Source organism: Giraffa tippelskirchi, chromosome 7, assembly GCF_054371585.1.
Source record: "Giraffa tippelskirchi isolate mGirTip1 chromosome 7, T2T-mGirTip1v1.2.pri, whole genome shotgun sequence".
Classification (NCBI taxonomy): Eukaryota; Metazoa; Chordata; class Mammalia; order Artiodactyla; family Giraffidae; genus Giraffa; species Giraffa tippelskirchi.
The window spans coordinates 16,844,470-16,950,094 of NC_137281.1; the positions used below are offsets into that span (position 1 = coordinate 16,844,470).

General features: G+C 43.2%; 1 protein-coding gene, 3 long non-coding RNA genes and 1 pseudogene across 5 annotated transcripts; 3 read left to right on the plus strand and 2 right to left on the minus strand.

Moving 5' to 3' along the window:
- The first annotated feature begins 16,850 nt into the window (after positions 1-16,850).
- Positions 16,851-18,388, plus strand: LOC145515774 (uncharacterized). The gene is made up of 2 exons (XR_014060996.1): positions 16,851-16,975; positions 17,258-18,388. It is a non-coding gene; the product is annotated as an uncharacterized LOC145515774 (long non-coding RNA).
- Positions 18,389-33,950: 15,562 nt separating this feature from the next.
- On the minus strand, positions 33,951-34,878 carry LOC145513722 (histo-blood group ABO system transferase pseudogene; annotated as a pseudogene).
- A 1,956-nt stretch (positions 34,879-36,834) lies between these two features.
- Positions 36,835-55,048, minus strand: LOC145515777 (uncharacterized). The gene is made up of 6 exons (XR_014060998.1): positions 54,522-55,048; positions 48,866-49,063; positions 48,189-48,447; positions 47,857-48,018; positions 46,147-46,263; positions 36,835-41,366 (listed from the first exon to the last, which is right to left on the minus strand). It is a non-coding gene; the product is annotated as an uncharacterized LOC145515777 (long non-coding RNA).
- A 135-nt stretch (positions 55,049-55,183) lies between these two features.
- LOC145515778 (uncharacterized) lies at positions 55,184-64,808 on the plus strand. The gene is made up of 4 exons (XR_014060999.1): positions 55,184-55,488; positions 56,694-56,744; positions 57,551-57,662; positions 58,078-64,808. It is a non-coding gene; the product is annotated as an uncharacterized LOC145515778 (long non-coding RNA).
- A 4,773-nt stretch (positions 64,809-69,581) lies between these two features.
- Positions 69,582-95,630, plus strand: LOC145515797 (zinc finger protein 552-like). 2 transcript variants are annotated; one of them, XM_081517137.1, is made up of 7 exons: positions 69,582-69,705; positions 70,792-70,829; positions 73,115-73,241; positions 74,538-74,608; positions 83,213-83,339; positions 85,597-85,719; positions 95,486-95,630. In XM_081517137.1, the coding sequence occupies exons 2-6, from the start codon at positions 70,797-70,799 to the stop codon at positions 85,704-85,706; spliced, it is 468 nt and encodes a 155-aa protein (XP_081373263.1). In that variant the 5' UTR covers positions 69,582-69,705; positions 70,792-70,796; the 3' UTR covers positions 85,707-85,719; positions 95,486-95,630. The 2 variants fall into 2 exon arrangements, with proteins under 2 accessions (XP_081373263.1, XP_081373264.1); XM_081517138.1 differs by lacking the exon at positions 69,582-69,705 and adding an exon at positions 69,828-69,964.
- The last annotated feature ends 9,995 nt before the right edge of the window (positions 95,631-105,625 follow it).

Consider the following 105,625-nt stretch of genomic DNA (forward strand, 5'->3'; position numbering starts at 1 on the left):
CTTCCCCAGAGAACTGTTAGCTACATCCCAAGGAAACCATTGATTTACCTTTTATTCACTGTGAATTTGTTTCCCTTTCCTAGAATTTTGTACAGTTGGAAACATAAAGTATTTATACTCTGTTTTTGGTCAATTTTCTTTCATACAGCATAATCATCTTGAGAATCATCCATTCTGTGTATATGAAGAATTCATTCCTTTTACTGCTGAGTAATCCTCTCCTGGGACCTTCCCAGGTGGCAGAGTTGGTAAAGAATCCACCTGCAATGCAAGAGATGTGGGTTTGATCCCAGGGTCAGGAAGATCCCCTAGAGTAGGAAAAAGCAACCCACTCCAGTATTCTTGCCTGGAAGCTTACATGGATAGTGGAGCCTGGCAGCCTGCAATCCATGGGGTCGCAAAGAATTGTACATGACTGAGTACACACACACACACACACACACACACACACAGTTCTCTGATGAATGAATACCTTAACTTTTGGTTTTTTAATTAAAAATACCTCATAAAATACACAACATAAAATTTCCTATCTTAAGCATTGTTAGGTGTACAGTTTAATGGTATTAAGTATAGTCACATTGTGCAACTATCACTACTATTCACCTCCAGAATTCTTTTCATTTTGCAAAACTGAAACTATATTCATTAAACAATAACTTCTTATCCTCCCCAACCCCTGCCCCAAGCCCTGAAAACCAATATCTAACTTTCTGTAATGGAATTTGACTACTCTAGTTTCTTCGTATAAATGGAGCTATATATTATTTGTCTTTTTGTGACTGGCTTATTTCACTTAGCATAATGTCCTCAAGGTTCATCCAGGTTATAGCATGTGTCAGAATTACTTTCCTTTTAAACTGAATAATATACCATTGTATGTATATGTCATATTTTGCTTATTCATTCATCCTTTAATAGATACTTGATTTGTTTCCACCTTTTGGTTATTGCAACTAATGCTGCTATGAACATGGGTGTACAAATATCTCTTTGAAACCTGCTTTCTATTCTTTTGGGTATATACCTGAAAGTGGAATTACTGGATCATATAGTAATTATATTTTTAATTTTTTGAGGAATCTCCATAATGTTTCCCACAGTGTCTATACCATTTTACATTTTCAACAAGGGTTCTAATTTTTCCACATCTCTACTAACACTTGTTTTTTCTTTTTAAATAATATCTATCCTAATGAGAATGAGGTGGTATCTCATTGTCATTTTGATTTGTATTTCTGTTAATGATTCATGTGCTTCTCAGTCATTTGTATATCTTCTTTAGAAAAATGTCATTTCAAGTCCTTTCCACTTTTTGAATAGGATTGTTTGTGTTTTGTTGTTATTGAGTTTTAGGAGGTCTCTGTATATACTGGCTATTAATCTATTAGGTGTGTGATTTGCATACAATTTCTCCCATTCTGTGGGTTACCTTATTACTCAGTTGATAGTGTCCTTTAATGCACAAAAATTTTTAATTCTCATGAGATTCAGTTTGTCTTTTTTGTTGTTGTTTTTGCCTATGCCTTTGGTGTCATATCCAGGAAATCATTGCCAAATTCAGTGTTTTGAAACTTTTGCCTCATGTTTCCTTCCAAGAGTTTTATAGTTTGGGGTCTTACTTACATTCAGGTCTTTGATCAACTTTGAGTTAATTTTTGTGTAAGGTGTTAGGTAAGGGTCCAGCTTCATTCTTTTACAGGTGGATATTCAAGTTTTCCCATTGATTGATCTTGTCAAAAATTATTTGACCATATATTGGAGGGTTTATTTCTGGACTCTATTCCATTAGTCTGTACTTTTATCTTTATGCCAATAACTCACTATTTTCATTAATGTGGCTTTGCATTACAGTAATTTTTGAAATTGGAAAATGTTGTGTCCTCCAATATTGACATTCTTTTTCTTTAAAAAGCAATTTTTTTTTTTCCTAATTGGCAGTGCTGGTTTTTCGTTGGTACACCTGGGTTTTCTCTAGTTGTGGCAAGTGGGAGCTACGCTCTGGTTTTGGTGCGTGGGATTCTCATTGCAGTGGTTTCTCTTGTTGTGGAGCATGGGCTCTAGGGTGCATGGGCTTCAGTAGTGCAGCTATGGGTTCTAGAATGCAGGCTCAGTAGTTGCGGCGCAGGGGGTTTGTTGCCCTGAGGCATGCGTGATCTTCCTGGACCAGGAACAGGAATCTGTGTTCCCTGCATTGGCAGGCGATTCTTAACCACTGGACCACCAGGGAACTCCTTTGATCTCCTTTATCAAGAATGTTTTAGCTATTCAGTGTCCCTTGAGAATCCATATGAATTTTTGTATAGATTTTTGTTTCCCCTCCAAAAAAGGTTATTGGGTTTTTGATTGGGATTCAGGAAACCTTTAGATTGCGTTGGGTAGAATCAACATCTTAACAACAATCAGTCATCCAATCCATGAACATGGGTTATGTGTGCCTGCTAAGTTGTTCCAATTGTGTCTGACTCTGCAACCCCACGGACTGTAGCCCACCAGACTCTTCTGTCCATGGGATTCTCCAGACAAGAATACTGGAGTGTGTTGCCATGCCCTCCTCCAAGGATCTTCTTGACCCAGAGATTGAATCCACATCTCTTATGTCTCCTGCATTGGTAGGCAGGTTCTTTACCACTAGTGCCACCTAGGAAGCCTGAACATGGGATGTTTCTATTTATTTATGCCTTTAATTTTTTTTCAACAATGTTTTATAGTTTCTATAGTAAAGTTTTTACCTCCTTGGCTAATTCCTAAGTGTTTTATTCTTATTGATGCTATTGTAAAAGAAACTGTTTTCATCATTTTCTACTCAGATTGTTCATTGTTAGTATATAGAAATGCAACTGATTTTTCAGCATTGGTTTTGTACCCTACTTTGTTGACTTAATTTACTCTAACAGTAATTTTGTGGAGTCTTGAGGGTTTTCTAGATTTAAGATTATTTCATCTGTGAACAAAGATAATTTTACTTATTCCTCTCCAGTTTGGATGCCTTTTATCTCTTTTACTTGCCTGATTGCTCTGGCTAGAACTTCCAATACTATGTTGAATAGAAGTGGTGACAGTGGACATTCTTTCCTTATTCCTGATTGAAAAGCTGTTAGTTCTTCACTGTTGAGTATGATGTTAGCTGTGGGTTTCACATATGTATCTTTTATTATGTTGAAGTAGTTTTCGTCTATTCCTAACTTGTTGAGTGTTTTTATTGTGAAATATTGTTGAATTTTGTCAAATACTTTTTCTGTGGCAAGTAGATGATCATGTTGTTTTTCCCCTTTATCTTGTTAATGTGATGTTAGATGATTTTCATATGTTGAATGATCCTTGCATCCCAGGAATAAATCCCACTTGAACATAGTGTTTAGTCCTTTTAGTATGTTCCTGAATTCTGTCTGCTAGTATTTTGTTAAGGATATTTGAATCAGTGTTCATAAGAAATATTGGTCTATACTTTTGCTCTAGTATCTTTTTCCGGCTTTGCTATCAAAGCAAACGAATTAGTAAGTGTTCTCTTTCAAGCTTTTGGAAATTTTTGACAAGGATTGGTGTTAATTTTTCCTTAAATGCTTGGTTAAAATTCAGTAATAAAGCCTTCAGGTTCACAGCTTTGTTTGTTGTTGGGAGATTTTTGATCACTCATTCATTTTGCTTAGTACTTAAGAGTTTTATTCAGATATTCTCTCTTTTCATGGCTGTCTTGATGGATTTTGTGTTTCCAGGAATTTGTCTGTTCCATCTAAGTTATCCACTTTTTTGCATACATCTGTTCATAGTACTCTTGTAATCATTTTTATTTCTGTAGAATCAGTTGTAATGTTTCCACTTTTATTTTTGTTTTTAGTAACGTGAGTCTTCAGTCATTTTAGCTAACAGCTTGTCAATTTTGTTAATCTTTCTGAAACACCATCTTCTGGATTCATTGATTTTTCTCTATTGTTTTTCTATTCTTTATTTGGTTTATCTTTAAATCTTACTATTTCTTTCCTTATAGCTTTTAGTTTAGTTTGTTTTTTATTCTAGTTCCTTAAGTTGTACAGTTGGCTTATTGATTTGAGATCTTTCTTCTTTTTTAATACATGCTTTAAAGCTGTAAACTTCCTTCTTAATACTGCTTTTGCTGCACCTCATAAGTTTTGGTGTGGTAAGTTTTGTTTTCTTTTATCTCTAACTATTTTCTAATATTCTCTGTGATTTCTTCTTTGTTCCATTGATTGTTTAAGGGTGTATTGTTTAATTTCCACAAATTTGTGAATTTTTCAGTTTGCCTTTTATTATCAATTTCTACCATCATCTGGTTGAGATTGGAGAAGACACTTAGTGTGATACCTACCTTTTAAAATCACCTAAGCCTTAATTTGTGGCATAACATGATCTGTTATGGAGCTGTCCCATGTGCACTTGAGAAGAATGTGTTTTCTGCTGTTGTTTAGGACAATATCATGTACACTTCTATTAGAGTTAATTGGTTTATTGTGTCATCAAGTCTTCTGTTTTTTTACTGATTATTTTTGTCTGGTTGTTCTATCCATTACTGAGAGTAGGTATTCAGGTCTCCAAGTATTATTGTAGAACTCTTTTGATTCTGTCATTTTTTGCTTTGTATATTTTCTTGATGTGTTATCAGATGCTTAAATGTTTATAATTGTTATATCTTCTTGTTGTGTAGAACCTTTTATTGCCATGTGAAATCTCCTTTGGCCTTTGTAACCTTTTTTTCCCCATAAAGTCTGTTTTGTTTGCTATTAGTATAGCCACTCTTACTCTCTTTGGTTATTATTTGCTTGGAACATGTTTTTCCATCCTTTCACTCTCAATGTACTATAGTTGGTTCATTTTTTAAAAATCCATTCTGTCAATCTTTATCTTTTGATTGGATAGCTTAATTCATTTACATTTAAAGTAGTTACTGATAAGGAAGGATTTACTTCTGTCATTTGCTATTAGTTTTCTATATGCCATATAGCTTTTTTTGGTCCCCCATTTCTTGTATTACTCTTTTTAAATTTTAATATGAATTATTTTAATTTCCTTATTTCCTTTTACATATATTCTGTACCTGTCTTCTTTGTAGTTATCATGTGGTTACCATCCTAAAGTTATAACACTATAATTTGAATTTATAGCAGCCTAACTTCAATAACATGTAAGAACTCTGCTTCTATACAGTTCCATCTCCAACCTTTTCAATTACTGATGTCACAAAATTACATCTTTATATTTTGTACATCCAAAAACATAGACTAATAGTTGTTCTTTTTAATGCATTAGTTTCTCAAATGTACAATTTTTAAATGGAGTTACCGACCAAAGTTACAATAATAGTAGTTTAAAAAATTGCCAATGTATGTACCTTTACCAGAGATCTTTATTCCTTCATATAGCTTTGAGTTATTCTAATGTCCCTTTATTTCAACCTGAAGGACTCCCTTCAGCATTTCTTGCTAGGCATGTCTAGTGGTAACAAACTCCCTTAGCTTTTCTAATTTAGGAATTTATTAATCTTCACTCCCTTCTGAAAGACAATTTTGTCAGATATAAGATTCTTGATTAACAGGTTTCTTTCCTTCAGCAATTTGAACATAACATGCCTGTTGCCTTCAGGCTTCCAAGTCTTCTGATGAAAAAAACTCTTGTGTAAAATCTTATTGTGTATCTTTTGAATGTGACAAATCACTTCTCTATCATTTCTCTCAAGGTTCTTCATCTCTGTTTTGACTGTGATTTCTTTTTCTTTTTGGCTGTGCTCGTCTTTGTTGTGGTTTTAGGGCTTTCTCTTCTGGCAGTGCATGGGCTCTAGAGGGCGTGGGTTCAGTAGTTTTGGTCCGGAAGTTTGTGGGATCTTAATTCCTCCACTAGGGATTGAATCCGAGCCCTCAGCATGAGAGCTTGGAGTCTTCACCACTCGACCACAAGGGGAATTCCCGAAAGCAGTTCACTTTAGTGATCAAAGGGCAATCTTTCACCCTGGTAAATGACATAGATGAAAGATCAAAAGCTAAGATTATATTTAATGGTAAAGCACTATATATGTTTTCTTCCTAAGATTAGACAAGAGCCAAGATGTCCATGCTCATCCCTTCTATTCTACATTGTACTAAATGCCCTAGGAAATGCAGGAAGAGAAGGAAATTCAGACTACACAGGAAGTAGGAAAAGTATCTTTATTCACAAATGACATGATTTTGTATGCAGAAAATTCTAAGAAGTCTAAAAAACCTACTAGAATTCCAATGGTATCATAGGAAAGAAAGTCAATATGCAGGAAAATTATATATATAATTTTCCAGTTATTCGGCAATAGAATTTATCATAATATTAAAAATTATGACATACTTAAGGCTAAGTTTAACAAAATATGTAGAAAACCTGAACACTGAATATTATAAGACATTGCTAAGAAAAATTAAAGGCCTAAATAAAAGGAGAGATATATATATATGTTTATGGACTTGTGGACCCAACAGTGTTAACATACGAATTATCTCCATATTGACCTATAGATTCAATGCATTCAATGTTATAATCCTCAAATCCATTTTGCCGTTTAGAAATTGACAAGCTGATTTAAAAATGTGTAAATGAAAAGGACCTTCAACAAAGCAATTTGAGATGGGCAGCAATTAATACTTTTTGGTATTAGAAGAACAAGAGACATGGTACCATGGCATTGGGGAGTTTTCGGAAATACAAGTATATTTATATGTTTTGCTGATTTTGAACAAAGCAACTCAATGGAGAAAGGTAATCTTTTCAAGAAATGGCCCTAGAATAAATGAATATTCCTTCTTTTAACAGATATATTGATTGCATACACTATGACAATTATTGCACAAGTGGTAGGGATAAAGAAGTGAACTATCAAATTCTGGCTTTAAATCCTGGTTTCCTGTAGGCATTATTTTTCCAATTAATGTTGTTATTTTAAAATTAATGTTCCAATTACAGTTCTGTCTTTATAGCAAAAGTTCTGATACATAGGTATCTCATTATTATTCTTTCCTGAATAGGCTACAGTTTCAAATTTATACATACATACATGTGATCACTTCCCAAATGGAGATGTTAAAAATATCCCTATTCAGATCACTAATTACAAAACAGGAACTGTATAGTAGAAAACTCCAGCAGTGACTACCTCTACCAATTCCAATTAGTATTACTAATTACTATCAGTAATTTAGCAATTAGTATTACTAATTATGGGAAACTCTGATATTAGATGTTTGCAAATATATGCAGTATTACCTTGGAAGTGTTCTTCAGAATCCAGTGAAATCTTTTCAACTTACAATATAAAAAAAACCTGAGGTTGAGGAACAAGTTAAATGACAGTGTGAGGAAGCAAATATAGAAAGTGAGGCATTCGGTAAACAACTTCCTTCAAGAAAAAGGTGGGGTTTAAGTACAAAAGATTAACATTCAGGGGCAAAGTTTACAGCTTCCTCTTATATGCAGAAATAACTACATACAAATAGAAAAGGAGATAGAAATAAAATCAAAATGTTACCAAAGATGTCAGCAATTTCACTATTCCTTCTACTTTTCTCTATGTTGAAATTTTCATTTTAAAAAAGTTGCAAAAGAAATTTCCAAGTGGACAGTTTAATTTTCCTTTGTACTATTAACTTCCATCATATCCTGAATTTTGGACAAAGAATGCACACTATAAACTATTCTCAACAACTTTACACACATTAAAAGGCTGGGTGTCTTTCATGAATTGTTTGATTCAACTTAAGAGGTGAGTTCTAAATGAATGTCGTCTTATGTTTCTTTCTTTCTACAAAGTATTATCCAGGAAGATTTATCTAACATTCTAAAATGGATGCATGGAGGGACAGGCATTTCTAAATTAATTACACCTGTAGGATTTTACTCTCAAAATTTCACTACCAGTTAAAAACTACAATAATAATAAAACTAATAAATATTGAAAATAGATTTTACAAGTATGTAGATTCTATTATCATCACCATCTTAAAACAATGCCCTGAGATGAAAAGTATGGTGCCTGATGTCAAATAGGTTGTTAGGTGTAGAATGACAACGAGAGTTAATATGTGTGACACGGCTAAAGGCTTTCTAATATGTATCACGTTCAGTTCAGTTCAGTCGCTCAGTTGTGTCCAACTCTTTGCGACCCCAAGGACTGCAGCATGCCAGGCTTCCCTGTCCATCACCAACTCCCAGAGCTTACTCAAACTCATGTCCATAGAGTCAGTGATGCCATCCAACCATCTCATCCTCTGTTGTCCTCTTTTCCTGCCTTCACTCCCAGCATCAGGGTCTTTTCCAATGAGTCAGTTCTTCGCATCAGGTGGCCAAAGTATTGGAGTTTCAGCTCCAGTATCAGTCCTTCCAATAAATATTCAGGACTGATTTCCTTTAGGATGGACTGGTTGGATCTCCTTGCAGTCCAAGGGACTCTCAAGAGTCTTCTCCAACTGGTTTTTAAAATTTAAGATGAATTATCTGATGTTCCAAATAACTTAAAAGCAACTGGAAGGCTTTTTAATTCACTTATTCAATCATATTAGAACATGTCATAAATGCTGTCAATATTATGAGCATTAATAATGTTTCCCACTTTCTCTGAATTGGCCACCAGTATGATGATGATATTCTGATAATCTAAACACAGGAATGACAAGTGAAGGCTTTCTTATGTTTTCTGAATTGTATATCATGAATTCTCTAGTAAAAGATGAGAGTATTTTCTAAAAGCCTACCAACATATTTTATATTCAGAAGATTCTCACCAGCACAAATTCTCTGATGCTAAAGAATGTTTGAGCCATACATAAAGGACTTTCTAAATTCCTTCAATTCTTAGGGTTTGACAGCCACGTGGTTTCTCTGATGTGCTTTAAGGCCTTTATGTCTAAAGGCTTTCCTGCATTTTTTTACATTTAAAGGTTTCTCAACAATGTGTATCCTCTGATGTTCAGTAAGGAATGAATTAAGTCTAAAAGTCTTTCCACATTCCTTACATTCAAAGGGTTTCTCACCTGTATGAACACTTTGATGTCCAGTAAGTTGTCCATACACAGTAAAGGCTTTGTCACATTTGTTACATTCATAAGATTTCTCACCAGTATGAATTCTCTGATGTTGAGCAAGGTAAGAGCCAGAACTAAAGGCCTTCCCACATTCCTTATACTCACAGGGTTTCTCACCAGTATGGATTCTCCCGTGTTGTACAATGCATCAGGCATGACTAAAAGTTTTGCACATGCTTTACATTCATATGGTTTCCGATCAGTGTGAATTTTCTGATGTTGTATAAGATGTACATGTACTCTAAAGGCCTTTCCACATTCCTTACACTCAGAGGGTTTCTCACTAGTAGGAACCCTCTGATGTACACTAAGTTGATAGCAACTAATAAAAACCTTTCCACACACCTCACATTCATAGAGTTTCTCACCAGTATGAATTCTCTGATGCTGAACCAGCTGTAAGCCAGTACTGAAGGCCTTACCACCCTCCTTACACTCGTAGGGTTTCTCACCTGTATGAAGCCTTTCATGTTGAACAAGGTATGAGGCTTGACTAAAGGCTTTTCCACATTCTTTGCATTCATAGGGCTTAACCCCTGCATGAATTCCCTGATGTGCATTAAGAAATGAACTAAGTCTAAAGGCCTTTCCACATTCCTTGCATTTGTGAATACTCTGATGTCAAGTAAGCCATCTGTACACAGTAAAGCCCTTCCCACATTCCTTACACTCAGGGTTTCTCACCTGTATGAATTCTCTGATGTTTAATAAGGGGGGGGGGAGCTAGTACTAAAGGTGTTCCCACATTCTTTATATTTATAGGGTTTTTCACAATATGAGTTTGCTGATGTTGAACAAGGTATGAGCTACTATAAAAAGCTTTTCCACATTCCCCACATTCATAGGGTTTCTCACTACTACGCAGACTCTGAGGTACAGTAAATTGATGGCAACTGCTAAAGGCCGTCCCAAATTCCTTACATGGATTTGGTTTCTCACCAGTATGAGTTCTTCCATGCTTAACAAAGGCTGAGCCTCTAATAAAAGCTTTCCCACATTTCTTACATTTTTAGGATTTCTCACCAACATGCAACCTCTGATGTACAGTGAGCTGATGTCCGTTGCTAAAGTTCTCTCCACATTCTTTACACTGGTAGGTTTTTCCACTAGAACATGTTCTCTTATGTTGAACATGCTTTGAGACTTGACAAAAACTCTCCCCATATTCCTGACATTCACTTCATTTCTCTCTATTAAAATTTCTCTGATGCAGAGCAAAAGATGCACATTTTTTCATAGGTGAGAATTTCTTTATAGCTGATTATTTCATCTTTCAACGGAAAAATCTGAAAGAAAACACAAACCTCCCAAATATTTTATTTTCCTATATGAGAAAAATTGGATTTCAATGGAAGGAACAAATTGAACAGTATCCATTAAAAATGAGTAACCTAGATAATACTAAAATACTGTTATGAAAATTTTTAAAAAGGTCAAAGAGGAATGCAGAGATGAATGAAAATGTGTAAAATAGAAAGGCTGGTGATTAGCAACAAAGGTTTCGTTTCTGATACTTAGATATGGATAAGAATCTCTGAAGAGCCTGTTAAAAAACTGATACTCAAGCACCATCGCAGACCCCATGAATCAAAACACACAGGGAACATTCCTGGGCACTAATATTTTTTAACATTTCAAACATGTTTCTATAGATGAAATTTCATCCCCCACCCCCTTTTATACTTTACACTTAGAATAGAATCCATATATCTTTCCATTAATAATATGGTCCCTGCTTACCTATCAGGCCTCATATCAAGTCATAATTCCCTTTTTTCCCTCTTTACCTCACTTGCACCTTTCAGCACCTGGAATGTATCACAAATTTTCTCATCTTTGGTCCCATCTGCAGGTGGCGTCAACTCCCCCAAACCCTTTGGCATGTTGTTTTCAAACTGGATCTTTCTCATCCTATATATGGTGGTGGTGGTTTAGTTGCTAAGTTGTGTCCAACTCTTACGATCCCACGAGCTGTAGCCTGCTAGGCTCCTCCATCCGTGGGATTCTCCAGGCAAGAATACTGGAGTGGGTTGCCATTTCCTTCTCCAGGGGATCTTCCTGACCCAGGGATGGTTTAAGGTAAAGCATCACTTCATCAGGAATACTGAAAACTGCTGACCTTGTCTAAGGATGTCCATGCTTTTCTTTTCTGTTCTAATGCTTCATTCTTGCCATTCCTACCTGTTTCAATTGTACAATTATTTCTCTTTGTTATGATTTTTATTTCCCCCAAACCTCCCTCTAATGGGTAGTATTTTGGCCTCGTGACCTTTGCTTTCATCATGCCTATGAAGATACTGCATCACATGGAAAAAGGTATATAATCAAGTTTACCCCATTAGCTGATATATCACAAGGTGATTACCCTGGATTCTCTGGGAAAGCTCTTCAAAGAGCTTTCTCTTGTCTCAGGGAAGAAGGGGAATCAGAGACATTCAAAGTGAGAGGACGAGACTTTGCCAGCTGCTGGCTTGAAGACAGAGGGGGCCACATGGAAAGCATGAGAAAAGAAATTCTGCTAATAACCAGAAAGAGGTTGAAAGAGGACTCCATGTGCTAAAGAACTGCAGCCACAGCTGGCACTTTGTTTAGCCATCACATGCTGAACTTCTGACCTACAGAACTATGTGATAATAAGTAAGTGTAGTTTTGAGCTACTAAGTTTCTGGTAGTTTGTCACATAGTGGTAGATGGCTAATATACTTCCCAAGAGCAAGCCCAACCCCTGTTTCATTCAGCACTGAGTGGACGGATAGCGCTCTAGCACGAAGTAGGAACTGATTGCAAAAACAAAAAAACAAATACCTAGACTGAAGAAATGGATTAGGATATTATTAAAACACTATTACAAAAATAATTAACTGATAATCCATTAATATGAAATAGGGAATCCTTGAAAAAACAAACAGTTTCTGGAATGAGGCAGGGAAAACACAAGGTGAGCTTGAGAAAGTAAGGAAAATTTCAAAGATTCATGGCTTTGGCCAAGAATCAGAGAAGACAACACGGAGCTCTGTGTGGCAAATACAATAACAAAAGGGGCACACATGATTGTTTTGAACTATACGTTCTTAATCTATGAGAATAAAAGATGAGTCCATGATAATTTCTGTAAAAGGATAGAAAAAGTAATTTTTAATCCTTTTCATTATTGAATAGCCTCGTACTTAGAAATTCTTTAACTACTAGTAAAGAATCAAATACTTTCCCTTCTGCTTTTCACTGGTACCATGTTTTCAAGATAACCAAAAAGTGCTAGTTTAAGAGATAAGAAATAGTTACAGAAGAAACAATTGTAAGAGAAAGTGTGTGTGTGCTCAGTCGCTTCAGTGGTGTCTTACTGCTGGCAACCGAGTGGACTGTATCCCACCAGGCTCCTCTGTCCATGGGATTCTCCAGGCAAGAATATTAGAGTGGGTTGCCATGCCCTCCTTCAGGGGATCTTCCCCACCCTGCGATTGAACCCATGTCTCTTGCATCTTCTGCATTGCAGATGGATTCTTTACCCCTGAGCCACCAGGGAAGCCCAAGAAGTAGGAATAGAAAAAACAATAGTAACAGAATATCTTACTTTAAATAATGATATTTTTTTCCTGATGAGGATTAACAGTCATTGTTAAAATCATTATGACAAGTTGCTAAAGAAATGAATACTCCTTGACAACAAAGTAAAAACACAGATTACTCTTTAGTCACAGGGAGAAAAATTATCTGAAATAATGCAGGCATGGACTGTTTTCATTCTATTCCTGTGGTCAATTGTAATAATGAACACAACCAGATGTCTTCTGAAAAATACATATCACCTCCTGTGATGTATTCCAGACAAAAACATTTACCTTTAACAGCAAGGAATATAGCACAGAGAACTAAATTCAATATCTTCTAATAACCTATAATGAAAAAGAATCTGGAAAAGAATTAGATATATATGTGCATAACTGAAACACTTTGCTGTATACCTGAAACATTATAAATCAACTATACTTCAAGTAAAACAAAAAGTTTTTTTAAGTTTACATTTTAAAAAATATTGTCATGCTATGTGATAAGCCCATAAGGGCATTTTGACCAAAATCAGGCCACTTGGATGGCCAATAAAGATAAACACTGAATTTGTACACAAAAGTTGACTGGAAACTTGGGCCAGATATGTTATCATTAAACTAAATAACAGCTTTTAGGGTAAGCGTAATATGTTAGTCGCTCAGTCATGTCTGACTCTTTGGTACCCCATGGACTGTAGCCCACCAGGCTCCTCCAGCTATAAGTCTTCCCAGACAAGAATACAGGAGTGGGTTGCCATTTCCTACTCATCGGATTGAACCTGCTTGTCTAAATGTAAACTAGGCTGCACAGTTCTGCTGTGAACAGATTCTCTTTCCTCCATTCCTACATTCTAATTGAAAAAAGAGACCATGTCACCCAAACCAGAACTTGCTCTGTGGCTTCAGGATAAAATGAAACCATGGGAGAGGGAAAATATAAATGATATTCATCTGGCATTTACAAACATCTCAGTGGCTCAGTTTTCTCATCATCAAATTAGGGATTTTTAAGACTATCAGCTACTATATATGGTTACCTTGAAGAATAAGAAGAAAATTCAGTTAAAACACTAGGACAGAATAATTGCTTAACGTGGTTTAGCTATTATTTTTGCAGAACTAACATTCTGCAATAATAGTAGCAGGTCAAGAAGCAACAGATCTGGACATGGAACAATGGACTGGTTCAAAGTTGGGGGAGGAGTATGTCAGGGCTGTATACTGCCACCCTGCTTATTTATGTTCAGAGTACATCATGCAAAATGCCGGGCTGGATGAAGCATGAGCTCGAATCAAGATTGCTGGAAGAAATATCAATAACCTAAGATATGCAGATGACACCACCCTTATGGCAGAAAGTGAAGAGGAACTAAAGAGCCTCTTGATGAAGGTGAAAGAAGAGAGTGAAAAAGCTGGCTTAAAACTCAACATTCAAAAAACTAAGATCATGGCATCTGGTCCCATCACTTCATGGCAAATAGATGGGGAAACAATGGAAATAGTGTCAGACTTTATATTTTGGGGCTGCAAAATCAGTGCAGAAGGGACTGCAGCCACGAAATTAAAAGACACTTGCTCCTTGGAAGAAAAGCTATGCCAAACCTAGACAGTGTATTAAAAAGCAGACACATCACTTTGCAGACAAAGGTCCATATAGTCAAAGCTTGGTTTTTCCAGTAGCCATGTACAGATGTGAGAGTTGCACCATAAAGAAGGCTGAGTGGCAAAGAACTGATGCTTTCGAATTGTGCTGGAGAAGACTCTTGAGAATCCTTTGGATTGCAAGGAGACAAAACCTTAAGCAAATCAACCCTGAATAGTTATTGGAAGGACTGATGCTGAAGCTCCAATACTTTGGCTACCTGATGCAAAGAGGCAACTCATTGGAAAAGACTCTGATGCTAGGAAAGACTGAAGGCAGGAGGAGAAGAGGATGATAGAGGTCAAATGGTTGGGTTGGATGGCATCGCTGACTCAGTGGACATGACTTTGAGCAAGCTCCAGGAGATGCTGAAGGACAGGAAAGCCTGGTGTGCTGCAGTCCGTGGGGTTGCAAAGAGTCGGACACAACTGAACAACTGAACAACAACAAACACATATATGTGGAATCTAGAAAAACGGTATAGATGAACTTGTTTGCAAAGCAGAAATAGAGACACAGACATAGAGAACAAATGTATGGATACTGGGGCGTGGCAGACTGAGATTGATATATATACACACTACTTTGTATAAAATAGATGACTAATGAGAACCTGCTGTAGAGCACAGGGAGCTCTACTCAATGCTCTGTGGTGACCTAAATGAAATCTGAAAAAGAGGAGATAAATGTATAGTTGATTCACTTTGCTACACAGCAGAAACTAACACAACATTTTAAAACAACTATACTCCAATTTAAAAAAAACTCTGTTTTTATTATAGATTGCTGATTGGTTATTTCCTACCACACAGGGATCCTCTAGCATGAGGGCTAGGCCTGAAATTAATGAGCTCATATAAGATTCTTTCACTTTATAACTCAAGACATCTTCTGGGTGGTTGGAATGGAAATTTCCCTTCAGAAGCCCAAGACTGCATGCATAAAAAGCCACTTCAGTAGTGTCTCTTTGAGACTGTTAGGAAGTTAGGCATGAGCAAGGGGAGGCGTGGCTGAAAGGGATTTAAGCAGATCTCTAAACTCCATCCCAGACACACCCAGGAGAGCTCACAGATGTGCTACAAAATAACCACAGAGACTTTTCAACTCCTGCACATGTGCTGAAGGTACACAGTGGATACAAAATGACCACAGGGACTTCCACAAGTAACCTTAGGCAGTTAGGTGTCCATTAAGGGCTCATGAATATTCTACATTTAATTATAACAGACAGAATTATGGGAAGACATAAACAACACAACTTGCTGTTATATAACTTATAATTGTCAATCAGCCTTGAGCATATGCCTAGTTGCATTCTCTTTCATTGACTGATGGTGGGTGCAAGCCCTACTTTGCACTGGGCATAACCGAAAGCAGGAGACTGGAAGTATAAAGAGAGGAAGCCAAGCAGGATCAATACAAAGGATGAAGAGGACCCCTTTGGGAATGTCAGACTAATAAAAAATAAATCTGTTTGCTTCAGTTGAACTCAGCTATAACTTGTCTATTGTTCTACATCTTTTGGTCCATTATTTCAAGTTTTTGTTCCTAGGAAACAACAACTTAGGAAGAGAAATAAACCAACCTGGCAAGACCCAGAGGACTGCATCCCTCCAGGCTCCTCTGTCCACGGGATTCTCTAGGCAAGAATACTAGAGTAGGTTGCCATGTCCTCCTCCAGGAAATCTTTTTGACTCAGGGATTGAACCGGTGTCTGTCTCCTGCATTGGCAGGTGGGTTCTTTACTACCAGCGCCACCTGGGAAACCCAGGACTGCATGGGAAAGAAGTTAAGATTTCATTGTGTCCAAGGGTAGATGTCAGTGGTACACACCCACTGCTATGATGAGGCTCCCTTCTGGGTTGTCCTGACCTTCAGTCACTGTTAATCTTCCTTGACCTTCACTGTCCCCTCCTAGTCTTTCCTAGGGTGCTCAGCTCAGCCTCCTTTGGGCAAGGACCTAGGGATGTCTGGATGGCACCCAGTCTGACCTGGGAGACTGCCTGCTCAGATGGCAATCAGAGTCATTTTGCACTCTGGACAACGGGTCTTAACTTTTCTGAGTGGCTGAACATCTTGGAACTGCCAGGAGACAGCACCGGCTTCATTTGAGTCCTGCCTGGACCCGGAGGGAAGGACTCCAGAGGGAGGTGTTCTGAGACTTTGGGATCAGAAACTGCCTCTTAGGGGCGAAGGAAAAACCGGAAACCAACGTCATCACGGCCTGCAATTGCAGAACAGTATTTGAACAGGGGCGAAGGTGGGGTGCAGGCTCGAGGAAAGGTGAGTGGGTTGGTGGGGGCGGGGGGTGATCCCAGACTGTGGAGACGCTAAAGGTCCGTGACTGAGGAGAGGTCTGGGGGCAGGAGGGCCGAGCTCCAAGCTTGCTGAGAAGCGCAGTTTGCGCATTGTGGGATCCTTGGAGTGGGCGGGGAACCTCAGACGTTCCAGCCGCCGGCTTCTCCTCCGGAAGCACTCCTTGTCCAGCGGATGTTGGGTGCCATTTTAGGAACCGGCAAAAGGGACAACAGAGAAAGTGCGCGCTCCAAGGGCGCGAGGATATGACAGCAAAGGGCAAAGGGCGAGGTCCAACGGCCCAACCCCGGCTGAACTCTCTGAGCTTCGGGCCTTCCCTGACCAGGTTACAGGCGTTTGCTACCAAACGGGTCCCTCCAGGTGTGAAGACTGCCTGGACAGGACAGCGGAGGCTCACTTGGCAACCAGCATCTGTGAGCCGCCAGCCTTTCCCCTCGGTGTCTGTCTCCAGAGGCGGAGGCTGGAGCCACTCAGATCCTCCCAGCACAGGGAGCCCCTGGTAGTGGGAGGGCAAGGGCCCTGAAGCTCCTGGGGCGACCAGCGTCCGCCCAGGCAGCCCTGGAGGCCGCAGGCGGGAGGGGGAGCTGAGGTCGGGAGGAGAGACCAGAGTAGCAGGGCCCTAAGACCCCTCAGCGTCTTCCTTTCAGGCAGCTGCTACAAAGGACACGTTTTTCCTTCCTCTTCTCCTCTTACAGTAGTTCAGAGCTCCCGACACTACCTCCTCCCTGGCCGTCTCCAGCCCCTCTCCATGCCCTGGTGCCAGGGAAAGATATGAGCCAGTAGCATTACCATCTGGGCACCGAAGATTTCTGAGGTGAAACCTGGGACGCTGCTTTCCATAGCCTCTTTTCCCGGTAACTGTGTTCTCTCTTCCTTCCTTCAAATTTGATAAAACAGCATATAAACCCTATACTTTTTTTTTTTTAAGGTGGTAGAGATGATAGCAGCAGCCCAGAATTTGAACCCAGTCCATCTGATTCTAGAGCTCCTGAATTTAACCACCTGAATTTAACACCTTGTCGGGAGCTGTGTTAGGCATTACTGACAAAATGGAGGCACGGCCCCAACCCCCTCTCCTCATCCCGCAGGCACGGTCCCAGGATGAAGGAGTTAGGTCTTGTGATTCTGACTTGTCCTTTCCTTCCTCTGATTGAGTTGGCTGGAAAGAATGTTATAATCCATAAAGTTAACTATTGACATTTGTTCAAGGATCTTTACAAAGAATGTTCCAGGATGAGCACATAGGCCGCAGCCTGAGGCCATGGGAAACATTGTTATCTGAAACCTGCTTGTAAGGGAAATGTTTATGGCAAAACAAGTTTGCTGAATTTAGAGATTAGGAATAATTAAGAATAGTTAGAAGCTAAAAGTTCAAGGTATGTTGTAGTGTTGGCATATTTTACTATAGCTTATAGAAACTAGGAATTTTAGAGATACTAATAGCTAAAAGCCTTTTTAGGAGATAATGAGCTTGAGTTACTAGGGGATAGCAGGATTTAGAAAGATAAGAAATAAACTGAGGAATGTGGTGTGCAGCCCAGAGACAAACTTGAGTTATAATGTTCTCCCACGGACACCTAAGAGGGAACTCTGAAGGACAACAATGATTTATGGAGACAGTATTCAGGCTTAAACTGAGGACACTAGGGAAAACCACTAGGCCATTCAGGTATGATCTAAATCAAATCCCTTATGATTATATAGTGGAGGTGACAAATAGATTCAGGAGATTAGATCTGGTAGACAGAGTGCCTGAAAAACTCCAGACAGAGGTTCATAACATTGTACAAGAGGCAGTGACCAAAATCATCCCAAGGAAAAAGAAATGCAGCAAGGCAAAATGGTTGTCTGAGGAGGCTTTACAAACAGCTGAGAAGAGAAGCAAAAGGCAAAGGAAAATATACCCAACTAATGCAGAGTTCCAGAGAATAGCAAGGGGAGATAAAGCCTTCTTAAGCAAACAGTGCAAAGAAATAGAGGAGAACAGTAGGATGAGAAAGACTAGAGATCTCTTCAGGAAAATTGGAGATACCAAAGGAATATTTCATGCAAATATGGGCATGATAAAGGACAGAAACCACAAGGACCTAACAGAAGCAGAAGAGATTAAGAAGAGGTGTCAAGAATACACAGAAGAACTATACAAAAAACATCTTCCTGACCCAGATAACCACGATGGTGTGATGTCTCACCTAGAGCCAGACATCTTGGAATGTGAAGTCAAATGAGCTTTAAGCATTACTACTAACAAAGCTAGTGGAGGTGATGGAATTTCAGTTGAGCTATTTCAAATCCTAAAAGATGATGCTGTTAAAGTGCTGCACTCAATATGCCAGCAAATTTGGAAAACTCAGCAGTGGCCTCAATACTGGAAAAAGTCAGTTTTCATTCCAATTCCAAAGAAAGGCAATGCCAAAGAATGTTCAAACTACTGCACAGTTGCGCTCATTTTACATGCTAGCAATGTGATGCTCAAAATCCTTCAAGCTAAGCTATAATGTATGTGAATCAAGAACTTCCAAATGTCCAAGCTGGATTTAGAAAAGGCAAAGGAACCAGAGATCAAATTACCAACATCCGCTGGATCATAGAAAAAGCAAGGGAATTTCAGGAAAACAACTACTCTCGCTTCATTGACTATGCTAAAATTTTTGATTGTGTGGATCACAGCAAACTGTGGAAAATTCTTAGGGATGAGAATGCCAGACCACCTTACCTGTCTCCTGAGAAACCTGTATGCAGGTCAAGAAGCAACAGTTAGAACCAGATATGGAACAATGGACTGGTTCAAAATTGGGAAAGGAGTAAGTCAAGGCTGTATGTTGTCACCCTGCTTATTTAACTTATATGCAGAGAACACCATGCAAAATGCTGGGCTGGATGAAGCTAAAGCTGGAATCAAGATTCCCAGGAGAAATATCAATAACCTCAGATACACAGATGACACCACTCTAATGACAGAAAGCAAAAAAGAACTAAAGAGCCTCTTGATGAAGTTGAAAGAGGAGAGTGAAAAAGCTGGCTTAAAACTCAACATTCGAAAAACCAAGATCATGGCATCTGGTCTCATCACTTCATGACAAATAGATGGGGAAAAAATAGAAACAGTGAGAGACTTTATTTTGGGGGGCTCCAAAATCACTGCAGATGGTGACTGCAGCCATGAAATTAAAAGACGCTCCTTCGAAGAAAAGCTATGACAAAACTAGACAGCATATTAAAAAGCTGAGACATCATTTTGCCAACGAGTGTCTGTGTAGTCAAAGCTATGGTAGTCATGTACAGATATGAGAGTTGGACCATAAAGAAGGCTTAGCACTGAAGAATTGATGCTTTCGAATTGTGATGCTGGAGAAGATTCTTGAGAGTCCCTTGGACAGCCAGGAGATCAAACCAGTCAATTCTAAAGGAAATCAACCCTGAATACTCATTGGAAATACTGATGCTGAAGCTGAAGCTCCAATATTTTGGCCACATGCTGGGAAGAGCCATCTCATTGGAAAAGACTGATGCTGGAAAAGATTGAGGGCAGGAGGAGAAGGAAGCAACAGAGGACGAGATGGTTGGATAGCATCTTCGACTCAATGGACATGAGTTTGGGCAAACTCTGGGAGATAGCGAAGGACAGGGAAGTCTGCTGTGCTGCAGTCCATGGGGTCGCAAAGAGTCGGACTTGACTTAGTGACTGAACAACAACAAAACTTTTCTCTCAGCAATGTTTGTAGTAAAGGTCAGCTAATTACAAACTTAAAGAAGAATATATGAGATCATATGTTTGCACGTGTTCGTGCTCAGTTGCGTCCAACTCTTTGTGACCCCATGGACTGTAGCCCACCAGGCTCCTCTTTCCTTGGGATTTCCAGGAAAGACTTTTGGAGTTGGTTGTCATTTCCTCCTCTAGGAGATCTTCCTGACCTAGGGATTGAACCCATGTCTCCTGGCTCTTCTGCATTAGCAGGCAGATTCTTTACCACTGAGCCACTAGGAAGCCTGAGATTGACATGTTCCCACAAAATTTATGTTATTTGCTATCTGGCCATTTCATAGAAAGCTTGCATGTGTTATAGTTTTCTGTACACAGGTCTTGCTTAGCTTTTTGCTAACTTATTCCTAAGTGTTTTCTGGGGTTTGAAAATGTTAAATAATGTCTTTAAAGTTCATTGGTAGTACAGAGAAAAAATATATATCTATCTAAATCTATCTATCTAATGTTAACCAAAATTTCAGAAATGGGGGCTAATTGAAATAAATGAGCTTTTATTTGTGGTTTGTTATGACTGCAGCACATGAGGAGGTTTATAAAGGCAAAAAAAAAAAAAGATTACATAAATTATGTGCCAAGAATTAAGATTGGAGCTGGCACAAAGTAAGGGTGTTTGTAAAGCAAGAATAGGTTGAGGTCTGAAATGATTACCCAGTTGCAAAAGTTGGGGGGTTGGCATGAAGGGAGACTTTGAAACTACAAGGTTGCAGCTAGTAGCTTTTAGTAGATATTGTTTTGAAAAAGTCTAGTGGTGTCCCTGAGTTTGATATAGTTCAGAGAACATTTAAATTCCCAGTGATGCAAGAATGTGTTTAAATTAACATTCACGATGGCCACCCGGCTCCATTTTGGAGCCTGAACCAGTTACACCATTTTGATTTTTACATGCTTTTAAAAAGCATTTAATCATCATTCACAACTATGCTATAATTGCATGTTTGTTCCATGAGTTTTATATGATAATTCTTTGATTTTCTATACACATGATCATGTCTCTAAACAAAAACAGTTTATCTCTCTTGTTAATCTGTATGCCTTTTATTTTATTTTGTTGTCTTACTGCATTAACTAGTATTTTAGTATGGTATTGAGAAGGAGTGGTGGGAAGGGAAATCTTTGCCTTGTTTCTGATCTTAGTGGAAAAACTTCAGGTTTCTCATTGTTATGCTGATAGTTTTAGGTTTTTGTAGATATTCTTTACCTGGTTGAGGAAGGTCCTTTCTGTTCTTAGTTTACTAAAAGAAAGTGTAGTTGCTCAGTCTTGTCTGACTCTTTGGGACCCTATGGGCTGTAGCCCGCCAGGCTCCTCCATCCATGAGATTTCCCAGGCAGGAATCCTGGAGTGGGTCGCCATTTCCTTCTTCAGGGGATCTTCCGGACCCAGGGATCGAACTTGGGTCTCCCGCATTGCAGGCAGATTCTTTACCGTCTGAGCCACCAGGAAATCCCAAGTTTGCTGAGAGTTCTGATTTCAAATGGGTGTCAGAGTTTGTCCAGTGGTTCTCCTGCATCTATGGACCTGATCATTTGATTTTTCTTTTTTAGCCTGTTGATGTGATGGATTGTATTACTTGATTTTCATCTTGCTGCTGGACCGATTGTTGCCGTCTCTCCCGTCACGACCTCCGCTGCGGCTGCTCTGCTGCCACTTCCTTTGCTCTGTCACCTGCTCCGTGGTCCAGTCTACCCACTTTTGGGTGCACAGATGGATGGATCACTCAGATGTCCTGGTATGCTGGGCAGAGCATTTTTTCCTCAGTTTTAGAGATCTGATGAGTTGTAAATCAAAGGGGAGAGAAAAAAAGAACAGCTCTCACTATCATGATGCTGGTGTCGCTCCTTCAGATGTTGAACCGGCCTTCCATGACTGGGCTAAATCCCACTTGGTTATGGTGTGTAATACTTTATATGTATGTTAAGTCTTTTCAGTCGTGTCCAGCTCTTTGTGATGGCTTGGAGTGTAGCCCTCCAGCACCTCTGTCCATGGGACTCTCCAAGAGAGAGTACTGGAGTGGGTTGCCATGTCCTCCTCCAAGGGATTTTCCTGATCCAGGAACTGAACCTGCATCTCATGTCTTCTGCATTGGCAGGTGCTTCTGCACTAGCTCCACCTGGGAAGTCCAGTACTTTATATACATTGTTGGATGTGGTTTGCTTATAGTTTGTTGAGGATTTTTAGGTCTATGTTCATGAGACATTCTTCTGAAATTTTCTTGTCATAGGTGTCTTGTTTTGGTGTTAGGGATGCTGGCATCAGAGAGTGGGTAGAGGAAGTCTTTTCTCTGCTTCTGTCCTCTAAAATAGATTGTAGAGAATTGATATAATTTCTTCCTTAAATGTCTGTTAGAATTCCAAGTGAACCCATTTGGGCTTCGGGCTTTGTGTTTTGGAAAGTAACTAACTATTGAATTCATTTCCTGAAGAGATTTAGACTTATTCAGATGGTCTGTTTCTTCTTGTGTGAATTTTGGCAAACTGTGTCTCTTGAATAATTGGTCCATTTCATTGTGGGCATAGATTTGTTTATGGTATTCCTTTATTATCCTTTTAATGACCATGTAATCTTAACAATATTTCCTCTTTCATTTCTGGTGTGTCTCTGTGGAGGCCTCCTTCTGAATGGGTCTCCATAGAATTGTTAACTTTTCAGACTTGTCCACACTGAGCTTCCAGAAGCTTGTCAATGATAGTTCAGGTTTTCCTTCTCTGGCCCTGGTTCCCACAGTGGTTTCTGCTCCCGAGTCTTTGTTCTGGTAAGCTGTGATTCCTCAGATTCACCTGTCTCTCCAGTCTTAGGGGCAGCGGTTTGCCCTGTGTGCTCACTTCTTTCCCAGATCGAAGAAGAGTTGTTGATTTTTCAGTCTGTTTAGCTCTTTCCTTGTTAGGACAGAGTGGCAACCCCAAAGCTCCTTAAATGTGGAACTGGAAGTCTCCTTGTCTTCTTCTTCTTTATTTTTAAAAAAATATTCCATAGGCTGGCCATCCAGGCATGGACTATGGTTATTTTATTTTATTTTGCTTTACCAAATGGCTTGTAGGATCTTAGTTCCCCAACCATAGATCAAACCTGGGCCCTCAGCAGTAAAAGTGCGGAATCCCAAACACCTGACCATGACAGAATTTCCTCGTCTTCGTTTTTGGAAGGAGTTTCTGAAGAATTGGTTATTAATTCTAAGTTTTATCTGTTCTTTATCTGTCCTTATCTGCTCCCACATCCCTAATAAGCCCTTCGGCTTTAACATATAGTCTTTGTCTTTCCTTCTGTATTGTAAATTCCTTTGGGGCAAGAGATGTCTTTAAACTCTGTATCATTCAGCCCTAGCAGAATGTTTAGTATAGAATCATCACTGGATAAATGTTTAACAAAACATGTAACAGCTGAGAAAAATGTTGGTGTTTTTCTTTTTCTCCCAGCTTCAGGTAGTTCTTATAACAGATAAATTGTCTTAGACAAGATTATATTTTCAAGAAATAAGTCTAGCAGGATTTTACAGTCAGCCAGATCTGGGTGTCATTGTTCAGTCACTCAGTCATGTCCGACTCTTTGTGACCCCATGGACTGCAGCATGTCAGGCTTCCCTGTGAAATCATTGCTATTGGGATTTGCTATTTTAGGCCTTTAGAGTAATGCCAGAAACCAATTACTTTTCCAAAGTGGTCTTTTCCAGTTATTTCCTTGAAAGAAAGAACTTTTCTGATTTTTATGGAGCATGAAAACATTTCCAGTATAATATGTGATAATCTAAACCTAAAACTACAATGCTTACAGAGTGGCTGTGAGAGCCTGGATGCCACATCCATCCTCTCTGGTAGAGTTATGAATGTGTGGGGATGAATTGCCTAAGTCTAAATGAAAGAGAGGAGAAGGCAATGGCACCCCACTCCAGTACTCTTGCCTGGAAAATCCCATGAATGGAGGAGCCTGGCGGGCTGCAGTCCATGGGGTCACTGAGTCGGACACGACTGAGCGACTCCACTTTCACTTTTGACTTTCATGCCCTGGAGAAGGAAATGGCAACCCACTCCAGTACTCTTGCCTGGAGAATCCCAGGGCCGGGGGAGCCTGGTGGGCTGCCGTCTATGGGGTCGCACAGAGTCGGACACGACTGACGCGACTTAGCAGCAGCAGCTGCAAATGAAAGAGAAAGACACAGATGAGACACTTGATTATTTTTAAAAGGCCAAAATTGTTAAGTGTGTTTACCTTAAACACACTTCAGTGTGATTTCACACTTCAGTGAAATCAGAGGGATGGGAGAGGACCACAGAGGGCAGAGGCAAGAGAGGCTCACCACTCTTTCTCTTCTCTGAGCTTCAGTTCCTCATGGGTTGCCATCCCTCACATTTAGCATATTTAGATTTCAGCGACTTCCCTGGTAATCCAGTGGTTAAGACTTGGCACTGCCAGTGTAGAGGACACAGGTTGGATCCCTGGTCTGGAAACTAAGACTCCACATGCCATGCAGAGTGGCCAAAATTTTTTAATTTTTCAATGAAATATGGAGATTTCAGATTCAGCATGTGCAGTTGTAGAGTATGGCTATACCACATCTTATTTTTAGTATATATATGTGCATATATATATATATATATTTCATATATAAACTTTATATTATAGTCTTGTTCTTATTAAGTGAGCATTTGCTCATATGTCTTTGCTCTTTTACCCAACTGTGGAGGAAAAGTTCCCTTGTATGACTGGTGATGTGTTGAGCCTGATTTGACTTTTCAGAGTTCTGTAGTTCAGCGAATAGGATGCAGTATAGCCACACCATATATATATGTGTGTGTGTGTTTATAGGGACTTCCCTGATAGTTCAGTTGGTAAAGAATCCTCTTGCAATGCAGGAGACCCTGGTTCGAGTCCTGGGTCAGGAAGATTCACTGGAGAAGGGATAGGCTACCCACTCCAGTATTCTTGGGCTTCCCTTGTGGCTCAGCTGATAAAGAATCTGCCTGCAATGGGGGAGACCTGGGTTTAATCCCTGTGTGTTTATATAAAACCAGTCATATAATATATATAACTGGTTTTATATAAACTTTTCTTAATATATATGACTGGTTTTATGTGTGTGTGTGTGTGTGTGTGTGTGTGTATGTGTGTGTGTGTGTGTGTGTAGGCTTCCCTGGTGGCTCAGTGGTAAAGAAGCTGCCTGCAATGCAGGACCACAGGAGATGTGAGTTTGATCCTTGGGTCAGGAAGATTATATATATATATATATATACACATATATATGTGTGTGTGTGTATGTGTGTGTATACACACATAAGAAAGGAAAGGGCATATTGAGGCAAATGGGTAAGGCAAAGGTGGGGGCAGCTTTAAGCTGCAAGGGGATACTGTCCATCCAAGACCAGAGGAAAACTAACCTGTAGCTTGAACTGGCCAGGCTAACAGTTGAAACCAGGTATGAATGACATGGTTGATACTTACTGATCTCTTTCTTCTCTCTACAGTGGAACTTCGCAAGGCCAGTGTGTTGACTTCTGACCAGTCTCATCCAAAACCACACCCTTTTACACATACATAAGCACTCTGAGGTATTGGGCCTCCAGCTTACTCTAGGAGGACAGAGGGCAGGTTAAGTTTGTTTGACATAACTAGAAGGGGCTGAGCCTCTTCCCAGAAGAGCAAAGTCCATTCATGGTAACTACCATCACCCACCATTTCTAGATAGCATTTGCTTCTGGTTGCTGAGATGTCATTTCTTTCAGCAGAAGAAAATGAGTGGGTTCGTGATCTAATACTTCTGTCTCCAAAGAAACATGGGTGGGTGATAAAAGTGCTCCGAGGTGAGATTGCTGCTTGCTGTGGCCATTTCAGAGCTACGTTTGCTCTGAAAGATACCAGCAAAGGTACTGACATTTGTGTTTCCTTAGTGGTTTTCACACCTCCACATCAGAGGAGTGTTCTGGGTGGGGCCCAGGTATTCTGAGTGACGGTGAGAATAGAATTAGCTTCCTAAAAGTATGTGGTGTTGTCCCATTAGACTGTGGTCTGACCATAAGCACCCAGCCAGTCTGAATGGTGGCGGGAACATAAATATCCAGAAGCACAGGTATGGTGCTGCCTTCTCCCATCATATAACCTGTGCTCAGAACTGTGTGCCCGAGTACTCTTGACAGTAGCCCTTCCAATCACAGATATGATGCTGGCCCATCAGACAGCAAAAGATGTGCTGTATCCAGATGGGCACAAGGTGTCTGGTGGAAGGCAGGAACAGCAGTATCTTCTGGCATGTGTTTCTTCTCAGTGGTGCAGGCTTCTCCTGGAGTAACAGATTTGCTCTGACTGGGTGGGCCCAAGTATTCAGATCAGATACAGAGAGAACATGCTAAACACTGGGATGGTGTTGGCCCTTCCCGTTGCAAAACACATGCTCTGTCCAGGTGGGACCCAGGAGTTCTCACTGTAGGTAGGGACATAAAGACCTGTAAGCATAGGTGAAGTGCTCACCCTTTCGATGGCTATAGACTATAGCACAAAAAGAAGTGTCTCTAGCACAGTTATGGTTCTATATCCTTATATGCAACAGATGTATCCTGGCTGGATGGGTCCCAGGCAGTCTGAACACGTGGAAGGACAGAAGTGTCTTCTGGCTCATGTTCCTTCTCAGTGATGCTGTCTCATCCAGTGGTAGCAGATGGCTGGGCTGACTCTAGGTGTTCTTATTATAGACAGGAAGGAAAGTGTCTCCCAAGACAGATTTGCTCTCAGTAGTGCTGGCTTCTCCAATTGTAACAGGGGTGTAGTAGGCCGACAGGACCCTGGTGCTCAGGTCTAAGCCTTCTTCCCCCAAATTAGCTGTGGTTCTGGGTGTCCCACTTGGCCTTGCTCCAAAGCCGAGTGTTTCAGACATGGAACTGGGGCCTGGGACATACACAATGACCCCAAAGCTGCCACTACCCACAGGTGCTGAAAATCCCTTAAATGCAAATGGGTCTCAAGGGATATTGGCAAAAAGTGAGCCGCAGTCCTCAGTACTGTGCCTTCTGGTGGCAGCTCCAGAGCAAGAAAGAGTGAAATGAGGTGAGGTGCCACCAAAGGCTGGCTTGGTGCCCACAGGGATGCCAGAGTTGGAGCACGGGATGTCAAACTCTCCCAAAGCTGAGTTGTGCTACTTTGGGGTTCCAAGGATGCAGTAGACGCTAAGTGGGAGGATTAACTGAGGCAGCCGGGTTTCCCAAAGAAACAGAGCTCTTAAAGCTGTCAAGAGGAGGCAAGAAGATAATAGACTAGGAATTGGTTATGGTATCCACATCAATTTCATCAGAGTCAGAGACAGGCTTGGATGCCATGTCTGAAGAGGTGCTGGTTATTAGAGTGAGGTGACTTCAGAATCAGTGGTAGGTGAGCCAGAAAAGACAAGGGACGTTGGGAGAGTAGCTCCTTCTGCTGCCCATATAGGTCCCCAGCTAAATGATGGCTCCTGCCCCAAAGGGAAGGTTGAAAGTTCAGGTAGGGCTGCGGACCATAAAAGCACCTGGGCAAGTGGTGACTGGCCTTTGCAGGGCATATCTGCTCCGTACTCAGGTAGACCTGGTAAAATGCCAAGGAGATCATACAGGATCCTGATGGAGACCTGAAAATGAAAGCTTGAGAAGGAAGAGTGGTGTCCATGTCAGTTACACCAAAGTCCAAAGGCCCCTGAGAGGTCCAGACTGCAGACGGTCTGACGGATAGAGGAAGTGATTGCAGAAGCAGTGATGGGCTGGCTGACAAATAGGATGCTCATGAAAGGGATTTGAAGAGAAGTCATAAAAAAAGAGGAAGGAGAATCCACCCACCTAGGTGAAGGTGATTCAGTGCTACAGAAGGTAGCCTTTGAGGAGAGAAGGGAGGTGCCAGGAGGTATGGTGAGAGCTGAAGATCCTGCAAAACTATGACTGAGGGACTGGATTGCCGATAGCATCTATTCATTCTTGTTAGTACATGGAACCCCAAATATGGGTTGGAATCTGAAGTGAGGAACAGCAGCAACAGCAAAAGAAGGAGAGTTTGAAATTGTGCATCTCATTTCATGACTGATATCTGGTGTGGGGGATAGGCATGGGAGCAGAGAGGTCAGTCAAATCAGTGGCCACTAATTGGGTAGTCTCTGGAATCTGCAAGGGGAGAGTGGCCAGTGGCAATGGAACTACAGTCCCTGGCAACCAACAGGGCAAAGGAACAGGCAGGTTGACTGGCACCACTATCAGCAGTGGCCTCAGTTTTATCCTCTAACCTATGGTTTTGTTGGTGCTGCGTTCTCCAAGCTCAGGTCTTCAGCAATGACCATACACTGGAAGATAGGACCCAGGGCCTCTCACTCGATCCCAAGACAGTGGTAGTAGCAGCAGCGGTGGCAGCAGTAGTGGCATTGCTGTGTTCTGTTTACAGAGCCCACAACTGACAGATGGGGTGGAGAATTTCTCCTTGACAACGTATCTGAAAGCCTTCCTCTCTGAGTCTAATTCTTTGACTTCGGTAAGGCTGAAGAACTGAGTCAGTGGTCTTCATCCAACTCTTTCTCAACCATTCTGGCTGTAGGAAGCAGACTGGGGCTGGGCCAGACAGGCCAGCTGCACTTGGATCACTCTTGCAAAGAGGCCAGAAGCCTCCAGTAGGGCTGTGTGAGGTGCTGATGGTAGGGCCTTTGGGAAATGAGCTCATAAATATGCTGGTGATATCTTACCTAAGCTCTCTTCTTGAAATAGAGGTTTCCCTTCAGAGGCTCAGGACTGCTCCCAAATACGTAACAACTTCACTTGTCACCAGGAGCCTAGGTGCTGGTGGTATACTTTCATTGCTGTAAGGGCCCCTTTTCTGAAAGTTCTGCATTTTGGACACTTTTTGACTCCTTCCTCTTTAGATATTCCCTTCTTTCACATTCCCAGTGTCTTGAGCTCAGTCTCCTCTAAGTCAGGCTCTGGAGGGTGATTGGCTAGCCCAGAAGGAGAGTCAGTTTGTGCCCCAGAGGGAGAATATTGACCATTTCTTAGCGGCTAGACTCTTTGAGATACAAGCAGACACCAGAGGCTTCTTCAGAGAGCCCCCTCCCACCCAACTCAGGACCCTCAGAGAGGAGCACTCAGGCTGTCTCATCTGACACTGCCTCTTAAGTAACATGGAGGGGCAGAGGCAGTGGCTCCACATAGAACTGCCTAAGAAAAGGGCCAGGAGAGAGACAGGGCAGCAAGATTCCTTCAGCCAGAAGGGAAACACAGGTGTAACCAGGGGTGGGGAAGGGGCCGGAGTGAAGCTTGCTGAGCAGGTTGCCCACAAGGGGCAGTTCGTGCACTGTCTGATCCCGGGATTGTAGAGTTCGCGACTTGAGAGAGTTCTCTTAGTGACCTACTCCTCCAACGTAAAGCATGTGTTCGGTCTGATGCTTGAGACACAGCATTGGAACATGTGAGAAAGAAAGAGCACCAGCTGGGCACACACCAGCAAATGGCATGAGGAAAAAGTACCAAAGGCAAAGGATGAGGCCCAGAGGCCAAAGCCCAGCAGGGCCTTCTAGCACTTTCTGACTTTCTCCTGCTGGTTACGAGTGTTGGGTTTGACAAGATTGTTCAATACTGTGATGTCCAAGAACCTGCATACCTGTCATCCCCAGGTATGTGTCCCCGCGTCTGTGCGGACTTCAGTGCCTGACTCGAGGGCAGAAGAGGCCGCCTGTGCCTGGAGGTCCACCAGCCCTTTCTCTGTCATCACTAGTGGGCAGAGTCTGCTCAAAGCCAGAACAGGAGAGGAGCCTCGATCCTGCCAGCGTGGGGGCGTTGTTTGTGGGAGGCTGAGGCAGAGAGACCGAGGTTGGGGAGGCGGGGGCAGGGTGCGAGAGTGGGATGCTCAGCCCTAGCCTTGTCTCATGTGGTTACTGTGTACCCAGACATTGTGGGATGGCTACAGCAGGGCACCTGCTGAGATGCGTGGGGGGGAGGGGGTGGGGAGGGGCGGTGAATTTACCCCAGCCTCTTCCTTTCGGATGCCCCCAGTTAACTCTTGCAAACCCGCCTGCCGCCTCTGTGATGGTAGGTCAGGGCTCTGAATACTGCTCCTCCAGAGGCCATTCCAGCTCTTCTCCAGCTCCTGGAGTCAGGTGTGCCTTTTCTGTGGCCACCATGGAGAGGCAAGTCATGAGCCTCACCAGCTGGACTACGAAGGTTTCTCACGCAGAGATGCGGATGTTGCACAATACATTCTCTCCTGGCAGGCAGTTTCTCTTACTTTTACAAATTTGGTAAAACAGCATGTAAGCCTTAGACTGTTTCGCAAGTCACACAGGTGGTTAGTAGCTCAGCCAGAATTTGAGCTCAGGCTGTCCGATTCCAGAGCTCACAAGCTTAACCACCAGCCTGTGGTACCTCCTCTGCAGCTATGCATCATATATTTCCATTTTTGATACTTAATGTACAGTTACATCCCCGTGATGAACACTGTCACTGCCTATAACAAAGTCTTCTTGGGCTCACCTCATATGTCAGCCATTGGCCACGCTGAGCTCCAGTCTCTCAGATGCAGGACAGCTACTGTCAGTTGGTAACACATCCGCATGATGCACTTGTCTTTTATATGAGCCTGGCAGCAAACTCTACAGCTGTGAGAGATCTTCTCCCATGTGCATGGACGCTGGGCACACCAAGTGGGTGGTGGATCCACCCTGGCCACCTACAGACCTTAATGACCCAAGGGAACCAGTCACTCTTATAATTTATGATTCCATACACTAGCTTTCAGGGTCTTAGATGAAAAACTAACTTTTCTGGTCCGCAAGAGTATGGTATAACTTTCCCTATATTTAGACCTTTTAAAATACTCACTTTGCCGCACAGGGTCTTAGTTGCAACATATGGGACCTTAATTCCCCAACCAGAGATCGCAACCAGGCCCCCTGCATTGGGAGCATGGAATCTTAGCCACTGGACCACCAGGGAAGTCCCTCCTATATTTAGGTCTTTTGAAAAAAATTTCTCTCACATTTTTTAGCAGAGTTCCATAAATTACAGCTTGTGGGTCAAATTTGATTCACAGCATGTTTTGTCCCAGTGAGCTTAAAATGGTATTAACATTTAAAAAACATTGTGAAAACAAAGTAAAACAGAAAAACAGAGGAATATACAACAGAGACCATACATAAACTGCAAAGCATATAATTCCTATTTGGTCCTTTAGAGCAAAAGATTGCCAACCCCTGTTTTGTATTAATAGTTTTGGGTGCATAGGTCTTGTACAGTGTTTGCTAATTTGTACTTTAGTACTTTATAAGGTCTTAAAAATGCTATTGTAAATGGTATCTTTTAAATTTTAGTTTTCAATTGTTTACTGGTAGCCTAGAGAATGTAGAATTGGTTTATATATTGATTTTTGTATGCTGGAAACTTGTTAAAATCACTCTGCACTTCTGGTAGTATCTTTGTAGGTTTCTCATGATTTTTCTACATACACATTCATGACTACTGTGAATAGAGTTTTTAAAATCTTTTTTATCTGTGTGTCTTTTATTTTTATTACCTTTATGTTTTTTCTGACATCTAGTAAAATACTGAATACTAGTGAAGAACAATGGACATGCTTTCCAGGTCCCAGATCTTAAGGGAAAAGTGTTCAATATGCTGTTAGCTGGGTTCTTTGTATATTTGCTTCATCACATAAAGGAAATTCCTCTAATGTCTGTCTGGCTGAGAGATTTTTTTTTAATAGGGGTTGGTATTACTCTGCACACACATTTGAAATAATCATATGGCTTCTTCCCCTTTATTCTCCTAATATGGTGAATTACATTGACTGGCTTTTGAATGTTAAACCAACCTTGATTCCTGAGACAAACCCCTCCAAAGGGCTGGTCATGCTAGAGCACCCTCTTCTATTTGGTTGGATTTGATTTCCTAAAATTTCATTGAAGATTTTATGCCTATGTTCCTGAGAAATATTAATTTTTACATTTCTGTATTATATTTTTGTTTTAGGGTAATGCTGTCTTCATTGAATAAGTTAGGAAAAATCGCTTCCATTTTCAGAGTTTGTGTAACATTGGAAAAATATATTAATTTTGTAATAGAATTCATGGGAAAACCCTACAGAAGTGAAATTTTCTTCATGGAAAAGTGCTTATAGTCACTTGTTTTCCCTACAGTGACTGTCCAATCCATAGTGATGCCTCCACTTATACCTGATGATGATAATTGCAGTTTTCTGCTTTTATTTCCTAGTCAGTCTTTCTAGAAGTTTGTCGATTTTGTTAATCTTTTAAAAGTTCATTTTTTGTGTGTTAATTTTTCCCTACTGTGTATTTTCTATTATCATTTCTTTAGTTCTGTCTACTTCAGATTTATTTTTCTATTGCTATACTCTTAAAATGGAAAATTAATTCACTGCTTTACAATATTTATTTAAAAAAAATTCGTAGCCCTATTTAGTGTGATAAAAGCCCAACGCTTCCTGACAGACAAAACCGGGCCTATACTACTTAGCTGTTGATGAGGCACATTCTCTGCATCTGTTATTTGAGATTTATAATTGCAAGCAAAGAAACATACTCCTGCCAATTAAAGTAGAAAGATAACTTATTGAAAACCTATCAGAATCCCTGGAAAGGTAGAGAACTGAATTCAGCAAATAGACAGGAATGAGGGAGGTCAGGCAGCCAAAGCATGCTAAAAAACTGCTTGTTGGGTCTCTACTGTCCTTCTCTGGGGCAAGGTCTGGGGCAAGTCTGGGGCAGAGGTATCTGGTCATCAAATATAGGTCAAGTGCCTACATCCACACCAAAGCAGAGCCTGGACACGATGAGTGACTAACACACTTTTTTAAAGAAAAGGATAGTACTGTGATGGTATTTTATTATTTGGACTAAACTGTGAAATCACTGATTGTTGGAATTAAAGTTTTCCGGTGGTAAAACACATAGGTTGCCAAGTGCCAGGAAAGAGGACCTTGATTTTGGCATTGTGATCTCCTCCTATCTCACACTACAACTTGTTTTCGACTTTTGAGAAGTGTTAGTCGCTTAGTTGTATCCAACTCTTTGCGACCCCATGGACTGTAGCCTGCCAGGTTTCTCTGTCCATGGGATTCTCCAGGCAAAAATACTGGAGTGGTTGCTAATACTGGTTGCTATTCCCTTCTCCAGGGGATCTTCCCAACCTGGGGATTGAACCCAGGTCTCCCACAATGCAGGTAGATTCTTTACCGTCTGAGCCACAGGGAAGCCCAGAAGAGGAAGGAATTTGGCTTAAAGCTGAAGACTTTTTTGCATCTGCTTGGCCAAGGCTGAGGCAGGTCCTGTGAGCCTCTTTGTCACAGCAAACAGGAGACTGTGGTGCCTGGGGCCACCTTCCTTGTTCTGGAGAAGTCATCTCTGATCCCTTGTTTGGCAGGATAGACTTGAGATTGCCTGCCTCCTCCTTCCTGAAGGGTGTTAGTAGTACACTGTGAGAAGCTAAAGGTGGGGGCAGCTCTGGGACCTTACCTTAACCCAGGAACCAGCCCAGCCAAAATGGTTGTTGGGGGTGGGAGGGAGGGGGAGGGGATGGCGCTGGGCCTGAATACACTTGGGGAGGTGATGCTAGGCTTCAACCAGGCAGAGTTATACCTTTTCTGCTAAAATTGCTTTTAATGAAAAATGGCATTCCAAGAGGAAGTCTTAGGCTAGCTGAGAATGGCCCCTCTCTGAGCCATTCCTGGAAGCTTTGCTCATCAGTTTCATGGGTTTTTTCTTCTTCATGACCCTAAATCTATACCGATGTACAGCATGGACCAAATTCCGCACCTGATTTGGCTCCAAATAATTGAGTATTTGACTATCCCTCATGTACTCAGGGGAAAGGATCTTGGTGGGTTTGTGGTGAAGCAGGTATTTGTTTAGGTGGCTCTCATCATTTTGTGTGGCCTTGATGTGATTGGCCTGCTCAACCATCATCGCCTCATGGCAGGCCTTGGCAGGTCTGTAAACCTCTGGCACAGACCCCCCAAATAAGGCCCCTATGTAATAAAAGTCCCCCTTGTCTTCAGGAATATGGGCCTGTGACTGAGGCCGGCGTTCGTATTCAAAGTATTTCCGAGTCAATCCATAGAAGCTAGGACGGAGGGTGCCGAACAAGGAGGAGAGGATCTCCACGCCCACATCATCACTAAACTTCATGTCCACATTTACACACAAGGTAATCCACCTCCTGGTGGAAGCGCTGCTCAATAAAATTGCTGATCACCTCCGTGTGGTGCATGGAAATCTTCTGCAGCGGGCATACCTCTGGACCTTGAGGATGACCATCTGCCGTCCTTTCTGAAGGGAAATGCAAGGAACGTAGTCTGGCCGATCAGTGAAGATATAGTAGTTCACTCTGTGTCCCACCCTAGAGTACATCTCTGTCGTCTCCAGGAACAGCTTCAGGTGGAAAATGTATTTTTTTTACAACAAACACAGTTAATCCAATGGTGATGTTCTGAAGCCGAAACTGCTAATTCAGGATGTCAATGTTGAAAGTCCCATTCCAGATGATAGGAGCCAGCCAGGGCGTCACAAGAAGGACATCTTTCCTAGGTGGTACAAGCACATCTGGCGGATACACCATCCTTGATAATTTTACACTTCGTGGGGTGCGGTGTTCTTTAATAGTTATGCTTGCCTCAGTTAGGATGTTTTCCAGTTTCTGGATTCTGGGGTTCAGGTAACAATAGCCAAGAAAGGCCATGAAAACTGTTAGAAGAAAGTTCACTCAATGAAGCAAGCAGCATTTTTGTGTCCCAGCCAGTATTTGCAGTACCTAGGCCATGCATGCACGACAGAAGAATGTCACCTCTTGTCTTCTCCACGATATGAGGGCACTCCTCTCTCCTGACCTTCCTCCCTCAGTGTTCTCCCCAGGGCAGGGTGAGGCTGAACGGCCCCCACTCTCTCCTCACTACTCCAGCAGCGCAGTCTCCCTTGAGGCCTGACACCAGTGCAAGGGGGCACCTTGGCCCAAGGGCATTTTTGGGGGTGCCCTGTGGAGAAAGATGGGATCCTGGCAGGACCTCTATAGACTCAGTTTCTGTCTGAGGTGCTGTCAGAGTAACCAGGTGGCAGGAATTAGTCTACAGACTGCTGGAACTTAATGACCTGTGTGTAGGAGAGAAGTCTGGGCATGTGAAGCAGATTCAGGGCACTGGCTCAAGGCACTTCACTGAGTAGGTCAAGGACAGAGATTGTGATGAAAGCAGGGCAGAACAGTAGCCACCAGAGTGCCTGGCCAGGGGGTCAGGGCTTGTGCACTGGCTTACCATTGACACTTACTGTCCATGAGCTAAGCACCGGGTTTCCTAAAGTCTATTAAGTCAAGATCAGACTTGATAGACAAGAGTTTGAGCAAGCTCCGAGAGTTGATAATGGACAGGGAAGCCTGGCGTGCTGTGCTCTGTGGGGTTGCAAAGAGTCGGACACGACTGAGCAACTGAACTGAATTGAGACTAAAGCTTAGAGTTCAATTTTGTGAGCCTCAATTTATTTGGTCAATGACAAGAGAGAAAGAGCTCTAGACAATGTCAGGAAAACATTGTTAATTTAATCACACCAAATTAAAACTTGTGGGATGCAGCCCAAGCAGTGCTTAAGGGAATGTTGCTGATTAAAGTGCTCATATGAAAAAGGAAGTGAGCTTTAAAAACAAGGATTTAATTTTCAATTCTAAGATTAGAGAAAAGGAGAACAAATTAAATCCAAAGTAGAAATAAATAATAAAGGAGTAGAAATAGAAAGTATACCTTAAAGAAAATTAACAAAGTGGATATTTAAAAATATTGATAAAATTGATAAAACTCCAGCAAGTTGGATAAAGAAATAAAAAGGGAAAAGATCAAATAGCCAATATGAGGAATAAAGAAAGGAGCTTCACTACAGTTTTGACAGATAATTAAAAGGATAACAAGTGACTATAAACTCCTTTTGTTGATGAAAATTGCAGATCCAGATGAATTTTATCAAACATGTAAGGATGATACTTTAGTGTTATATAAACTCTTTCAGAGAGTATAGAAGGAGTAAACATTTTCTGACTCATTCTACAAGGCAAACATGACACTAATACCAAAGCCCAACAGTAAAGAAATTCAGTTTAATATCCCTCATGAACATAGACATTAAAAATCTTTAACAAAATTTTAGGAAATCGAATCCAACCAGAGAGCAAAGGTTGATCTAGAGGTACCAGTGGGATTTGTCCCAGGTTTGCAAGGTTGATTTAACACTCAAAAACCAATCAAAGCAATTCATCATATTAAGAAAATAAAGAAGGAAAGTCATGTGATTATCTTGAAACTGTGGGCAAGGTAATTGACAAAATGTAAGGGCCTCTTCAGAAAAATCTTTTGACAAAATAGGAATTGGAGGAAATTTCCTTTAAGTGATAAAATGCCTCTATTAATATAACAAACTTCATTTAATAGCATACTGAACACTTTCCTCTAAGACCAAGAAGATTATGTCTCTTTTCTCAATATTTTAGGTTGTAGCAAATAAAGATGGTAAGAAAAATAAAGGCATACAAAATAAAGAGGAGGAAATAGAACTACCTTTATTCATTGACAACATGATTGTGTAAATACAAAATACGAAGGACTCTGCAAAGAATCTACTAGAAGTAAAGAGTAAATTTAGTAAGGTTCCCGCATACAAGGTAAATACACAAAAATCAATTGTGTTTTCCACCAATGAATGACTGAAAATTAAAATTCAAAAGATAAAATTTATGATACCTTATAAAATATTTAGGAATAAATTATCCAATGTTGTATAATACCTATACACTGAAACTACAAAAGAGTCATTGGCAAATTTTTCTGTAAAGGGCCAGATAGTAAATATTACAGGCTTTACAGGTTACATCTTATTGTATCTTCTTCTGTTTTTCTTTTTTTTTTAAATTTAATAACTGTTAATACTATTCTCAGCTTAGTGGCATTACACATCCACATCCACATTTTACATCCACAAAAACGGGCTGTGGACAGAACATGGCTCATGGGCTATAATTTGTCAACCCCTACTACAAAACACTCTGAAAGAAAATTTAAAAGTCCTAAATATAAGAAAATGTATACCAATCTGGTAGAGTGGAAAAATTAATATTGTTATCAATTCTGATCATGATCCTGAAAGTGGATCTATAGGATTATTACAAGAGATACTGTGTCCTTGAGTTACAAGACTTTTCACCCAAGGTGAATCCTGCAATAAATCTGTCCTGCACCCAGGAGAAGACAGCTCACAGCTGCTTAGTTTGCTGCACGGCTCACTTAGCAGAGAGATGCCTGAGGGGTAATTCTGACAATTTCTGCTCTCTGTCCTTCTCTCTGGTGCTCCCAGAAGATTCTGAAGATACCAGAGCCCACTGTGGCCTGTGGGTACTTTGAGTTGAACCAATTCATACCTCCTACTATGGACTGCATGTGCTTATCAGATGTGTGCCATGGTGCTGAGTCCCCTAAGGACTATAAAAATGGTCACCCACAATGCCTACATGAAGAGGAGGCACCACAGTCAGGCAGAGAACACATGAGCTCTGAAATCAGACAGACTGAGTTCAAATCCTGGCTTCTCCACTAACATGCGTGTGAGCCGAGGAAGGTTCTAAGGGTTAAATGCTGTTTGCAATTTGTATACAAAAAGAATTGAAGAGAATCTGCCTGCCTGGAAAGTTATGTTGCAGGGTGCAGCGTCTATCTGGTCAGGTCAGGTCTGGGTGCCCCACCTCAGAAAACTCCCCAGCTTGGGATGCTGGGGCCTTGCTCCTTTCCAAGGAGAAGGCATGCCTGCTCCTGGGCTTGGAACAGTGATAGAGAGATCCCTCAAGGAGGCATGTCTGGTAGCCCTGAGCTACTAGCATGAAAAGTAGAGGGTGTGAGGCAAACTGTAGCGGGTGGTGGCACCTGAAAGGAAGAAGCTGGGGATGTAAGCCGCTCATCCATTCCTCCGCACCTTAGCACCCATTCTCTTGCAGCTATCCCAGGCCTCCTGGGCAATGACTGGAACAGAGCTGAACCCTGGTCCCCCAACCCCTATCTCTTTTACCCTGACTCCTTCCTGCAAGCCAGCCCTGACCCTGGCAGGATCCAGGTTGCTCTGGCACTTTGGCCTCTGGCATTGGCAGGCTCTGCTTGGCAGTGATCCTGGGAAAAGGGCTGGGGGACTCATAGGGACTGGTTGTTGAGCCTGGGTGTGGAGGAACCTGCAGACCTGGGGGTGACAGTTGTGCAGGCTCCGAGAGTTCACAGTCCTGAATAGTCCTCCAGACCACAGGGCGCATGTGGTGCCAAACACTTGCAAAGGGCTGACTTGAAGAGCTAAAACACTCCGCTGGGACCGGGCAGCTGGGCTTTGCCGTTTGCCCTCTAGCGCTTTTCCATCACTCCCCTTCACTGGAGGGCCCTTTCTCTGTCATGCATTCCAACACTGTGTCACAAGCATCAGACTGATCTGTGCATACTGTACCTTGGAGGAGCTGGTAGTGAGGAGAGCTCAAGTTGCGTACTACACTCTCAGGTTCAACTGCCCTGCATGGGCAACTTCCTTAGCAAGTTTCACTCCTTCCTATGCCAGCCCAGCTCGCCCTCCCCATTCCCCCTTCTGGCAGGGATCTCTGGAGCACCTGTGCCCTTCCTCCACCCTGTTCTCAGCAGGTTCTACCCAGATCCAGGGCTGTTACTTCCTCAAGTTTTCTATCACTCTGAAGAGGCCTCATCCTATCCGGCAGGCTCGGGGTTCCTCTCCAAGATCTTTCCCTTGGGATCCTGGTGGCAGTGGTCTGTGGTGGTTTAGTTGCCAAGTCGTGTCCGACTCTTGTGACCCCATGGACTGGAGCCTGCCAGACTCTTCTGTCCATGGGATTCTCCAGGCAGGACTACTGGAGTGGGTTGCCATTTCCTTCTCCAGGGGATCTTCCTGATCCAGGAATTGAACCCGGGTCTCCTGCTTTGCAGACAGATTCTTTTTTGTTTTTTTATTGGGCTGCACGGGGAGTCTTCTGTCTTCCCTGTGGTATGCAGGATCTTCAGTTGCAGCATGTGGGATCTAGTTCCCTGACCAGGGATTGAACCCAGGCCCCCTGCACTGGAACTTGGAGTCTTAGCCTCTGGATCACCAGGGAAGTCCCTGCAGACAGATTCTTTACCGACTGAGCTGTGTCCTGGTAAGACTCTCCAAGTGACAGTGCTGTGTGCTTACACCTCAAAGATGTGCGGCCACTCAAGAATAGTAAAGAGCCCTCCTCCAGGGCCAGAAGGATTCACCTTGCTTTGCTCCATGAGCAGGCCTGCCTGTATGAGGCCTGGGCCATCCAGTCCATCCCTAGATCCTTGCCTAAAGGAGATCAGGTTGATGGCACTAGGAGCTCACAGAAAAGGGACAGCGTAGGAGGATGATCAAACAGTGATCAAAAGGCAGGACTGTCAGGGAGGAGCCACCACAACAGGAGGAATAGCTTATCAGCATCTAGACCCCTTTGGGTGGTGGCAGCTTTGGGGTCACTGTGTTCATCCCAGACGCCAGTACCATGTCTGGGGCAGGCACCCAGCTTTGGAACTAGGCTTGGGAGAACACCCAGCACTACAGCTCACATTTTATAGGCTTAGACCTGGTATCTGTCAACCTACAGCACCCGCCACTGTGTTTAGAGCAACCAGGTTGTATGGAGTGAAAACTGTCCTGGGAGACCTTTCCTTCCTGCCTACAGTCAGAGCACCTGAGGCCCACTCTGCCCAGCGCATCTGTTCCTACTGAAGGAGACAGCAGCCTTGAGAACAAACTCGTGCCTGAGGCATGGCTGCTCCTGCTGAAGTCTGGGTCACCTGGGTGCCGGGCTGCTGGAACACAGCAGATGCAGTAGGAGGGGCTGGCATCATAACAGTGCTTGGAGATGCCTCTGTTCCCACCCAGTCAGACCACCTGGGACACACCTGACCAGAGGACATCCATGGTGCTGAAAGGTCCAACACCACACCTGTGTTGGAGGCCCTTTTGTTCCCACCTACAGTCAGAGCACCTGGCCACTACCTGTTCGGAACACATGTGTCCCAACAGGCAGGGACAGCACAATACCTATGGTGGAGGATGATCAAATAAATGACCAAAAGGCAGGACTACCAGAGGAGGGGGCACCCCATCAGCATCTAAGCCCCTTTAGGTAGTGGTAGCTTTGGGGTCATTGTACCTGTCCCCAGACGTACTTCCATCTTTGGGGCACCTGGTTCTCTTCCTACAAATGGACAGAGCACTTGGGGCCCATTGAGCCAATAAACACTTGCAGCCTCCTGTGAGACACCTAGGGCAGCCTGGCTGTTACTATCAGAGGAGCTGGCACTCAACTTGCGGCTGGAGTTAACTGCTGTTCATGAAACCAGTCAGAGCACGAGGGGCTCTCCAGTCCAGAATATAGGTGCTGCAGTGGGAGGAGACAGCATCATACCTGTGTTTGGAAACACTTCTGGTTCCACCAATACTCTGAGCACCTAAGGTACTGATGGCCAGAGCATGTCTGTTACAGCCCGAAGGGACAATGCCATACATTTTTAGGAAGATTCTTCTATTCTTGCCTTCAGTCAGAACACCTGGGGCCTAGCCAGCCAGAATACCCACTTTTGACTTTGTAGGAGCTGATACCACTGAGAAAACACCCATAATTCAGGCACGCTTGTTCCTGCCTAAATGTGCCTCTGAGGTGGGCAGAGTCAACAGCAGCTTGCCTTTGAGGCGTCCTCGTCACCCGCCCAGGTCTTCACTGGAGATGCAAAGTGTTGAATCACCAACCTATTCATTTTCTTCTAGTGAAAGAGCCAGGAACTCAACAACCAAGAGGCCAAAGCTTCCTCTGGAAAAGGCAGATGACCAATGTCCACCATGAGCAAACCTCCCTCTGCTGGGAAGAGGCTCAGCACAGACCATGCCAGTGATGATGGCAATTACATGGAACCGGCTCTTTTTCCTCCTGCAGAAAGCTAAGGCTCATTGCCTCCAGGGGCTTTTGAACAAGCCATAAGGTATGAGTTCAGATGAGGCAGATCAGAGGTCAATTCTGGCTTGAGAAGTTCACTGGGGAGAGAAGAGAGAGATCTGTAAGTTTCAACTATACTGCATCCCACTGTTAGCCTGGAAGACCCAAGCCCTGGGCCAGTTTTCCTCTAGTCTTGATACTGGTGAGACAACCCCTTCCCCTGCTGCCTACAGCTGTCCCCTTTCCCTTTACCCATTTTCCTTCATGGTTCTCCCACCTTTCTTTTCAGATTAAATATAGAAAGCCTTCTTTTAAAAATTATTTTTTTAATAGGAGTATAATGCTTTATAATGTTGTGTTGGTTTCCATTGTGCAACTATGTGAATCAATTATTAAGTGTATACTTATCCCCTCCCTCTTGTGCCTCCCTCACTCCCACCCCCATCCCACCACTAGGTCATCACAGAGCACCAAGCTGCGTGAAGCCTCCTTCATGTTAATTTATCCCACGTCTACGAGTCTTTGTTCTTTGGCTCGTCTGTGGAAGAACTGACTTGTATGAGTAACAACAGGTGGAGCCTGACTTAACTTTTCCAAGTTTTCTGGGACTCAGCAAATATAGCTACATTTATGACTTAATGTGCTGACTTCTGAAGTCCCAAGGGGAAGACAGGGTGACTCACCCTTGCTTCTTTCCTCTAGGCTTTTCCCTAACATCTGGCCTGTTTGCCAGATCATCCCCGCTGTGTGCAAAGCACACTTTACAATTCCAGTCTTTTTAAAACGTTTGAATATCTCTTTTGTATCTTTTTCTTTAAATTAGACTTAGGCCAGGCATTCTACCACATTCACATTTCGCTCAGAGAGGATGAGCTTGGCATTTACCTTCTTGGGCCTGGAAGAACAATGGAAGAAGGAATTCATGCCACTCAGTAATTACTGAAAATATTAAGTCTAGGATAAAATATGTGACTCATCAATGATTTTTGGCCACTGGAACTATGGAAACAAACTAGGGAGGAATTCATAGAAGGGGAAGATAAGAACGGAGAATATAGAAGGATGATGGAATCCTCAGTGCATATGGTTGAGATTGTTGGCTCTGTGCACGGGGGTAAATGCTGACATCCTCACCTCAGATCATCACAAAAACCAGATTCTAGAAGGATCCAAGATACCAGATATTAAAAATGAAGTTATGAATGTTTTAGGACAAAATGTAAGAGACTCTGATTATAGCCTTGGGATATGAAGGAGTTCCTTTTTAAAACAGTTTTTCAGTTTTCAATTGAAGGATAATTGTTTTACAATATTGTGTTGGTTTCTGCCACACAACAGCAAGAAGCCACGGGTGTGTGTCTGTCCCCTCCCTCTTGAACCTCCCTCCCACCTCCCACCTCCCACCCAACCCTCTAGGTTGTCACAGAGCACTAACTTGAGATCCCTGTCTTATACACAAATTCCCACTGGTGATCTATTTCACATATGCTAGTGTGTATGTCTCCATGGTACTCTGTCCAGGAGTTCTTTAAAAAAATTTTTTTTAATTTATTTACTTTTTGTTGTTGTTGGTGGTGCCTTGAGCAGCATATGGGATGTTAGTTCCCTGACCAGGGATCAAGCCTGAGCCCCCTGCACTGTAAGCGCAGAGCCTTAACCACTGGACCACTTCAGGGAAGTCCTGAAGGAGTTCTGAAGAATAAAAAGATCATAAAATAAACCAAGAAATAAAATTTAACCAAAACAAAAACCTTTTATTTAAAAACCACGTGTTGTTGTTGTTTAGTGGCTAAGTTGTATCTAACTCTTTTGTGACCCCCGTGGACTATAATCCTCTGTCCATGGAATTTCCCAGGCAAGTATACTGGAGTGGGTTGCTATTTCCTTCTCCAGGGGATCTTCTCAACCCAGGGATCGAACGTGTGTCTCCTGCATTGGCAGATGGATTCTTTACCACTGAGCCACTAGGGAAGCCCTTTAAAACCCATACACAAAACTAAAAGACAAAGCATAGACTTAAAACTACTTCTCAAAAAAGATATAATTCAAAAGATGAAAAAGCAGGGCACAGATCAGGGGAAATATTTGTAAAATATATATCTAACAAAGGACTGGTATGAATAAGCATATGAAAAGATGTCCAACATCACTTATCATTATGGAAATTCAAACTAAAATCAGAATGAGCTATTTCACACCTATTAGGATGGCTATAATCAATGAAGCAGAAAATAACAAATGGTGGCAAAAATGTGGAGAAATTGAAGACACACTGAAGCGACTTAGCAGCAGCAGCAGAGTGACTTTCACTTTCACTTTGTTTCAGCAGTTTCATTCCTAGATATATACTCAAAACAACTGAAAGCCAGGACTTAAACAGGTATTTGTACACCCATGTTCATGTGGTAGTATTCACAACAACCAAAAGGTGGAAGCAACCCATGTCCATCAACTGATGAATGGATAAACAAAATGTGGCATGTACATCCAATGGGATATTATTCCGTCTCAAAAAGAAATTCTGATACATGCTACAATATAGATGAACCTTGAACACCGCATGCTAAGTGAAATAAGCCAGACAGAAAGACAAATATTGTATAATTCTACTTATACGAGGTAGCTAGAATAGGTGAATTCGTAGACAAAGTAGAAAGTGGTTACCATGGGCTTGAGGGAGTAATGGGGAACTATTGTTTAGCAGGGACACAGTTTCTGTTTGGGATGATGAAAAAACTCTAAAGATGGACAGTGGTAATGGTTGTACAACAATGTGAATGCACTAAGTGTGTTATGATTTGTTAAAATGATAAATTTTGTTATTAACATGTTAGATATATGTTAGTACAATTTTTAGAAAGCTTGATGGTAAACGAGAGAATCCAAATACCAAAACCCACATATTCTATGATTCCATTTACATGAAATGTCCAGAATTGCTAAATCCATAGAGGTTTTCATCAAGAAAGTGTGTTAGTGTTTTTTTTTTTGGGTCAGGGGGACATCAGGACATTGGGAGGTAGTAGGGGTACAAGGTTTCTTTGGGTGATGAAAATGTTCTAAAACTGATTCTGGTGATATTTGTGCATCTGTGGATACCCTTATAGCCCTTGAATTCTACACTTTAATGGGTGAATTGTATGGTACATGAGTTATATCTTTAAAAAGCTATGACAAAAATCAATGTAATTCATCATGCTCAGAAATTAAAGGAGGAAAGCCATGGAATCATCTCAATAGCTGTGGACAAATTAACTAAGTTTAACATTCCTTTCAAAAAATCTTTTAACAAAGTTGGAATTTGTAGTGAATTTCCTTCCTATGGTAACGTGTACATCAAAACAAAGCATAACAACCTCAAGTAACAGCATACTGCTCACATTTCCCCAGAGACCAGAACTGGAAAATGATGTTCATTGTCTATTACATTTTACTGGAGGTTGTGGCAAATGTAGCATGTACGAAAAGTAAATAAAATCATACAGATTAAAAAATAAGAAGTAAAATTGCCTTAGATTCAGAGAAGTCATGATTGTGTACATGGAAAATCTTATGGAATCTAAAAAGAAACCAGAGGAAGAAAGGTGTGAATTTAGCAAAGCTCTGGCATAGAAGATATGCTGCTGCTGCTAAGTCGCTTCAGTCGTGTCCGACTCTGTGCGACCCCATAGACGGCAGCCCACCAGGCTCCCCAGTCCCTGGGATTCTCCAGGCAAGAATACTGGAGTGGGTTGCCATTTCCTTCTCCAAGTAGAAGATATATATATACATAAATAAAACATTTTTTTCTGCCTACTACCATATGCCAGTCAGTTCAGTCACTCAGTCATGTCTGACTCTTTGCGACCCCATGGATCGCAGCACGCCAGGCCTCCCTGTTCATCACCAACTCCCGGAGTTTACCCAAACTCATATCCATCGAGTCGGTGATGCTATCCAGCCATCTCATCCTCTGTCGTCCCCTTCTCCTCCTGCCCCCAATCCTTCCCAGCATCAGGGTCTTTTCCAATGAGTCAGCTCTTTGCATGAGAGTCCCTTGGACTGCAAGGAGATCCAATCAATCCATCCTAAAGGAGATCAATCCTGGGTGTTCATTGGAAGGACTGATGTTGAAGCTGAAACTCCAATACTTTGGCCACCTCATGCGAAGGGTTGACTCATTGGAAAAGACCCTAATGCTGGGTAGGATTGGGGGCAGGAGGAGAAGGGGACAACAGAGGATGAGATGGTTGGATGGCATCACTGACTTGATGGACATGGGTTTGGGTAGACTCCGGGAGTTGGTGATGGACAGAGAGGCCTGGGGTGCTGCAATTCATGAGGTCGCAAAGAGTCGGACACCACTGAGCGACTGAACTGAACTTACTAACGTGTGAGATGAGTGCAATTGTGCGGTAGTTTGAGCATTCTTGGGTATTGCCTTTCCATGGGATTGGAATGAAAACTGACCTTTTCCAGTCCTATGGCCACTGCTGAGTTTTCCAAATTTGCTGGCATATTGTGTGCAGCACTTTCACAGCATTATCTTTGAGGATTTGAAATAGCTCAACTGGAATTCCATCACCTCCACTAGCTTTGTTCGTAGTGATGCTTTCTAAGGCCCACTTGACTTCACATTCCAGGATGTCTGGCTCTAGGTGAGTGATCACACCATCGTGATTATTTGGGTCATGAAGATCTTTTTTTTGCCATATGCCAGTACATGTATGCGTTTGTGTTATCTGTATGTACATGAGTGTGTGTGGGCTAGCGGAGTGGAATATTGGTAAGCTGTCAATTCTGATCATGACTCTGAAAGCTGGGCTATTATATTATTCAAAAAGATATTGGTACCCTTTGGGCATAAGACTTTTCAGCCAGGGTGAACCCTGCACTCACCTGATATTCATCTCCTGTTCTTGCACCTGGAAGAAAAATCACTCACAGACAGCTGTGTGGTCTGCAGCAAGACAGCAAGACTCAATCATCTGATGGTGCTATGCTGACAATTGGTGCCTGCAAATATAAAGGTAAGGAAGAGAAATTCAAAGGCATGCGGATTAAAACAGAAGAAATTAAAATGACTTTAATTGTATGAATGCAATTCATAGAAAACCTTCTTGTGGGTGTAGAAAATCCTAAAGAATCAAAGAAGAAGCTATCAAGTCAAAAGAGAATTTACCAAGGTCTCAGTATGCAAATCAATATATTTTAAAATGTGTTTTCTGTATACCATCAAAGAACTACTGAAAGCTAAAATTGAAAAGATATAGTATTTGCAAATCTCATAAATTTCTTGAAGATAAATTAACAAAATCTCTGCAAGATCTAGTTATAGAAGACTACAAAACAGTGGTTGCAAATTTTCTCTTCAAGGGCAAGATAGTGAATATTATAGGTTTTGTGAGTCACTTATGGTCTCTTTCAAATATTCTTTCATTTTTTAAAACCTCTTTAAAAATGTTAGCACTATACTTAGTCATTGGCTTTGTAAAAACAAAGGGGACCTAATTGAGCCTATAGGTCATAGCTTGTGGACACTGCTACAAAACATTGCTGAGAGAAATATATACACACACACACACACATATATATCATGGGGCTATGCTGTGCTTAGTCTCTCAGTCATGTCTGACTCTTTGCGACCCCGTGGACTGCAGCACGCCTGGCTTCTCTGTCCATGGGGATTGTCCAGGAGAGAATACTGGAGTGAGTTGCCATGCCCTCCCCTCCAGGGAAGCTTCCCAACCCAGGTCTCTGTACTGCAGGCGGATTCTTCACTGACTGAGCCACCAGGGAAGCTCCCATATATCATGGTACTCTACTGTAAAAGTTAATATTGATCAATTATAAATTTTGGCCAGAACCCTGAACAACAAGAGATACTGGTGCCCCAAGGCTTTTAGGGCAAGATGGACCCTGGACCCACCTCATGTACCATCTCCTGTCCTTGGCCTTAGAAGAGGACAGGTCACAGAGAACTTCACAGTTTGCAGAGCACTCATTCAGAAATGTCCTAAGGAAAGGTGCCAACAACAATGATGCCAGCTCTACATTTCTGAGGAGACCGAGGCTCCCTTGTAGCCAATGGTGACATCTGAGTTGAACTAAAAGAAAGAAAGACTTCCTAGTAGACTCTGTGTGTGTGTGTGTGTATTCAGTCATGTCTGACTCCTTGAGACCCCATGGACTGTAGCCCGCCAGGCTCCTCTGTCCATGGGATTTTCCAGGCAAGAATATTGGAATGGGTTGCCATTTCCTGTTCCAGGGGATCTTCCCGGCCCAGGGATTGAACCCATGTCTCTTGTGTCTCCTGCATTGGCAGGTGGATTCTTCACAACTGAACCACCTGGGAAGCCCAGTAGAGAGTGTGTGTGCTCATTACATTAATAAGTGTGCCTTGGGGCTAACACTCCTAAGGGTTATGAAAAAATGATTACACAAGAGGCCTCCATGAGGGCACCACAGCCTGGCCACTCCAGCTGTGTGAGTGAAGAAAGTTATAGAACTAAATGCTGTTTTACTAAATCTGTAAAAACAAGCAAAGAAACCCTGCTTCCCAGAAAGGAATGCTGTGTCATTCAGGTGGGTCAGAACTCAGTTCCTCACCTCGGACACCCCGAAAGCCTAGCTGGTGAGGCTCCAGGCTCAAGTCTCTCCAGGGCAGCCTCAGAGAAGTTTCCTGACTCCAGGATTTCGGGAGTTGACTTCAGAGGAGGGAAGAGAACAGGGTGCAGGACAAGGAGAGCAAAATGATGGCATCAGTGGCAACTGCCAAAAAGAGAAAGGCTCCAGCTTCTTGTGCCCCATTGCACTCTGGCGTCTCCTCCCTCAGCACCTGTCCTGCAGAGAAGCCTCCCTGGCCCTCTGGGTGTGTAGTCACCCCAGGAGACAGAGCAGCCCTCCTACCCTCCGCCATTGGGCTTCTCATCCTCACCTACCCCAGTGAGCTGGGTCGCCACCTGGATCTGGGCTGCTTCTCAGACTCGGGGGCAGCTTCTGCTTTCCCCGGTGACCCCGGAGAAAGAGCTGCAGGAAGCCCCGCCACTGACTACAGAAGCCACTGTCCCCAGACCAGAAGCTACGGACCTGCGGACCCGCGCACTGACGCAGGATGAACGGACGGTGGCCTGAACGGTTCCTACGGTTCCTCCGGGTGCGCGGGCACTTCTGAGTCTGCACACCCGCAACACTTCGTACCTGCGCAGAGTTCCACAGGGGCAGAGACCGGTTGGGGTTGGGCCGTTGGGCCGTTGGACCTCGCCCTTTGCCCTTTGTCGCTACTGCATGCCCTTCCCTCGCGCACCTTTCTCTGTCACGTGTCACAGGGGTGTTACCCTCGTTGTCGACCTCTCTGAGCTTCCCAGCCCGCTCAGAGGATCCCTCAGCACGCAAACTTCCCTTCATGGGCAATGTCCTCAACTAGCTCCACACCCCGCTCCCCACAACCACGCCCCGCCCCCCCCCCCCCGGCCCCCGCATCCCCCTGTCTGATCTGAATAAATCTCCTCCACCTGGGCTGTTGACTGAGATTACCACCCCAGTTTGACATCACAGCTAAGAGGCTAAGCGAAGACCTGATCTGGCAGGCTGAGTGCTCCTCTCTGCGGATCCATACCTTGGTGTGGTGTGTGTGTCTGATCTTCCGGTCTCAGAAGCCATCACTGTCTGCTTGCTCTTCCAAGATGTTCCTCCCCTCAGGAACATTGAAGACTCCTCCTGCAGGGTGCAGAATGGCTCTTGAGCAGGTCTCTGTGAAGCCTAGGCCATCCAGTCAGCCCTAGATCTCTGCCTGAAGGAAACGGAACTGAACACCCTAGAAGAGAAGGGCCAAGGAGGACACAAAATAGCATAGGACAGATGATCAGAGAAGGGCTCTTGCCCTGGCCCAAAGCATTGGGGGTGTACCAGCACCATGCAGGGCCCTGGAGGCTAAGAGGATCCTCATCCGCTTCTGGTAGAGCCCTGGGCTTCCTAAGGGAAACCTCCATTCCCAGAGCCCAGAAGATAAGTTGAGTAAGAAAGTGAAGACAGGGACTTCCTTGCTCATCTAGTGGTTAAGAATCCACCTTGCAATGCACGGGCTGCGAGTTTGATCCCTGGTCAGAGAACTGAGAGCCAAGGTGTGGTGAGGCAAACTCAGCTGCGTGCTGCAACTGCTGAACCCAGGCTCCGAAGTGAAAGATCCTGCATGATGCAAGGAGGATCCTGCGTGCCTCAACTAAGACCAGATGCAGCCATATAAGAAAAAAAAAAAAAAGTGAAAACACCTTCTATTAGCCCATCACCAGAGGCCATCTCTTGCTCTTACAGCCCTGCTGGAGACTTTCTCTGTCTTTGGAGGACTGATATGGGTGCAGCAGGGCTGTCTGGCCCACTCTTATCCTGCCCCTGCTGCCAAAGAGGTCAGCAAAGAAAGAGCTTGATGAAGGCCGTACATCCAGATGTCCAGCCTCTCTGAAGTCAGAGAAGACACAGGGAGGAAAACTTCCAGATACTCCATCCAAAAAAATCTCTCTACCCGCATCTGCCAGTTTTAGGCACTGTACACAAAAATTCCGACACCGCTGCTGCTCCCACTGCCACTGTTTTTGGAAGAAGGAGCACTGCCTCTCCCTCCCAGGTTCCCTGCATACTCATTGGTGAGGCCCTAGGCTTTTAGGAGAAGGTTGAGCTCCAATAGAACCACATGATGTCTGGGGATAAATCTGAGGCCACTGCAGACTGCAGTGCCACCCTGCCTGCCTGTTCTCTCTTCCTTTCAGTAGCAACTGCAGACACTCCTGCCGTTGGTCACTTCCACTTTGCAGATTCTAGCTACTGCCTTATTATGAGACACTGACTTACTGTCCCAACTGCCAGGCTCCCATCTGTCTGCCCCTGTACCTGTCCTCACACAAAATACTGATCATGAAATGAGATGCCTAAATCCTCTCATTTTACTTTTCCTGTTGAATCTCTTTTCCCCTTAAGGATAATACTTTAAAATAATAATAATAAGACAAACCACTCAGTATAAAATGGACAAAACATTTGAATGATCTCTTTCCAAAAGGTGATTCACAAATGTTCAATAAACCCTTTAAAAAATTACTCAACACCATTAGTCATCAGGGAAATTAAAATTAAACCACAGTGAGAGATACCATTACACAACCATCAGAAAGGATAAAGGTTACAAGTTGGATAGCTCCAAATGTGCTCTGGGGTGTGGAGCAGCTGAAACCCTTCTCACTTCTAATCAGAATATAAAATGGTACAACCACTTTGAAAAAAAATTTGTGCAGTTTCTCATAAAACTAAACATACACCTATTCTGACACCACAATTTCACATCTAATAATGTAACCAAAAGAAATGAAAACATGTGTACACAAAAATGCTTGCACTTTTGCAAGGAGCTTTATTTGTAATAAACAAAATCCGGAAATACCTCTGGTGACAACCCACAAGCGTATAGAAAAGCAAATCACAAAGAATTCATACTGCTCAACTATCAAGGAAAGAACTCCTGATAACAGGCAACAAACAACAGGGATGAATCAAAACAACAGTTTACTGAATGGAAGAAGCCTTACGTAAGAGTCCATACTGCATGTCCCCATTCATGTGGAAATCTAGAGTGGCTAAAACTAACCTAAACCGCAGCAGTTCCTAAAGGACTAGGGCAGGAGGGGTTGACTGAACCCAGAGACACAGCAGTGAGCAGATCAGGGAACTGCCAGCCATGGGGAGCCAGGGCAGCCCACCCATGAGTGATCCTCTCCAAGGGCTGAACTGCTCTTTCTCTGTGCTGACCTGCCTGCTGGTAGGGGGAGGTGTGTGTGTGTGTGTGTGTGTGTCTGATTGGCCCGGCCAGGATCAGATTCCCAAAGTCCAGACATGGGTCCTAGGAGTTGCAGTTCTCATGGTCCATGAAATTTTGATTAGAGGGTGTTGGCTTTTCTCTAAAAAGAGTCTGTGGCTCTTGCCTGTATAGTCATTCACCAAGTCTTTCATCCACTCAAGATTGCCTGCTGACTTGCTTCTTTCTTGCCTTGTTTTTCCCTGCTTTCCATATTCCTATTCTCTGCTACACCTCTACATTAACATTATTAACTTTATTGTCTCAATAATTTTGTTAATGTTTGAAAACTTTTATAGCAGTTATGAAGAAAATTTAGCCTTCTCTGCCATGACAATGGTCAATTTCATCTGTGTAATAAAAATATACTCATGAAACAATGACTTTAGCAATGACTTTAGGATGATACTCCTTACTCTTGCTTCAATTTTTCCAGTTAAGTCTTTGAGGTAAAATGTATATAAAATAAAATGTAGATATTTTAAACATAGAGTACGGTAAATTTTGACAAATATACTCACTGGGATAAATAACAGAGTAATTAAGATACAGATCTAGTAATGTTTCATTTTCTTAAAAATTCTCTTTTGCCCTTTTGCTATCAGTCCCTCCACATATCTAGCTCGCCAAATGGATTGATCTGATGCCTGACATTATAGTTTTTCCATTTCCATTTCATGCAAATAGAAGCATATGTTAGGTAGCCTTCTGTGTGCCTCTCTTTTGGGTCAGTGTAACAATTTTTAGATCAATCTAAGTTGTTACCTAAGTCCATCATTCATTCCATTTTATTTTATACTGGTGACTCATTGTATGGATACACCAGAGTTTTTTTATCCATTTTCCTGGGAGGAGGGACCAACTGCCACAGGGTCTGTGAGGAGTCCCAGCACTGGCATCACAAAGCAGATTATAGAAAGGAAAGTTGGGAGGCCAACAATAATAACTAAAAAATTAACATGACAACTTTAGAGGTTTCTTGTAACCTCACTTTTGTGAGGTGTTTTCCTTTGCATTATTTTGTGCTTGTTTGCACAAAAAATTCAGTTTAGGAATTTCCTCTTTGATCTGGAGGTTGTTCATGAGTGTTTAAAAATTTCCAACTGTGTGGATCACAACAAACTGTGGAAAATTCTAAAGTGCTGGGAATACCAAACCACCTTATCTGCCTCCTGAGAAACCTGTATGCAGGTCAAGAAGCAACAGTTAGAACTGGACATGGAACAACAGACTAGCTCAAAATTGTGATGGAAGTATGTCAAGGCTGTATATTGTCACCCTGCCTATTTAACTTATATACAGAGTACATCATGCCAAATACCAGGCTGGATGAATCACAAGCTGGAATCAAGATGGCTGGGAGAACTATCAACAACCTTAGATATTCAGATGACACCACTCTAATGGCAGAAAGTAAAGAGAACTAAAGAGCCTCTTGATGAGGGTGTAAGAAGAGAGTAAAAAAGCTGGCTTAAAACTCAGCATTCAAAAAACCAAGATCATGGCATCTGGTCCCATCACTTCAAGGCAAATAGAAGGAGGAAAAGTGGAAGCAGTGACAGATTTTGTGATCTTGGGCTCCAAAATCTCTGTGGAGGGTGACTGCAGCCATGAAATTAAAAGACACTTGCTTCTTGGAAGAAAAGCTATGCCAAACCTAGACAGAGTATTAAAAAGGAGAGACATCACTTTTCTGACAAAGGTCTGTCTAGTCAAAGCTATGGTAGTCATGTACAGATGTGAGAGTTGGACCATAAAGAAGGCTGAGTGTGGAAGAATTGATGCTTTCAAAATATGGTGCTAGAGAAGACTCTTCAGAGTCCCTTGAATAGCAAAGAGATCAAAGCAGTCAATCCTAAAGGAAATCAACTTTGAATATTCATTGGAAGGACTGATGCTGAAGCTGAAGCTCCTGATACTTCGGCCACCCGGTGGGAAGAGCCAACTCATTGGAAAAGACCCTGATGCTGGGAAAGATTGAGGGCAGGAGGTAAAGGGGGCAACAGAGAATGAGATGCTTGTATAGCACCACCACCACCAAAAAAACAAAACAAAACAGTAGCAGTGACAGCAGTAGAGGCATGGGGATTTTTGTTTACAGAGCCAACAAGTGGCAGATGTGGGAGAAAAGTTCCTTCCTAACAAAGCATCTGGAAGCTTTACTCCCTGTGTCTTCTTCTGACTTCAGGGAGGTGGGAGAGCTGGGTGGCCTTCACCAAAACTTTTTAAAATACCTCTTTAGCAGTATGGGCAGGATGTATGCGTGCTCAGTTGCGTCTAACTCTTTGCAACCCCATGAACTGTAGCCCACCAGGCTCCTCTTTCCATGGGATTATTCCAGCAAGAATACTGGAGTGGGTTGCCATTCCCTTCTCCAGGGGATCTTCCCGACCCAGGAATTGAACAAGCATCTCCTGAGTATCCTGGGTTGCAGGCAGATTCTTTACCACTGAGCCACCTGGGAAGCTGAGAGTGGGCCAAACAGCCCTGCTACATTCAGATTGTTACTGACTAGGGTTCTTGGTCTTCTTCAACCAATAGAAATTGACTAGAGGCCAGACAAGTAATTCAGGCAAGGCTTTACTGGGGCTACCGCTGTAGCAGAGGGGAGTGAGAACAAACAGCAGTTTCCCTTGCTTGCTTGCTTGCTCCCTGAATTTGTCCCTTATATAGGGTGCAGGGGACCTGGGTTCAATCCTTGGATGGGGAAGATTCCCTGGAGAAGGGAATGGCTACCCATTCCAGTATTCTTGCCTAGAGAATTCCACGGACAGAGGAGCGTGGCAGGGTGCAGTCCATGGAGTCGCAAAGGACACAACTGAGCAACTAACACTTTCAGTTTCACTAAGGCTGTGTCCAGGGGTTGGGCCAGAGGGGTGGATAGGTGTTTTACCCACTGCTTAGGTGGTGCAGTACCCTGCTTTTGCTACCGACTCCCTGCTTTTGTTCCAGGCTCTTCAAAAGTGGGGAATTTTTTTGGCTTTCTTTTTATCTTTTGCCGCGAATTTGTCCCAAAGGTGCATGCATGAAGTTGTTTTTAGTCCCATACTGTTTCTTTGTATTTTGTTGCTTGAAGAGAGCTGTGTCTAGGTTCAAGCGTTTCAGCAAAGAATCCCAGGTCCTAGCCTGTCTCAAGATCAGTTCTCTAAAGGAGAGGGGAAGCCTCCAGCAGGGCTGTAAGAGCTGGGGATGGCATGACCTTTGGTGATGGGCTCAGAGAAGATGTTTTCACTTTCTTACTCAGTGTCTTCTGGGCGCTGGAAATGGAGGTTTCTCTTAGGAGGTGCAGGACTCTACCAGAGAGAAGTGGTCTCCAGTCTCCAAGGACTTAGATGCTGATGGTACTCCTCCTGCTGTGGGGCAGGGACCCTTCTCTCACCAAGCTTCTCTGTCATTTTTCATTCTCCTCCTTATCCACCCCTTTCCTCACCTATCCCAGGGCTCTCAGGTCATTCTCGTTTGGACAAGATCTGGAAGGGTGACTGGATTGCAAAGACTTCACCTGCTAGGTGGCAAACAGGAGAGGATTTGCGCCTTTCTGAAAGGATCTTTATCCTTCCCGTGTGACTGAACATGTGGCGGTTGCAAGTAGACAGCGGCTGCTTCTTCTGAGAGACCCGCCCACCTGGACCCGGAGGAAAGGACCCCAGACAGGAGCGCTGAGGCTGTGGAATCGGACACGGCCTCCTAGGGGCGTTGTAACACCAAGAGGTGAAGACCTGACATCGCCATAGAGGAGTCTGCAAGCAGAGCCGGAGTGAGAGACAGGGACGGGGTGGGGGTGGCGGTGGGGGGGTTGATCCAGGCCAGATGCGGAAACACCGGTGAGCAGTGAGAGGAGGCGGGGAGCGAGGTTGGCTAAAGAAATTGCCCTGAAGAGCACTGTGGCTGCCGGCAAATCCCTGGAGTGGAACAGAGAACTGCGAGAGGTTTCCTAGCTTCAGACTCCTTCGCGGCGAAGCACGCGACGTCAGTCCAACGCTTATGAGACACCACTGGACCGCGCGACAGAGAGCGCGCGCGAGCAAAGCACACACGAGCCACGGGCTCGCAGAAAAGGTGACAAAGGGCAAACGGCGAGGCCCAACGGCCCCAACGGGACTCTCCGTCGCGTCAGAGTTCCAGTACGTGCTTGCAGGTCTCTGGCACTAGATGTACCCCGGCGCTATCTGGGGACTGTTTAGGACTGTGGATGCTCCGACGCCAGCAGAACTGGGTCCGCCCACCTACCGGGGCGCGAGGTTTGCAGCCTTAGCGACTGGCCAGGCGCATCGCTGCCTCTGGACCTTCCAGCTCTTTCCCTCCGGGTAGCTGGAGGGCAGTGTCAGCTCCGAGCTAGAGTCCTGGAGCCGCCCAGTCCCTCCTGGAGTGGGGATCAGGCTCACGGGGAGGGCTAGGTATGGGAGCCCGGATGGGGAGGGGCAAAGGGCTGTGTTGTCTCCCGGGTGACTGATGAAAGCAGGGGGCTGGGGAGGCTGCCGCAGAGCAAGTGCTGAGGCGTTTAGAGACACTGGCCATAGCAGCACCTGGCGAGAGCCCCCCAGCCTCCTCATTGCTGTCAACGGCCACAGAAAACCCCAGTTTATGTCAACATCCCACACACCGCCCCCAAGCTTGCCCCCCACCCACATGCAGGTAGCTTGGGGCTCAGGACACCAACCTCTAGGAACCTCTGTATGTATATGTATGTTAGTCACTCAGTCATGTCCGACTCTTTGCCACCCTATGGACCATAGCTGGCCAGGCGCCTCTCTGTCCGTGGAATTCTCCAGGCAAGAACACTGGAGTGGGTAGCCATTTCCTTCTCCAGTGATCTTCCCCACCCAGGGATCGAACCTGAGTCTCCTGCATTGCAAGCGGATTCTTTACAGTCTAAGCCACCAGGGAAGCCCTAGGAACCTCTCTAGTGCCCCTCCAAACCCTGAAGGTGAGCACCTATGTGGCCACCCGGGAAAGGCGCCAGCCTAGAGTAGCACCAGCTGGGCTGGGATGGTTTCTGAGGTAAGAACCGGGTACTCTGACCTGCCGGGATGCTGCACTCCACACCAGCCCTTCCTGGAAGGCAGGGTCTCTTATTTTTACAAATTGGGTAAAACTATTTAAATCCTAGACCTTTCTTCAGCTCACATAGATGGCAGTAACCCTGGTAGGACTTCACACAGGCCGACTAATTCTATAGATCATAATACCAACCATCAGACTAGAGTGCCTCCTTGTCATGTACATGTCATGTATTACTTTTCACTTTTTTAAATACTTTTCTGAGGCTTATTTATTTTTGGTTGGACTGTGAGGCATGTGGGATCTTAATTCGCTGACCAGGGATTGAACCCGTACACCCTGCATTGGAAGGCAGAGTCATAATCACTGGACTGCTGGGGACAACCCAGATATTATTTTTTAAGTACTCCTTTGGATGTTTAGCACTATGATTCACCTGTAACAAGCACATGCACTGCCCACTAGGAGGTCAAATTTGGTTCAACTTGTGAGTGAACCATTGGCCACACTGGGCCTCAGTCTCCTCAGATGATGTAGTGAGGGACCACCAGTTGTCAGCGCCTCTCCATGGCAAATTATTTCTTCTAATTGACTCTTTCAGGAAATCACACAGCTGTCTAGAAGTTATCTTCTTCCAGGAGATGCATATTAGGTAGGTACAGAATCTACTTGTCTTAAAAACCCTTATGTCCCAAGGGCACCAATATTTCTTACAATAACTCCATAGACTAGGTTTTAGAGTCTTTGTCAAAATTGGTAACTTACCAATATTAACTTTTCCACGGCACAAGGATGGTATATGTCTCCATATATTTAGGTCTTTTTTGTTTCCTCTCAGCAACATTTTGTACTAGGGGCTCACATCAAGGCCATTGGGCCAAATTCAACACATAGCCTGTTTTGATAAGACCAGTGAGCTAAGAATCGTGTCAAAATTTTAAAGAGTTTTAATACACACACAGAGGAGATTATGTGACAGAGAACATGTGACCCATGAAGCCTTTAATATTTACTATCTGGCCTTTTAAGAAAAAGTTTGCAACCACTGTTTTATAGTTTTCTGCTAGAGGTCTTCCATTGTTGTTGTTTAGCCACTCAGTCGTGTCCAACTCTTTGTGACCCCATGGACTGTAGCCCACCAGGCTCCTCTGTCCAGGGGGATTCTCCAGGCTGGAACACTGCAGTGGGCTGCCATGCCCTTCTTCAGGTGATCTTCCCAACCCAGGGATGGAACCCCAGTCTCCCATATTGCAGGCGGATTCTTTATTATCTGAGCCACACATGTATATGATCTTGTATACTGAGACCTTGCTAAAATCACCTCACTTATGGTAGTTTCTTTGTAGATTTCTTAGGATTTTCTACATACCCAACAATGTTTTCTATGAATGAAGCTAGTTTCACTCATGTTATAATCTCCATGCCTTTTGTTTCTCTTTCTTACCTTCACATTTGCAGAGGCCAACAGCTGTCAGCATAGTACCATCAGGCATTTCTTTTCTAATTAAGACATGCATCCGACTCCGTGAGTGATCTTCTCCCAGGTACTTGGACAGGAGACACACATCAGGTAGGTACAGGGTCTAGCACAGGATCATTGCAGACAGATTCTTTACCGTCTGAGCCACCAGGGAAGCCCAGATATATATGAATACATATAACTGATTCACATTGCTGTACAGCAGAAACCAACACAACATTGTAAAGCAATTATACTCTGATTTTTTTTAAAAAAAAAGCAAAAACACCTGAGCTGAGAACCAATTAACAAGAATAATTTATGTATAACATTATATCTGGGAAAGAAAGATAACAACCCATTGAAGCCAATGGGTAAGAGGAAAGGGGGACAGTTGTAGGTAGCAATAGCTGTCCTGTCAGTTCCAAGACTAGAGGAAAACTGACCTAGAGCTTAAGTCTTCCAGGCTAACAGTTGAAACCAGTGTTGCATAGTTGATACATACAGATCTCTTTCTTCTCTCTAGAGTGGAACTTCTCAAGCCGGCATGCTGACTTGTAACTAGTACACCTGGAACCACAAACCTTTGATACACAGATATCCCCCTGAGATGTCTGGCCTCCAGCTGGTTCTTGGAGAACACAGAACAGGTTAAGTTTGTTTGACATAACTAGAAGGACTGAGACTGTTCCTGGCAAAGCAAGATCCATTTATGGGGGACAGAGTTGACCTGCCATTCTAGAGGAAACTTTCACTTCCTAGTTGCTGAAATTCTAGTTCTTGCATGAGAAGAAATGACTTTGTCCACGACACTTCTGTCCCCAGAGAATCCCTGGGTAGGTGATTAAAATGCCCCAAAGGCAAGGCGACTGCTTGCTGGATCCACCAAAGAGGCACATTTGATCTGGTCAAAGGTAGGTGAAAAAAATGCCTGAAACTGGTATCTTCTCAGTGGTTTCAGCTCCTATGAAGTCAAAGGGGGTACCCTGGCTGGATAGGCCCCTGGTATTCTGACTGAAGGCAAGACTAGAAGTGTCTTTCAGAAGGTGTATGATGTCCCATCTGATTGCAACAGATATGCTCTGATCAGGAGTATACCAACCTCTCCCCCTCGCCACAGCTCTGAATGATGGTGGAACTAGAAGTGTGTCCAAATGCAAGTATGGTGCCGTCTCCTCCCATTGCACCACCTATACTCTGGACTCAATGTACCCCAGATGCTCTGACTGTATTCATGGACAGTGGTTTCTTCCGCCACAGATGTGGCACCAGCCCCTCACACTGCAATGAATATTTGGTGGCCATTGGCCCTGAGGTATCTAACAGAAGGCGTGAAGAGACGTACCTCCGGGCATGTGTTTCTTTTCAGTGGTGCAGGCTTTTCCAGGAGTAACAGGTTTGCTCTGGCCCTATGGGTCCCAAGCACTCTGACCAGACGCAGCAAGAGAAGGCTGACTCTGCATCACAGTTACTGTCCTGGCCTCTTCCATTGCAATGCCTGTGTTCTGGATAAGTGGAACACCGATGTTCTCATTGTAGGGAAATGTAGGGCCTCCAAATACAGGCAAGGTGCTGACCCCACCCACTGCAACTGATGTGCTTTGGCTGCATGGTTTCTAGGTGATTTGAACACAGGAAGGAGGCTGATACATGCTCCTTCTCAGTGATGCTATCTCCTCTAACAAGAACAGGTGTGCTTTGGCTGTGTGAGTCCCAGGTAGGCAAAAAGAAAAGTGTCTCCCAGGAAAGTTTTGCTTCCAGTAGTGCTGGCCTCTCTAATTGTAACAGAGGCACTATAGGCTGGCAGAACCCTGGTGTTCAGGTCCTAAGCCTCCCTCAACAAGAGTGGTGGTGCTCAGTTCTGTCCTAAAGCTGAGTGCTTCAGACATGGAGCTGGGGCCTGGGGCAAACACTGACCCCTGAGCTGTCATTACCCGAAGGAGCTGAACATGCGATGAATAGATTTGGGTCTGGAGTGGTGTTAACTAAAGGTGAGCTATGCCTGGTGGCGGGCATCCTGCTGATGGCTTGGGGCAAGAGGTAGCAGGTGGGCAAATGGGGAAAAACACCAGATGTACCAGCAAAGGCTGGCTGGGTGTTGACAGTGATGCCAAAGGTGGAACATAGGGATGTCATAGATGCAAAAACTGAATTAAGTCCCCATGGGGTATCTGGGCTGCAGTAGAGGTTAAGTTTTGAACTTGTAATGGGACTTCCATGTTTCCTAAAGGGGAAGTGATATCAAAACTGTTCAGGGGGGAGTCTGTCGGGAGGAGCCTGGGAAAGGGGCATTGTAGCCATACCAATTTCATCAGAGTCAAAGGCAGGCTTGGATGCCCAGTTGGCTGACTCCTCGTCTGCTGGAAGAGCAACTGCAAAAGCAGTGATGAATAGGCTAATAAAGTCGGGCCCAGCCAGTGGGGAGAAGAACTCCCTACTGTAGCCTGTCAGGGATTCCAGATGTGAATGAGAGGTGACTCCTGAGCTAAAAGAAAGGTTCAAAGTTGGGGGCAGGAGTCCTGGTAGAAATGCAGGTGGAATGGTAGAGGCTGGAACATGTTCCACACTGGGCTGGGCCTAGTCAAATGGGAGGGAGCTGGCACTGGATCCTGGGGGTGACCAGGAGATAAAAGTCTGGAAGAGGAGAGTGGTGCCCTTGTCGGTTACACCCAATCCCAGAGCAGGCTGGAAGGTAGGTCAAGTCTACAGACTGGCTGACTCCAGCGGAGGAAGTGATGAGGAAGCAATGAGTGGCTGGCCAGTGGAAATGAGGGAGGAACATGGTCAGCTGGGTGACAGCTAGTCTGGAACAGGAGCTGGAGAGGGGGAGGGCAGAACCATGCTAAGAACGTTACCCTTGAGAAGCACTGTGTTTGCTGTCTGATCCTGGGAGTGCAGGACTCAATTTGGAGCTGCCTGCTAGATACTTGCCCTACCAAGGCAAACCATGCATTGTTTGGCCTGATGCTGTGACACAGCATTGGAACAGGTGACCGAGTGAGGTCATGCTAGCGGAGGATGCGGAAAAGGTGCCAGAGGGCAAAGGGCAGGACCCAATGGCCCTTCCCTTGTCCCTTTGGGATTCCCACGCCTGGTTGCAGTTGTTTGGCACCAGATGCCCCCTGTGCTAAGTGGGAACTGCTCAGGACTGCTGACGCTTGATGCCAGTATAACATGGACCACCAGGGCACGAGGTGTTCAGCCTCCTCAGCACTTGACCTGGGACAGTAGTAGCTGCAGTAGTCACTGCCTCTAGGTCTGCTGGCCTTTTCTCCATGAGTCACAGGAAGGCAGAGCCTGCATAGAGTCAAGTGCTGGAGCAACCTGGATCTTGCCAAAGTGGGCCCTGGCTTTACTCGAGGTCAGTGTAAGAGATACAGTGATGGACAAGACAGGGGTGGGCTCTGTTTCCTGTGGATACTGCTGCACCCAGGTGGCCCAGGATGGCTGCAGCAGGGCATGTGCTAAGATGGGGAAGGAGTGACCAAGCAGCATGGGGTGCCATTAACCCCAGTCTCTTCCTTTCAGGTGGCCACCACTGACCATACAGTTTACCTTCACACTCTCCCAGTCTCATGCTAGTAGCTCAGGGCTACCAGATACCACCCCTTTCCGGGACCTCTCTAGGCATGCCACCTCCATGGCCACCCTGGAAAGCCACAAGTCCCCAGCATCCCCAGCTGGGGAGTTTTCTGAGCTGGGGATACAGCACCCAGACCTGACCTGACCAGATGCTACACCCCACAACATCCTTTCCAGGTAGTCAGGTTCTCTTCAATTCTTTTTGTATGCTGCTGCTGCTAAGTCGCTTCAGTCGTGTCCAACTCTGTGTGACCCCATAGACGGCAGCCCACCAGGCTCCCCCATCCCTGGGATTCTCTAGGCAAGAACACTGGAGTGGGTTGCCATTTCCTTCTCCAATGCATGAAAGTGAAAAGTGAAAAGTGAAGTCGCTCAGTTGTGTCTGACTCTTAGCGACCCCATGGACTGCAGCCTACCAGGCTCCTCCGTCCATGGGATTTTCCAGGCAAAAGTACTGGAGTGGGGTGCCACTGTCTTCTCCTCTTTTTGTATAGTTTGCCAATTAAAACAGCAGTTTATCCTTAGAACCTTCCTCAGGTCACACGCATGGTAGCGGAGAAGCCAGGATTTGAACTCTGATTCCAGAGAGACTGTGGTGCCTCCTCTTCATATAGGCATCGTGGGTGACCATTCTAATAGTCTTTAGGGGACTCAGCACATGGCACACCTCTGATGAGCACATGCAGTGCATAGTAGGAGGTCTAAATTTGTTCAACTCATAAGACACCCACTGGCCACCTCTTCTCTGCTCTCCTCAGATGTAGGACAGAGATCAACAATTGTCAGCATAACCCCAAAAGGCCTTGTCTTCTGTTTGAGTCCTTTGGCCAACCACACAGCTCTCTGTGAGTGATATTCTCTCACATGCAAGGACAAGTGCACAGTTTAAAAGTTTTATGTTTTAAGGCATAATCTCTTGAAATTTGTGATAACTCCACAGCCCTGCTTTGCTTTGGGAAAAAGGAAATCCTTCCAATTGCTACCTTCCTGAGAGATTTTTTTTTTCAAGGAATGTTAAACTTTGTCAGTCACTTTACACATATTTGAGATATTCACATGGCTTTTCTCCTTTATTCACTTAACATGGTAAATTACACTGTTTGATTTTAAATATTAAACTAACCTTGCATTCCTGCTACAAGTTTCATTTGGCCATGATAGATCATCTTTTCATTTTTTATTACATTTGATTTCCAAAAATGTTAAAGATTTTTTGTATCTGTGTTCATAATGTACATTAATCTGTATGTTTTGTTATTATGTTGTAGTATTAGTCTAATGCTAACCTCATAGAAAGAGTTAGGAAAAGCTGCCCCTTTCCCTATTTTCTGAGAGTTTATGTAACACTGGTAAAATACCTTCCTTATATATTTGATGAAATTCACTAGGAAAATTATTTGGACCTGTGAGTTTCTTCCTGGAAGAATAATCACTTGTTATCCTTTTAATCCTCTAGATCTGTAGCTATGCCCCCCTTTTCTTCCTTGATGTTGGTAATTTGAATTTTCTTTTTATTTCTTGATCAATTTTAGTAAATATTTATCAATCTTATTAATCTTCAAAAAATCCAGCTTTTGCTTGTTAATTTTCTCTACTGTAGATTTTCTTCTCCTACTTTTATATTTGTTATTTCTTTATTTCTACTTTGGATTTAACTTGATTTTCTGTTTTTAAAATGGAAAACTAAATAATTGTTTTTAGATCTTATTTTTTAATATAAACACTTAAAGCTTCAACATTCCTGGGACTTCCCTGGTGGTGCAAAGGTTAAGACTCTGCATTTCCAATGCAGGGGGTGCAGGTTCCCTGTTTTGGGGAACTGAGATCCCATAGGCTGCGTGGGTGGCCAAAAAAAAAAAAAGCTGCAACATCCCCTTAAGCACTGCTTTAGCCACACTCCACAAATTTTTATATGCTGTTTTTAATTATCATTCATTTCTAATTTCCTAATTTTCCTTGTTATTTCTTTGATCCATTGGTTATGTAAAAGCATGTTTTGCTGATTTATAAAGGACTTTCTAGATATGTTAGCTTTTGGTTTCTACTTTCATTCCATTGTATGTATTCAGTCTTTTGAAATTTGCTGACTTATTTTTTCACCTCATATGTGCCTATCTTTGTGAACATTCTATCTTTACTTGAAAAAGAATGTATGTTCGGTAATGTTGATGAATTGTTTATATAAGCCATGAAGTCAAGATGAAATTCTTGTACTTTTTTTTGTCCACTTGTTGTAACTGTTCATGAGAAAGAAACGTTAGCATCTCCAATTATGGTTGTAATTTGTATATCATCATTTAGTTTGGTCAGTTCTTGCCTTATTATATTTTGAAGTTCTGCTATTAAGTTTATAAATATTTAAGATATTTATATATTCCTTATGAAGATATAAACTGCTATAAAAATACATTTTTATATGCATCAGAATTCATGGACAGAAACTTTCATAGCAGTATCATTATGATTACTGGTAACTGAAAGCAATACAAAGGTGCATCAGCAGTAGAATGGATAGATAAATTGCTTGCTTAACAGCAGTGAAAATGGATAATACACAGATAATGGAATAACATGGACAAAGCTTACAAGCATTTATTTTGAAGAAGATATAGGGCCAAACAGAGCACATAATACATGATTCCAGTCATACAATGATCAATAACAGCTACAACCAAATTCTATTTTGGGGACTCATAAACCATAGGAAAAACTATTCAAAATCAGATGATACTGACTTTCAAGGTTAGGATATTGGATTCCTCTTGGTGTGGGGGGAGGATCCCATGGTGACTTGGATGGACCACTCAGGACAACGTGCATGCTCAGTTGCTTCAGTTGTGTCCAACTCTTTGTGACCCTGTGGACCGCAGCCCGCCAGGCTCCTTTGCCCTTGGGATTCTCCAGACAAGAATATTGGAGTGGGTTGCCATGCCCTCCTCCAGGGGATCTTCTTGACCTGGGGATCGAATCCATGACTCCTGCTTCTCCTGCATTGCAGGCAGACTTTTTACCCACTGAATCACCTGGGAAGCCCGCTCAGGACAATGGGTACTGCTGACATTCTTTTGTATTGCCTTTAGTGCTAGTTAATTACATAGGTATCAAGTTCAGAAAGATTCATTAAAATCTAAATATTTTAAAATTTCCTATGTGCATGTCACATTTCCCTAGGTTATGGGTGAAACTGTGTTTTCCCAAAATTCATATGTTGAAGCTCTAACCCCCTATTGTCTCAGAATGTGACTGTGTTTGGAGATACGGCTTCTAAAGAGGTAATTAAGGTAAAATGAGGTCATATGGGTGGCCCCTAATCCAATATGACTGGTGTCCTTATAAGAAGAGGAGATCGGGACACAGACAACATGGACTGAAGGACAATCCTGTGAGGACACAGCAAGCCAAGGAGAGAGGCCAACCTGCCAAGACCTTAATATTGGACTTCCAGGCTCCAGAACAGTGAGAAAATAAATTTGTGTTGGTTAAACCACCCAATCTGTGGTACTTTGTCATAGCAGCTCTAGCAAACTAATGCACAGACAGTAAGTCCCCTACATATGAACCTTTAAGTTGCAAACTTTCAAAGATGCGAATGGGCATGCCAGCCCCTTATGCCAACTGCTGTATTGAACCTACTGTACTTCTCAAGGTACTGTAAGATTAAAAACGTTTCCTTCATTTTTTGTGCTTGTTAATTTTTTATGTACATATTTGTTTGAAAAGTATTATAAACCTATTACAGTATAGTACTATTTAGCCAATTGTGTTAGTTAGGTATGTAGGCTAACTTTGTTGGATTTATGAACAAATTGGACTTATGAATTAGCTCTTGGAACAGAACTCATTCATATATAGGAGACTTTAAGGGAAAAATTGGTATGAATATAAATGTGGTTCTTAAGTGCAACCACTCTATGAAAATAAAAGATGCAAATTTTAATGCCGCTTTAAAAATACCTGACTTAATGCAATGAAAACAGGAAGAAAAAGAATTGTGTAAATGAAACATTGATTTAAAAAAAAAGGATTGGGTATTAAGCTTAAGTCCCAGTTCTCTTCTAAATGAGATCTTTGTCATCGTGGACAGGAGTGAGATGTTAACAGAAGTCAGTACTAATTTTTCACAGACCCAGTACATGAGCCCCCAGGGAATACTGGTGAAGTAAAAAGATAAATGCATAATATGAGGTGAAATAAAAACTTCCCCCAAAATGATTAATTTGGTTTCAAAACCAGGGATAATCAGAATTACTTGGAAGCAAACTATTATGATTAAGACCATTGAAAGTCAGAAAAACCATAATTTGAGTCATCCAGTTGCCCAGACATTTTCCAAAACTATTCATGGGAGTAGAGCCCAGAGAGGATAAGGTGGAGGCAACAGAGATGAGAGCCTGGAGCTGCTGAGACAATTGTGTGTGGGCCTCCCATAAAATGGGATATGTGTAGAGAAGCAGCTACAGAAATCTGTACGGGTTCTCCTGGCTTTTTGTCAGAAGACTACAATGGGTGGCTTCTGGACAGGGTTGTTTAAGGCCTGGTGAGAACAGTTGCTGGGGGCTGAATGCTGAATGGAGGTTGCAGAGGTCTACAGTGTGCAATTCATTTGAATCCTGACCAGCCAGAGGGGAGAGACCTCCTCTCTGAACACCTGAGCATTCCGTGGAGACCCCAGAGAGACCACCCCTTAGAAGTAACACTGTGCCTTAGCATGCATGCCCTTTCTCCAGAGCGCCAGCCGCTGACAGCTGCTGGTAGAGGGGTTCTGAGTGATTAGCCGCAGGCACATCGGACCCACAGAAGACTTTAAGGTTCTTTTCACCTTTCCCTATCAGTTCTTGTGGATAACCTGCTAGTGGGGGTACCCACAAGCCCCTGAGAGGGCGCTGACCCCTCTTAAGGGTGCCCTCTGATGATAGGGTGCCATCCCAAGTCCCTGGCTCCTCTGGCAGCAGGCCTAACTTGCCCAGTGCTGGTCTCAACAGCTGAGCTCCCAGCACTCCCTCAAGAGCTGCATCCTGAGACTTAATCTTGACCTTTGGCTCCAGAGGTTGAGTCTCCACATCTCCCTTCACAGGCCAAATGCTCCAGGCTGGCTCCTAGACCGAATCCCGACCTTGACCAGCGGCCGCCAGGAGGCGACGCAGGAGCGGCCAGCCAGCTAGCGACAGCCATCCCGACTCGTGACTGTTCCAACAGGTTCTAGCAGTGAATTTCGCTCTAAGACTCGAGAGAAAAGCAGAAAAGTATTAGGAGGGGAATTCCGGCGCCCAGGCCCCAACAAGGTCCGGTCAGCGCGGCGGAAGGCCTTCCCTGGGGATCCGCGACAGCCTGGCCAGTCCCTGCCAGTAGAGGGCGCCCCTGGGCGCTGATGGAGCGGCCCCTTCGCCCTCACATATGTCCGCACAGTCTCAGGAAACCCGGCCAGGACCGCAGGGCGCAGCCACGGTGAGGTGATGCGACGTCATTGCCAGGCTCCTGGACGTGTAGATGGGGACCACAACGGAACACGAAACCAGTAGGCCAGACCGAGACGCATCTGAGCCCTGAGACCCGAAAGGCGTCCCAACCTGCTTCTGCCACTCTCTCAAACCACGTTCCCCACCCCTTGGAGGTCGGAGAGCACTCGCCCTTCACAGGACCTCCTGTTTCATGGCTTTGGCAGAGTGGTCCAGCAGATTTAAGCCACCGTCGCAAAGCCCCAAGCAGGGCTGATCCCACCGCTTCTGGGTAGCCACGGTGCATACTGAAAAATGACACGAGGCAGCTTTGAAAAGGAGGAGGCGCCTTGCGGCGCACAAGGTGTTTGTAAGGAGATATTGAGAGTTAAATAAAGAGGTAGTTTTAGGTTGACCAAGATAAATGGAGAAATGCGAACTGCAAATCAGCATTCAAAGTATAACTTTATTTTTACTAAGAAAAACAATGTGTATAGGACTATATCTGAACATACACACACGCATAGAGCAAGACTTAATGTGAAGACTCAGTTCTAAAAGGATAATAGAAGCTTGCAAACATTGCTCCAGAAGCTAAAATTATCAGACTTTTCACTTTGTATTTTAGAAATGTGTATAGGGTCGACATTTTATACGTTAAAGTATTAGGAAAAATAACATTCATAAATGCATTTTGCAACCTCAGTTCAAAACTCCTGTGCCTTTAGAAGTGATTCCTGTTAGTAGCAAAAAACAAACAAAAACCGCATGATTCCCATTCATAGATCACAGCAGAAGGATGCAATGTTCTTAAACTTGCATGAAATCACCTAAAGCCCCTTTAAGGCAGATTTTTGGACTTTAACCCCAGAATGTCTGATTCAGTAGGTCTAGGTTCAAACAACTGAGAGTTTGCACTTCCTTAAGTATTCTCATGTGGGACTTCCCTGGTGGCTCAGTGGTAAAGAATCCGCCTGACAGTGCAGGAGACACAGGTTTGATCCATGGTCTGGGAAGATCCAAAAGCCTCAGAGCAAGTAAGCTCCTCTGCCACAACGATTGAGCCTGTGCTCTAGAGCCCAGGGAACCACAACTACTGAGGCCCGAGTGTCCTAGTGCCTGTTTGAAGTAACAAGAGAAGCCACCTCAATGAGAAGCCTGTGCACTTCAATAAAGAGTAGCCCCCACTCTCCACAACTAGAGGAAAAACCCAAGAAGCAATGAAGATCCAGCACAGCCAAAAATTATTAAATAAATAAAATGAAATTATACTTTAAAAAATTCCTTAAAAAAAAAAAAAGAGTTCTCATGTGATGCTCTTGCTGCTGGTTCACAGATCAAACTCAGAGAAGTGGTGTTCGAGGAAAGGCAATGCTATCTCATGCCCCAGACAATGGGGCTGGAGGTCTGCAGACTCCACAGGGCAGATCCCAGAGTTCTCACTGACATCCCTGGAGGTCTCAGCAGTGAGCAAAGCAGAGAAATGGCCCTCTGGAGGTCCTAGTCCCTCCACTGCTAAGGAATCCAGTGAGGAAGCCCCAGGATGCAGGTGACCACAAACCCCCACCAGACTCCACCCACTGAAGCCCCAAATCACTTGTTTCTTCTGCCTGGAACTGCCTGAAACTATAAACCCAACAGGACTCATTCCTCACCTCCTTCAAGTGTTTACTCAGTTATCTTCTTACTAAGGAGATCTCCCTTACTGCACAAATCTGCATAAAAACAAAACCCTGAGTTGTTAAAAACCAAATAAAAAAAAATCCCGGTTGGTGTCAAAAGGTCCTATTCCTAAAAACCAGCAGGTGGAGCAGGTGGGAGAGGGGTGCGGCCAGGCTGGTGGCTTCAGTCCTGCTCCTCCTTGTGGTGATATTACAGACTACCTCCCTACTTCTCAGCACATAATCACTCCTCTCCATTCTGCCTACTACATTCTACTTATATAATTTAGTATTTCTTCTCTGTCTTTAAAAAAATATATGTATTTGTTTATTTAGCTGTGTCTGGTCTTAGCTGCAGCATGTGCAATCTTCTTAGCAGAGCTCAGGTTTCTCCAGTTGTGGCACGTGGGTTGCAGAGTGTGTGGGCCTGAGGCATGTGGGATCTTAGTTCCCCAACCAGGAATCAAACCCATGTCCACCGCATTGGAAAGCGGATTCTTAACCACTGGATCCCCAGGGAAGTCCTCAAGTACTTCTTCTTTCCTGTTGTCTGTCTGTCTTCCTTGAATATAATATAAGCTCTGTTGAAGGCAAGAGTTTTTGTCTCAATTGTTTCATAATGTCTCCCATGCACCTACAATACATGCTTAGTGAACATTTGTTAGATCAGTGAATAATCAGTGAATAAACGTAACACTACAGATCCCTGTTCACTTTCACTATTCTGGTAACTCTACATGTTCTCTTTACAATATTTTCAAGAATGAAAAAGAATCACTTTTGGAAATACCATCCTCAGTGTGGCTACTTCTTTCAAGGCCTCCAAACATCCCTCTTGCATCTTACTTGATCTGGCTTTTTTTCCTTTAGTCCCTGACAGAACATACTGAAATGCACAAAACTTATTAACACTTTAGGCTACATGAATTTGAAGAGCAACAAGTTATGTTTATTAGCTCCCAGCTACGTGTGGAAGCACTCTGAGTCTCAGTGACACCATGGAATGATCATTTGGATTTGCAGTCTTTGGAGCATCGGAAAAAACGCTTAGCCTCCAAGAGCATGCTGACCTTGATGAACTGTGGAATAATCTTTATCAATACTTTACTTTGGTGATCGACTGCAGACAATACTGCTCACAAATCCGTGTGCCTTTCCTTTGAGAGAAAGCAAAGCACCTTTTCCGCGGCTTGGAATGGACGGGACACGCACTCTTCGCCGCTGGCAGAGAGGTGACTATATTACCCAGAGTGCTCTGCGCTGAACAGCGGCAGTGCTGACCCAATGAAGGCGCGGGAGAGGGGCGGGCCATGTTTGGCAAAAGATAGGGGCGGGACTTCCGGTCTCTCTTTGTGGCGGTCATTTTGGCTGGCTTGGGGCAGGTTCACCAGCTCTGTAGCTCCTTATTGCTGAGTCGGGTCTGAGGCGACCAGAGACTGAAAGGTCGAGAGAAACTGTTGTCCTCACTGCACAGAGGTGAATCTGAGGCTTGGAGTAGGGACCACCTGGGAGGACCTCTCGTTAGGGCTGGGCTGGAAGGGGTGATGTTGGAGTTCCCACACTGGTCACCTGTCATTCCCGTCCCTGTTCACCCACAGGCTCAGATCTCAGAGGCCTCACTGATGGACCTGGCATGAGTTGGTGCTGAGATCTTCAGGCCCTCACTTGAACCACTCCCACTTTTGAATCCTAAAGCCCCACATATGGAGAACATGGTCGAATTATCGCAGCCTAGGTCAGAGGGTCCAGCACCTGCAGGGTGTGAGAAGGGAGGGCCCATTTCCAAAAGTCAGTGTGATGAGATGTGGGAGTGTTACAAGCAGAGAGATCGCGTGTGCAAAGGCCTGGAGGAGCTTCTGGTCCAGGAATGTTGGGGAAACCTGGGCTTCATGTCCTGTCTGTACAGAATAGAGTGTGACTGGGAGTGGAGCTTGGAATGGCAGGTGGAGGAGGTGTACCTAGGTTCTTATGGTGCTTGGAACCATGGAGGGTTGTGAACAGAGGAGGAACACAATCTGAGTTAGAGTTCTTAAAGTTTTCCCCCAACTGGAAAAGGGGTGATGAGGACAGTGAATCACCTGAAGGTTGAGCCCTTCTCCAAAGTCACACAGCTGGTAAGAGGTATTACTGAAAACGAGGATACAGAAGTTAACAATAAGGCTTCCCTGGTGGCTCAGTGGTAAAGAATCCACCTGCCAATGCAGGAGACTACAGATTCAATCCCTGATCCAGGAAGTTACCACATGCCCCAGAGCAAATAAGCCCATTTGCTGCAACTTATGAACCTGTGCTTTGGAGCCCCTGTTCTGCAACAAGAGAAGCCACCACAATGAGAAGCCCTTGCTCTGCAATGAATAGTAGCCCCTGCTCTCTGCAACTAGAGAAAAGCCCACACAGTGGGAAGACCCAGCACAGCCAAAATAAATAAAATTTTAAAAAAGAGAAGTTAACAGTAAGCCCAATGTCACTTGGTCCCAGCACTAAGCAAGGGCACAATGGAGGTTTGAGCCCATGGATCCCTTCCATGGTGACTTGCTTCTCACAGCCTCCCTCTTCCCACAGGTTCCATGGCCACAGAAGTGCTTAAGGACCCTAGCGAGGTGAGTGGGATCTCACCAGTCCAAACTTCCTCACACATACACAGGTTCTCTGAGATTGTGATACTCTAGGATGTAGACTGTCACTCTCCTAGCCCTTTGGCCTGGGGACTCTTGAGAAACCCCAAGCCCTAGGTCAGTCTGTGTGTGAAATAGTTCCTATGTCTGGCAACCAAGGGAATGAGGTGGGGCAGGTTATTCCAGGCCCGAGTAGCAGTATGTCCAAATGCTTGAAGGTAAGGTTGAGCTGAGAGTGTTCAGAGAACCACATTTCTCTTTCCTCTGGTGATCAGGAAAGAAACAGACCTGAAATGGCAGCCCGAGAAGTTGGATGTCTTCCTGAAGAGGATAGGAGCAATGGTATAGGAACAAGGAGGTTATGTGACTCAGGTCTTAGAAGGCTCTGTCAGACTGCAGAGTGAAGAACAGATTTAGGGGAGTGAGGGAGGAGGCAGGAAGACCAGGGATGACGTTACTACAGTAGTCCAGATGAGTATTGGTGGCAACTGGACAGTCTGGTGGCCATGAAAGTAGGAGAAGTTGTTGGATTCTGGATCTGTTTTTTATATATGAGTGAGTGAGTGAGAGGGATGTGTTAGTCACTCATTTGTGTTCGACTCTTCAACCCCATGGACCATATCCCTACCCCACCCCACCCCCCAAGCTCCTCTGTCCATAGAATTCTTCAGGCAAGAATACTGAAGTGAGTAGCCATTCCCTTCTCCAGGGCATCTTCCTGACCCAGGGATTGAAGCCAGGCCTCCTGCATTGCAGGCAGATTCTTTACTCTCTGAGCGACCAGGGAAGCCCCTTTAATGTACAACTGACTGGATGTTCTAATGTTGAGGGTGAGAGAGAAAAAGGTAGGAGTTGGGGATTACCCTGAGGTTTTGGAAGGAAGAAGAGAAAGCTGTCAGTAATTTTCAATGGAATATCAGGAGTTTTTTGTTTTATTTTTTCGTGGGAGGCAAGCCATGTTAGGAATCTGAGATGTTTTAGGAAATACTGCTTGAAGGCATTAAATTGGCAGTTGGACGTAAATGTCTGAAACTTTGGGGAATGATTCAAGGTGGAGACATCAAAATGGTGGTGGTTACTCTGTGTATCCAAGATGAGGTGGAGTTGTGGGTCACATTTGGGAGGAGGTTATGGTGGTAATGCTATTAGCAGGCCAGGAAAGGGAAGATGGTGCCCCAGGACTGGGTCTCTTGTTTGAGCACCTGGTTAGGGGTAATGTGCAATCACAGGCATTGTTGAGGGAGAGAACTGGCATGAAAGAGGGCTTGGGAAGAGGGTGGTCTGGCAGGTGGTCAAGGCTTCCAAGGGAAGAGTAGACATTGAAACAATGCAGAAGCCTAGATATAACTGAGGAAACACGACGTTAAGGCTGAGGCTGATTCCTATGCTCATGTCTATGGACTTACTAGGATTTTGGATGACTCTGGAGTGTTTCAGTCAGGCTGGTGGATTCGGTCAGGGGAAAATGTGGTTGTTTCGTCGAGTCACTAAGCTGTAGGAGGAGAGCCATGAGGTTGGGCTTTGAATGAGTGTTAGGTTGAGAGAGGAGGGTTGTGACTAACAAGGGGACAGTAAGTGCCACGTGGAAGTGGAAGAGGACCAGTGGGATCTGAATGCATGTGGTTCTGAATGGCTGAGGGTGACATAAGCAATAAGCCAGGAAGTGAGGATGGGCTAGCAGGATTCAAGGCTACTCCTGGCAGTGGGAGCCAATGAGGGTCTGGAGTAGTGCTGAATCCTGTTTGCATTTGCATAATCTTGACACCATGAGGTAAGTAACACATGGGGAAGCCAGGGAGAGGTTTACAGCATGGGACAGAGAGGTGGTGGTGGTGGCAGTAGGGTCTGGAGATAGGAGAGAGGTACAGTCTAAAGTATGATATGCACGTGAAGAAGTATGAAGTGATGTCACCAGTGTCCTGGTATTAGGGACTGAAGGATGAAGGGCGGGCCCAAGTTTGGTTGTGCTTGGGAGGCACCATCTGGGAGACTTCCCAGGAATTGCCTGGCAGAACAGGTGGAGCCCTGCATGGCAGGCCTGGATCTTAATGGCATCCTTGTGCCCACATGCCTAATGTTGCTGAGGATTAGACACAGTAACTAATGGGACCACTAGGAGGGAACAGACACAAATGGCACCAGGGTCCGATACCTCATCTGAGTTGTGGAGCTGGGGAGAAGTATGCGCGTGGAATACATATGTGGGGATATGGATTGGGGATCCTTGACCGAGAGGCCGTTTGTGATTTCCTCTCTCCTCATCATGGCAGGGCAGCATAACCTTTGAGGATGTGGCAGTGTACTTTTCCTGGGAGGAATGGGCTCTCCTTGAAGAGGCCCAGAAACTCCTATACTGTGATGTGATGCTGGAGAACTTCGCACTTATGGCCTCTCTAGGTAAGACCTTCATACCTGCCACAATTTTTCCTTTTCCCCATGGACAGATCGAATCTCTCACATCAGGACCACAGGCACTGCTTCCTTTCCCAGTTCCCTGGATAGGTGCTCTGGTTGCTAGGGCTGAGCTGGCTGCAGTGTCCTGTCTTTTTCTCACTCAGTCCGAGTACCTGCTGCCCCAAAGCCTTTCAGGGAAGGAGTCAAAAGTCTCACAGTTAGCCTTTGGATCCCACCTTGCTTTCCCTTTCTCTGGCCAGGTGACACCTCTGCCCTAGGTTCTACTCCCTTCCTCTAGCTTATGTATCCTCATTTCTGCCTATGCTAGGAATTGCAGTCACTGATATGGTCACTACTTATGTGGCCCATAGGCTATTCTTGCAAGATCCTATTCCGAGGTTAATTTTGGTAATATTGAATTTTCTTTCCTATGTCTGTCGCTCTGAGTTGCTCTAGGCCAGTGCTGGCCACTCACCTATCCAGTCTTTTCTTTAGAGCTTGTATCATCCAGGCACTATATTTACATGGGGCATCAGGGGAGAGCTGTGGATGCTTCTCAGGGTGGGCATGACTCCAGCTCCACAAAATGGGCTGAGAGGGTCCTTGGCATTATTGAGTGGCAAATGAGGGGGCGTGACCTCAGAACTGTGTATTCAGTTCATACCATGATTCTGTACTGTTTCCTCTACATTTTGGAGCCAATACCAGCAGCCACACTTTATTTCTACTTTTCCTCCTCCATTCTTGACACTTCGCTAACTTGTCATTTCTACACTGACTCTCTGTCCAGGGTGAATCCTAACTCTCACAATGGATTCCACCCATTCTTCTCCACTGATTTTTCTCACAGTGTTCTCTATCACTGCCCCACACATACTGTGTTGTAAAATGTACACATATCTCTAAGTAGTCTTTGAACAAGAACTACTCTGATGCTATTGGATTTTCTTGGGCCCAGACACATCCTTCTGCATAGCTCTCCTGTGTCATCAGCAGTCAAGTCCTAGAAACCATTCAGAGTGAGTTGTAGACCTGCATCTCCTCTTTGTGCTGTACCCCACCCTTTCTCTTGCACTTCGTTCTTCACTGTGACCTTTATGTCCCCCACGCTGTGACCTTTAGAGGACCATTGCTGCATAGCAGCTGCTTCCTCAACCTGACTCTAACTCCCTCCTCCTGACAACAATCCTGTGGACTCACGTGCACTCATTCATTAGTGTATCAGATGCACTTTTGTGATGGAAGTTGCTCCTTCCCACCAGAGTCAGCTGTCCTTCAGCTGTATTTCTTTGTTTCCAGGTTATTGGCACGGAGGGGAAGATGAGGAGGCACCTTCTGGGCAGAATGTTTCTGTAGAAGGAATATCACAGGTCAGGACTCCCAAAGCAGGTCCCTTTCCCCACAAAGCCCACTCCTGTGAGACATATGTCTCTGTCTTAAAAGACATTTTGCACTTGGCTGAGGAGAGGGGAACACATCCCAAGCAAAAATGGTATACTTATGGGGCAGGTGGGAAACCATTCTTTGAGTATAAACCTTCACCAGAAGCAGCACAGTAGAGAAAAATTTTCAGAAGGGATGTGGCAGGGCCTTGTTGTGAAGGGCTACAAAGTCCATATACCAAAGAATTCCTTTACCTGAAACAAAGTTGGGAAGTGCTTCCTGGTCAGTTCAAGCTTCCTGTAGCACCAGTCCACTTCACAACAGAAGAAGCCATGCAGCAGCACCAAGTGTGGGGTGACCATTCATAGTAGGAAAATTCATTAGAAGTGTGATGGATGCAGGAAAGCCTTCAACCACAAATACCAGAGACTCCACAGAAAGGAAAAAGTACTTAAACTTTCCACAAATGTGGTAAAACCCTCAGCTGCAAATACAGACCTGTTCTCACCAATGAATTTACACTGAAGAAAGACCTTATTAATGCAGTGAATATGGGAAAATCTTTATCTCGCTTTCTTGAACACCAGACATTTCGTGCTGGAGAAAGACCTTCTGAATGCAATGGGTATGGGAGAGCCTCTAGGAAAGCTTCAACTTCATTAAATATTGGATAGTTCACATTAGAGGAAGGTCTTATGACTGTAAATAATGTGGGGAATTCTTTAGCTGAAGCACCCATCTTATTCAGCACTGGAGACTGCACACTAGAAAAAAGCCTCAGGAAGTAGAGAACCTTTCAGTTCAAGGTCTGCTCTGATTTATCACTGAAAGCTCATCTGAAGAGAAAACTTTAGGCCAAAGGCCTATCCTTATTTAGCAAGAGAAAATCCACAGTGGAGAAAGGTGTTACGAGTGCCGTGAATGTGGGAAAGTCTTCAGTCAAAGGTCTTCTCTGATTCAGCACGAAATATTCAATCATATAGGCCTTATGAGTACAGTGAATTAAGAAAGTCGTCATCCAAAGGTTTAACCTCATTCAACACGAGGAAGGTCCATACTACCGAGAGACCTTACGAGTGTAAACATAGGGGAAGCCTTCAGGTGATAGTTTAACCTCATTCAACAGCAGGAAGTTCACACAAAGAGTCATCATAGACATACAGGGATGGTGCAATCTACTTGCTCAATATAACAACACTAGAGGAGAACCTTTGTGATGAAGACATCTGCCTAATGTTGAACCTTTTATATACGAACGTCCACAGTGAGGAGATTCTCCATAAGTTACAAATTTGTGGCAAGCTTTCTTGTACTTTCTGGCCTATCCAAGGCTCTTACCAGATATGTTACTGCACATTTCTGTTGTAGAAGCCATCTTACCTTTACACCTGGCAGGGCCCCACAGTGGCCAGTTTCAAGATGCCAAAATGATGTCACTGAACATGGAATAAGAAGAGAGGCACAGTAGCTCATCTTTATATTTTTTTTCCACCATACTGACAGAGTTTTCATAAGTAAACCCAAGAACATACATAATAGTAAAATGACTAGGAAAGACAAGTTTTGAGTATTTAGTACCTTTGGTTTTTTAACAGCTTTATTGAGGTTGATTTACTTAAAATAAACTGCACAAAGAGTGTACAATTTGATGTTTTTGATATATGCTTATACTCCTGAAACCAAAGTATTTCCTCCTACTCTTTTTACTCCATCTTATTAACATAAAATTATTACTGCAAGGACATAATCTTCCTTTTGTAATAGATATTTTTCATATATATATATATATATATACACACACACATACACACATGTACATATAACTGGAGAGAACTGTTATGAAGCTCCGTGAACTATTCCTCAATCTTCCATTATTTATCATTTAATGGCCATTCTTTTTTGAAATTAATTTATTTTAATTGGAGGCTAATTACTTTACAATATTGTGGTGGTTTTTGCCATATATTGACATGAATCAGCCACGGGTGTACATGTGTCCCCCTGTCCTGAACCCCCCTCCACACCACCCTCCCCATCCCATCCCTCTGGGTTGTTGCAATGCACCAGCTCTGAGTGCCCTATCTCATGTATCAAATTTGGACTGGTCATCTATTTCACATATGGTAATATACATGTTTCATTGCTATTCTCCCAAATCATCCCACCCTCAGCTTCTCCCACAGAGTTCAAAAGTCTGTTCTTTACAGACTTTACTGTGTCTCTTTTGCTGTCTTGCATATAGGGTCGTCATTACCATCTTTCTAAATTATATATATATGCATTAATATACTGTATTGGTGTTTCTCTTTCTGACTTACTTCACTCTGTATAATAGACTCCAGTTTCATCCACCTTATTAGAACTGACTCAAATGTGCTCTTTTTTGTAGCTGAGTAATATTCCATTGTGTATTTGTACCACAACTTTCTTATCCATTCATCTGCCAATGGACATCTAGGTTGCTTCCATGTCCTAGCTATTGTAAACAGTGCTGCAATGAACGTTGGGGTATATGTGTCTCTTTCAATTCTGGTTTCCTCGGTGTGTATGCCCAGCAGTGGGATTGCTGGGTCATATGGCAGTTCTAGTTCCAGTTTTTTGAGGAATCTCCACACTGTTCTCCATAGTGACTGTACTAGTTTGCATTCCCACCAATAGTGTAAGAGGGTTCCCTTTTCTCCACACCCTCTCCAGTATTTATTGCTTGTCGACCTTTTGGTGCCAGTCATTCTGACCAGCGTGAGATGGTACCTCACTGTGGTTTTGATTTGCATTTCTCTGATAATGAGTGATGTTGAGCATCTTTTCATGTATTTGCTAGTTCATGGGCATTCTTGATTCATCTATACCCATGCTTATTACTGAGTTATTTATAAGCATACACATCATGTCATTTAATCATAATCTATTCAAGATGCATTTCTAGGGACTTCCCTGGTGGTCCAGTGATTAAGACTCCACATTCCAGTGCAGGGGATGCAGGTTTGATCCCTGGTTGGGGAGCTAAGATTCCACATGCTGCAGGGCAACTAAGCCAGCACACCGCAACTAGAGAGTTCGTGCACCACAACTAGAGAAGCTAGCGTGCCACAACTACTGAGCCCTTGCACTCTAGACCTGTGCTCCACAATAAGAGAAGCCCATGTACTGCAACAAGAGAAAGCCCATGCACCACAACAGAGCCTATGCGCCACAACAAAGACCTAACACAGCCAAAACAAAGATGCATTTCTAAAATGTAAGGGCTATATCACACAAAATAAAAATACTTTAAAATCTTATATATGTTATCAGTACTCAGTTTTCTCAATTGTTTCTAAAATATGTTTGTTTTTAAGGTGATGAAGTGTCAGTTCAGTTCAGTTCAGTTGCTCAGTCGTGTCTGACTCTTTGCGACCCCATGAATCGCAGCATACCAGACCTCCCTGTCCACCACCAACTCCCGGAGTCTACCCAAATCCCAGTCCATCGAGTCGGTGATGCCATCCAGTCATCTCATCCTCTTGTCGTCCCCTTCTCCTCCTGCCCCTAATCCTTCCCAGCATTAGGGTCTTTTCCAATGAGTCAACTCTTTGCATGAGGTCGCCAAAGTATTGGAGTTTCAGCTTCAATATCAGTCCTTCCAATTATTTTATATATATATATATATATATATATATATATATATATATATATATATACACACAATTTTATTCAATTTTTTAATCCAATTTTCCTCTAGTTCTTTGCATTGTTCACTTAAGAAGGCTTTCTTATCTCTCCTTGCTGTTCTCGGGAACTCTGCATTCAGTTGGGTATATCTTTCCCTTTCTCCTTTGCCTTTCTTAATGACCTGGATAACCACAATGGTGTGGTCACTCACCTAGAACCAGACATCCTGGAGAGTGAAGTCAAATAGGCCTTAAGAAGCATCACTAATAATAAAGCTAGTGGAGGTAGTGGAATTCCAGCTGAGCTATTTCAAATCCTAAAAGATAATGCTGTTAAAGTTCTGCACTCAATATGTCAGCAAACTTGGAAAACTCAGCAGTAGCCCCAGGACTGGAAGAGGTCAGTTTTCATTCCAATCCCAAAGAAGGGCAATACCAAAGAATGTTCAGACTACTGTACACTTGTGCTTGTCTCACATGCATTAAGCTAATGCTCAAAATCCTTCAAGCTAGGCTTCAGAAGTATATGAACCAAGGACTTCCAGATGTACAATCTGGATTTAGAAAAGGGAGAGGAACCAGAGATCAAATTGCCAACATCTGTTGGATCATAGAAAAAGCAAGAGAATTCCAGAAAAACATCTAATTCTGCTTCATTCAGTTTGTTGTGACTGTGTAGATCACAATGAACTGTGGAAAATTCTTAAAGAGATGGGAATACTAGACCATCTTACCTGCCTCCTGAGAAACTTGTATGCAGGTCAAGAAGCAAAAGTTAGAAGCGGACATGGAACAATGGACTGTTTCAAAATTGGGAAGGGAGTTATGTCAAGCCTGCATATTGTCACTGTGCTTATTAACTTATATGCAGAATACATCATGTGAAATGCTGGGCTGGATGAATCACAGGCTGGAATCAAGGTTGCTGGGAGAAATATCAACAACCTCAGATATGCAGATGATACCACTCTAATGGCAGAAAGCAAAGAGGAACTAAAGAGCCTCTTGATGATGGTGTAAGAGGAAAGTGAAAAAGCTGGCTTAAAACTCAACATTCAAAAACCTAAAATTATGGCATCTGGTCCCACCACTTCATGGCAAATAGATGGGGGAAAAGTGGAAACAGTGACAGACTTTATTTTCTTGGGCTCCAAAATCACTGTAGACAGTGACTACAGCCATTAAATTAAAAGACACTTGCTCCTTGGAAGAAAAGCTATGACAAACCTAGACAGTGTTTATAAAAAGCAGAGGCATCACCTTGCTGACAAAGGCCCATATAGTCAAAGCTATGGTTTTTCCAGTAGTCATGTACGGATTTGAGAGTTGGACTGTAAAGAAGGCTGAGTGCCAAAGAAGTGATGCTTTCAAACTGCGATGTTGGAGAAGACTGTTAAGAGTCCCTTGGACTGCAAGATCAAACCAGTCAATTCTAAAGGAAATCAACCCTGAATATTCATTGGAAGGACTGATGCTGAGCTCCAGTACTTTGGCCACCTGATGTGAAGAGCCCATTCATTGGAAAAGACCCCAATGCCAGGAAAGATTGAGAGCAGGAGGAGCAGGGGGTGATAGAGTATGAGATGGTTGGATGGCATCACCGCCTTAATGGACATAAGTTTGAGCAAACTCCAGGAGACAGTGAAGGACAGAGAAGCCTGGCATGCTGCAATCCACGGGGTTCCTAAGAGTTGGACACGACTTAGCAACTGAACAACAATGAACAACAATATATATACAATTATACCTCAAAGTACAAAGGTATATGAATACATATTTATGTAAATAGATTATTTAATAAGTTAATAAATGGGGAATAAAAGACAAATCTTCAGTGCTGAAGGATTCCAAAAATCTTAGTAGATACTCCACACTAAAAGAGAGGGAATATAATTTCCCACTTTCTAAGAGTACCGTATGGACAGTAGGGAAAACAGTAGCTACAGTGGAGAACGCTGACAAACACTACTTCAACCAAGTAATCAGTCAAGTTCAACAGGCAGTCATAAATCATGTTGATAGTTTGCATCCTTCTGTGATCTTCGCCCTCCACCCATAAGGCCATGAGAATGATCCCATAATCATGAGAGAAACAATTAAGTTCCAACAGAGAGGCATCATACAACATACCTGACCAACACTCCTCAAAACTCTCAAGATCATCAAAAACAAGCATAGTTTCTGAGAAACTGTCACAACCAAGACGAGCCTGAGATACTAACGCCGTGTGGTGTCTTGGATGGGGTTCTAGAACAGAAAAATGACATTAGATAAATACTAAGATAGTCAGAATGAACTATGGACTTTAGTTAATAATAATATATCAATATTGGTTCATTAATTGTAACACATGTTCCAACTAATATAAGATGTTAATAATAGGGGAAACTGGGGAGGGAGGTGGTAAATATGGGAATTTTCTATTATCTGCTGACTTTTTCTGTAAGTCTGATACGGTTCTAAGAAATATAATTATTACTAATTACAAAAAAAAGAAGAAAGAAACTTCCAAACTCTTCAACACACACACAAACACACATATTGAGTCCTTACATAAGCCATTCACTCCAGTGTTTGCATTTGCAATATTTTTTCTTTAATTCTCACAACAGCCTTGTGAAGTGGGAACTATTACTATATTTATGGGTAAGTTGAGGCTCAAAGAAATGAAGTGCTTTCCCCAAGATCATGTACCTGGCAAACTTTTGTTTCTAGAGACTGGACTGAAAACCTAGGAATCTGGGTCCAGACCTGGGACTTTAGACACTTTAACACAGCACGTGCAAATGCTTTTAATTTTAATTAGGTCTCATTTGTTTATTTTTGCTTTTATTTCCAATATTCTGGGAGGTGGGTCATAGAGGATCCTGCTGTGGTTTATGTCGGAGAGTGTTTTGCCTATGTTTTCCTCTAGGGGTTTTTATAGTTTCTGGTCTTATGTTTAGATCTTTAATCCATTTTGAGTTTATTTTTGTGTATGCTGTTAGAAAGTGTTCTAGTTTCATTCTTTTACAAGTGGTTGACCAGTTTTCCCAGCACCACTTGTTAAAGAGATTGTCTTTTCTCCATTATATATTCTTGCCTCCTTTGTCAAACATAAGGTGTCCATAGGTGCGTGGATTTATCTCTGGGCTTTCTGTTTTGTTCCATTGATCTATATTTCTGTCCTTGTGCCAGTACCATACTGTCTTGATGACTGTGGCTTTGTAGTATAGCCTGAAGCCAGGCAGGTTGATTCCTCCAGTTCCATTCTTCTTTCTCAAGGTTGCTTCGGCTATTCGAGGTTTTTTGTATTTCCATACAAATTGTGAAATTATTTATTCTAGTTCTCTGAAAAATACTGTTGGTAGCTTGATAGGGATTGCATTGAATCTATAGATTGCTTTGGGTAGTATACTCATTTTCACTATATTGATTCTTCCGATCCATGAACATGGTATATTTCTCCATCTATTTGTGTCCTCTTTGATTTCTTTAACCAATAATAGCAAATGAAGCAATGGACAAACAATTAATCTCAAAAATATACAAGCAACTCCTGCAGCTCAAGTCCAGAAAAATAAACAACCCAATCAAAAAGTGGGCCAAAGAACTAAACAGACACTTCTCCAAAGAAGACATACAGATGGCTAACAAACACATGAAAAGATGCTCAACATCACTCATTATCAGAGAAATGCAAATCAAAACCACAGTGAGGTACCATTTCACGCCAGTCAGAATGGCTGCTATCCAAAAGTCTACAAGCAATAAATGCTGGAGAGGGTGTGGAGAAAAGGGAACCCTCTTACACTATTGGTGGGAATGCAAACTAGTACAGTCACTATGGAGAACAGTGTGGAGATTCCTCAAAAAACTGGAACTAGAACTGCCATATGACCCAGCAATCCCACTGCTGGGCATACACTGAGGAAACCAGACTTGAAAGAGACACGTGTACCCCAATGTTCATTGCAGCACTGTTTATAATAGCCAGGACATGGAAGTAGCCTAGATGTCCATCAGCAGACGAATGGATAAGGAAGCTGTGGTACATATACACCATGGAATATTACTCAGCCATTAAAAAGAATTCATTTGAATCAGTTCTAATAAGGTGGATGAAACTGGAGCCTATTATACAGAGTGAAGTAAGCCAGAAAGAAAAACACCAATACAGTATACTAACACATATATATGGTATTTAGTTAGTCAGTAAAGATAACCCTGTATGCGAGACATCAAAAGAGACACAGATAAATAGAACAGTATTATGGACTCTATGGGAGAGGGCAAGGGCGGGATGATATGGGAGAATGGCATGGAAGCATGTAAATTATCATATGTGAGATGAACCGCCAGTCCAGGTTCGATGCATGATACAGGGTGCTCGAGGCTAGTGCACCGGGATGACCTGGAGGGATGGGATGGGGAGGGAGGTGGGAGGGGGGTTCTGGAAAGGGAAAACATGTACACCCATGGTGGATTCATGTCAATGTATGGCAAAACAAATACAATCTTGTAAAGTTAAAAAATAGATAAATAAACTAATTAAAAAAAAAACACAGCACGTGAAGCCATCAGCATGGTGCTGACACACAGTGAGGACCAGTGAGGCTCAGCTGCTGCCACTGTTATTGCTGGAATTTTTATCTTATTTTCTCATTCTCTGACATGCCAGAGCACTTGCTGTCTGCACCTTATAGTCCTATGGACTTGTCCGAAACTTGTGTCATTCTCCAACATCTTCCCCTATGGATGGCTTTTCTCTCTGGCACATCTGCATTATGTCCAAAGGCAGCTTCTGCCTCTACACTGAACACAGTGCAGAGCTTGGCTCACTAGTGTGCTTGGTTTTTAAGGCCCTGAGTCTCTCTGCAACTTTAGCGGTGACCAAGAAATAGGTTCTAATCTCATCCCAAAGTTTCAAAGTCAATGTGGCTTCTCTGTTTAACTTTCCAGATATTGATGATCTTCAAGTATTTGGCCATGACCTTCACTTGGGAGGAGTGGGGGCAATTGGATCTGGCCCAGAGGACCCTGTATTGGGAGGTAATGCTGGAAACCTGCAGACTCCTGGTCTCACTGGGTAAGACCCACCTGCCTCCTGTGGGGGGAACCCACAGCCTCTTTCCTCATTTTACCCTTTCACTTCAGTCCTGACTGGTAGACAAAGCCTCTGAAGTCCACCCATAACTCCTGCTGCATTCCTGTTCCACCTCCTCTTTCCTGGTCTCCCTGTGTCTAGCCAGGTACCACAAGGGGCCAAAAATCAGGAAGCAAAATCAAGAACTAAACCAAACTCATCCTCACTCCAATACCTAGCCCAGGCTGGCCTCATCCTGAGGCCCTTATTCCAGATTCTCACTGGAACAAAACTGAATGGTCAAACTATGTTGGGTTAGGTGTCTCCATAACCCAATAAGCAGGGGCTGGAGATGAGGGGCTGTTCCCAAAGAGTCCACAAGTCAGGCAAGCCTTGCCTGCACATAACATTAAGTAGAGTTCCATGTGCTATACAATAGGTCCTTGTTGGTTATCCATTTTGAATATAGCAGTAGGTACATGACTTTCCCAAACTCCCTAACTATCCCTTCCCCTGGCAACCATAAGTTCGTTTTCTAAGCCTGTGAGTCTCTTTCTGTTTTGTAAGTAAGTTTATTTGTATCATTTCTTTTTAGATGCCACATATAACAGATGTTATATGATATTTCTGAGTGAGAAGTCTTTGATGCCTCCTCTAACTTTGGCTAATTTTCCTTTCAACACAAGGAGCAACCCCTGACTCAAAATGCCTGGCAGGACACATAAGCTTACTGGAACTCATAACATTATTCTGTTTTCATTGTTATATTTTGATGCTAACTATTCATGAAAAGTGAAACTAGTTTTGCCATTTACATGTGATACAAGATTCCCCTTCTGAAGTCAACTGAAGTAAACAAAATATGGGTCAACTTTTTAACAAAGCAGTTGTTAATAGTGGACACAACTAATGCTCCCTGAGCACTCACACCCCTTGTCAGGCCCTATTCCTGATAAGACGCTCTCTACGCCACTAACTTAATTCTCACAGTACCTTTGGCACAGTACCTTTGGAGAGAACCCAATTCTCTCCCCTCCAGGAAGCTGCTTCCCAAAGACAACTGTAACAGTTTTTAGCATGAGTTATTACTTGAATATGTTTATTTAGTCAATAAATATATAATTATTATATATTTATTATATTTTATAATTATATTCAAGAAAATGTACCATTTCCAGTGTCTACCTCAATTGTATTAATATATTTTTCTGTGTACCCACTCATATGACCTCCACCTAGATCAAGTTGTGGAGTATTTTTCACTGCAAAGCAGGTTTTCCCCACTGTCTCTCGGTTGGTTCCCCACCAAAGACAGTACTCTTTAGGGTCAGACTGGGCATTGCTGACCTTCACACCCAGATGTTGGATTGACCTGTTCTGGATCATTACGTAAATGGAATCACACAGTGTGCACTGCTTTGTGTCCAGGGTCTTTCACTCAACATGCTTTTTGTGAGATTCATAGTATAAGGATTAATTTCTGTCCTGAGACTGTTGATGCAAATGTCTTCTGGTTTATACAGAGTCCCTTTGCCTCACTTAGCACCATCATGAATCATAACTTCCGAATAGCAAAGCTTTCAACATTTTCCAAATAAAACCGAAAGTGGTCAGACAGTCAGGCGTCAGTTGACTTATACAGTGCTTTATACTTCTCCCTGGGTACCTGAATCACTTGGAGAGCTTTTAAAGCATTCACAATCCAGGCTTCTTCCCCAGAGATTTGGTTCCATTTGGTTAATGATCAAAACCAGGCATCCCCAAGTGGTTCTGATACCCAGGGAGGTTGGAACACTGACTTAGGTTAATGAGAAAATAACTTCCAAGAAAAGGGTGTCACCTTCCTGGGGTCCCATGTCTGTGTGTAAAAGGAAGGGGCCCATTGAATTGGTTCCTGTGGGATGGAGATCAAGGGGAATGGGTGTTAGGTAGATAGCTATCACTATCCTCTGCAGCATTTTGGTCCAAGGATGGTGTTTGTACTCTTGGTTTCCAGGTCAGCAGTTTCTTTACATGTGTGGGAGCAAGCTCATTCCAAGCTCTCATCCTTGAATATCATACTGAGTAGAGAGGATCATTTGTACCTTTCCCCTGGAGAAGGGAATGGCAACTCATTCCAGTATTCTGGCCTGGAGAATTCCATGGACAGAGGAACCTGGCAGGCTACAGTCCATGGGCTCACAAAGAGTTGGACACAACTGAGTGACTAACACTTTTGCACCTTTATTTGAACACTGCTGTCCTGTTTTTCCATGATCAGGGTATCCTGTTCCCAAACCAGAACTGACCCGTCTGCTGGGGAATGAGCAAAATCTATGCGTTCACCACGCAGAGAGGCTTGGTGGCACCACGCAGAGAGGCTTCTCCTAAAGTTCCTGTCCAGGTGAGTGACCAATGGTCAGCAGGTGAGGGGGTCAATAGAGGGTTACTGGGAAGTCTCTTATTGTGACCTGCCTGGGAGCCTGGTGGCCACGGAGCCCTTTGACCTGTCCTCACCCAGTTACACTATTCCTTATTACTTGAGGAGGACTAGGTTGTATTTTCATTCCAATCCCAAAGAAAGGCAATGCCAAAGAATGCTCAAACTATCGCACAATTGCACTCATCTCACACACTAGTAAAGTAATGCTCAAAATTCTCCAAGCCAGGCTTCAACAGTAAGTGAACCGTGAACTTCCATATGTTCAAGCTAGATTTAGAAAAGGAAGAGGAACCAGAGATCAAATTGCCAACATCTGTTGGATTATCGAAAAAGCAAGAGAGTTCCAGAGAAACATCTATTTCTGCTTTATTGACTATGCCACAGCCTTTGACTGTGTGGATCACAACAAACTGTGGAAAATTCTGTAAGAGATGGGAATACCAGACCACCTGACCTGCCTCTTGAGAAATATGTATGCAGGTCAGAAAGCAACAGTTAGAACTGGACATGGAACAACAGACTAGTTCCAAATTGGGAAAGGAGTACGTCAAGGCTGTATATTGTTACCCTGATGATTTAACTTATATGCAGAGTACATCATGAGAAATGCTGGGCTGGATGAATCACAAGCTGGAATTAAGATTGCTGGGAAAAATATCAATAACCTCAGATATGCAGATGACACCACCCTTATGGCAGAAAGTGAAGAAGAGCTAAAGAGCCTCTTAATGAGAGTGAAAAAGTTGGCTTAAAGCTCAACATTCAGAAAACTAAGATCATGGCATCTGGTCCCATCACTTCATGGCAAATAGATGGGGAAACAGTGGAAACAGTGACAGACTTTATTTTTTTGGGCTCCAAAATCACTGCAGATGGTGACTGCAGCCATGAAATTAAAAGATGCTTGCTCCTTGGAAGAAAAGTTATGACCCACCTAGACAGCATATTAAAAATTTTGCAGAGACATTACTTTGCCAACAAAGGTCCATCTAGTCAAGGCTATGGTTTTTCCTGTAGTCATGTATGGATGTGAGAGTTGAAGTATAAAGAAAGGTGAGAGCCAAAGAATTGATGCTTTTGAACTGTGGTGTTGGAGAAGACTCTTGAGAGTCCCTTAGACTGCTAGGAAATCCAACCAGTCCATCCTAAAGGAAATGAGCCCTGGATATTCACTGGAAGGACTGATGTTGAAGCTGGAACTCCCATATTTTGCCCACCTAATGTGAAGAACTGACTCATTGGAAAAGACCCTGATGCTGGGAAAGATTGAAGGCTGGAGGAGAAGGGGAGGACAGAGAATGAGATGGTTGGATGGCATTACCAACTCAATGGACATGAGTTTGAGTAAACTCCGGAAGTTGGTGATGGACAGGGAGACCTGGCGTGCTGTGGTTCATGGGGTTGCAAAGAGCTGGACATGACTGAGTGACTGAACTGAACTGATAGGTACCATACATTTGAGATTAACACCTGGCTTTGTCTCTCTTCACGTTTGTGACCATGGGGATGTTGAATGATCTCATGGGTGTTGGAAATAAGCTAATACTAGCCACTGTACAGAAACTATAATCTCAGAAGCTCAGCACAGGGAGTCTTGTTTTTGTTTTCTTTTCCTCATTCATGGCAGGATCTACACAGGTCAGTGGGAAGCTCTGTACCACACAGTTATTCAGAGAATAAGATACCTTTTATTGTCAACATAAGGTTTAACTTAGGCTTTCTTGGCATTCTTTGTCCAGCAGAGGGGAAAAGAGAGAGGAATGAAAGAAGTCATACCCACTTATACATATAACATTGCCATTGTCACTGCACTGACATCTCACTGACAAAACCTGGGTGTTTAGCCACACCTAGATTCTCAGAGCTATGAAATGGCTTAGCTGTGTGCCCAAGGAGAAAAGAACATGGGTTTGGTGAACATCTACTTGGTCTGCTAAACTCAGTCTACATTTAGAAAATGATAGTAATTATATTATTTCATTTTATCTCATTGGATTGTTTGAGGATCTAACTAGAAAATATGTAAACTTCATAGTATAGGACCTGACACATAGTGGCTCAAAAAATGTTAGCTATTTGTATTGATATCATGGATGTAATAACATTAATCATAATGACTAAGAGTAATATCGCACATTTACTTCATGGCTCAAATGAAAACAGCCCTTCCTCTACCATTAATACCTCCATTTATACTTGGCCTACCACCACTACCCACATTCTTTATCCATTTATCTGTCCATATATACAGTCATTGTTCTGTTTGTCAATCAGACACTCAGAAGCAATCCTTTCCCTGTGTCATTGCACCTAACGCCATCACTGTGTTGACTGGCATCACCTGAGAGTGATGGTCTCTGTTTCCCTGCTCATCCCTCAGGCTGCACAACTAGCTACATGTCTCTAGCCAACTCCGCCTCAGCTCCTTGGAGTTTGTTCCGAAATTTCACTCCTCTCCCCAATTCCACATCTCCACATGAACATCTCAAGGACACTTCATATTCATCATGGCTGGGAGGGAACTCACAATCTTCCCAGTCCTTCTACCTTCCCAGTTGTAGTGAATGACCCTGCCATCTGGAAGGTTGAGAAGGCAGAAAACACAGACAACAGCTCAACACCTCTGTCACCATCAAGCCCAACATCTAGCCATCCTGAGGCCTGTCCATTCTACATCATACACATCTCCTGAATTCCTCAGTTCAGTCAGATCCACCACTAATGCCCTGTCCATGCTGTCATCATCTCTCACCTGTATGATGCTACCAGAGTCCCACTTGATCTCTGCACATCTGCTCTGCGCCTCTGGTTCACTCTCTCTCCTGAAGAAGCTTCCCCAGCCACTCAGACCTTATTCCAAACCTTCACCACATTAACAGTTGCTGATGTCTCAGTCAATAACCAAATTCATGTTAAAAATATAATTGCTTCCTTCTTCAACATCAGTGGTTTCACCTAGTAGAGAAATCCTGTTAATGCAATTAATATGGGAAAACCTTTCTCAAGAGGGCAGGCCCCACTCAACACTACAGAATCCATGTTGGGGAGAAGCCATATGGGTGTGCTGAGTGTGAGGAGGCCTCAAACCACAGGTCACACCTCATGGAGAACCGACATATTCACACTGGACAGAAAGGCTCTGAGGGCAGTGAATGTGGAAATACCCTCACAGACCACTCTAATTTTATCCAGTGGGAGGAAAAACTCTTGGAGGGCAAAGAATCCATAAAAAGGACTTTTGTGACAGCTCTTCCTTAACTTGACACATGAATTCATGCTGGAAAAAAGTCTTACAAATGCAGTGAATATGGAAAGATTATGACCGCTCCAATTCTGTCTGCATCATAGGACCCACACTGGAGGAAAGCCCTTCGGGTGAAAAGAATGTAGGAAAGCCTTTGGAGACAAGCTGTCCTCAATTAGACGTGTGTGGGATCTCAGTACAGAGGAGCCATAAGAGCACAGTGAATGTGGAAACGTTGTAAGCCTTAGCTCATCCCTCATGAGCCACTGAGAGAGTCATAATGGAGAGAAACCCTATTAGTGTGAGAAATGTGGGTAGATCTTTCACACATGGGCAAACCTCAGTCTACTTGAGAGAATTCATAGTTTATTCAAAAGGAAAAGGCCCTTTGAATACAACCACTGTGGCAAATTGCTTGGTCAGTGGAATAATCTTACTCAATATTTGAGAATTCATATTGAAGAGAAACCCTATCCTCCCTCAGGTACACAATCTCTGCGGCAGCTGTACCTTCACCTGTAGCTGAACCATTGCATCACAGAGGTTGGAGGCCCTCTCTTTCCCAGATCACACCTTGGTTCTCAATAATGGTCCTTCAGTCCACAGCAGGAAGATCTATGCTGTAACAGTTCAGTTCAGTCGCTTGGTCATGTCCAACTCTTTGTGACCCCGTGGACTGCAGCATGCCAGGCCTCCCTGTCCATCACCAACTCCCAGAGTTTACTCAAACTCATGTCCATTGACTTGGTGATGCCATCCAACCATCTCATTCTCTGTTGTCCCCTTCTCCTCCCATCGTCAATCTTTCCCAGCATCAGGGTCTTTTCAGATGAGTCAGTTCTTCGCATCAGGTGGCCAAAGTATTGGAGTTTCAGCTTCAACATCAGTCCTTCCAATGAATATTCAGAGCTCATTTCCTTTAGGATGGACTGGTTGGATCTCCTAGCAGTCCAAGGGACTCTCAAGAGTCTTCTCCAACACCACAGTTCAAAAGCATCAATTCTTTGGCTCTCACCTTTCTTTATAGTCCAACTCTCACATCCATACATGACTACTGGAAAAACCATAGCTTTGACTAGACAGACCTTTGTTGGCAAAGTAATGTCTCTGCTTTTTAATACGATGTCTAGGGGGTCATAACTTTTCTTCCAAGGAGCAAGCATCTTTTAATTTCATGGCTGCAGTTACCATCTGCAGTGATTTTGGACCCCCCCATAATAAAGTCTGTCACTGTTTCCCCATCTATTTGCCGTGAAGTGATGGGACCAGATGCCATGATCTTAGTTTTCTGACTGTTAAGATTTAAGCCAACTTTTTCACTCTCCTTTTTCACTTTCATCAAGAGGCTCTCTAGTTCTTCTTCACTTCACTTCACTTCTGTCATAAGGGTGGTGTTATCTGCATGTCTGAGGTTATTGAGATTTCTCCCAGCAGTCTTGATTCTAGCTTGTGCTTCATCCAATCCAGAGTTTCTCATGATGTACTCTGCATATAAGTTAAATAAGCAGGGTTACAATATACAGCCTTGATGTACTACTTTCCAGATTTGGAACCAGTCTGTTGTTCCATGTCCAGTTCTACCTGTTGCTTCTTGACCTGCACACAGATTTCTCAAGAGGCAGGTCAGGTGGTCTGGTATTCCCATCTCTTTCAGAATTTTCCACAGTTTGTTATGATCCACACAGTCAAAGGCTGTGGCATAGTCAATAAAGCAGAAATAGATGTTTCTCTGGAATGCTCTTGCTTTTTCGATAATCCAATGGATGTTGGCAATTTGATCTCTGGTTCCTCTATCTTTTCTAAATCCAGCTTGAACATCTGGAAGTTCACGGTTCACTTACTGTTGAAGCCTGGCTTGGAGAATTTTGAGGATTACTTTACTAGCGTGTGAGATGAGTGCAATTGTGCGATAGTTTGAGCATTCTTTGGCATTGCCTTTCTTTGGAATTGGAATGAAAACTGACCTTTTCCAGTCCTGTGGCCACTGCTGAGTTTTCCAAATTTGCTGGCATATTGAGTGCAGCACTTTCACAGCATCATCTTTTAGGATTTGAAATAACTCAACTGGAATTCTGTTGCCTGCACTAGCTTTGTTCATAGTGATGCTTCCTAAGGCCCACTTGACTTCGCATTCCAGGATGTTTGGCTCTAGGTGAGTGATCACACCACTGTGATTATCTGGGTCATGAAGATCTTTTTTGTCTAGTTCTTCTGTGTATTCTTGCCACCTCTTCTTAATATCTTCTGCTTCTGTTAGGTCCATACCATTTCTGTCCTTTATTGTGCCCATCTTTGCATGAAATGTTCCCTTGGGATCTCTAATTTTCTTGAAGAGATCTCTAGTCTTTCCCATTCTATTGTTTTCCTCTATTTCTGTGCACTGATCACTGTGGAAGACTTTCTTATCTCTCCTTGCTATTCTTTGGAACTCTGCATTCAAATGGATATATCTTTCCTTTTCTCCTTTGCCTTTAACTTCTCTTCTTTTCATAGCTATTCGTAAGGCCTCCTCAGACAACCATTTTGCCTTTTTGCATTTCTTTTTCTTGGGGATGGTCTTGATCCCTGCCTCCTGTACAATGTCACGAACCTCCACCCATAGTTCTTCAGGCACTCTGTCTATCAGAACTTAAATCTATTTGTCACTTCCAGTGTATAATCATAAGGGATTTGATTTAGGTCATACCTGAATGGTCTAGTGGTTTTCCCTACTTTCTTCAATTTAAGTCTGAATTTGGCAAGAAGGAGTTCATGATCTGAGCCACAGTCAGCTCCCATTAATTGTTTTTGCTGACTGCATAGAGCCTCTCCATCTTTGCCTGCAAAGAATATAATCAATTTGATTTCAGTATTGACCATCTGGTGATGTCCATGTATAGAGTCTTTTCTTATGTTGTTGGAAGAGGGTGTTTGCTATGACCAATGCGTTTTCTTGGCAAAACTCTATTAGCCTTTGCCCTGCTTCACCCTATACTCCAAGGCCAAATTTGCCTGTTACTGTAGGTATTTCTTGACTTCCTACTTTTGCATTCCAGTCCCCTATAATGAAAAGGACATCTTTTTTGGGTGTTAGTTCTAGAAGGTCTTGTAGGTCTTCATAGAACCATTCAACTTCAGCTTCTTCAGCATTACTGGTTGGGGCATAGACTTGGATTACCGTGATTTTGAATGGTTTGCCTTGGAAATGAACAGAGATCATTCCCTCGTTTTTGAGATTGCATCCAAATACTGCATTTTGGACTCTTTTGTTGACTGTGATGGCTATGCCATTTCCTCTAAGGGATTCTTGCCCATGGTAATAGATATAATGTTCATTTGAGTTAAATTCATCCATTCCAGTCTATTTTAGTTCGCTGATTCCTAAAATGCCAATGTTCACTCTTGCCATCTCCTGTTTGACCACTTCCAGTTTACCTTGATTCATGGACATAACACTCCAGGTTCCTATGCAATATTGCTCTTTACAGCATCGGACTTTACTTCCATCACCAGTCACATCCACAACTGGGTGTTGTTTTTGCTTTGTCTTCGTCTCTTCATTCTTTCTGGAGTTATTTCTCCACTGATCTCCACTAGCATACTGGGCATCTACCAACCTGGGGAGATCATCTTTCAGTGTCCTATCTTTTTGCTTTTTCATACTCTTCATGGGGCTCTCAAGGCAAGAATGCTGTAACAAAGCCCCCACAAAAGCACGAGACTCCATTTGTTCCTCAGTAGGAGTGATGTACAGCCCAGCAGAGGAAGGATATCCTGGAGTTGGTTCCTCCATTATTCAGTTCTCTCATTCAGTCTTCACATCTGTCTTCAAAGGACTCTGGTGTGTTCTTGCTGGTATGATGAGCAAGAATCATAAGTTGTCCTTCATCCACATTACCACACACTGTATCCTTGACACATCACGAGTAAATACACATGGGTGACTAAGACTTGGCTCTTGAGCAAGAGGAGAACTCACTGTATAGCATTGGAAACATGCATGAAAACAGGTACAGTAAAACTACTCTGCTGCTACAATAGAAACCTGTCCAGGGCCTCCAACGGCATAAAGAAGAGTAGGTTCAAAACTAGGGTCTTGGAGGAAAGATGTACAGAGGAAAGAGCAGTTTAGTTGCTAGTGGCTAAGAACTTGGATACTGTGTATAGATTGCTATGCTAGCACTTCCAATTTATTCCCATCACCAGACTTGGACAAGTCTCTTCTTCCCAGGCCTCAGCACCCTTGTCTGTAAACATGGTTCAATAAATTGTAAAGCACAATAAGGAGAGCAGACACTAAAGGACAGGTTTCATGTAGACTTCTTTGTAGGCACTGAAGCCAGGTCCAAAGATAGGGAATAGTATTCCTGCGAAAGAAAATAGCACGGGCCAAGATCTTGAGGCTGCAAGGGCTGGGCCAGTGAAGCTAGAGTAGGAGGCAGAGATTGATGCACAGAGTTTTGAAGGCAAAGTGAAAAATGTAGATTTTATCCTAATTGCTCATGGAGGCTGTGGGAGGGTGTCACTTGGACAAAGACACGATCTGATTTGTCTTTAAATCCCCCTCTAACTAGTGTGAGGGGCTTCCCTGATGGCTCAGCGGTAAAGAATCCGCCTACCAATGCAGGAGACACGGGTTCCATCCCTGGGTTGGAAAGATCCCCTGGAGAAGGAAATGGCAACCGACTCAAGTATTCTTGATGCTGAAGTCCCATGGATAGAAGAGCCTGGTGGGCTACAGTCCACAGGTTCATGAAAGAGTTAGACGTGACTAAGTGACTAAACAACAACTACTAATGTGTGAGGAATGTACTCAGTAGAGTCAAGAACTGAGACAGGGGATGTGGCGAAGTCACCATATAATTCAGGAGTGTGTTGACAGTGGACTGACCCAACTCTAGTGTTAAGCTGGAGGGGAGAGTATGACCAGGGTCTTGTTAGGAAGCAGAGCTAACAGGAGGTGTGGATGGTTGGGATAAGGGGGTGAGCCCCAGGGGATGACTTTTCTCATCTGTAAAAAACCCACTGCATACATGGGATTGCAGGGCGTGTCCTGTTCTCATGTTTATATTCCTTGGTACACAGTAACCTGCTGAAGCCAAAGGCTGCCGTTTCTGGACCTTGGAAAAGGCGAGATTCTTCCCTGTCCCCATGAGGGTTACTCAGGCAGTTCATTTTTCTATGGTCTCATTTCTTTGACCCAGAGGGACCCTGGCTCAGCCCAAATCAGATGATACTGGGATCGTGTGGGTGTTGGGCAGAACTGCAGCTCTATGGGGGCACATTCCCAGCCACTTACCAAATATTACCAAAGGCAACACAGGGATCTCTGGGCCTTGATCTCCTTCTCTGTAAACTGGGCAGATTCACCTCTCCAGGCTGCTTTGTAGGTTAAAGGACACAGCGTCTGTACATGTACGTATGCTTGATGTATGAACATGTTTTTAAAAAGGCAGATATTTTTGCAATTACAGTCATACACCTTTCCCAACCCCTCATCTCCCCTGCCAGAAAATGCTGCTGACCTAGTGATTTTCTGAATAAAAGCATATCTACTACAGTTTTCCATGGACGTCTCAACTGGCTTTAGGCCTTGGTCGTGACCCTCACGACCTTCAACATAAGATCTTGGCACTAGGACATCCCTGCTCAACTTCTGGCTCCTTTTCCACTGGTGGTGACTGAGGATGCCATGGAATTAGTTGTGCTTTGAGTAAAAATTTAAATTTACTGATGAAAATTAAATTCCTCATAAAAGGTATTTTGGTCTCAATAGAGATCACTGACTGCTAATTTGTAAAGCCCAGATGAGTGAGTGAGAGTCGCTCAGTTGTGTCTGACTCTTCGCAGTCCCATGGACTATAGCCCAACAGGCTCCTTTGTCCATGGAATTCTCCAGGCAAGATTACTGGAGTGGATAGCCATTCCCTTCTCCAGGGGGACTTCCCAACCCAGGGATCGAACCTGGGTCTCCTGCATTGTAGGCAAATTCTTTACCATCCAAGCCAGCTGGAAAGCCCAGTGACAGCTAATTTGAACATCTCTTGTATATTCACTTAATGTAATAGTTAATGTATTTTACTTTAACTATATTCTTTTATTATATAAATTTCTTTTCCTCACTGTTCTTTAGGTGGTCATTTTTTAAAAATTTCTACTGATTACTTATTTACAGTCCAAATTTTCTTTCTTCTAGTTTGGAAGTGTATATTCTGATTCCTAGTATTAAGCTAACAATTACAAACACTTATTTAACAAAACAGAGCAAAGAGTTTCAAATACTTTACCTCCCACCTCCACAATATTAAGAGACTCAGAACATTAACCAGTTTGTCCCATCTCAGTATGTACATGTTATTAAAAATAAAATATTAATATTAGTTTTCAGTTAAGTATATATTTATGTTATTGAGGCTGCACATGGTAATGCTGTCATTCTGACTTCATAATGGAATATTATTCATGTTTTACACGAGATAATGAGCATTTTTTTTAAATCCACAGATGCACCTCTCTCTTGAAGCCTTATTTCTTCTAGCATCACAGATCTTTCACCTGGGATCACTTTTCATCATCATTAAATAGAAGATCCTTAAAAAAGAATTTTGTTTTATGCAGGTTAATTCTACATTAAATTTCTCATTTGTGATGTGAAGTAGTTTATTCCATACTCTTACTCCAAAGACACCATCAATGTGTTTAGAAAGTTAGATGAGCAGTTATTTCTTCAGCAATTTGACTAGGTCCCTTTCACTGTGTCCCTGAACCTGGAGGAGAGCCTCCAGGTCTGAGGTTAGGTTGGGAACAGAAATTCTATCATTGTGGAGGCAGTGATTGAATGAGCTTTGGGATTGTCAAATAAAAAGGTTGGGAGTGTTGAGCATGTGGGAGAAATAATATAACAGATAATCTGGTGGCCAAATTGCTTGATCATGCTAGAAACTGACTAGGTGCTCAGCAATCCCTTTTTCTTTCCCTGGACATACACTTAATTGGTGCTCCACCTGTGGATGGTAGGCTCAGGTGATGAAGTGATTAAGTCTTGATGAGGGCAGTCCCTGGTGACTGAGTCACCAGTCTGTGCCATCTCAATTTGAACCTGGGTGTGGCTGGTCTGAGATCCAGAGGGGAGGCAAGAGCAGGGTGAAATTCCTGAAAATTAGAGGTGAACAATGACTTGTCAACTGCCATAACATTCTGGAAATCATGTCAGTTCCACTTCAGCTTTGGCCTAAGGGCAGTTAGACGTGATGTTCTCAAGTGTTGAATCATTTGGCCTGTCAGAATCGTCTGTTAGGCAATAGGCCTGCCTATAGTTATGAAATCACAGCTCACCAGTCTTGGAGAGGGTTGAGGAAGGTTATCGGAGCTGAGGGTAGAGGGTTTTTGGTGCCACCTGCTGGTTGTAGGCAATGGCACCCCACTCCAGTACTCTTGCCTGGAAAATCCCATGGACGGAAGAGCCTGGTAGGCTACAGTCCACGGGGTCGCTAAGAGTCGGACGACTGAGCGACTTCACTTGCACTTTTCCCCTTTAATGCACTGGAGAAGGAAACGGCAACCCACTCCAGTATTCTTGCCTGGAGAATCCCAGGGACGGCGGAGCCTGGTGGGCTGCCGTCTATGGGGTCGCACAGAGTCGGACACGACTGAAGCGACTTAGCAGCATAGTTATGAAACCCTTCTTCATGATCTATTTTCAAGAATAAAAAGTTTTAGAGGGGTTGAGAAGAAGACTCAAGAGAGAGTGAGTATATGTAAACATATGACTGATTCACGTTGTTGTACAGCAGAAACTAACATAACATTGTAAAGTAATTATACTCCAATTAAAAAAAAAAGAATAACATTTTAAAGGAGCCAAATGGTGCAATGTTGAGTTTGATGTTTCAGAGACCCCTTGAATGGAGGTTATGAATAGGCAGAACTAGACACACAATTAGGATGTGCTGGGGAGGCTTGCAGGTTATAAGCATCCAAAACATGGCATCTGGTGTATGGATGAGAGTGAAACTGTGGGTTAGATTTAGGAAGTGAAATCTTCTGGTCATGGTAACAACAAAAATGCAAGGAAAGAAAGGAGAGGGTGGGACCTGAGGTCTGTTTTATCTTGCCTGGGCCAATGGGTGAGGATGGTGGGCGTCACAAGGACAGGAGAGGAAATATAGTGGCCTTGAGGGGTGCTTGTAGGAAAATCAGGGTCTGGCAGGTGGCCAAATATTCCGGGGGGAAGTAGATTTTATTTCATTTTTTTAACTTTTTATTTCATATTGGAGTATAGCCCATTAAACAACGTTGTTATAGTTTCAGGCGGACAGCCATACATATACATGTATCCATTCTCCCCTAAACTCCCCTCCCATCCAGACTGCCACATAACATAGATCAGAGTTCCCTGTGCTATTATACAGTCAGTCCTGCTGATTATCCATTTTAAATATAGCAGTGTGTACATGTCCATCCCAAACTCCATAACTATCCCTTCCCACCATTCTTCCCCCAAGGGAGAGTGGATTTTTGGATGCTGGGGTTTAGCAGGAATGGAAATAAGACTACAATAAGACCTGGCCTGATGCTTATTCACCCCTCTGTGGACATACTGGGCTTTTAACCTGGTGACCATCAGTGATGAAGGGACAGATTGTACAACTCAGATGAGACAAGTATCAGGACATCAGACATCTGTGTGTAGTTATGACTGAGGTTGCGGTTATGAAATCAGGAACAGAGCCTGGAGGGAAGCCAACAGAGCAGGGCTGAGTGCTGCCCTTGCCAGTAGGTTTAATCACGTCTCCTCTAAAAGATAGGCTTAAGTGCTAACATGCAGCACCTCAGGATGTGATCTTACTTGTAAAGAGTCTTTATAGAGGTAACAAAGCTAAAATGAGGTCATCAGAATGGATCTTAATCCAGTATGACTGGTGTCCTCAGAAAAGCGGGAAAATGGACACAGAGACATATACTCACAGAGAGAAAATGATGTGAAGACACACACAAGATGGCCAGGTGACTGGAGCAATAAATACATCTACAAGCCAAGGAATACCAGGGACAGCCAGAAGCTAGACAAGACAAGGAAGGATTCTCCCCTAGAGCAGTCAGAGAGCATGGTTCTGCCAACTCTGTGATTTCAGACTTCTCACCTCCAGAACTGGGAGATAATAAATTTCTATTGTTCAGTGTGTGGTACTCTGTTACAGCAGAACTAGGAAGCTAATACAGAAGATCTGGGCCAGATGAGACCGTGGTTACATTTGCCAAATTCTCTCTGAATGCCATGTGCAGAGTGACTTGTGGGGAGTCTATGGAGAAGGCTAGGGTGTGGGCCAGGAGTTGGGTAGCAGTGGTGTTGGGGGTTCATGGGGGGTCTAGAGTTGTGAGGGAAGTGTAGTCTTAAGAGTGATATCCATGTGGAGAGGAAGTGTTAACTGGTGACTCCAGGGCCCTGGTGTTGGGGATCAAGGAAGAAAACTGAGTTGTCTTCTCAGTGACATCAGGAGATGGGGTTGTACTCATCATGTTTTTTTATTTTCTGTATTCATGAGGCTTTGATATCTTGGAGGCCTTGCTGATTCTGGAGAGACTACCCCTCCTAGAGCTAGCTAGTTCCTAGAGGCAGTAAACAAGTTACTTGTGAGCAACTCTATGATATGCAAACCAACAATCTAGGTCCATACCCCCACCTCTTTTTATCAGGCTCCTGCAGCCTGAGACACTATCCCCTCAGTGGCCCCAGGGCCAAGTCCTGGACAACTAGATGTCACTTAGCCCACTCCCTCCTGCAAAAACCACAGGAGGACCAGCTGGAGCTGGTCTCTGGTCTGTTTTCTCCTCACTCCTTCTGCCTCCTGACCAACCCTGGTGCCTCCCCATGTGACCCTGCATGGCTTGCCACGCTCCTTCCTCTTGGGAACTGTAAGTAATAAACTCTTCTTTCAAAGACAGTTTTCTCCATGTCTATCATTTTACCACACCTGATTAAAACAAACCCCAGGTAACATCTTAAAATACCCAGGCCCAGAGCTTTGTTGCTGTCTATCTGCCTGCCTGTCTCTACTGTGGGTTAACTGGTCACTGGAATATGAGATGAGAGTGAGCACGAGTGTCTAGTAGCTCCTCTGAATTGGGAAGCTGGGGAAGAGGTTGAGCATGGAATGGATGTGTGGGAGGATGGACTGCAGGCCTGCTGCTCATGGAATCAATTGCCCCCACACAAAGGGCTGTGTGACCTTTGAGGACAGAGCCATTTCATTTTCCCTGGGGGCAGTGGGGATAGCTTGATAAGGCTGAGAATCCTGTACTGTGACGTGGTGCTGGGCAACTCTGCACTTAACAGCTTCACTGTGTGAAACCTTCACAACTACCCTGGTGACCTGAGGTGGTTTCTGCCTGTCCCCTTCTCCCACAGCTGGAGCATGAGCACTTCCTCCTTCCCTACTTTTCTGGCATATGTGCCAGCATTCCAGGGCCAAGCATATGCACTGCTTTAAGCAGTCCAGTCCTCTCTCAGTCCCCAAACTGCCATCCTGAAGTCCTGCAGATAAGGGGCCAAGAGTCATTAGTCTTGAGATCAACCCAGTGGATCCCATCTGGCCCAGCCATTCCCGCCTCAGATGGTTGTCCAGTTCTGGAACAGTTATGTAATTTGGGTTCTGCCCCCCTTTTCATGATATTTCCTGGGTTCTGACTGTGCCAGTAATTATAGGCATTGACATAGATACTACTTGGCTGGGACCACTAGATTGTTCCTACAAGACATTCCTCATAGGGATTTGTTTGTTTTGTGTTGTTTCATTTAGATTTTCTTTCCTGTTGTCTGTGGTAGAGTAGTTCACAGGGGCAACTTCACCTGCCATGTCTTTCCCTTTGAACTTGCCACATCTTCTAGGTCCCCAGCTGCAGTCGAGGGAAGAGCTCTGTGTGCCTGAGCAGAGCAGACATTACTACAACTGTGAGAAGAAGTGCTCAGAGGGGGTTCAGCCTTGCTAAGTGGGACCTGAGGGACAGCATAACATCAGGACTAGGTTCAAATCAGCACTCTGTCCCCTGTTCACCATTGTTTGTGCTCCAAAGCTGATGGCCATACTCTTCTATATCATTCCTTCCCCATTCTTGAAACTTGGCCACTTGTTATTTCTATGCTGGCTGTGGATCCTTGGTTGCAGTCTCCATGTCTCACTCTCTCCCCTACTTACTCCTCAGGGCTCTCCAACATCAGCCTATGATTAATGTGTTGTATGTATGACAAACCTAGACAGCTTATTAAAAAGCAGAGATATCATATCACCTTTCCAACAAAGGTCTGTATAGTTAAGGCTATAGTTTTTTCAATAGTCATGTACGAAGGTGAGAGCTGGAGCATAAAGAAGGCTGAGCACACAAGAATTGATGCTTTGGAACTGTGGTGTTGGAGAAGACTCTTGAGAGTCCCTTGCACTGCAAAGAGATAAAACCAGTAAAGGAAATCAACTCTAAATATTCATTAGAAGGACTGATGCTAAAGCAGAAGCTCCAATACTTCAGCCACCTGATGGGAAGAGGTGGGAAAGACCTCTTTTGCTGGGAAACATTGAAGGCAAAAGGAGAAGAAGGCAGCAGAGAATGAGATGGTTAGATAGCATCACTGACTCAATGGACATGAATTTGAGCAAACTCCAGGAGACAGTGGAGGACAGAGGAGCCTGGCGTGCTGCAGTCCATGGGGGTGCAAAGAGTCGGACATGATTCAGCAACTGAACAATGATGCACATTTCTATTAATAGTCCTTTAATACCAGCAACTCAGCTGTAATCAGATTTTCCTAGGCTTGGACACATTGTTCTGCACAGGGTTTGTGTGTTACCAGCAGCCAAGATCCTGCAAAAAGACCATTTACAGAGAAGTAAGTTAAGACCCTGCCTTTCCATCCACTTCCATGCTCCATCCTCATATGCTTTACTTTGGTGAGGATGTGGCACTGTTAAGGCTGACTCTAGATTCTATGACCTCTAGAGGCTTAGTAGTGCATGGCATCCCTTCCTTACCCTGACCTCAATGCCTTCATCTTCCCAACAACCCCATGCAGTCATTCCTGGGTCAGGCATACGTTTGTGATGGGCTGTTTCCTCCCATCAAAGTTAACAAGAATTTCTCCAGCCTTTTCTCAGTTTTCAGTGTTTTGGCATGGAGTGGAGAGTGAGGAGTCCCCTTCTGAGCACAGTAGGAGTGTCACATGTTAGGAATCCCACTCAGCAGACCTACCCCTGTATATGCATGGTCTACTCTTGAAAAACATTTTGCACCTGGCTGGATACCAAGGCACACACCCAGGGCAGAGACCACACACTGGTTTGATAAGTGGACAGTGTTCTGATTTAGTGCAAACCTTCACCAGCAACAGATGCAGCAGAATGTCAAGAAGTGCATCAGAGGACTTCCCTGGTGGCACACTGGATAAGAATCTGTCTGCCAATGCAGGGGACATGGGTTTGATCCCTGGTCTGGGAAGATTCCACATGCTGTGGAGCAACTAAGCCCATGCACTGCAACTACTGAGCCTGTGCTCTAGAGTCTGCATGCTGCAATTACTGAAGCCCATGTGCCTAGAGCCTGTGCTCTGCAAAAGAGAAGCCACAACAATGAAAAGCCTGGGCACCACAACTAGAAAGTAGCCCCACTCACTGCAACTAGAGAAAGTCCACGCTCAGCAACAAAGACCCAGTACAGCCAAAGATAAGTAAGGAAATAAACAAGAACACTTTTAAAAAAGAAGTCCATCAAAATAGAGGAAGGCAGAGCCTCCTTTGTAAAGAACTACAGAGACAGCACATCAGGGAAGTCGTTCAGATGCAGGGAGGTTGGGAAGGACTGCTTAGTCACATCAGGCTTTCTCCAGCATCAGGTCACTCACAGGGGAATGACCTGCCAGAGGGGAGGAGAGCAGCCTTACAGGAGCACCAAGTGTGCAGCGGCTTTTCCTGCTGTGCAAAGGCATTACAAGTGAAGTGAATTTGGAAAAGCCTTCAGCTACAATTTTACACTTGGTCAGTACTAGAGAATCTGTATTGGATAAAGGCCTTATGAGGGGGGTAGTGTGGGGAATTCTTTATACAGACCCCCACTTTTATTGTACATCAAAAAGTTGACACTGAAGAGTTGAGAAATGAGTGCCGTGAAAGTGGAGAAGGAAACCTTACATTTCTGAAGTAAACTCTTCTTTGTCTTGACATATAGTCCTTTTCATAAATAGCGGGATTCGATTTGCTAAAATCTTACTGGGATTTCTGCATGTATGTTCATAAGGGATGTTGATCTGCATTTTTCTTGTAATGCTTCAGTCTGGTTGTGGTATCAAATAATGCTAAGTTCACATAATATATTGAGTAAACATTCCCTACTCATCCACTTTTTGGAAAAGTTTGTGTAGTATTGGTATTACTCCTTCCTTAAGTGTTTGGTAAAATTCACAGTGAAGCCATTAAGCCTGCAATTTGCTTTATGAGAATGTTTCTAAATAGAAATTTAATTTCTATAATAGATATGGTGCTAAATAGGTTAACTATTTTTTTTGTTAACTGAGTTTTCATGGTTTGTGTTTGTTTTTTTTTAACTGTCAATTTCACTACAGTTTTTCAATTAATGCCATAAAAGAAGTTCACTATATTCCCATATTAACATTTAATATCCGTGCAATCTGTAGTGATATCTATTGTATTATTCTTACTTCATAATTTGTGTGTTCTCTATTTCTTGATAAAATTTGTCTAGAGTTTAATCAATTTTATTTATCTTGAGGCTTTTGGTTTCAGTGATTTTCTCTACTTTTTTGATTTGTTTCATTGGTTTCCATTTTCATGTTTATTATATCCTTTTCCTGGTTTCTCTGTGTTTCTCTTATTTTTCTGATTTTGTACTATGAAGACTAAGATCCATGATTTAAGACCTTTCCCTTTTTTTTTTTAATGTGTAAATGTTATACATTTCCCTTTAAATACTGTTTTAGCTGCCTCTGACAAATTTTGATATGTTGTGTCTTCATTTCCACTCAGTTCAAAATACTTTCACAGAACAAATGTCTTTAAAATGGATAAAGTCTCAATTTTCAGTCTTTTCCCTTTTGTGCTATGTGATTATATCTAAGGATTCTTCACCTAGGCTTCACCTTTTTCTCTATTTCTTTATAAACCTTTCATAGTTTTCCAGGTTGATCCACATTGTATAATTCTTTGTATTATTCCTTTTTATAGCTGAATAATATTCCATTGTATATTTATAGCACAATTTGTTTATCCATCCACTGATAAAAATTTTGATTGTTTCCACCTTTTGTTTATCAAGAATAGTGTTGCTGTTAACATTCTGTGCAAGTATTTGTTGAAATACTTGTTTTCAATTCTCTGAAGTATCTACATAGCTGTGGAATCATATGCCATGTGACAGTTCTACACTTAACTTTTTGAGGAACCACCAAACTCTTTTTTCACAGAAGCAGACCCATTTTACATTCCCACCATCAATGTACAGATTTTTGTATGTTGTTATTGTTCCCTGAAACTTTTCTGAATACGTGTAGTTTTTCTGGTAGATTCTATGATAGTTTCTATATTTAGAATCATGTCATCTGTGAATAGAGGCAGTTTTACTTTTCCTTTCCAAATTTAATGCTTTTTCTTTCTTCTTCTTTTTGCCTCTGGCTAAAACTTTTAGTACAATGTTGAATGGTAGTGGTTAAAGCAGGTATTCTTGTTTTGTTCCTGATATTGCGGGGAAAGCTTTCAGTCTTTCATTATCAAGTATAATTTTAACAGTGGCTTTTTCAAGAATACCATTTATCACACTGAGAAAAATGCTCTCTATTTCTAGTTTTCTGAATATTTTATTACCATTATTGTTATTATCAAAGTGTGTTGGGCTTTATCAAATGCATTTTCTTTGTCAATTGAGCTTATCATATCTTTTTTCTCTTTATTTTATTAATGTGTTCTATTACTTGATTTTCTTATATTGAACCACTCTTGCATTCCTGGGATAAATCCACGATTGTATATAATCCTTTAAAAAATTCAAATGATGTTGGAATGGTTTTCTAATATTTTGTTGAAGAATTTTCTGTCTGTAAATATGAGGGATATTGATCTGTTATTTCCTCATAATATCACTTCTCAGTGTTCTTTTTGGTAAAAGTGGGACAATGAGCATTAAGATATAAAGTCCAGGAAGGACAGCAGAATAAACAGAAGCTGGTATCATGCAGACCCCAGCTGGATGGAAGAGTCCCACTAGGTTCAAGGTGGGGGAGCAGCATTCTTGATGAAGGAAGTAGCATGTGCCAAAAACCCGAGGTGAAAAGAGCTTGATCTACTGAAGAAATCAAATGAAGTCAATGTGACTGAAAATGACAACAAAAGCTCTCAAGTACTTATCATTTTGGGCTTCCCAGGTGGCACTAATGATAAAGAACCCTCCTGCCAATGCAGGTAGATGTAAGAGACACAGGTTCAATCCCTGAGTGGGGAAGATTCCCTGGAGGAGAGCATGGCAACCCACACCAGTATTTTTGTCTGGAGAATACTATGGACAGAGGAGTCTGGCAAGCTATGGGTCCATAGGATCTCAAAGAGTCAGACATGACTGAAGCGATTTAGCACGCATTTATTATTATGTCCCAGGTCTAGTGCTCAGTACTTTTTAGCTATCTCTCCTGAAGTAGGTAATTTTGTCTCATTCACTGGAGAGTCCGGTTCTCAACTGTGTTGGAGCATTAAAACCCCTTGCAGGGCTTAGGCACAGGTACGTGGGCCTCACTCAAGAGTATGTGATTCAGTAGGTCTGTAGTGGAGCCTGACGACATGTAACAAATTCTAGGTAATGTTGATGTGGTCTGTGAATTGGAAACCACGGATTAGGGGAATCTTCACTTTTCATCATAAATCCTGGCTCAGAGAGGTGAAATTCTGGGGCAGGAGTACATTGTGTAAGGTCCAGGCATAGGGCATGTGTTAGAGCCCTTTAAGGGCGGGGCATTGCCTGAAGGGCCAAGGAAATCAGTGTGCCTTGCCTTCAAGAGGAAGCGAGGCTGTGCCTTCCTTTGGAACCTTGTTCAGTCGCTCAGTCGTGTCCGACTCTTTGCGATCCCGTGCGGCGCGACTCTTTGCAGCACACCAGGCTTCCTTGTCCTTCACCATCTCCCAGAGTTTGCTCAAACTCATGTCCATTGAGTTGGTGATGCTATCCCACCATTTTGTCCTCTGTCATCCCCTTCTCCTCCTGTCTTCAATCTTTCCCAGCATCAGGGTCTTTTCCAATGAGTTGGCTTTTCCCAACAGGTGGCCAAAGTACTGAAGCTTCAGCTTCAGCACCCGTCCTTCCAATGAATATTCAGGGTTGATTTGATCTCCTTGCAGTTCAAAGGACTCTCAAGAGTGTTCCCCAACACCACAGTTTGAAAGCATCAGTTCCTTGGTGCTTGGCTTTCTTTATGGTCCAACTCTCATATCCCATACATGACTACTGGAAAAACCATAGCTTTGATACGGACTTTTGTTGGCAAAATGATATCTCTGCTTCTTATATATGCTGTCTAGGTTTGTCTTAGCTTTTCTTTCAAGGAGCAAGTGTCTTTTAATTTCATGGCTGCAGTCAATATCCGCAGTGATTTTGGAGCCC

Coding starts and splice junctions, on each gene's coding strand:
- LOC145515797 (XM_081517137.1), top strand. CDS start 70,797: ATGGCCACAGAAGTGCTTAAGGACCCTAGCGAG. Junction 73,242..74,537: donor CGCACTTATGGCCTCTCTAG/GTAAGACCTTCA, acceptor CTTTGTTTCCAG/GTTATTGGCACGGAGGGGAA. Junction 83,340..85,596: donor CAGACTCCTGGTCTCACTGG/GTAAGACCCACC, acceptor TTCCATGATCAG/GGTATCCTGTTCCCAAACCA.